This window comes from Trachurus japonicus, chromosome 24, assembly GCF_045865225.1.
Source record: "Trachurus japonicus isolate A0001 chromosome 24, Traja_1.0".
Taxonomy (NCBI): Eukaryota; Metazoa; Chordata; class Actinopteri; order Carangiformes; family Carangidae; genus Trachurus; species Trachurus japonicus.
The window spans coordinates 7,523,017-7,667,195 of record NC_140930.1 but is presented as its reverse complement, the minus strand read 5'-3'; the positions used below and the strand labels follow the sequence as shown (position 1 = coordinate 7,667,195).

At 40.9% G+C, this 144,179-nt stretch overlaps 4 protein-coding genes across 6 annotated transcripts in view; 3 read left to right on the top strand and 1 right to left on the bottom strand.

Annotated features, from left to right (window-relative positions):
• The window catches only part of fam184ab (family with sequence similarity 184 member Ab), a 162,151-nt gene extending 139,195 nt beyond the window's left edge, over window positions 1–22,956 (top strand). Inside the window, exons 19-23 of one of the 2 annotated variants that reach the window (XM_085770340.1) lie at window positions 841–987; window positions 11,940–12,057; window positions 13,292–13,396; window positions 15,053–15,312; window positions 21,814–22,956. In XM_085770340.1, the coding sequence (XP_085626466.1) occupies window positions 841–987; window positions 11,940–12,057; window positions 13,292–13,396; window positions 15,053–15,312; window positions 21,814–21,922 (739 nt within the window). In that variant the 3' untranslated portion in view covers window positions 21,923–22,956. The remainder of the gene's footprint in view (window positions 1–840; window positions 988–11,939; window positions 12,058–13,291; window positions 13,397–15,052; window positions 15,313–21,813) is intronic. The other variant, XM_085770341.1, reaches the window with a different exon arrangement.
• A 1,304-nt stretch (window positions 22,957–24,260) lies between these two features.
• Window positions 24,261–26,486, top strand: ptrhd1 (peptidyl-tRNA hydrolase domain containing 1). Its single transcript, XM_085770358.1, has 2 exons — window positions 24,261–24,508; window positions 26,144–26,486. The coding sequence occupies exons 1-2, from the start codon at window positions 24,293–24,295 to the stop codon at window positions 26,312–26,314; spliced, it is 387 nt and encodes a 128-aa protein (XP_085626484.1). The 5' UTR covers window positions 24,261–24,292; the 3' UTR covers window positions 26,315–26,486.
• Window positions 26,487–54,318: 27,832 nt separating this feature from the next.
• ncoa1 (nuclear receptor coactivator 1) lies at window positions 54,319–103,513 on the top strand. 2 transcript variants are annotated; one of them, XM_085770689.1, is made up of 21 exons: window positions 54,319–54,419; window positions 69,038–69,143; window positions 75,916–76,082; window positions 76,772–76,878; window positions 76,999–77,176; window positions 79,877–80,056; window positions 81,579–81,671; window positions 83,294–83,434; window positions 84,788–84,935; window positions 86,094–87,228; window positions 88,087–88,356; window positions 90,428–90,806; window positions 91,748–91,936; window positions 92,451–92,565; window positions 92,666–92,834; window positions 94,092–94,412; window positions 97,516–97,617; window positions 98,949–99,384; window positions 100,411–100,579; window positions 100,669–100,858; window positions 101,652–103,513. In XM_085770689.1, exons 2-21 carry the CDS (start codon window positions 69,055–69,057, stop codon window positions 101,880–101,882), a joined length of 4,809 nt encoding a protein of 1,602 aa, XP_085626815.1. In that variant the 5' UTR covers window positions 54,319–54,419; window positions 69,038–69,054; the 3' UTR covers window positions 101,883–103,513. The 2 variants fall into 2 exon arrangements, with proteins under 2 accessions (XP_085626815.1, XP_085626818.1); XM_085770692.1 differs by having other exon boundaries at window positions 54,400–54,419; window positions 98,946–99,384; window positions 101,652–101,978.
• Window positions 103,514–113,097: 9,584 nt separating this feature from the next.
• Window positions 113,098–124,735, bottom strand: unc93a (unc-93 homolog A). The gene is made up of 8 exons (XM_085771093.1): window positions 124,507–124,735; window positions 123,315–123,496; window positions 121,443–121,672; window positions 118,296–118,421; window positions 116,935–117,146; window positions 115,943–116,078; window positions 114,972–115,103; window positions 113,098–113,675 (listed from the first exon to the last, which is right to left on the bottom strand). The coding sequence occupies exons 1-8, from the start codon at window positions 124,594–124,596 to the stop codon at window positions 113,386–113,388; spliced, it is 1,398 nt and encodes a 465-aa protein (XP_085627219.1). The 5' UTR covers window positions 124,597–124,735; the 3' UTR covers window positions 113,098–113,385.
• Window positions 124,736–144,179: the final 19,444 nt, after the last annotated feature.

Genomic DNA, 144,179 nt, shown 5'->3' with positions numbered 1-144,179 from the left:
TCATTATAACACTCATTTTGTGTGTTTTATACAGTTTTATTGCTGTTTTTAATTGAACTCCACTCTTACTTGCTCTATTTTTTGATTTTTAAAGTGTAAAGTGTCTTTGAGCATTTGTAAAAGCGCTTACTAATAAAATATATTATTATTATTATTAAGTTGTTCCATTTGCTGCTGCTTTGTGCTTCATTACATTAATCTGACAGCTGAACAGTAGTTATTACTCACCAGGCAGATTTAGAGAGTGTTATTCTCACAAACGTTCAAAGCAGCGTGTGAAATACGATGCATTGTTATACAGTAAATTTAACGGCCTTGTCGAGCTGCAAACGAGAGCCGGAGAGAGACGGAGCCCAGCGATACCAGAAGACGGAGCGCCGCGCTGAATAATTAAAGGATCTGAATCTGAAAACTTATTTCAACTCGGCAAAATGTTGAGTTTTATTTTTCGAACCAGGAGACAGTGGACACTCATCACAGAGCGAGGGAGGAAACTGAGCGAGAAAGTTAAGCGTCTGTTTTGCAGCCGGTTTAACTCGACGCTGGGGGCGAACCCGCTAATGTAGCATGAAGAAGAAGAAGAGGTGTCGTTGCCATGGTTATCCTCGGTTTAACACGTCTCGCACGCCGACTCAGAACGATGATTAAACTGTTGATTTGTCGCTGTGAGTTGGAAGAAAGAAACTATTGTTGGGAAATGTCACCTTGAACTTTAAGAAACTGTGATTGTTGTTTTCAAACGCAGCGACTGAGGAAAATAAAAGGCAGATTAGTTGATAATGAAAATGCTTCTCTAACTCAAACTCATTTTACTCTCTTTCTCTCTGTGTCTCTGTTCAGGGTTCATGAACAGGAGCTGACGAAGAGGCACGAGCGGGAGCTGGCCGAGCTGAGCGTGGCCCACAGCAGAGAGACGCAGAACATGCTGTCGGACTTCAACAAGGCCCAGGAAGTGCTCAAAGACAAGATCTCCGCCCTGCAGATTCTGTACGTACTCACATCAAACAGCTGCAACAACACACACACACAGGACTCAACGTTTTACCTGAGCAGACAGAGGTCAGCGCGGCCGTTCGTCCTCCATAATGCAGCCCAGCGCCGACAGGTTTCCTCTGGGGACGGGAGCAGGCGAGGCGTTCACACCTGTCCCAGACTCCCAGCGCTCATGGTTTCCTCTGCAGATTTCACTCTCAGTCCACGTCCAACGCACTCGTTCACTTCCTCCGCTTTGAAAGGGGAACTATACAAATCTGGCCGCTGTTTCGCTCTTTTGCCAAACCTCCTCCTAATACGTTTTACCATGTGTATATTTGTGTAGTCTTATCTGTCATCAACAGGAGATTACGGGTTACGGGTACGCGTTACGTTTGTGTGGCGGTGCCGCAGAGACGAGAGCTGGAACACCGGGTCGGTTGGTTTTCAGCCAAGAGACGCTAGGTGGAAGGCAGAGAGCCTCCATTCTCCCTGGAACTAGTTACAAGTCATTGATTTAACCAGCACTAGGACTCCACAACTGTTTGATAAATTGATCATTTAAATGTAATAAAGGTAAAAATCTTGCATAGCTTCCTCTCTAAAGGGGACCTATTATGTTTTTCCAGCTTTTCAGACTTATAGATATGTTTGAAATGTTGGATACTTGTTCTAGAGGACGTGGAGGTGCCACATCAGTTTTTTTCTAAAGTCTCACTTTGACAAGTCACAGGTCAAGTGGAAGTTGTTTATATGGCAACTGGCCTCAGTGCCCAGTGTAATTTGCAGACTTTTAGTAGCAGTTTGACGTTATATCTAACTGTACGATGATAATAATATGAGATGTGGTGGAATATAGAGGAGACGTCTTGCAAAAGTCGTTGCCGTGACGGAGGTTCAGGCTGTATGTTTGTGTTTTCGTTGTCTGGGTCGTATTAAGGGTCCAAGACGTACGGTTTTATGGATGATTTCAACATGTTTGATACGCTGAAATAGTAAACAAGCCAATTTCTGTACTTTTGGGTTACCGGTTGAGACAACTTCTTTGAATGTGAGAGGAGATGTGTCACTATGCAGCCGAGGTGGGCGCTGAATCTGAGCGTTTCAGAGGGAAGTAGGAAAGAGCCAGAATGGAGGATTCAGCCTGTATGCGATAGTTATAGAGTATTTTATTGATTGAAACTTTCAATATTGCCCCACTGGGGTCCAATATCATATTAAAACCCCCTGAAATGAGAATATAAGTTCCACTTTAATGAAGTGGGTGATATAAATATGGTAAATCTGTGCTCTTCCTGTTTCGTCCGTGCAGTGGCCGACGCAATCGCTGACAAACCAGGACGCATTTTAAATGCATTTACACTCGTTAGTCATATAGGAACAAGAACATCCATGTGGACTATTTATATTTTCATATGCGTCAGGTGAAGAGGAGGAAGAGGAAGGAGTAGTGGGGGGGTGAGTGGGGGGGCAGTGATGAATTATCTTCCTGCCACATAATCATGTTGCTGGTGTGGTGCGTTAGAAGACGACTGGCTCGCCATGAAAGGCAGCGCCGGCAGATTTTAGCGAAGACTTGAGCCTGTACCTGAGCCAAACTCTCCTGGAAACGATGTGCTGCTATTTTCAAAACAAAAGCGCGACACAAAGAGATAAAAACGTCTCCATGGAATCCAAAGGAGACGACACAAACCACCGGCTTTTGATTCCATATGCATGAGGCGTAATGAGCCTTTATGTGCAACCGCGCTCGTATTGTTCCGTCGCACTGAGGCGATTTTGAACAGAAAAACGACGACTGATGTGCATCAACACACGGAAACTGCATGGTATATATGAATGGAAACTGTCCGAGCTCCACAGAGCAGAGCCTGATGTCTCCATCCACTCTGCTGCTGCTGCTGTGTTTAGTTTTATTTATTCAGTCCAGACCCTGTCATCACGCCGTCACCGAGCTCGCTCTTATCTCCACTCCAGTGTCGCACACTTGAAACTGAACCCACCGACAACGCTTTCCTTGAGCATCGAATAAAAACAACATTTCTTAATCCCCAGAAATAAAAAAATAAAAATAAAAAAAAAACACTGCTCAGAGTCAAACTGTGGCTGCAGCCAGGACTCATAAATCCTCCAGACCCCACCCATCCAACCCCCCCGGTGCCTTACAGTAATAGCGCCATTAAATTCCTCTTCAGGTCATCAAAACCAACAAATTACTGAGGGGTAACCTCTGTGTCCCTGCTGGTGGCTACAGACGTGACAATGGTGAATAATGTTCTCATGAAGCAGCTGCAGATTTTTGTTTCACTGCCCAAACACAAACAGACAACCTGTTTTTGCTGGTTCTGGTTCTGGTTCGGTTCCCGTCACTCGGTCCAGACTCAGATAATCACTTTAATACTAATTCTACTACTGATCCCAACCTTAATGTATCACCTACTTAGGGACGCACAGATGCATCAGCTGAACATCGGTGTCGGCTGATATTGGCCTCGTTGACTGACATCGGCCATCGGTAAATACTGTTGGCAGTGGCTGATTTATTTATTTAGTTTATTTGTTATGTGGCGTATTGTGCTGACTCAAAGGAGAAGCCTGGTTTGTATTTTTTTTCCTCTCTTTTTTGGGTCGGAGCATGACTCTGCCGAGATGTCATAGCAAGTTCAGTTTGTTAAAGTTAAAGTCATAATATTTTAGGTCTAAAAGAATGAATCTGAAGATTTTCTTTTTCATTATAATTAATAATAATTTAAGCGCCTTTCATACAAAAAGTACATCTCAAGGTGCGTTAAACAAAACAACATCAAACAATTAAAAACAATATTCATTAAAAAAAACAATCAAAAGGTGATAAGACACAGTGATAAATCATAAAACAATGGCAGCCATACAAATAAAAGTTAAGACAAATCAATTTTTAAGAAAAACAGCTTTAACACAAACATCTTACTAATGTGTCCGGTTTGTTTGTAAACGGAGCTGTAATACAAAGTCTCGTTGACGACCCACTGTGTTTACAGGTCGTCTGAAGCTCCCGTTTGTTTTATCAACAAAGGAATATCTAATCGGAGGCGCCATGTTCTCGTAGCAGTGAGAGTAAACCTGGCTGTTGTTTATTCTACCTGTAAACACTTCTTCACGAGCCTTTGTATTACAGCTCTGTTTACAAACATGTCACTTTCTTGTTAGTAAACAAAAGTTGAAATTGGAATTGTCCTTTAAGTGAGAAATGAAGATTTCTTGGTTTCCATCACACAAAGAGGGATAAACAACAGAGAAAAAACATGAGTACAAGCATCGGCCAACGGCCAAACTCTTGATTTCATGTAATATCCGTCCATCCATTGACTTACACATATGGGGTGGAAGTTTCTGTAGCTCCCTACCAACACTCCTCCTCCTCCTCCTCCTCCTCCTCCTCCTCCTCCTCCTCTTCTTCCTCCTCCTGGGGGTGGGGGCCCAAAGCGTAACCCCGGCCAATGGGATGTATAATCCAGTGAGCTCTGGGTCTGGGCCTCATCCCAGTTGAACACACCCAGAGGAGACGCCCAGGAGGCTTCGTCTTCTTCACCCTTCATCCTTATCACTTCGCCCTCAACTGGCTCATTTCGACATGAAGGAGCAGCAGCTTTATTTATCCTGAGCTGCTCATCCCGTCTCTGAAGGCCGAACCCAGAGGAAGTTCATTTCTGCAGTTTGCATCTACGATCTCACTCTTTGTGTCACTCCCAGCAGCTCATGATCATAACGTGAGGGTTCTAAAACAACTAGAATTACTTTCAGGTATTGTCCCTCTTCTATTAAATATGAAAGGACACTGAAAATCACAGGACATGTCTGTTCTGATGATACAAGTCAGTGGTCCTAAACTTTGGTTGTGCGCAAGCATGACACGCGTCTACACATCTGAACGGCCCCAAGTACACACACACGCTTTAATTGAATTAATTGAATTGAAATCTTACTTTCGAACATGCATGAAACAAAACTTAAACAAAATCTTCATTCATTAATCCTTTGGCGAGCTACAGCGACGTGTTGGAGACCCCTGCTTCCACCGGCCTGCGCGCAGCCAATAGGCATCTGATACGTCATCACGTAGCAAAACAGCAGTGTTCATGGGAAATGTAGTAAGTACTGCCAGGGGGACAAATGACCAAGAGCAGTAGAGCGGCTCTGACCGACATAATTGCCTCATGCATCACCGGCCAAACAGGCTAGTAAGTTTTTATTAACACTTGCCAAAATGATTCTTAACCCGCATTTGATCATAACGTGAGGGTTGAAACGAACAAAGATCGACTGGTAAATCAACAGCTTCGCCTTCAGGCTCAGGTGCTTTAATCCAGTTTACCTTCATCTTATATCTATATCTATCCTCATCTTTCCTGGACGAGACCTGAAGATGCTTCCTCCTGCAGCGTCTCTTCCTCCAGCCTAGAAGCAGCCGTCTATCATTTTCCACCTTGGCTTCAGACTTGGAGGTGCAGAGATATTACATAACTTTACAGTCTCCGCTCCAAAAGTTACATGTTCCCTAAGTGTATAACTAGCGGAGGTAAATCAGTGCAGAAGACTCGGCTGGGCGATGGCGTGCTGTGAGGACACTGAGCAGAGGTCAAGTCGGACAGAGATCCAGGATCACAACACAGGAAACCGGAGGTCCAACCCCACCTCGGCTGCCCCGGTCTCCTGCAGCTTTAATACATTCAAATGGGATGAATTATACATCACAGAGCTCGGGCCTCGTCCTGCTGCACCCGACAACACAGCAGCAGCAGCAGCAGCAGCAGCAGCAGCAGCCCACAGAAACAAATGTAACCTAGAGCTTCCTCAGCTGGAGAGAAGTTAACAGAGATCAAAGTAAAAAAAAAATGTATAGATTCATTGAAATGTGGATCAAAGACATTTCACATGGCGACTAATGATACAAGGCGCCCAGAATCTAATTAGAGGGAGGAAATGCATCTTTTATCAGCGGAGATAAAGCAGAAGATTAATATCAACGATGACATGCTGCGAGGACACGGAGGAGGAGGAGGAGGAGAGGAGGTCAGGGAAGGTTTTTGGGCAGATGAAGCAGATGCAGGAAGTGTGTGTGTGTGTGTTGAGTTTCAACAGATGAGTGCATCTCCTGAAAGATTAAAGAGAAAGCAGAAGGGGGGATGCAGCGGATGGGTCGGTTACAACTAAAGAGAAAGAGATGAGTGTATATGACAGAGAGAAGAGGAGGAGAAGAGGAAGAAGAAGATGGAGGAGGAAGCAGGAGAAACAGAACTGAGCTGAAAGGTGGTTTTTCTTTTTCTTCTGCTGCTCGTGATGGTGATGGTGGTGATGATGATGATGATGATGACGACGATGCTTCAGGGACGAAACACCAAAAACCTCCAGAGTCTGAGAGACGACAGGATGACGTATAGAGAGGAAAGCCATGGAGAAAAAAACTCTGTCAGGAGACGTGCAGAGAAGCAGCTTCCTCCTCAGAGCTGACCTCCTTTCAGTCGGAGTCAGCTGGGAGCGAAGCGCCACCTGCTGGACGTCAGAGGATAAAGTTGAAATGTCTCACTTTAACATAATGTCAGATACAGAATCACACCAGGTCGATAATAAATCATGTTTACTGTTCATTTAAAGAAGATATTTTATTGAAATCCTCCTGATATCTCCTCTGTTTCAGAGCTCCAACTGTGTTTTAGGCCGTTTCTTTTTCATGTGGACTGATGCAACATGAACAGTCCACTTCCTAGCTTCAAATTCTCCAGAGCTTTCAGTCATAGCTCATGGTATTCATCAACAGGTGGGAGATTAACATCAGTAAGTGGATGTTAAAGTTTAATTCAAAGCATTTCCTCCAGAGTTTTTAAAGTTTCCTTTCTTATTTTTCTAGAATTAGTTTAAATCTAGACATCAAACCTCAAAATAAGTCTGTGTACCAACATGATGAAGGCCCAACTAGTGATTGAAATAGACAAATATAAATGTAAAATCAACTCTTCATCAAAATATTATCATTCAGCTTTGACTTGACACAGATACTTTAAACAGAAAAGCATTAAAGCATCTTCACTCTGTATAGAAATGACCGTGAAGTAGTCATGTGATGTGATGTAATGTAATATAATATAATGATGATGATGAAATTCTTTATTCAATTATATCACATAATAGCTACAAACATTATCAACAAGGTAGTGACTGAAAAGGCACAGGCAGAAGCATAATGCTTATATTAATGCATACATACATACTTGCCTACATACCAAATTAAGCTACCCAGCAATATACAATATAAAAAACACATAAACATACATAAAGGCAAAACTAAACCAGAAAAGACTGAAACCAACAAAGTTAACATGCATACAATGTAATGTAATACAATATAATGTAGTCAACAGTCAGTTGTGATAAATTCTCTATTAATTGACTTTCTGGTCGTTTCCTCACTACAGGAGTGTTTTCTCCAGAGATGATCCTCTCACCTAATTAACCAACTAAAACACAGATCTGTCTCTCTCTCTGCCTCATTAATCACCATGGTGACGACGGCCTTGTCCCCCCCCCCTCCTCCCTCTGAGCAGCCACTGAGATCTCCTCACTGTTCACGCCTCATGAATTATTAAATATCTTGTCCTGCTGGTCCTCGGGGGGGTTTAGAGAAGAAGTTTTTGTGTTTTTGGTTGGTTTGGTTGTTGCGGCAACCAGAGTTTGCAATCTGCAGCCACATCAGCAGCAGCTTGTCGGTGTTAAAAAAAAAAAAAAAATCCAACACGTGGACAACACGGCTGAAACTATAATTACAGCTGACGCTTATTAATCAACAAGCCGTCAAATCTGTGTATTAAACCTGCAGGTAACCATAGCAACAGTGCTTTGCCTTTTTTGGATTCAGTTAAATCCATCCCCACCGGAGAAGAAAAACATCTGCAAGCTTAAAACAAGACTCTGTGGACAGAAAATACACTGGAAACACGACCGACCGCGTTTGTAACTTCTGGTTTGATTATCATAAATGAATGAGGATGAATATTCGTCGTGAGGATGAAACATGGAGCTCATGTGTCTGTCAGGTGGAGATAACACAACACTACACAACACTACACAACAACCGCCTCTATAACAGACAGGTGGTCGTGTGCTGTTGTTTTTACGCTACCTAACAATCTTATAATCCTCTTGTTTTTGTCTTTCACCACAAATTCCTTTACAATTAGTTTTTCTGTTGTGAGAAAGGAAACAGTTTCCAGCTCCTCGTTCACTTGCCTCATTATTTATTGTATTTTTGACACCGAAGAGTCGATTATAATTACAAGGAGGCCGTTCAATCGAAGGGAAACTGGAGAGAGAGGTTCAAACTGCCACATTTTGATAGAAACAGTCAATTAATTACTTTTAGAAATCAATCAATAATGAAAATAATAGTGTAGCTGCAGGCCTGGTTTAAATGTTCATGTGTCTGGTGGTTGTTTAGTGTCTTTAAAGGGATAGTTCAACATCTTGGCAAACTGGCCCATTGCCATAATCACTATAGTCATAGCAGTAGCTTTGTTACCTTTAATTGTCGGTGCAAGCTATTTTTAGAACGGCGGAGCAGAGCCGTGAGCTGCTCAGAGCTACGCTACGGAGGCTCATGGGATTTCTTGGTTTCCCTCATCAAACTCATCAAATACACAATCCAACAACTCCAAAACGCTCTGGTGGACAAGTTGTGACCTGCACATTCACCACGCTATGAGATAATAACAGAACGTTACCAGACAGAGTTGTTTTAGAGGTAAATACAGAGACTGCTTGCTGAAAAACTGCCCCCGACAGGAACGCGCATCAGCGGTTTTGCATGAATTTCCCTCTAAAACAACTCTGTCTGGTAACATTCTGTTATTATCTCATAGCGTGGTGAATGTGCAGGTCACAACTTGTCCACCAGAGCGTTTTGTAGTTGTTGGATTGTGTATTTGATGAGTTTGATGCACCGACAATTAAAGGTAACAAACCTACTCCTAAAACTATTACATAGGGATTATGGCAATGGGCCAATTTACCAAAATGTTGAACTATCCCTTTAAGTAATGGTGAGGTTGGTGAAATCATGTCTGAATTAGTATTAATGTACTTAAATATGATGAGTGGAGGAAGTAAAGAGGAAGTGGAGTCATTTTTCTTTCTTTTTTTCTTTTTTGCAACCAACACAAATGTCACAGCAGCAGCTCCACCAGAAGGTCGTGAAGATAAAAGACAAACTCACCCACCTCTTCCTCTCCACTATCAGTCACTGTCACTTTTATTTTATTTTTTTAGTCGCCATGAAGTCGAACTCTGAGGCTCAAGGTCGTCATCTTATCACAGACGCCACCTTCACCCCAAAATAAAATCAACTCGTCCCTTAAAAAACTAAAAAAAAAAACACTTTAATAACACGTTGCTGCAGCTGTAGTGGCGACACACGGAGCAGCGGCGTCCGACCGGCGTCTTATCAGCCTGGACTCAGGTGCCTCGGCTGCAGATGTGTAGTTAGATGGTTTGTAAATCAGGCGGCGGTGCAGCAGCAGCAGGTAGCTACATCTCTGTCCTCCAACATGACGGACGCCCCCGGGTCACCCAGGCCTCGCTTGTCTTTCATGTGTCACTGACACGGGGACTTCTTGCTTAGTGGAGGGAGCTCGGTGCAGCCGGCCGTTAAATATAAGTATTTGGCTTCAGCCCCGGCCCCCGAAGGAGATTCAGCTCAACCAGCTACACAGAGGTCTCTAAGTCTGACACACACACACATATATATATATATATATCTATGTATATATAAACCCACTGGAATGATTTATTCCACTTTAGGCAGAATAAAAGCCTCTGATATTTTAGATCTGATGTCGACCTCAGAGAGTTTCTGAAGAGCTCTCTTTCTTTTCCAAAGTGACTGTTCAGGACAATTAGATTAAACAGCAGGTTACTTACAGACACTTAACTGTGTGGTGTGGGGAGAAAAAAGAAAAAAAAACACTCCTGCATCGCAGCTTAACTCAAATCTTGTTCTCTCAAACATAATGAGGAGATTTTACAGCTGCAGGAGGAAGCAGCAGCCGTCAGCAGAGGTCTTAACGGCTGAAACGCGTATCTCTGTATCGTTAGCTCACGTCTCTGCTGGACGTTTTACAGACAGAAGGTTTAAGGTCATAATAACTTGACTACAGTTGATCAGTATGTAAATGAACAACTGTTGCCAAAACCTTACGAGGTGATAAAAAGTCACTGACGCATTTACAGCTTTTCCTGTTCCCCAGTGTGGCCACAATTATAAGTTATAAATTGTGCTTATTATCACACACACTCCAACTACAGCAGTCTAATACAGCAGTTAAGCAGCAAATAAATCCAGACAGTAGTTTACAGAGAGGTGTTCTTGTCTCTTTATTTAGCCTTTCTGTTACAGCTGCAAATGATAAATTATATGTAATGCTTTAAGCAGCATTGTTGTATTAGCTTTAGCTCAGTGTACTGTAGATAAACTGGCACTTTACAGTAAAGTGTAGCCTCCGTATCTGAAGCCAACATGTTCAACTCTTTGTCGTAAAACAATAGTTTCTTGTAAAATAGTGAGATTGACTGAGCAGCCTAAAAACAGTAGTTAATTCAGCTTTAAGTGGTTAAATAATGATTGTACATATAGTAGACTCAAGAGCAGCTGCCCAGATGTTTCCCCTCCTCTTTCTTATACATACTGTACATCGGTCAGTTTAAGTCAAACACCGAGCACCGGCCGGGCAGCCGAAGAGATTCTGATGCTTGAGTTGCAGAAAATGTTTGACAAGCAGGAGGAACACGATGAATCGGCTATCAGCAGCGCACAGAGGGACCAGCAGAGCAGCAGACAGAGTATCTGATGAAACTGCAGATCAGTATGTATCAGTATCACCGAGCAGAGCTCCAGAGGCTGCTCGCCCCCGTGCAGCAGCGGCAGCAGCAGCAGCGGCGGCCGCCGAGCGTCCTCGGTTTATCAGGAAGACAAGCTGCTCTGGTGCTCGGCCTTTAAGAAACTGTGATTTCATGCTGTGGCATAAATGTCACAAAGAAAATCTTCAGTGGTTTGTGGTGTGGTGGTGGAGGGAGTGGACGGCTGCTTAGCTCACTGGCACCAGATGGTTTCCTTTTTTCATGCTTTTTTTTTTGCTCTTACTTAATATAAATGAGTGAATATAATTATAAAGGACAAAGCAAATATAAAGAATATAAATCGGGGAGCAGCAGCTTGTGTAAGAGTAACATTTGAAAGACACATTTCTGAGTCAGGGAAGAAACTTTTCCAATCATCGGAGCACATCCTGCTGTCGCCAGAATTGAGGCTTTCAAAGGCTTTTTGTTCCATTTCATCACAACTTCACAAAAAAATGAGATTTCACCAGCCATTTACCCGCAACCGTGTCATTTATGATTGGTTGCTTTTCGCTTGATGAGTATTTCATCCTGCTCAGCGATCTTTAGCATATGTTGCATTAGGGAAAATGTCACCGGATGTGAAATGACTCAGAGGTTTTTTGTTTTTTGTTTTTTTCCTCAAAGCCAGCCAGGAGAATAACAAAGAAAAAAAATCCATTATAACCTGTTTTTTTGAAAGTTCCCATAACTCACAGGAGCAAAGTAGTTTTTTGTAATGAGGAGAGAAAAAGGAGTAAAGGCAACAGAGACAATCACTGTTTTATTGATCACAAGCTAATGAAAACGGAAAAGCCTGTGAATCACTCATCCCTTTAGGCCCCCGCACTGGTATTTGTTTCTCATAACTCACTAAAGCTTACATCCAGTTAAACTCACACTATAAAGTGCAAAAACTAATGAGTTTGAGTAATACCCTTTATGTGTCTGTCATATTTCTATACATTTGGCACAGAGGTCCGAGAAGTCGTCTTACTTTTCCTTGTGGATCCTTTGTGCAAAAATATTTACGCTCTTTTTGTTGTTTGTGTCTCCTCACACAGGCTCGAAGGAACAGAGGAGAAGTTCAGGAACAGGGAAAGTCGTCCTGAAGATCTGCAGATCATCGCTGAGCTGAAGGACATGGTGTCTGAGAGAGAGTCTCTAGTCAAGAAACTGGTGGTAGGTCGCTGCTGATGAGGTAGAGAGAGACGATAAAACAGTATCAAGGGTGAAAAGGAAAACTCTCCATCTCCTGTTTGTCTCTAGAGTTCAGGTGTGGTCAAATCAGATCATTTTGTTTGACCCTAAATCAAGCAGATCACGAGATCAAGTTCTTGTTGTGTTTTGGATCCAGAAGAAGCAAAGATGCGAGTTTGTTTCCCCAACTCAGTCTCCCTTTTAACAATTTACTGAGAATTACTGATGTGGAAATACAAGGAGACTGAAGCATCCCGGTCCACAGAGGACAGGAATAGATTTATTAAATCTTAAATGTCACCCCAGAGTTCATTTCAAAAGGTTTATTGACACATAATTGGTGGGAAAATTAAATTTTTACTTGCAATATCTTGGAAGTTTGATATTTAGTTGTGCAGTGTCATGCATTTTAAATTCTAACCTAAATAAAAAGATGCTTATCAGAATGAGAGAGGATCCAGGACGCTGCCCTGAGGCACTGCACTTTTGATAAAGCTGTTTACTTAATCATAACATCTAAGAAAAGACATCAAGGCAACACATGTAATGACTAAACCATTTTTAAATGTATAGCCTAATAAACAATACAGTTATCTCCAACAGCCCAGTACTCTCTTTCTAAAGTTGAACTTCTATAAACCCAAAATAAACTAGATGTATTTTCATGTGGCGTTCAGGGCTTTGGTCTCGAGAGAGTAACTTAGATAAATCTTTATTTAAAGACTATTCCACCGTCTCCCAGCCGCACTCCTCTGTCTTTCGGACAGTTTAAGATCCAATGTGCTACAGCTCATTAACACCGTGATTTTCATTGGGTTTGTCAGGGACACAGGCGACAATAACACGAGGCTGCTGCAGCGTCACTGCTCTAATCACGCTGTAAAGGTGACTTTATAAATCAGCTTACATTTGTCACGGTGCAGTGCCGTTGCCGTTGCCATTGAGGTTTCTGAGCTGTGAGCCTGTGTCTGAGACCCGCAGCCTGTTGTTGTTTGGAGGTTAGAGAGAAAAACACTCGAGTGAACTTGCAAAAGGACAGTTATCATGGTTGAAATGGATATTTTTTGAAGCGGTGACATAAAACTGCAGCAGCAAAGTGTGTGCGGCGCGACTCTAAAAACTAAAAACAGTCTCATTAAATGTGTGATTTGAGTCTCTGGAGTCGCCCACAGCCTCTTTAGCTGTCTAGCCTGACATGATTTGTTCCTTCCTGCAGGACGACAAGAAGTTCTACCAGCTGGAGCTCGTCAACAGGGAGACAAACTTCAACAAAGTGTTCAACGCCAGTCCCAACGTAGGAGTCATCAACCCGCTCATCAAGGTAGGTCCAGATGTCCTGTACAGTAGCTGCACCACACACAGGGGCGCGCCACGACCAGCAAAGATGATATCCACTCCATCTCATCTCATACGATCAGAGCTGCTCGATCACAGGGACGATCAGCACTGAGGGAGTTCAACCGCTGTCACAGTGTTGCTCTAACTGCTGTTGAACAAATGAGGCCGTGATCGTGAATCTCCACCGAAGCTGACACACCCGTTTATTACACAACAACAAAAAGCTGCTGATTTACAAATAGAACATTTAGTTTATTTTTAACACATTTATTCTTTCGTTTTGTCAGATGACAACATCAGAGGTGGAGGAAGTAAAGGTTTCATTTGTTTACAGCAGTTAAAACAAGTAAAGGTGTCACAGTTTACCTGAAGTTCAATGCGCCATCATAACTTAACACTGAACTCTGTATTTACTTTAATGATTTGGTGAAAAACAGACACATTCACTGATGATATCAAATCAAACACATTTCTAATACAGTGGCACTAGCTTTGAAAATCAGATGAATTTTAAAACGTTAACACAGAGATTTGTAGTTTTCCTTGCTTTAAAGTCCCTGAAAACTTGGTCTAAAATCAGCCTTTTTCTATAAAATGAAATATTTATCAGTAAATTACAAGAATGAGTCACATTTTAAACAAAACAGATATTACTGGTTGATATTTTAATGCAGCGAATTTGCTTTATTGGGACTATGTGACAGTATTTTGATCAGATTTCTTGCAAACGTCAGTTCAAATGTTGCTGAATCATAATTGGGCCGTAGAATATGTGACATCACATTGTACTGGCTGAGCCACGCCCACTTTGTAGCAGTGGAGAAAAAAAAGGGAGAAAAACAACAGAAATTTCTCATTTTAAATCAACAGTTGTGAGAAACTAGTCTCATCATGTGCGGATGGATGTCATCTCTCAAGAGTAAGAAGCTGATTGATTGAAATAAAACCAATCAGGGCCTTTAAAGCTCCAGTGAACCTGGACAACATGACGATGTCACTCTTCACTGTGTGTCTGAGAGCTGGATGTTCATCACTTGCATGTTCACTATATATAACTGTCCACACCATCTCTCTATGGGCTCTACGACCTCCAGTATATCTGTCGTTGCTGTTACATGTATGTTCTCCAACATATCTGTACATGTGCCGTGTGTTTTGTTTCACCCATGTGTGTATATTTCCGTGCGAGTGGCTCTTTCCACCCCCACCTTCCTTCCTTCCTTCCTTCCTTAATCCCTTCCTTCCTTCCTTCCTCTCCTCCTGACTCTTTCCTTTGCTTTCCAAGCCATTTGTTAGTGTGAGATGTTTCCTGCTTTGACACATCTCTTCTCATCTGAATCTCCATTCTGCTCAGAGCGACTGGTGCTTTAAGGCTGAGCCTGAGTGATGCCGGTCCTCAGACCGATCCACTCACTCTGCTTCGATCAGCATTTTCAATATGATCAAGTTTAGCACGCTGCTCTTTTCCTGTCTCTCACCGGCTGGACTGTTACGACCTCTAGAGCTGTCCCTCTACTCCATTTGCCCTTTTCTTTTTTTTTACCTCCATTTCTTCTAATCTTTTATTATTATTATTTTCCTTTTAAACTTCCCTTTTTGACCCTCGTGCCCGTCCTTTTTCTTTTTGTTTTCTGTGTAGCAAAAGAAAAAGAATGAGAAAACAGCAGCCAGCAGATTCAGCAGCTCTCCTAATCTCAGGGCTCTGGAGGCAGCAGGTATGGGCGTGGGCGTGGCGGGCACGGGAAGTGGGCAGCAGCCCCCGCAGCCCCCACCCCCGCCCCCAACCCAGCCCAGCCGCCTAGAGCCCATCCCCAACTCCCCCCTCCACCACCTTGAGCTCAACTCCAACAAACCTCTTCCCCCGCCGACCCCTCCCACCGAACCCAAGAAATTCATGAGGTGAGACCTTCCATCACCCATCCAATCCAATCACAGGCCTCTGGTCAGTTAATAATAGAAACCCTGTGGAGCAAAGAGGTTAAAGCACTTTAACGACGTCGACTTAACGAGTCGAAACTGTGATTTTATTGTAGAAGCTGAATTTATACACTTATAATAATAAAAAAAACAAAAAAACACCAGAACTCTGTTGCTTCTGGATCTGTAGACAACAACAATATTAATAACTGATGTTTGACATTTTCACCGCCTCTTGCCACGTCGGCCCCGTCACAAACCATCAGGAGCATGAAGTCATTGTCATCACTGCAGAGCTGCAGAGGGGAACATTAAAAACCTCCAAATGAGCTAAAAGTGTCGAAACCGACCGTTCACCACCCACTCCCACCGACAGGTCGACGTTCACGCTGTTTTATGGCTCAGGATCGATACTCAGAGGTCGCAGCTCTGTGGATTCTCATTTCCACCTGAAATGACTGAATTCACCAGCAAAACTAACAAAGGAAATAAGACGAGAGAGTTAGACTGTCTCTCTGTAGCAGCTGAGCTTTAATCAGCTTCTCAAACAGGTCACAGGTGAGATTTATGTTTTGTCGTTTATATCTTCAAACCGTATGTTTCACTTGTAATGTTTAAAAACAATGACTGTAGCAAGAGGACGAACTGAACTCAAACCCTAGTGGAGTTAAACACTACAGTAACATGAGGCCAGCTGTTACATAGTAATAATAATGATAATGGCAGTACGTATATACTTTATTTGTATTGTACTTTTTGAAACAACAAAGCACTTTTTGTAAAATTAAACATAGAAATGCCAATGAACAATTATAAAAAATAAACCAAAAAATAACAAAACACAATAAAATTGAAAATAAAAAAGTGTTTATTACAATAGATGTAGTATTACAGTAGTAATACTGTACAGCACAGTGGAGGTGCTGGTTGTTTGCAGTGTTTTTATAAGAGCAAACAACTGTTTGAGTCCCTAATTTATAGATTTTTATTTAAGATTTTAAAAACTGAAACAATTTGAAGTTTGTTCTTTAATTATCATAATGATATTTGCACTAAAATGTGGAGAAATCCACGGCTCCTGTTTATTACCATTACCATGACAACAAACATCCTTAGTCTAGACATACAGTATAGAAGCACTTATTTAAACCCAATCTTGGATGTTTTCTTAAAGGGATAGTTCTACACTTTGGCAAATTGGCCCATCATCATAATCCCTATAGTTTTGGGAGTAGGTTTGTTACCTTTAATTGTCGGTGCAAGCTATCTTTAGAACGGCGGAGCAGAGCCGCGAGCTGCTCAGAGCTACGCTACGGAGGCTAATGGGATTTTGACCTCCACATTCACCACGCTATGAGATAATAATGGAACGTTACGAGACAGAGTTGTTTTCGCCTCCGTAGCGTAGCTCTGAGCAGCTCACGGCTCTGCTCCGCCATTCTAAAAATAGCTTGCACCGGCAATTAAAGGTAACAAACCTACTGCTATGACTATAGGGATTATGGCAATGGGCCAATTTGCCAAAATGTTGAACTATCCCTTTAAACCACACTAACTAACTAACTAAACCCTGACCACGTCCTTAACCATATGTTTATAACTGTCATTGCCATGACAACGAGGGTCCATGACACTCGTACCGGACCCCTGTGTGACAGGTCGGCTGCAGCTGCACAAACAGCTGGAGGGGGAGGCGGGGCTTAGCGAACGGTCGGTGACATCACACAGGTCGACGACAGCAGCAGCAGCAGCAGCGACTGATCCTCAGAGGTCAGAGGTTAAAGGTCACAGCGTGAGACCGTGAGACGCCAGCAGCTCCACAGCTCTTTAGAACAATAAAAAAAAACCAACAACAACATGAAACACCAGAAACACGAGCTCCTTATGTGACTGAAGCTTTACAGAATGGCCTGGGAATGCAAAAGGGGGCATGTTTTTATTTCTTTACCTCCACCCCTCCTCTCCACACCTTGTGCGTCCGTCCGTCAAGTCTGAACATGTCGACATCTCGTGCATGCAGGAAGTTACTACAACATTTTGTTGTTTGTACCTTTTTTTTGTTGTTGTTGTCGTTGCATTGTGTTATCCTTTCTTTTATTTTTGTTCTTTTAATCCTTCATCCTCATCTTCATCTGAATCTCAGCATGTTGTTGCACACGCTGCACTTTTACCTCCTCAACTCCAGACGTGTGAGGGGTTGTTGTGTCGATTTATTTTTGTGCCAAAGTGAATAAACACTCTTTGTCATGTGACGTTTCTAATGAAGTAGATATTGTCTTTTGCGATGATGATGGACGGTCCTCTCTGTGTGTGGTGGTGGTGGTGGTGGTGTCTTATTTTGAAAAGCTTCACTCTGTGGTGCAATAAAAGCGTTGCTGTGCTGTGGTGTGAACCGAACCGACGCTGGTCAGTTAACAAACATGTATGTGAGAGCATGTCCTGCTGCATGTTTTATGCAAAGAAGACTCATGAGATATTATGGGATGGCTGCTTTGCAAAAGCTTGGGATGAAACTTTATAACAGGAGCCACACACACACAAACACACGCACCAACACCACATAAACACATACACACAAATCCTCTTAAAGGAAATGTTCAACATTTTGGCAAATTGGCCCATTGCCATAATCCCTATAGTCATAGCAGTAGGTTCGTTACCTTTAATTGTCGGTGCAAGCTATTTTTAGAACGGTGGAGCAGAGCCGCAAGCTGCTCAGAGCTACGCTACGGAGGCTCATGGGATTTCTTGGTTTCCCTCATCAAACTCATCAAATACACAATCCAACAACTCCAAAACGCTCTGGTGGACAAGTTGTGACCTGCACATTCACCACGCTATGAGATAATAACAGAACGTTACCAGACAGAGTTGTTTTAGAGGCAAATTCATGCAAAACCGCTGATGCGCGTTGCCTTCAGGGACAGTTTTTCAGCAAGCAGGCTCTGTATTTACCTCTAAAACGTAACGTTGTGTTATTATCTCATAGCGTGGTGAATGTACAGGTCACAACTTGTCCACCAGAGCGTTGTGGAGTTGTTGGATTGTGTATTTGATGAGTTTGATGAGGGAAACCAAGAAATCCCATGAGCCTCCGTAGCGTAGCTCTGAGCAGCTCGTGGCTCTGCTCCGCCGTTCTAAAAACAGCTTGCACCGACAATTAAAGATAACAGACCTACTGCTATGACTATAGGGATTATGGCAATGGGCCAATTTGCCAAAATGTTGAACTATCCCTTTAAAGGTGATCCTGCTTTTCCGAAGAAGCAAAAACACACTCATTGCTATTGGCAGGAATGCAGAGCTACACACACACAAAGAGAGAGGCGAGCAGTGACAGTATGAGGTCAGATATTACAGATCTGCTTTGAAATGTTTTCAGACTGTATTAAATGACTCTTGCTCTCTCTCTCTCTTTGTTCTCCACAAAACCTCCTCGTCGACTGATCGCTGCTCTAACCCGACACTGACCTGCTCCCCGCCGGCAGCAATTTGTGAATCTTAACCCGTTCAAAAAAAAAAAACAAGAACAAGAAGTCGTCGTCATCGCTTTAACAGTTTTCCTTCAGCTGACGAATCTTATCCAAATTAATTAGATTATTAGAGTCATATCTGGCTGCAGATCTCCGTGCCCACGAGCTGCAGACGTTAACGACGAGGCTCGTTTCACTTCGTACCGGAGTCATTAGGTCTGATGGGAGTGAGTCAACACACAGAGGAGAAGGAGAAGGAGAGGAGCTGCTCATAAGGACCCACATGGTCTCTACGGTTTAGATATAATGGGTAAAAATAAATCTGTTTTCCAGTGAATCAGATCAATTACATACAGATACTTTTAGTTTGTAGTGAATCATGGTGATCACAGTCTGGTGGAAGGTCAAAAGGTCGTGTTTTAATCATCATCTTATCAGATCCTCCTTTATTTAGATTAGATTGCGCTAACTTTCAACTATTATTATTATATATTTTGGATATTGTTACCAAAACATAGCTATTACAATGTTGTGCTAATAGATACTAATATACTAATAGAAACCAATAAAAGTTAAAAAGAAAATCTTATTGTGACCATAGCATTAAATCCTCAGTGTAGATCAAATAAGGATATTTAATTAATTACATAAAATATATAAAGTTTGGAGCTACATGCAGCTAAAATATATATTCATAACATATGTGGCTCCTCCCCTCAAATTAGGAAATACATAAAACAGCTTTAAACACCAAACTCTCTTTTCACATTGAATAAAAATGGAAAATAACTCAGCACAGTGTTGTATACTCATACATTACATTACTTACACATATTTTGTGTTATATTGTATGTGTTAGCATGAATCCCCATTATAGATGTTCTAACAGATACAGTTTGATATAAATCATGAACTTCATTCATTTAAACTACATGTAAGCACTAATGTAATATTGTTATAGTAAATAAAGGCCACAGTGTGGTGTTAGCTGTATGTGAAGTTGCCCTTAAAGTTGGAATAAAATATTTTTTCCCTCTTGTCATGAAATTATTGTGACAATGTGATTTATTCTTAAATTATAAAGTTCATATCTTCTCAAAACTGCCAACTGGGACTCAGTATGTCTCACTGCACCTGGCCAAAGGTGAATAATGATGTGTATAAATATGAATAAAATGAGGATTGTGTCTGAAAACAAAATGAATCCAACTTTATGGGCAACAGTTAACATCAGTGTTGTGTTATAGAAACAGAGCGTCTCTCTGTTTGACTGTGAGTTTTGTCCATGTTCGGTGTAAACATGATAAACATGATTCATCAGGCTGAACAAATGAGGAAATCCTGAAGCTCAGAGAACATTCAGACATTACCCCGGGGTTGTGTGTGTGTGTTTGTCTGTGTGTGTCTTTGTGTGTTTGTTTAAGAAGTAGCCAATTAAGAAGCAGGAGCGTCTCCAGCAGCTGTTTGTTTTGATAGATGCTCACACTTTAAACTTAATGAGTTCAAACTTTGGGAAACAACAACAACACGTTCCCGCAGGAAACGGCTTCACACAGATTCACTGATTATTGACATTTTTACTTTCATTCAGCAGCTGATTAATGTTGGATACGAAACACACACAGACACACACACACACTGGTCATAATAACACAGAAACAGTCCCAATACAAAGCTGTGTCCATGTTCACCACATGCTAAGAAGATACTTACTGTGTTTTTATGGAGCTTTTACCCACATCTCATGGTCTTCTGCAGGTGCAGTTCACCCAGGTCAGATTTATACAGTCTGGAAGACCATGAGAAGTGGCTGAAAGCTCCAAAAAGGCCTTGAAATTATACCCAAGTTGATTTTCCTTAAAGTTCACCGGCCACCTCAAATTGTGTGATTTTTCCCAGTTTTCCAGGGAATGTGCATAATCATTATCATCATAAAACGGTGTCCTGGATTAGTAAAATAATCCAGATTGTGAACAAAATACAAGAGACGATGAGTTGGTTTTATCCCAGTAAAGCAGCACTGGTATGGATGATGGTGGTGATGATGGTGGTGTGGAACCTGGACACAGCTGTGACTCTGCTGCCCCCCTGTGGACACAGAGGGCACTGAGTGGACTTTCAATAGAGAGAAGTGGTCTGATGTAGATAAGAGAGTGTGAATATCTTTATTTCTTCATTATTGTGTAAATTCAAGTTACAAAATAGACACACACAAAGGGGATAAAAATGACTTTATCTGGACGGTCAGGTTAGGGTTAGGGTTAGGTATTAGGGTTAGGATTGTTTTGCAGTCAGATGATGGCGTCCTTTTGGAACATACACACAAAACACAATGTAATGCAACACAAACCCAACACATCTAAGCTGACTTATGATTATAAACACATGATGATAAAAGTGCTCAAGGCTCCACCAATCAGGACCTAAAAGAGAGAGAAGGCCAGGTCAATAGAAAGAATGACTCCGGTAAAAGGTAAAATAAGAAAAACAAAAAACCTCTAGACTAAAAGCACGGTTAAAACAAGTTTTTAAAAGAAGTCACTGAAGGAAAAATACAGCGTCATCAGCAAAGTATCAACAGTTAAAACACTTATTATGTGTAACAATATAACATTTATCATTATAAAACATTATTATATTGAATATCAAAAGTAAAAACTAGTGAACCTATCTGTCGGCACAGCAAAAATAACTCATTCAAGCAGTTAATGTGTTGAATTAGTTGAGTGTCTTCGGTTTATAACGTATAAGAAACAAGGAAACTTTCATGGAAAATAGGTTGAAACATAATATAATAACATATTCTCTGCCTTATAATAAAAATAATGTGCATCACATTCAGTATTTGCTCTTGAAGTTGCACAAACACACACAAATACTCAGAGTTGTATTGATTTACAGTATTTCTGCCTTCTTGGTTTCTTCCCTGACTCTCCTCTGTTTCTATTGTTGTTGTTCTTTTTCTCCTCCTTGTTGTTGTTGTTGTTGTTGTTGTGGTGGCCCCCTGAAGCCCTCCTGAAACTAAGGACTCCACCACCACCACCACCTCCAACACCACCACCATCGACTCCCCGGACGCCCAGCGCCAGGAGTGGTTCGCTCAATACTTTTCCTTTTGATTGACCACAAACCTGCAAAAACACACAAGGATTCAAGCATGTCGACCAAACTTAAAAAAAAACAAAAAAAGAAAGAAAATAAAAATAAATAAACGTGGAAAAAAAAACGCTGAAAAAAAAAGAGAAAAAAAATTGTTCAAACTATTTGTTCTTTATCGTCATTGATGGGTTTTCGGGGGATCAATTCACTTTGGATTCAGTCGACTCGAAGCCGTCGTTCGTGGTTTGAAGACGAAGAAAACGCACAGAACTTGATGTCATTCATTTTCAACTTTGGTAGAAAACGTAATGATTATCCACTTCCTGTCGTTGGCTGAGGGGAAACTGAATTGAAAACCCCCGATCCCGGCTGTCAAAAAAAACAAAAAACGTCATCACTCTGATCTGATTTGATTATTGCTTGATTATTGATCTCTTGATTGTTTCACTGTGGACTGTGAGTTTCTCTCTCTTAGTAACAGTGACAATGATCATCAGTCTGTTCGATGTTTGTTTCTTTTTTTTGTTCGTTTGTTTTTTTCTTTTACTTCCTGATCTTATTATTATTTTTTTGCAGTTTCTTGGAACTAGAAAAAAATGAGTGGTGCATTATCATGCTGCTAATTGCCATTGTTGGACAACAGTAAGAAATATATATATAAAGAACTATACGGTAGGTTATTGTGCTCTCTCTCTCTCTCTGTACGTGGGCCCACTGCATACAGCATCTTAGACTAGGAGCGCTGATCTAAGACCAGTTTGCCTCCCTCATTTATGGTGACATTTACACGATGTCTGATCCTAGATCAGTTAACACTGCTCTGATATGCTCCATGAATACAAGGCTCTGATTTTAGGACGGCACCATCATGGCAAAGTTTGTTACAGCTGCATAGAAGTTTCAGCAGATTTTGGTAGAATATTAAAACCTGTTTGTATGGTTGTCTGTCTCAACACAGATATAATGATGTCTCACCAATTTTAAAAACAAAAATAGCATATTTTATATTTATATTATAATGTGTATGCTTAATAAATAATTATTGTGACATTTACCCATGCTTGCTTGTGATTTTTTATTAGATATTTCAAACTTTTTGAAAGAATAATTTAAAAAACAAAAACAAGAATGAAACAATAATTATTTTAGTTATAGCTACTGAATTAATCAGTTGACTAGTTGGATAATCAAAAAATATATATAATTTGCAATAGCTCTAAGCTTCATAAATGTGGGAATTTGATTAGTTGCCCTTTTCCTTCCTTGTTAAATTTGTTTATTATCTTCTATATTTGATTTTTGGTCATATAAAACAGAATATGGTATACATATATGATATAGGCTTGGAGAACTTATAGCAGAAACCTCTCTTTATTTATCACTCTAGAGAAAATAATGTGCAATTTAATTGATCATGGTGCAAATTTGTTGCAGAAAGAGTTAAAACAATGTGAAGTCCACAGCAAGTTTGAATGCATCTTTATTCAACTCAGTGTATTTGATAATATGAGACCAGGTTTACTAATGTGTATCAAGAAGATAATAGTGTTTTAGGAGAATGGAAAGGCTGTTGATGCACAGAGACGTATCCAGACATTTTGCAACAAAAGGGTAAAAAAAAAAACATTTAAACTTCCAACACTGAGGCCAACACAACATCAATAACAACACGTCCCAAGCATGTTCAGATCTGATCATATATCACAGACCAGGATTTTAAGTTATCTGTCCTTGACAAATCTCAAATCTTGAATGATAACATCTCAGATTTGTCCTGTGGTTTTGACATTAATAAACTTCCATACTTCTCTTCAATGGGCCTAGATCTCATTAGGTCATTAGTTATAATAAATAAATGTTATTTTAAGGTTTCGTTAGGTTCTTTGATATAACACTGTAAAGAAAAAAAAACATGTAAGCTTGAAAATGTTTTTGTTTAATGCTGACTTAACTATTTCTATGAAGAATACACAAAAGAAGAGTGTCCACATCAAACACAGTCATGTTGTTAGCTGGATATTATTATAATCTACTAGTGATTTTTAGTAAATGTTTCAACAACAAAAAGGCAGAGAAGCAATATTTGGTTGAATATAGGCTATATAAAGTGACAACAGTCTAATTGTATCCATTATCTATTCTAACTAGAATGAACATTTCAAAATAAATAAAGGCCTCGTTTTGTTTAATTGTGCTTATCTGTATAAATATAAGAATATTATTTCCATATTTATATAACATCATATGTATCTCAGCATAAAAATCTCTACGATGAAGTTCCGGACCAAGCCACCAGAGGGCGCTGGCGCCTCTCAGCAGCTTCACAGCGTCTGACCCGGAACAAAAACAAACCCGGGCCAGAATCCGTTCCGTTCCTGTGCGGGTGAAACATGGCGGCCTCTGGAGCAGCAGCCGGAGCTCCGAGCCGGCTGGTCCAGTACGTGGTGGTCCGGTCGGACCTGGTCCACAAGCTGTCGTGGCCTCTGGGGGCCGTGATCACTCAGGCCTGCCACGCCGCCACCGCCGCCGTCCACCTGCACTACGGAGACCCGGACACGCAGCGGTACCTGTCCGAGCTGGACAGCATGCACAAGGTGGTGCTGGGGGTGAGTTCACCACATCTTACTGTTCACTACATCTATACACCATGTAACAATGTGCGTTTTAACTCCTCCTGTTGTCCTCCTGGGTCGAGGAAGGAAGGAAGGAAGGACGAAGGGAAAGATAGGAGAAAAGAACGAAGGAAAGATTGGGTCAAAAAATAAGGAAGAAAGTAAGGAAGGGAGGGGAAAAGGAAGGAAATAAAGATGGAGGGAAGAAACATTCGTTCAAGGAAGAAGAAGGAAGGGAAAAGGAAAGAAAGATGGAGGGATAGGGAACAGATCAGGTCAATGGGCTTTATGCACAGCTCCACTACTTCCTGACATAAGACAGCTCCTTTATTTCCTGTCTTATATTATTGGACCAACTGATTAATCCAGATGTGTCTGACCATTGTTGTGAGGTCAGACACACCTGGATTAATCAGTTGGGCCAATCATGTAAGACAGGAAATAAAGGAGCTGTCTTATGTCAGGAAGTAGTGGAGCTGTGCATAAAGCCCATTGGATCAAAAGAGGAAGGAAGGACGAAGCGAAGGAAGAAAGGAAGGAAGGGAAAATGGATTGAGGAAAGAAGAAAGGGAGAAAGGAAGGATGGTGGAAGGGAACAGATTGGGTCAAATTGACCCAGAAGGATAGCAGAAGGGGTTAAACCATGATCAATACAGTTGTGTCTCTTGTTTTTGTGTCATTCTGCAGCGCGTGCGAACATTTAGCTCGTTTATGTTAAAGCTGATCAGCTGACACGTGCCGGTGGATATTATCAAAACAAATGAAGCCATTTTTAAAAACCTGTGATAATTGGCGGTGTCAAACTGAAGCCGAATTGAAAAATAACAAATATAGATTAAAACAGGTTGGTGAAATGTGTTGTAACAGTTACACATCTGTGTTGATAGAGTATTGATTATTTAAATGGTAAGATTTCACATTGGGTTTCATTTGATGATGATCTGATGATAGTAGTAGGCTAATATTAACAATAATGATATCGGTAATGACAATAACTGTATCTGTTTAACTTATTTTAACCCAATATACTGATGTTGTTGTGGTTTTTAGATTTTGTTCTTCAGTGTTATTCCTGCTGTTTCGTTTTGTTTGGTGAGCCAAGGGCAATTTTCCACCCCAAGCAGATGGACATGGACAATAAAGATTTATTCTATTCTATTCTATTCTATTCTATTCAGCACAGTTAAAAACAAGAGTTTACCAAACAAAACTAAAACATAGTAACACATACTGTAGGATCCAAGGAAAAGAAGCCAGGTCCATGTGCCGTAATTATCATAAAAATCTAAGTAAACAGTAGAGAACCCAACAGCAAGCTGAGACCTACTAAGATCTACCAGATGAACCAAGATGAACCAAAATAAGATGTAAAGATGCAGTTAAATATGAGTTAAAAAGAGATTTAAAAAGACTTGGAACAAGTAATACAATTATTCTTGTATAAATAAAATAATGTCATCAATATCCTGGACCAACATCTGCAGTACAAATACATATTGTAAATTTCCCCACTGTGGGATGAATAAAGGATTATCTTATCTTATCTTATCTTATCTTATCTCTCATAGAGGTGAGTGTCTCTTTGACTGTGTTGATATGCGTCTATATGTTATTGTTTGTGTCCTGCAGGCTCCAGACGAGGCCGCCCTCTCCGCTCTCTCAGAGAACCTGACTCAGGCTGGCGTTTCCCACAAGCTCTGGATCGAGCAGCCGGAGAACGTCCCCACCTGTCTGGCTCTGAAGCCGTACCCTAAAGAGACGGTCCAGCCGCTGCTGCGCAAGTTCAAACTCTTCAAATGACTCGATCTGAACAAAATAAATACTGTTCATCATCCCTGTCGTTGTGACAGCAGGAACGAGGCCGGAGGAGCTTCCACCTTCATGTGTTTACAAAATGAACCGTGGTGCATCGCATCACGTCATGGATCAAAACATCTGTAATTATCGACCAGATTAAAACCAGAAAATGTGACGAATCTCGATTTATTTTTTTCAGATCTTACAAAAAGATTGTATAATTTAATATGTGTGATCATTGGCACGTAGAGACTTCCACAGGCGGTGTGTTGTCCCACAGCACCTTAACACAACTCAACCATACAGTATACACAATAGGTTACATCTGGTTTGTCTTATAGTGCAATGTAGTTAAGTATATATGTGGTTATACATGTGCTTTTTACACTTTCTCTTCATTCATACACTCACTTTAATAAGTGTATTTCTCAAATAACAGTCCAGGTGTCAGTTTTCACCTGTAATTCATTTAATATTAATCGATTAAACAGTAGCACACTGAAGCATCACTGTATTTGGAAAAGGAGCGACAAGAATATGAAAAATTTACAGAACTAAACTCAACTTAACTGTCTGTAGTAGACAAGGATTTTACCACAGCACCTTTGAGCTAATAGACAGTTAATGCACAGACTGGGCAATGTGTAGAAATAACATGAAAGAGACCTTAGCTTCAAGTTCAACCTTCATCTTTTGTGTTTAAACAATTAAAATGAAGCTAAAGTTCTGTACATATGAAGAGTTCATTTGCAAAAGCAGATAACTCCGTTTAAAAAAAAAATCTAGAATCTTCATTTTTTATTTACATAAGGTGATTTCAGTCAAACCAAAGTTGAGTGACTTTGAGATGTAACAAAACAGACATATCTCAAAAAAATAAAGTTTTATTGGAAAAAACACTATGCAAAGAATAATTACAAAGCCTCAGCTCATTTTTTTTCAAAATGGCACTTATCTGCTTTTGCAAATTAACTCTTCATATTGTAAATAGTAAAGATAGTAAACTTTATTCATGATGCAACTCAAAGTGCTTTGACAAATAAAAGAGAAAGGGAGTTAAAACAGCTACAAAAACACATCAAAAACAAAAACAAAAAAGAAGAAAGCTAATTAAAATATTAGCTGCAACTTTTGTATTATTATTAATTAACATGTCTGGCTGGTTTCGACCTTTCCCACAGTCTCCACATGACTGTTGACCTTCACAGTTCACCTCATACTATGTGACCCGGCTCTGTGCTAACAAACAGCAAACAGGTGTGAAGATAAAGAGCTTCAGAAAAAAAAAGAAAAAGCTTCTGTACGTAGGCTCATAATTACATCCTCCATGGTCCATTTTTATTAAATATAGCGGCGTCGGTGTGTCTGATGTTCCTGGAAGCTGCTCATCTGTTGCTGTGTCCGTGTCATGCAGCAGTTTCGAGGTATTAATCCTCAGTGCTTCTGTGTAAACGTGGTAAAAGTACAAGACGTCCTGCATTGTCTGCTGAGCCGTTACCTAAGGACACATTAGACAGTGTGTTCTTCATGTGTGATGTGATGACCTCTGCAGGGCAGGATAAAGAGACACTAGTCTATATATACGTATATATTTATATATATGTGTAAGTAATAATGGCAGCTGACTCACACTGTTTGACCCTGTGTGTGCGTGTGTGTTTGTGTTAGAGAGAGATAGCTCACACTGATCAGACAATGAGCCTGATGGAAACCTACAAAATAAAAGCTTTTGTTAGTGAATCTGCAAATAGAGGTTTTCATATCTAATAATAAACAGTTGTTGTTACTGATGGGTCACAGGAGTTGACACGGGCTGTGACCAAACATTTTGTTTTCTTAATAAATTGATTAATTTGTTTATATACAACCCTCTGATTCATCAGCAATGTTACTGACAAAGTAGAGCTACAATAATTTCAATACATTACCACCTGTCGCTTTAATATTGCTGAATTATTCCTACATTTTACATAAAATTACAGAAAACAGTGATGGGAAATTTCTTCTAAATTCAAATTTTTTGAAAAAGGTGAAGTGAGAAAATCAGAGTCATTCTTTTTTTTTTTGATGAGTCATTAAAAATAGTTGCTGATTCATGTCCTGTCAGTTGACGCCGGGTGATTTAACCAACAATAAATTACTTTTTTTTTTAAAGCAACAGAGAGGTTACACAACACAAAAAACCTGATGCTGCTTCATATGATATAAATACACCAAATAAAAACCAATTAAGGAAGAAACATTTGGTTTTTAAGCTGAATTTAGATTCACACTGTCACCAAATGTTCACTGAGTTTGTAGAAAATCTAATTTTGGAGGCTAAATTATTAAAATCTTGTGTCACAGAGAAGGAGTAAAGTCTCAATGAGTCTGTTTCCTTGACTGACAGGTGTCACACACACACAAACTGCATGGGGGCAGTGAAACCAGCTGAGGGCGCAGTGGCTCTAAATACACTAACAGGTGATTTGCATAATGCAGATGATGAGCCGGACATGGGAACTGTCCTGTCAACAGTTCCCCAAATGTTTTGTTGTTTTTTTTTACTTCTCATAATGAAATATTTAGTTTCCAGGGGGCGTCCATTATTATTATTCTTCTCATCATCATCATAAATCGTGTCAAACAGTCAGAATCCAAATTCCTGCTTCTATGAGTCACATCCTTGAACTTTGAAGTGAGACGGCAGGCTCCGAAGGAATGTAATTGACCAATCAACAGATTACGTACAATGTAATTACTTCTCTGAGTATTTCCCAGAATATCTCCCAAAGACACGCCCATGCACACACACACACACACACACTACTCTGATTCTGACATGCATTTCCAGTACAGTGCATATAAAGTACAAGGAGCAGCCGAGGACGTGTACGACACATGTGTGTGTGTGTGTGTGTGTGTGTGTGTGTGTGTGTGTGTGTGTGTGTGTGTGTGTGTGTGTGTGTTTTTACCTTGTAACCAGCTGTGCAGGTCTGTGAGGGTGAAACAGTGCAGAGCTGCTGTTTACAGTCTCTATACTCTGACAGAGCAAAGTCCATATAGGTCTCTCTCCACAACACCGTCTCATACCAGGGGGCAGCTGCATTAAATCTGCATTAATCAATATGTTTTACATGAACTATGTGGAAAAATACAAAACTGCATGAGAAAATAACATCCTGTCTAAGAATACAGATCAATATTTACTATAATGACATGTAAAATCACAGAAACGTACATGTTTAAGTTGGACTTGTTGGACTACATAAGACAGATTGTTGTGTTTTATTTAGAAAAGCTACAGAACGGTGTCCTTGATCCTTTTCTTTTTATAAATATAATATTGTTTCTTATTCTTAACATCTGTCTCCATTAAATGTCTATTGTGTGTGTGGGGGGTTTTTTCGTTGTTGTTTTTTTAATACCGCGTATTGCAGCCAAAGAAAATTTCCCCACATTGTCGGGTCGGCAACAAAAGGTCCCAACTCCACTGTGTCCTTATGAATTATGCAGCCACAGAGATGCATCAGACACAGGATGCATCAGTACGTGACACATGCCAAGAATTTCGTGCAGCGTCTCAGGAGGCCTCTGGTTTTAAACCGTGCATCCATTGAACAGTGGGTAATAAATACTCAGTGAAAACATAAAAGCTACATCTGTTTTTATCTGCAATTTGGGAATGATGTATTACCGGCATGATATGTTTATATGTTCTTTGCCTTTATTGTGATGGGAACAGGAAGAGACAAGGACAGGACAGGACAGGACAGGAGAGGCCTATTTGTTTTATTAGAGCCACCAGGTTCTGTATTTTAAAGGGACAGTTCAACATTTTGGCAAATTGGCTCAGTAGGTTACCTTTAATTGTCAGTGCAAGCTATTTTTAGAACGGCGGAGCAGAGCCACGAGCTGCTCAGAGCTACGCTACGGAGGCTAATGGGATTTCTTGGTTTCCCTCATCAAACTCATCAAATACACAATCCAACAACTCCAAAACGCTCTGGTGGACAAGTTGTGACCTGCACATTCACCACGATATGAGATAATAACAGAACGTTACCAGACAGAGTTGTTTTAGAGGTAAATACAGAGACTGCTTGCTGAAAAACTGCACTTGACAGGAACGCGCATCAGTGGTTTTGCATGAATTTACCTCTAAAACAACTCTGTCTCATAACGAATACGAATACGAATACGAATACGAAAACTTTATTATCCACAGAGTGGAAAATTTCTCTTTGGTTTCACCACCATAGACATTTCAAGGATAGAAAAATATATAAAAATAGCCTATGGCAGTAACTGTACTTCACACATCACACATTCAAGTACATAAACGTCCTGTTATTATCTCATAGTGTGGTGAATGTGCAGGTCACAACTTGTCCACCAGAGCGTTTTGGAGTTGTTGGATTGTGTATTTGATGAGTTTGATGAGGGAAACCAAGAAATCCCATGAGCCTCCGTAGCGTAGCTCTGAGCAGCTTGCGGCTCTGCTCCGCTGTTCTAAAAACAGCTTGCACCGACAATTAATGGTAACGAACCTACTGCTATGACTATGGCAATGGGTCAGTTTGCCAAAATGTTGAACTATCCCTTTAAGTATTAATTTCAGTGTTGAGGAGCAGCCATAGTGACTCACTCTTCCTGTGTTGTATATAAATGTTGTTATTATTGCAGCAGGCCTGGTTTCACTGTAACACTTGTTGGAAAGGAACTCCCCTTAATTGTGCTAATTAAACTTAATTACAGTGAACTCTTACTTGGTTTCCCTTTAATAAAGGTGACCGGGTCTTTGCCGCCTCAACCTCACCCTTTAGCTCCCTGACTGTTGTTTTTGCACCATAATTCAGTTTTATTTTCATAATTTGCAGTTCTGTTTTTATATGGAAACACTTTGTAATTTTATTTTGGAGTGCTTTAGAAATAAAGTTATTATTTTAAATTATTAATGGTGAAATATCGCAATGTTTTCTCAGTGTAGGAGCATGTAACTGAATAATCATAATAATTATTATTATCCTATAGTGTTTAGGTTTAGTAGGTTACATGTCTGTCTTTAACGTCATTATGGACACACTGTGAAACGTTGTGTTCAAGGCCCCCACAGCTGACACACAGGTGTGATACACCCAGACTGAGATAGAGAGACACACACACACACAAAACAACTTCAAAGGACGAGGTCGCGTGACACCGTGTGTGTGTGTGTGTGTGTGTGTCCGTGTGTGTGTTTGTGTGGCTCCCGCTGCAGAAAACACACAGATTACAGTACAACAAAACAACCACAAAGACAAACACAGCCACGACCACTGGGAGATGTAAAACAACATACAACAACATGAAGACAACGAAATAAATACTTAGAAACAACATGGCAGCGTGGTGCATGACATGTGACAACATTGCATCACCCTGGCGTCCCTTTGTGTGTGTGTGTCTTTGTGGTTGTTGTTGTTGGGTTTTTTTGTGTTGCTTTGTGACCGGCATGTTTTCCCTCTGCGGTCACGTCCACATCTGTACCATGCAACTTCATCATTTACATTTTGTGTTTCTGTGTTTTGTTTCCCTCTGTGGTCATTTTGTGAGTCTTTGTGCTCGTTTCACATCAATTCAGTTCAACAGTGAGAGTCACTTCAAACAGGGGCCCCAGTACGGTGGCCCTGAGGGGTCAACACACTGAAAACTTAGAAGGGCGTGACTTTTTTGTGTACCCTGAAACACACTCAAATTGATGCAGATGATAATCAAACATGCTGTGAATTTAGAAAACAACTTAATCAAACTCACAACTCAAGGAAAGTGTTTCCAGGGATAAAAAAAAAAAAAGTGACGGACTTAGCTAAAGAAGCCAAGCTAACGGTAGCTACATAATTGATGTTATAATAAACCAAACAAACTCACCTTATTTTCAAATTCCACTAACAACTTATTCATGTCCCCAGAAACACTTTTGTTGTGTTGTCAAAGTGCAGCGTAGGCCGATGTATTGTCAAGTTGATGGTTTTCTGAATTTGTACTGTGTTCGACCTTCATCTGTATCAATTAGACAACCGCAAAACAATATCTACAGGTTTTTCCTAGAACAAAAGAAAAGTGACACACTCTTGTACAATGCTTCTTGGCTTTAGAGTTTGAGTTTATTATAACTTCAGCGTCACATTCACATATATTGCAAATATGAACTGTTTATCTTAAACCGGGTCCGTCATACATGTCAACTCCATACATGTCACCTGCCTTCATATCCACTGGACAGGTCCTATAGCTACGAATACGAGCATGAATACAAATTACATTATTAATCCCCTAAAGGGAAATTCATTTGTCTGTCAGCTCATCACCATTTGCAGAAGAATCAGAAAAGCCCAATGCCTAAAGGTACAATTCCTCTAGGCTATATTTGTCCGTCCTGCAGCAAAGAGAGAGGAGCCGTCCACCACCGCTGCTTTCCTGGTCCATCAACGCAGGGAAACTTGACTGAAGTGTCCTGATATCGTTAAAGGGATACTTCACCCAAAATCGATACTAATTCACCAATTTTCTACTCACCGTCATGCCAAGTATCAAAACACTTTTGGAGTTCCAGGTAGGCTATCTGGATGTTTCATAGTGTGTGTTCTGGACGATTCAAAAGTGAACTCTATCTGTCGCCATTGCCAACCGGACCCCCCCCCTGGAACTCCTAAAGTGTTTTGATGATTCCAAAAGTTCTCCAAACCCTTCCTTGGCATGACGGTGAGGAGAAAATTGGTGAAATGTCGATTTTGGGTGAAGTATCCCTTTAAAAGCACCTCAGGATGTTTAGTCTGTATCCTAGCAACGACTTCATGGAGAACTTCAGATGGAACTTCATCGGTTGCCATTGGGTGGGAATGGGATGTGTGTGTTTAATCAGTTATTTTTTTTCAGGTGTGAGAACCAATAAATTAAAAAGGGGGGGGCTGTGGAGGTTTGTGTGTGTGTGTGTGTGTGTGTGTGTGTGTGTGTGTGTGTGTGTGTGTGTGTGTGTGTGTGTGTGAGCCCACTGCGTTCAAAACTACCGAAAACATGACGTTAATCTCGGTGTAAGCGCCTCGTGAAAGTCCCACAGTTAACGGCCATGTCTTCTTCATTTCTACTCCCTCTCCTTCATCACAATCTTCATCTTCTCCTTCATTTCTCCCTCTCCTTCTTCCTCATCTTCTCCTTCATTTCTCCCTCTCCTTCTTCCTCATCTTCTCCTTCATTTCTCCCTCTCCTTCTTCCTCATCTTCTCCTTCATTTCTTCTTCATCATCATCTTCTTGTTCTCCCTATTCATTCCTCTCCTTCTCCTCCTTCTTTACCTTGACAGCAGCAGCGGGGGCTTCTTCTTCCTCAGCCCGCCGCCCTCCTCCTCCTCCTCCTCGCTCGTGAACGCGCCTCGACGACACTCCGCGTGCACGCGCAGCCCTCCTGTTTGTTTGTGTTGAGAGAATTGGAAATGGCGGAGAGCAGCAGAGACCAACCAGAGCGATAACTTGGGTTTGCAAAACGCGAGTGCGCCGTCATTGAAACACAAAAAACAACCACCCACACAAGTGATTCTCGGAGCTACCTTACGGTTCGCTACTGCCGATGGGATATATATAAGTCGGACACGGCGGAAAAAAGGATTTTTTTTGAGGGGGGGGGGCGAGGTTTGGATTTTTAGCAAGGTGGTTAGCTAGCTAGGCTAAGCTAAGCTAAGCTAACCGTGCTAGCTCCCAATAAGTCGTGTGTGTGTGAGTGTGTGTGTGATTTTAACCACGCAGGCTTGTTTGTCAACATAAGCCTGACGTTATAAATCGCCAGCGAGGCCACCAGCTAACGGACAACTTTTTTCTTTTTCCATGGGGTGTTTTTGTAACATGATCGATACAGCTGACCGCAGAAATAAATTTAATCAATCCGAAGTAACAGTGGATTAAAAGAAAAAGAGAAAAAAAAGGAAAAAAGTCAGGACATCTGACTTATCCTTGTCGCCAGCAAGCAAGCAAGCAGTAAGTTAAGCTGGTTAGCTGCTGCTGGTGGAGGTGGTGGTGGTGGAGGGGGGCTAGCTAACTGGCTTGTTTTTTTTATTATTATTTTTTATTATTTTCTATTTTTTCTTAAATCACGGTCTAAACTGCCGTTTGCATGGGGATTAATCATCCAGCAGCGTGACAACTTGCAGCCAAGACCTCGTTGGCAGGATCATTACAAAACAAGTTAAAAGGACAACAAAACAGGTAAGTCACCCAACAGACCACCACCACTCCACCTTCTTTCTTTCTCTCTCTCTCTCTCTCCCTCCTTCTCTTTCCCTCTCTCCTTCTCTCTCTCTCTCTCTCTCTGTAAATGCATGACAGCATGTCATCCTGACAAACCGTGATTGAACTGTGCCGCTGCAGCGGAGGGAGGATGTGCCGAGGATGGGCCTCCAAACACGCCTGACTCATTGTTGATTTTTCCACATAACGCTACTACAATTCACCCGACACCATCTCCACATACACACACACACACACACAGACACACACTTACACGCACACACCACTACCACCCCCCGACTAAACATGACTGGGCCCAGAGCTCGGTGTGTGGGTACATAACATTTTGCTTCCTCCCTTTGCCACCTGCAAAGAGAGAGGGAGAGAGAGACCATCGGGGTTGTTGTTTTCTTATATAAGGTGTAGACCCCCGGTCGGCCTCACGGTGTCGCTGCGATGCGTTTGAGTCACCTGGCTGCAACTTTTGCGCACGTAAACGCACGTAAACACTGAAAAGACAGCGTTGCGTTGCGTTGACATCATGGTGCATGGCATTTTTAACTCCTGTGCACCTGAACGCCTCATGTACCTTGTCGAAAATAGACAGAGAACTCAATGTTACAGCCAGAGATGATGTTAGCATTCAATTAACATCTCCTAATTAACGTAATGCCTTGAAATCATCTTAATTGATCAATTTATGTTATTAGTTTCTGAAAATTTTCAATCCTTTGTGTGTAAAATTTCATTAAACACAAACTTTTATATTAGTTTTAATCCTTTTCAGTGGCTTCTGGCTCTAAATATTGATCGTAAACACCTTCAGCTTGGTGAGTGAATGAATGGATTGGGGCTCCAACTAATGGTTGTTTTCTTATGTAAGGTGTAAACACTCTAGCTGCCATGCGTTTGATTCACCTGCAACTTGTAAACAGCGAAAAGACAGCGTTGCGTTGACCTCATGGTGCACAGCTTTTTAACTCCTGCACCTGAACGCCTCACAGCGAGAACACAAAGTTACAGCCAGTGATGATGTTGGCATTCAATTAACATCTCCTAATTAATAGAAAGGGCTTAAAATCACCCTAATTAATCTAATATTTTATTAATTTCCTCAAAAGCTTCAAACCTCTATGTGTAAAATTCCATTAAACACAAACTTTAATATTAGTTTTAATACTTTTCAGTGGCTTCTGTCTCCAAATGTTGATCGTAAACACCTTCAGCTTGGTGACTGAGTGAATGTAATGGTTGTTTTCATCATCAGTGATTCATCTGCAGGTTTTGTTTCTGATTAATCGAAACAGGAAAAGTCAAAACCACCATCCGTCGCAACCTCACAGTGCCGAATGTTGTTACAACTTCAGATTTCTCATTTTTGTTTTTTAACGGCTATATTCAGATTCAGAAATACTTTGTTTACATTGATAAAACATGATAAAGAAAGGATATCATTGACTTGGAGAGGTGAGATCTGAATTTTCTTTTGACTTATCAATGAACTTTAAACGCTTCATATTTTAAGAAATGTTTAAAGACAGCTCAAGCTGATATTAAAATCTAACACTCTGATTGCTTTTCACATCTCTCATATCCTCTCACAGTGCATTTTAAAGACGTGCTCTGAAAGAATGATTTATCCCCATTTTAATTAACATTTCACATATTCTTCTAACACTGAGATTTTTCCTGCTTGAGAGAAAGTGAAACTCAAATCATGGAGGATTTACTGATCTTAATGAAGTGTTTGGGGTGAGTTGTGTTATTGAATGACAACAGTAATTGTGCCATTCAGAATAAGTTGTTACTAGTTATTTAGTCATTTGGTTATTATATTGATGTTACTTTGAGGCTGTGAAGGGTGAAGGGAAGCAGGGTTGTGCATTATTTTTCAGTCTTTTAAATGTTAACATGAATAACTGATAAATAAGGTTGAATTGGATTTTGAGTGTGTTAAACATGGATATATGTTTTAATGTAGAATAGATACAGGAGATAGTTCAGTTGATTCCTTCTCAGCACATTTCAAGTCTCCTTTAAGTTTTTTTTTTTCCATTGGTCGATGCATGATGCAAGTAAATGCAAAGCAACAGCAACAGGAGTGTGTTTGAACTTCCGTGACGTGAAGAAGTCGAGTATGATTCACTCATAAAGCCCACTCTGTGTCTAGTTAGTGGGGGATTACCACTGGTGAGTCAAAAACAAACCGTTTCCCCCTTTTCCTCAAATCCTTAAAGTTTGTGTAAATCCCAGACACTTGTTTATTTATGGAGCAACAGAAATGCATTTTTTAATCACATATAACCACTTAAATTCTTTATTTAACTTAAGGAATTCAAAAAATTCATCCATCGACTGCTGTGTTTTGCTTTTTGCTCTGCCTGTTGATGCCAGTAGTATTGGTGTTGCAGACTTTGTGTGATGTCGTCAGTGAAAGCGCAGTAGTAGTAGTAGTAGTAGTAGTCGTAGTAGTGGTTGTAGTAGCTGGGCCTCTCTCAGGCTGAGATGAAGTCCAGATAAGAGCCAGGATGTAGAGCTGAGAGTGGGCCTCAGCTATGCAGTTCAAAGTTTGTGCCCCTGCGACGCAGAGGGGAGTACAACCTGAGTGTACACAACAATACAAAAACACCATAATAAGAAACAGAAAGGGGTCGTTGTTGACGTTTTTTTATTGCCTCCCCAGAAAAACAGTAGTTTTCCATACAGCCCGGCTCCAAAAACTGTTTGGGAGATTCGAGTGAAAGGAGAAATACACTGTACACCATATCTTATACTAATATATATTAGCCACTTTAAGTGTAAGTACACACTATTAAGCATTAGTTAAGCATTAAATACTGAATTCATCATTTATAACACATGAATACTCATTAGTATGCAGTTTATAAACACAGTTTAAAATGTTTTACTCATCATTGATAAGCACTAACTGTATTTATACATTACATATTAATGAGTATTCATGATGTTATAAATGATGAATTCAGTATTTAATGCTTAACTAATGCTTAATAGTGTGTACTTATTATAAAGTGTTGCCGACTCTTTTATATATTTTATATTTTAAGTATTCTAGTATTGCTGTCTATCTTGTGTTTTTCTTTTACTTGTGTGTGTGTGTGTGTGTGTTTTTTCGCATTTCTATGGAGCAGCTGATAAAGTATCTCTATCTATCTATCTATCTATCTATCTATCTATCTATCTATCTATCTATCTATCTATCTATCTATCTATCTATCTATCTATCTATCTATCTATCTAGAAATGTTGTGGAGAAGAGACAAAGACTCTCTGCCGCTATAAGAGACGGTTTGTCTCCACGTCTTGTGATGTGTTAGTGGAGTCGAGAGACCAGGGAGGAAGATGGTTTCAGGAGGACATTAAACATCTCTCATTAAGAGCGTGAAATCCCACATGTTTAATATTCACTCCTGTTGCAGCCTATTGAAATGGCTTTTTCCTTTTTTTCTCCCTTTCATTATTAGCTCCACACACACACACACACACACACACACACACACACACATACACTAAGCAAGCCCACCTAAAGATGATGAGACACATTGATGAGGCAAATTGTTGGGAGTGGGATTCCTCCTCCTCTTCTTCCTCCTCCTCCTCTTCCTCCAGCTAAGCTCTGTGTCTCCTCTGTATGGAGAATGAGCAGCCATTTTAGCACTCAGCAGCAGCACTGCTGCAGCCTGCTGCCACTGTCACTGCATTCTTCTGCTGGAGCTGTAGTAGCTTATTCATGCTGTTTGTTTTCAACCCCCCCCCCCCACACACACACACACACACACACACACCCTCCCCCCCCCCTCCTCCTCCTCTGGGACACCTGCAACCAACCTGTGAAAATGTCACTGTGATGCTTTTACCAGGGGTCAGCAGGGAGGGTGGATACTGATGAACGACGGCATAGCAGATAGTCAGCTGTTAACCTGATAGTACTGTCATTTAACTGTGAACATATAGTTTTGATATAGTTAACTCTGTGTTTTTTGTTTGTTTGTTTGTTTGTTTGTTTTTATGCTGTTTTAGGCTGTTCTTTTAAAAATAATGTTTTGTCTTTATGTAAAGCACATTGAGTTGCCTTGGTATGAAATGCGCTATATAAATAAAGATGCCTTGCCTTGCCTTTGATGGCGGCACAAAGAATATTTTTTTCAGGGATCAGCGGGAGTTTTGATCTTTCATATAGAAGTTTTTAGTAGTTGAGTAGTTTTTCTGTCGGGTGTTGGTCAGTTTGTTTGCTTTACAGTCACATTTTGCAAGAGTTAAACTGATTTAAGCGAAGTGGACTGTGTCTTTATTAGATTAAAACACATGTTTGACAACGTTTTCTTTTCAGGACCTAAAAAAAGGTCATAAATCACAATGGATCACAATACTTACCGGTAAATGGTTAAAACCACAATCACATTGTGTTGATAATAATCTCATACCGTGGAGCCTGTGGTGACTCCCGGCCTGAATCATTGTTTATGTTGTGTTATCTCAAGAGGAAAAAAAACCTGAATCAGTGTCTCAGCCTCAGCATCTTGTACTGTAGTTTATTCCTCTTTCTAATATCTTCCTACTTCTACTCTCAGCCTCTTCAGATGCTTCATGATTCATTCTGGCAGCTGCTCGATGCCTCTGCCTTGTTTTATTTATTTATTTATTTATTTATCTTTTATTTATTTGACTCTGTCGTCCCTGTAGAGATTTGTTTGTCCTGTTGTTCAGCATGAAGCCAAATTCAAGCTGCTGACGTCTTTTCTCTCTCTCGCTGTGTCTCTCTCTCCTTTTTCTTTTTCTTTTTTAATTTTTAAATTAAGATCAGTGTCAACACTGGGATGCAGCATGTCAGCTCCACCACTTTGGTTGTGGTTGCGGCTGAGACAGTGAAAGACTTTGTGTGTGTGTGTGTGTGTGTTTGTGTGTGTTTGCGCTGTCTGTGGATCAGAAGATCAAACTTTTTCAACCACTTAATTTACATAAGAACAGCCCTTTAATTCTTCAGCCATAATTTAAACCCCTCTTGTGTTAATGGCTGCTTCAGAGGGTGTGTGAAGGGAAAAGAGGGGATGATTTATGATAATAACAATGATTTATACTGATAAAAATGTGTCTGTGCAGAGTTATTTTCGTAAGGACAAGGACAATAAAATTAAAAACCAAGTGGAGCAGACTCGAGTGCCTTGAATTCACAAATTAGCTGCACAGAGGTCAGGCAGCGACTCCCTCAACTTACTGACATCTCCCATGAGTTTTCTTCAGTCAGAGCTAAAATATCTTTATTACTATTTGGATGAAGGCCATAAATTTTAACTCGTATATTCACGCTGCCCAGACGATGCATCCCAGTGACTCTGGTGTTCCCAGGTCGACCCTTAGCTTTGTTATCAGACTCACAGATATGGCGTAAAGTGGCGAAGGGGAGGTCAGGTGTACGAGGTAGGCCGTGCTTCGTTAAATGGACCAATCAGAGAGTTTTAGTATCAGCAGAGCGCTGACCTGACGCCGGTCAATCACAGAAGAGAAATGAGCATCACAGGCTGTAATGTTTTGACAGAGACAAAGTCGTGTGGCGTGTGTTTATGTTTGCAATGGGGTGTTGTTGTTGTTTTCCCTGGTTTCTGCCACAAGGGGGTGCCAAAAAAATCAACACATAGTGGCTTTAAATAATGAAAATTTAGTCTTTTATGATTGAATCTTATTGATCCTGATATTGAAGCCAATATAATGGAAAATTGATATTTATTTACCGTACATAAGAATAACATGTACAATAGAGGTGGGAATCACCAGAGCCCTTATTGTGTAATATTATGAAGATACTTAAGTCATCATACGATATTATCGTTATTTTAAACATTTTGTGATATTTTGAATATTGAAATAACATATTGTGATAATGCAATTTCTCAACTTTTGCAACTACAACTTATATCCAGAAAGGAAACTTTGTCAGCATCTGTATATACAGTTTTCAGTCTGTTTATCTCACTTAAATCATTTTTATTCTTGGAAAACAGATTACTTATAAAATCTACTCTAGTATTCTAGTACCAGTACATTATTGTGCACACACACACCTAGTACACATTTGATATGCATCCGTTTAATGTGCTTATTGTGTGACCAAGATATACAAGTAAGACTTTTTATAGCTCCCTCCCTCTCTCCAAATTAAATCAAACATTTATTTACATTTCACTCATCAGCCAACACACACAGGGATATAAATAAATATACACAGAATCAGCCACAACATCAGAAACATTAGTTTTACCTGTAATGTATGTTGTTAAAAGCCCAGAGCCCAAACCAATTAATCTCTCTAATCATCAAACTTCATCTCGTGGTTTCTTTCTACATCAAGTGAAATTATCTCGGTGGTTTTCCTTTATGTAAGGTGTGATGTCTACATTTTTTTAATGGTTTAGTTTAGTGTGCAAATAGACAGACAGTTTCTTTTCACATCATCTTTGATATTATGCAATGGGACGTGCAGGAGCTCTCGTTTCTGCACAGCCCAAACAGATTGGCTCTCGGTGTTGTGTAGCCTGTGTGCCACTGGCTGCTGTGTGTACTGTGGTTTGTCCCTCAACTCTGGTGCTGCTCTGACTCAGTGCAAAACACACACACACACACACACACACACACACACACACACACACACACACACACACACACACTCACTCACTCTCACACACATAGAGATACATGCGTACTGTCTTCTTCAGCTGCTGTGAGCGAGCAGAATGCGGGGAAGAAGAGAAGAGCAGCGCTGCTTCGACTCCTCGCTGCCTTCCTGCTGTCAGAGCGATGGCCTACATTCTCGCCTGGAAAAAAAAAATAGGGGGCTTGTGCAGCAGACTGTGTGAATTTGTGAGGGTTGGGGAGGAAATGGAGGGAAGGAGAAAAGGTAAAGGGCGAAGAATGAGAGAAACAGAAAAGGCTGCGTGCAGGGAGAAAGTGATAGGGCAAGTGAGAAAACAGAGCATGGAGCTGCTGCTGTTGTGTTGTTGTGTGGTGGGTGAGTTCACAGTCAAGCCCCCAATGGCCCCTTTTATTTCTTTTTCTTCAACAAGGTCAGGCTGCTATAAGAAGAAGAAGACGATGAGGACTCGCACAATAGTTTGCATTTTCCAGTGGCGTTGGAGTTATGTTGACGTTTTCTAAAAGAGAAAATGAAAAATGTGTTTACTGGAATGAAAACTCCAGGAATAGATAAAGAGATGAAGAGGTGGCGAAAACTTCTTTTCACAGGAACATTATTCTCTGCTGATATGACTCGGTAGGTGTGTGTGTTGGTGTGTTGGGGTGTGTGTGTGTGTGTGTGTGTCCCTCCCTGTGGCCTGCGGACATTGTCAAGTGATTTCAGAGGAAGTTTAACAGTGGTAGGTATCTCACCTCGGATGTGAAGTGAAGAGAGCGTAATGAACATATGGAGGTGTAAACACCGTCTTAGTGAAGTGGGGTGTAAAGGTGTGTGAGCGCCTGGTGCCACTGGAGACTTTCCAAAAGTTTTAGCTGCATGTAGCACTTCAAAGTTTTCTTCATTCTTGCATATTTTTGTGCAGCTGTCACCTGCCGCCATGTTGACTTTTTGATTTGATCGGTCCTCGTCAAGGAGACAACAGGAGCTCTGACTGCTCTGAAAAGAAGAAGATGATTAAACACCTGCCACTACTTTTTGACGGCCGACAGTTTGATGACCTCCCAGAACGAGTGGACACCCCTCCCTCCCCTCCCCTCCCCCCATTTTATTAAAACTTTCTCTACTCCATTGGTCATTGCTTGAAATTTTAATTAACTCACCTAAAGTGATTAACTTGGTGTCATCATGATGACGTTTTTGAGCAGGAAGTGAATTTCAATCTTGAACGTTTTTTTACTAAGGCTTACCTGGAAGATGCAGCAAAAACCAATTAATGCAGGATTAGAGCGCCGTCGTACTTCCTCATTCAAGCTTGATACCTTATACATTGGTGATAAGTCTCTTGTGTGAATACATTTGAAACAGCACCGCACTGTATCACGAATAATTAATGCATCCAAGGCAGCGTCGGAAATTAGCGAGGGCTGCGGGGCATTTGGCCCCCAATTTAGACAAGAATGCCCCCAAAAACAATGCTCCAGGGGCCAAAATTGCCGCCAAGTTTTGGAAACAAATATATATTTAAGTCCTTACAGATGAAAAGTTTGCTGTCTGACCTGACTCTAAATCCTCTCGTGTAACTTTTTGTTGTGAAATATGGCTGAAGGCACCGGGAAGTCTGCACTGTCAACAAGCCCCCATGAGTTGATTGACATTAATTAAATTAAATAAATTAACTGATAGTATTAATTGGCCGTTTTTTGTGCAGTCCAAAATTATTTAGTTCCTGAAAGAGAAGAGAATCACACACTTCATGGCCGCTGACATATAATCATAACAAACGTGGTTTTCAGCTTCCTTTTATGTTTAATAGAGGGGGACAATAGCCTATACCAGTAATATTCTCATCCTCATAGAAGGCTAGAAGTGTTTAAAATCTGTTTAAAACTGCTTGAATTATAGAAACTCAGAGTAATATTTAGCAAGCATAACTTTATATAACTCATTATTTATATCTAGTGGTGAAGAGTGAAGACACTAGTCGTTTTTGCTTTTCATGTGCTTATTTCTATAAGTAGTATCATTTTTTTCAAACATTTTGAAAATCCACCCATTTTTTGGACTTTGGGGGTCAAATTGCCGCCAAAATATTTTCTTAATTTCATACCCTGATCCAAGGTGAAAATAATGTGCAAGAAAACAGTAAATCCAGCCTGGTAGCAGGCGACTGCAGCCGCCCTAGTCCAAGGCAGTCAATCAAACGTTGATGGTGCCGCTGGTGGTCAGTCGCTTCCCACTCGCTCCTGGCTCAGGACTGAGAGGTTTCTGACGCAAGGTCACATAGAAGTGGTGTCAGCGAGGAGGAGACTTTAAAACGCCGACCTCTTCATTAGCAATCATGGGAAACCCTCAGCGCTGGTCACAGGAGAAGCCTCCTGATTGGTCACGGTCTACCTGCAGCGCCTACCTGTGGCTGTTGAAGCATTAACATAAAAAAGGAAATGGTTTTTGTTTTGTTTGAAGGTTGATGTGGCACATAAATGTATTACTACTGCTTTTGTTGGCTGCAGACTGTGACAATTGTATTCGCCGCAGGTGTTTGTTTTTATACTCTTATTGTGGCTTTTTGCTCTGGCTTTTTGTCAGCTTGTGCACCCATTGACGGTGTCGTAAACACAATGGTCAACACTTGTTTTCCAGGACTTTCCAATTGTCTCCCTGGCCTGGGTTTTCCCAGACACTTGAAAAAAAAAAGAAGGATAAGTCATTACAGCGGGAGGAAAAAGAGCTGCAGGAGAATGGGAGTAGTAAACAGTTGTCAGAAGGCATGTGGATGTTGGAGACTAGCATGTGAGGGCTGTTTGAATTTAATGGTCGACCCTTAATAATGTCAGTACGCTGTTAACATGCCGCAATACTTGATGTATTGTGAAGTGGCCGCACAAGAAGAGGAGCTTTCCACCACAAGTTATTGATTTATGGGTTTTTACTGTGAAGAGGCTGATTGGCATGGTTGACAGGATTATCCAATGGACATCATATGACATGTCGTCCGGCCAGAGACAGTTAGATGCTGTGTGGATGGACATGCTAGTGGCGTGTCTCCGGGGATGGCGCTGTCGGTTTGTCACTTCACACTGAAATACCTCGACATGGATTTCCACTGAACTGGATACAGATGTTCATGGGTCCTCAGATGTTTTTCCTGTTCAATGATTATTCCACATATTTATGTTCTTCAAAGAATAGTGATAAATTCAGACCCATTAATCAAAATTAAATTTATTTATTTATTTTAATTGTTTATGACAAAAAACATTGTACACAATATTGTTGCATTCCTTGCATCTTCAGTTGCATAACTTAATATTAAAAGACCTATTTGTAAGTTTTGCTATTGCCCCATGTTGGCACCAGCTGTTCATTCTTAAAGGGATAGTTGAACATTTTTGGCAAATTGGCTCATTGCCATAATCCCTATAGTCTTGGGAGTAGGTTCGTTACCTTTAATTGTTGTAGCAAGCTATTTTTAGAACGGCGGAAAACGACTCTGTCTGGTAACGTTCTGTTATTATCTCATAGCGTGGTGAATGTGCAGGTCACAACTTGTCCACCAGAGCGTTTTGGAGTTGTTGGATTGTGTATTTGATGAGTTTGATGAGGGAAACCAAGAAATCCCATTAGCCTCTGTTTTCCATTCCATTGTTTTCCAAAGAGTGAGCCCATTTTGTAGCACTAGCCCCAGCAAACAAGCTTAGTGGTGAGCGTAGACCAACAGGCCAACACACTAGTTTATGAGATTGCAATTATGAACTTAAAGTAATTGATAAATTACGTTTAAAAAAAAAAAATTAAAAGCTAGGTCTAATATTTAATGTACATCCTTCTATGCACCCCATATGGAACAATCTTGAGAATAAATCGATAAATATAAACAAATGCCTTGATTTCTGGTACTGTAGGGTTGTTCACTTGTTGCTTGGTATAATTGTTGGATGGTGTTGTATATTTGTTTGGTATCGTTGCTTTTGCAAAAAGACACTGGAAGAGGAAATGGGTGAATTAGAAATCTGTCAGTTGTACGATATCCTATACCTTTTTGGTTGAATTTACAACAGATGTTTCATTATGTTGCTTTATGTTGAGTGACCGAAATAAATAAAATAAATAAATCAATAACACGATGAATGATGTTTTCACTGCAGGCAATAAACAGATAAGCATGGCCAGTATGAGTTCAGTATGAATTTATAACATCACAGTTGAAATTGTCCTCATCTTCCTCAAAGCTCCCTAGTCTCCCTTGGTGTCCTCTGCTTTGAAAACCACTGATCAGTTCTGTATTGAACCTCATTCCTTTACTTACTGACAACACTGACTTCCTTAGCATGCTAACAAGCTAGCCTCGGGCTGTCTTGTCATTTTCCCACAGCCCTATAGACTCACCGCCGCCTCCAATACGGCCTGAAGCGGATCTATTATACCCTTGCTTTGTAAACGCAACAATTACCAAACATCTGAGCATCAAGCGACAGACGACATCAGATTCACGGGTGGAGATACATTACAAATAACTCCTTTAAGTGCCGATAATCACATGTTGTTATTATGACACCACTCAAATTCAAAATAATCTCACATCATTGAAAGATCAAAGATCAGTCAAGTTAAACGGGTTTCCGTCGCCTCGCGTCACATCCTCACCCTATATGCCAGTTAACTATTTAAAAGAGGCGAAGCGTCCCACGCAGATAGTACACAGACAGTATTCATTACATCCTCTTTAAGTACACAATAGCTCTCTAGTTATTAGGTCCATGTTTGTTTTACTTGTAGTTCCTTAAAGTTGTTTGTCTTAGTGCTCCGAGTCGTTAAACTAATGCGTCTCATCTTCCCCCTCATAATAGAAACAGAAGCGTCCGTCCAGCTTCTCTTACTTCCCCCCCGTCCCACCTCCTCTTCGCTTTTTCCCTCCCGTGTATATACTATGTGTGTGTACATGCACGACCCATTCAGCTGAAATGCAGGTCATCGAGGTGTGGTTTTTTCGTCTCGGGCCTTGGTCTGCCAGTTCCACAACTGTTGGGGCCACGCTTTTACGGAAAGTACGTAAATATGTGTAAAGGGAAGAACAGGTTTGTCGACAGCGTGGGTGACGACTGCAGCAGCAGCAGCAGCAGCAGCAGCAGCAGCAGCAGCAGCAGCAGCAGCAGCAGCGACGACTACACCAATGGCATCACTTCACCGGTGATGTGTGTGTGTGTGTGTGGGCATGAGAAAGCACATTTACCGTGTGTGAAATCAGGTTAAGGACAGATACCGATAAAGTGTTTACTGTAAAGCCCCAGTTTACAGGCAGCAGCAGGCGGTGAGTAATTTCTGTTTCCCTTCTGGCGCTGCTCTGACCAAATTGTGACCTTGATTTCTTTTCTTTTCTAAAGGTCTTAAAGATGCACAGCCAACATTTCAGCTCCTCTGCTGCTGTGCGTTTTTTATGTGCGGCGAGTTAGTATCTACAAATGTTTGACAGTGGTGGAGCAGACTTTTTTCTAAGTTGCAGCATCAGATTTGCACGTGTCTGTTCTTGTTGTCAGTCGATCGATTTGAACATCTGGAATCAGGATAAAGAGGATGTCTCACTTTGTTTGTCGTGTTTGCTCGTTAATTTATCGGAAGCAAATCAGCGTTAGAGTCAATTACAAAACACCGACTGAGGAAGTATCTGTCAGGTGTTGACTTCCACATCAGATGACGGCTCTGTGTGTGTTTATAAAGGAGATGTAGGTTGACACCACCACCACCATCTATATCAGTATAGTTTGATGTGATGTGCTGTTATGTAACACGTTTCCTCTGTAGAGCCGTGCAGCGTTCGCATCTCCCCTCTCTCTCTATCTCTCTCTCCCACTCAACCCACCACCACTCGCCCCGTCTCTGAGCACAAAAAAAAAAACCCTGAGCCCCCACTCGCTCATGAGTTCTCCCTCGCAGCAGCATGAAGCGAGACTCAGGCAGCACCGGTCCACACTCACTGTCAAAGGAAACTGAAAAGTAAAGGTGCAGTTAGTTGGAAATAGTTCAGATTTAAACAGATAAACTGGTTGCATCCAAAAGTGGAGAGGAAATCTTGTAATTTTTCTGTATTTTCAATGTAATTATTGTTGAAAACAAACTGAAGGAGCATCCTCATGGTAGCTAAACTGTATTTAATGTAGGTTGAATTGAAACGATATGATTCCTCACTTACATAAGTTGTAGCTGGTGATATTTCTCACATGGCTTGATTTTACATCTGAGCTTTTTTAATATGGTTTACTCTGCTGCTGGTTGTTTTCTCTGTGGATTGTTTGTACATAAAATGCCAAACTGTGGGATGCTCACAGCTTTAGCAGGCTACCATTGTCACCGTTACCGCCTGATACTGACAATATGGAGGTGTGTATGTGTGTGTGCAGCAGCCTCTGTTGTGGTATGTGTCTCTGGTATTGTGATGTCTCTGATGCAAAAGGCCTTCAGCTAAAACTCACTAACTATGTAAAGCACTTGGTAATTATTGACCTGTCGAGCTGTAATTAGGCAGCTAGACTGAGTGCTGTCATATTCACAAGATTTCACAGCTGCATAGTTTGTCGGGTTATGTGCAACCGATTTGCAAAGACAATTGGCTAAAACACCTTTTACCTATCGTCAGTGCATCTGTTAAAATCCTCATAAAAACATATAAATTCTCATTTATTTCCTCACTTTTAGACCATTTCTAGAAAACATGTAGCGAGGTACAGTATGCTCAGTAAAATGAAGAATAATTGGCTCCTTTTTCCTCCTTTTTCTTTGTCTTATTACAGTAAATTGAATATTTTTATTGTGTTTTATGGACCAAATGATTAATTGAGAAAATGATTCCAGCACTTAAAGCAGTTATGAACTGTTTAGCTGCAGCCCTGATTGGATAGTATAAACTGTGACTAAGTGTTGGGAACTGTTGTGAAGAAAATGTGCTCATCCGAATAATTTGATCCTAAAGACTGTGACCAAAATCTAAAGACTCCTACTGTGAGTGTCTTATTTTATGTCATTTGATCTGCTCCATTTTCCTTATTTTTATTTAATTTGTTTTTATCAATGATGGTAGGCTCATTAATTCATCACAAAGTGAATCCTCCTACGACTGTGGGATTAAAGTGTAGAAGTCTTAGCAAGGTGTTGTCATCAGGAGACGATCGACAGATATGAAGTTTGAGTGTGAAAGATTTCAAGCTTTTTGTGTCGTCATTATAAATTATAATAAGGTGTAGAAAGGAGAATTCACAAAGCTCAGACATAAGGTACTTTATTTATTAGTCTCATATACAGCTAGTACAGTGAAATTTTTTCTCTGCATTTAACCCATCCCTGAGGAGCAGTGGGCAGCCGTGGTGCAGCGCCCGGGGACCAACTCCAGATTATGAGCCAGTGCCTTTGGTCAGGGGCACTGACTGGAGGATTAACCTAGCCGACATGTTTTTAGTGGTGGGGGAAACCGGAGCACCCGGAGGAAACCCACGCAGACACGGGGAGAACATGGACATTACAGTTCTGATTTTAAAGGGAAAGTTCTACATTTTTGGCAAATTGGCCCATTGCCATAATCCCTATCGTTTTAAGAGTAGGTTCGTTACCTTTAATTGTCAGTGCAAGCTGTTTTTAGAACGGCGGAGCAGAGCTGCAAGCTGCTCAGAGCTACGCTACGGAGGCTAATGGGATTTCTTGGTTTCCCTCATCAAACTCATGTTATGAGTTGTTTTCATGGTAAATTTGTGCAAAACCGCTGATGCACGTTTCCGTCGGGGACAGTTTTTCAGCAAGCAGTCTCTGTATTTCCCTCTAAAACAACTCAGTCTGGTAACGTTCTGTTATATCTGTTATATATCTCATAGCGTGGTGAATGTGCAGGTCACAGCTTGTCCACCCGAGCGTTTTGGAGTTGTTGGATTGTGTATTTGATGAGTTTGATAAGTTTTATGGATTTCTTGGGAAAATTCCATTAGCTCGCGGCTCTGCTCCGCCGTTCTAAAAATAGCTTGCACCGACAACCGGCCAATTTGCCAAAATGTTGAACTATCCCTTTAAGGTTTTGGACTCCTTAATTGATCCTCTTGCCAGGACCGTGTGCTCGTGTGAGCCAGCCGACCTCCTCCACATCTGCACCGTCTGTCACATAGACCTTGTCCTTGTCCGCACTTGTGATAGATGAGGCAGAAAGACTGTCGCGCCGCTGATCCAAAACAAAGTCTGTTGGCTGGAGCGGCGAGAGGGGAAGGAAAACCTGCTGAAGGACGGATGGAGCGCTGTCTAGAGAAAGCATGAATCCTAAGAGCGGGTGAAAAGTAAAATAAAAGTCTGCAGCAGCTACAGTTAATCGACGGAGCGGTGGAAGATGAAGTGGAGGTGGATTGAAGGCTGCCCGCTCTCGCCTTTCTCCCAACATCTGGAGCTGGAGAGTGTCTCATTAAAAATGCCTGATATTTGTGAAGGGATGACTGGGCTGATGTTGTCACTCTGGCACTTGGTAACACTTAAGCATCGCACGCCACCGCCGCTGCCACCAAGTACCTGCAGAGTGTTTCTAAAAGATTAATCTGCTATTTTTAATTTAGCGCAGTAAGTAACTAGTATAGACGCAGAGTGAGGGGCAGAGAAAGTTTATGTTCAGTGATGCTGCTCGGGGTTTTTTGCTTCTTCAGCTTCTGCTCCGGTGGAAGATGTTGTCATCGTCGTCATCGTTGTCGTTGAATCATGGTTTTATTTATTGGTTCCTTCAATTATGCATGGACGTCCCATCCACATGCAGGCCACATTAGCACTGGAGATGCCTCACACCCCTTAAATCCAGGGTCCCAAGGGCAAGCAGGAATATAGACAAGAAATCCTTTATACAAGCACTTAATGCAAATGACTGCACCTGATTTTAAGTAGGCCTATATGCTGTAAAGGTTTTGCTGCTGCTGTTATTCCTTGTCCGCTTGTCCATGGTTTGTCTGTGGTATCAGGAGAGGGTTTCATGTGATCCGTCTTTTGTTTGTAGTGTAATTTTATGTGGGGAAGGCAGAAGAGAAATTAAATAAATAAAGTTAAACTAAACTAAAGTGAACTTTGATTGTTTATGAGTTTGATGAGGGAAACCAAGAAATCCCATGAGCCTCCGTAGCGTAGCTCTGAGCAGCTCGCGGCTCTGCTCCGCCATTCTAAAAATAGCTTGCACTGACAATTAAAGGTAACGAACCTACTGAATGAATATAGGGATTATGGCAATGGGCCAATTTGCCAAAATGTTGAACTATCCCTTTAAGAAAGGCAAAGATGTAGTGAGTAAAGATGGATTTAACATTATAGCTCTGCCTCTGACATAACAAAATAATATAACTGACATCAATACAAATAATGACTCTTCAAAAACCAACAGTTATTGTTGTTTCAAATCAACATAGGGGGCAAATGGAGTCATTTTTTTGTGCGGACATTTTCTCTTTTTATTTAACTACTTTTTTTTGTCCTGCACCTGCCTACTAGTTGGATGTACGTGTACTTTCCTCCCTTGCTAAATATCGGTACCGATCATCCCTACTGATCACACCAGAAGACTGTAGAACACTGTACAGTAAAAAAAACAAACAAATGAGAAACAAATACTATAATAGAAAACAAACACAGAGCTACTCCCATGTGTAACCAGTGCAGTCTTCACTCATCTCCACCTACGCACCCTCAGTCCCTCACCTGCAGACAAAAGCTGTAATATATATAAATATTCAATAAGGAATCTTATTTTTCCTTCATAATTTCATGACCAGAAGCAACAACAAACACAGTGGGACCAGATCTTGAGGAATATATTACAATGTGTTGTGTTTTGGGAAGCTGGCAACAGATCAGGCTCCATAAAGAGAGAAAACGTCTGAAAATCGCTGCACGTCCCTGTTTTGTTTTGATTTTTTGATTTTTTTTCTTCTCACGTAGAGTAAATAATGATGCAGCAGTGATGTTTAATGTGCACACGCTCTGCCTCACCGCTGGGGAAAACACACACAGCTCCACTTTTTTATACAGTACCAACACTGGTGACTGAGCGGTTTGCACGCTGCTGCACGGGGTCAACTGTGTGTCAGCTGAACAGATGGAGGCGGATGGAGAAGCACTGTGCAGAACCAAGACCAGAACCAGAACCAGGACTAGGACTAGGACCAGAACCAGGAGACATACAGTAGATCCAAATAGACATTTACAGCCATAATACGACCTCAGACTCTTCCAAACATGAACTTGATGACATGATGATGATTTGTGAGGAGTCCCGGCCGGGAGCTGTGTGTGTTACAGTGTTTTGAGTTTTTTTTTTTTTAAATGTTGAGGAGTTTTCAGTTTCAGCTTTTTATACAGGAAGCAGGAAGCTATAAAATAATATTCTGGTACTTACTTGGCCACTCTCAGTGTTATTTTCCTGCTGGTGAAGTAGGTCACTTGTGGTTAAATGTCATGACATAACACTTGGTACTTGTTTGTTTTTGTTGGGGGTTTTATTTATTTCTGTATTTGGCACCTTGCTGGATCACATGACCAGAGGGCGGTCGCACCTGACACAGGCTCTGGTCGTTCATCTTGTATTTAATGATTATAATTTCCTATTTTTTTTATTTTCAACATTAGTGAATTGACCGAAAGCAAATGAGCAGATATTTTTGCTAATGACTCATTTTAGTGTCAGTTTAAATGCCTTTTTGAAGGTGTTTTTATTGATTTTTAATAAACAGTTGGTCATTTAAAACTAGCAATATGAATAAATCAAATCTATCATATTCTTCAAATGGACAGTTTATAGTAGGGCAGAATGGAAAGGGAAAAAAACATGTTACTTTTATTATTTTGATCATGAAATAAGTCACAATATTAGGTGAAGTGGTCAAATTGCATTTAATTTGCACTTTAAAAAGATAAAAGTTATGATAATCTAATTTTCTATAGGTGTCTTGTACAGTATCAAGCAGGTATGTTACTTTATGTCTGTGGAATATGATTTGGAGGCCAAGGTGCAGCTCTGCAGTTGACCGTATTGCAATTTCACTAATATTCCAAGCCCCAGTTTTATAGAAAAAGCTGTTAATTTATCAATTATTAACAGCAATAATCCCTAGGCAATTTATCATATCATCATTTGAGTTTCTGCATGATATGTAAAATATCCACATAGTTAAAACTGAGTTATTAGTTGCAGAGAAATGCAACTTGTAGTCAAATAGTAATGTAGTGTAGATGTTTTTGAGCTGTATGAAGTCACAACAGAGGACGCTGTAGTTGTCTTGTAACAAACTCGTTGCTTCAGACTGAAAACGACTGGTCATATTCTCGGTTTATTTTATGAAGACGAGGCGTTGAACGGTGTGCAGATTGCTCCAGCGTTGAGTGTGTGTGTGAAACCTGCTGGGTGTCTTCAGTAGTCAGGTGTTTCTCGGGGAATGTCTGGTGAACGTCTCGTGAAAAACAACACAACCGTCCATGTGAGGAGTCGTCAGCTCTGATCGTTAAACTGGATGTGTGTGTGAAGCGTCTCACACTGACAGCGTATGGCTGTGTAGGTGTGACCTGTGTGTGTGTGAATACTTCCTGCAGATGCTTCATCATGTCTGTCATTTTTCAACTATTTTGCACATTAAGTCTTTTTTTTTCAGGCAAAAACTTTTTCATATTGAACTTTTGCTGCGTTTCTTTTCATCTTGTCCCTGTAAATGAAGTACACTTCACTTTTGGACAACGGTCAATCAATCAAGAGAAAATAATCTGCAGATTCCTCAGTAATGAAAACAGTCATTAGTTGCAGTCCTGCTTTTAATCTTTTTTTTTTTTTAGTCTGGCTGTGTTTTGCAAGGATAAAAATCTCTATTAAAAAAGTGATTCCAATCAAGATTTTAATGTTTGGCTCCAGTCCCCTGTGGTTTTTACTGGGGTTATAAATAAAAAAGACAAATAAAAAAGTGCGACAGATGAGCAGGAAATCACCATATAGGTGGAAGGTGATGGATCACAGGCCTTTTTTTCAATATTCTTATTATTCTACATCTTGTAAACACAGAGAATAAAGAACGACACTGACAGGAGCTTTGAATATTAAAATCCCAGAAGCACTTTCTGTTGTGATGTGTGGATTTTAAAGGAGACATATTCTGCCCCTTTTTCCACAAATTAAAATAGTTCCCAGGTGTCTTAAAGACACGTCTGTGACATGCTTTGGTCAAAATACCTCAAGGGTCAAACATCACAGCTCTTTTCATCCTCTCAAAACAGCTCTGTTCAGAACGGCTGGTTTCAGTGCCTGTCCCTTTAAATGCAAATGAGCCACTGCTTGCCCCGCCCCTTCTACAGGTACCAGGTAGGGGTGGGGTTATGCAAATCCGAAACCTAGTTACATCACTGGAGGACAACTGAGGGAACAGCTCGTAAAACCACGTGGATTTCAACCTAGGGAGCCTGAAAATTAGGGCTGTCCCGATTATCATATTTTGATAGCGGACATAAATCGATCAAAATCGAAGCTTCGACGGCCGGGGGGGTGCGCGATCGTAGCGGAAATAATGAAAGTAACGGCAAACAAACACTGCATATCTCCAAAATCAGGCAGGTTTCCAGGATGCCAAGTAGCCTATTCATTGTAATGTAACAATTGCCGATGAGAACTGGTGTCGAAAAGGGAAAAAAGGCAAAAAAAACCCATGGCAACGAACGAAGCTTCAAAGCTTCTAATTTTTTGGGTCAGCCCTACTGAAAATTACAGATTTTTTTGTCAATTCTCACATTTTGGAGGCCGGAAGGCAAGACAAACACCCAAATATATGTTAAAGAGCCTTCAAAATGTGATATTTCCATATTATGTCCGCTTTAATGTTGTTATTGATGACGGTTTTGTTTCTGTATTGACGCTCTCCTTCTCCTCTCTCTTGCAGTCGGAGGCCAACGGGCTCCTCCCTGCACCTGGGATGGTGCCGTGTGACAGAGTGGCCGTGGAGCCATAACCCCCCCCACCCCCACCCCCCACCCCCCACCGCAGCTCCATCACCACCACCCTGACTCTGAAGCTGTTCGGCCACCACTGATCTCGCCTGCCTCACCCTCCCTCCCCCTCCCCCCCGTCCCTCCCACCGTCCCGCACCCGACACCTTCCTCTTCCTCCCTCTGTTTCTCTGAAGCTTTGCTCTGAGCCCAGGACAAGGCCACCACAGCCACCACATGACTCGCCCACTGGAGCCCTAGATCAAGTAAGTACAGCGCCGCCTGTCAGTCCAGAGTGCACGCTGCGGCACGTCTCAGCTTTAAAGGGATAGTTCAACATATCAACACCATAATCCCTATAGTTATAGCAGTAGGTTCATTACCTTTAATTATCGATGCATGTTGTTTTGAGATCAGCGGGGCAGAGACGGGAGCTGCTCAGTGAACACAATACATCGAACTCATCAAATACACAATCCAACAACTCCACAACGCTCTGGTGGACAAGTTGTGACCTGCACATTCACCACGCTATGAGATAATCATGTAACATTATGAGACAGAGTTGTTTTTTGTTGTATTTGTTAGGATCCCCATTAACCGCTAGTCTTCCTGGGGTCCACATTTAAGACCAGTACATTTAAACATTCATCTACAATCACAGCACTAAAAAGACAAGTCAACAAAAACTTACATTAAATCTGCACAATCGGATTGTCATCTACATCAAAGAAGAACGTATGTAAGATACTCCAATTTGCCTAGTTGTTTTCTAGGCAAATACAGCAGGAACTACATCCCAGACGCAGCTGCTGGGTGGAGGGATTTCAAAAGTGCAAGTAGTTCTGAGTATTTTACATGATTATCTCATAGCGTGGTGAATGTGCAGGTCACAACTTGTCCACCAGAGCGTTGTGGAGTTGTTGGATTGTGTATTTGATGAGTTTGATGAGGAACAAGGGACCCGTACCGTTCACCTCCATTGTGTTCACTGAGCAGCTCACGTCTCTGCCCCGCCGATCTCAAAACAACATGCACCGATAATTAAAGGTGATGAACCTACTGCTATGACTATAGGGATTATGGCGAGAGGAGGGTTTGCCAAAATGTTGAACTATCCCTTTAACCCCACAGGTGAATACAGTGCTGCAGCATCGATTCCCACTGAATACCATCACACATACTCTTCATCTCCATCTTCATTTATTTACATTATTGACTGGAAAGTGCATGTTTTATTTATTGTTTTAGTGTAAATTGAGCCTCTAACTAAAGCCTGAAGTCGTGCTTGTAGGAGAGAGGTCAGAGGTCAATATTCAATATTCAGACAAGTAGCAGGAGCTGGTTAACTTTGCTGTTGAACGAGCTGTGGACTTGGTGTTGTTGTGCACACGTGCGCGTACATGTGTGTTTGTGTGGCTGTAACTTAACAGTTGTTTCCATTAAATGTAATTTACTTTGTCAGTTGTGTTTTCAATCAGTCATCTAGTCTAGAAATGATGGTGAAAGGAGAAGTAAAGTTATTATCAGATCGATCGACTCTGGTTGCCAGTAGCGACCTCAGCACTGCAGTTGCATCCACGGTCTCTATTATCTTTTTTTCCCTTTGTTTTGTTTCATGTAAGTTTCCTCGTTTATTTTATTCATTTTGCCTTCATTCTTTTGCAAACATTTCCACAGAAACTAATCCAGCATGTGGGTCGTAAGAGCGATGCAGATAAATAAAGTAGAATTTAAAACAGAAGAAGGCAGTCTACAGAAAACAGTTGAAATGTTCTTTAAAGGCTGTAAACACATTTAATTTTATTATTTATCTTGAAGAACAGGTTAATGTTTTTTTTCTACAAGTGTGTTTATTAATTTCCAGAGAAAATTATCACACTTAAACAAATAATTCAGGTGCAAATCCACTATCACAGTAAGGCTCGTCTTCAGTAAGGTAAACATGACAGGGCACAGGGCAGTAGCATGCGATATTTTGCACAGTCCAAAACACGACAAGTCATCCTTAAGTGTCACCGCTGGTCCAAAAGTTATCTCAGTTATTCCGAAGAGAAAAGAACTTAAATAAAGCAAAACAAACAAACAAATATACTAAACACAAAGCAATACTCAGTTGTAGATGGTTGACATATAAGGAGAGCATGCCTCCAATGCTTTCCTCCCCATGAAGATCTCCCTTTACCCTTTTTCCAGACACCAACGCTCGGTTTGGTGGTGGATTTCCAAGATTTGATTATGGTATGTTTAGCTTGTAACATGCAAAAAGTAATTATGGATTTATTTGCCTTGCTTAGGCTATGATCAAACTTTAAATTTGAGTCATTTTCATGATCAAATCCCTGTGGAAACGAGGCTCTAGGTAAAAGAAAAAATCTTCCCTGTCTCTCTGTAGCCCGTCGTCGATTTCATTTTAAAGAGACCAGTTAGTTCAGGCTAAAATAATAGTTTAGAGAGAAGGACCAGAAAGATAATACCTCTCTTTCTCTCTCTCTCGGGGCCCGTTTTTTTTTTTTTTCTTGCATTAATCTCCTGTGCCGTGTGCTTTGAGAGACTTGTGGGGGCCCCAGACCCCGGCCGGCTGCACGGCTCTGAACATCCCAGCATGTCTAACTAGGCCTCCCATAGCGCTGCACGAGTTGAAATGAGGACACAACGCACACCCACACACACACTCACACTCCAAAATTACACCACCAGCGTTACACCGAGAACCCGCCGAGTTCAACAAACGATGAATATTCACGTGGAAATTGTCGGTCGTCTGCCAGAAGAGAAGAAGTGTTGGAGGTTGGGAAGAATGTAGGTGAGCGGCCGGTGACGCACACGGACGGATACACTGCTGTTGTATCAGCAGATAACGAAGCAGTTATAAACATAATAAGTCAGATTAGGATTTTAAATTCCTTTGTGTCCTCCGTGCTTTACAGTGCAGTTATTTACATTGAGGTCATGCAGGTTGTGTGGTTCGTCCCTATGCATCCAACACCAGGTCTCAGTTTTCTGCTCCCATTGTCACACGGAGGAGAAACGTGACCACAGGCGTCCGTCTGCACCGAGGCCAGACCGCGGCTTCACACACACATACGTACATATATGTATATATATATGTTCTATACAACGGGCGAGCGAGCGAGGAGTCGGGGTGGGCGAACCGTCTCCGTGGAATTGTGTGCGTTCCAAGGTTATGTCTCCCTCTTGGTAAACATCCTGGATCTGGGTCCACACAGATGGTGGGGGAACAATAGGCTGGGATTTACCAGTGGGACTCTTAAAGGACCACAACGGGGCCCAGAGTCGCTGGGATGTCGGAGGTTTTCTCTAAAGGGGAGCTGGAAAAATAACACGTTAATGCAAATTTCTTAAAACGGGAGCTCTGACACTTGATTAATATACAGTATCTTCTGTCATATCGACCTTTGATCCGACCCGTGGTGCGAGGAGTACGTCGAGGCTTTGTTAAAGACTATAAATAAAATATCTCTTTAGGTAGATTTTACACAAACAAAATGTGGTATTGATTTGTGATTAATAGTGGTTTAACTATGGACTCTCAGGTAGTTAATTATTCAAAATTCAAGATTGTGTATCAGACAAGCTGGGTACAATAGGAATTGTTGTGCAGAGTCAGACTGAGTTAAAAAGTTTAAAAATAATTATTAAAAGAATAAGTCAAGGCAAAAAATATAAAGAAAACATCAATAAATAACTTAGATAAATGGCGTTGAAGAATAAAACACAGATTAAGCTGGCAAAATCTATCATATACACACAAATTTAAATATGTATGCACGGTCAATTAAGTCCAAAAGTGATGCCTGTAGTGTAACAATTGTATTTATGACCTAATATTTTAGTTGACAGCTTAAATCTGAGGTCGGTATCTGTTGCTGAACCACCCATAACGGTCTTGTAATATTTATATATCAGTGCAGATAATCCAGACCGAACCTTTCCCACCGCTGCAGCTTCACATTAGAAACATGGATCAAGTTGACTTTTATTATGAAACAGTCACAGATCAGTTTTTAAATACCACAATGTAGCAGGAAACCAGATCACTGTTGCTAATTTCTTCATTAAAATGACTTTAGTTTGTTTTTTTCCTCTCAAAAACAACATTTGCTGTCACCTCCAGCTGCTACGTCTTCTCAAATCTTCCAGTTTGCCGCCCATGTTTACATTCCCACTGGTGTCCCCATGGTGTTTTCACATTTTCCTTGTGTGGAAATGATTTTTTTAGAGGCTTTACATTTATCTAGTTTTGGTAAAAGTCGTGTCTTGAGCTTGATTTGTCTCTTTTTTCAAAGCAAAACAACAAAAGGCAGTGAAAGGAAACACATGAGCAGCTTCATGTATGTGAATCTTTGCTGTTTTTTTTGCTGTTGTAAAATTCAATATATATAAAATGTCCTGGATTGTTGTTCAGTGAAAATAATTGACAATTCAAGATCACACCTTGGAAACAAATTGGATTTTCTAACTTTTCACAACACATTATCTTGTAACCATGACAGTAAGTCTTCAGGAATTTCATGTGCAGTGAAAGTTGTTGAAAGCACTTTTCACCTTTAGTCTGTTGCCTTGTTGTGGCCTGCAGACTTTTCCGGTCAGTCTGCTCCGACTGGATTCACTCCAAACAACCTCTCCGACTCTTTCTGAGTGAGTCAGGTGCAGAGCAAATAGAGAGCGACTGACACCAGGGGATAATAAGCTTTATTATCTAAAGTTATGAATGAGATGAATCAGGCGAAGGAGGCGACAGTCAACTTAAATTAAGCTCTTTCAAAGAACTTCTTAATGGATTTTTTTTAGTGATTATGAGACTTAGATTGGTTTTGCAATAGGTTTCTTTTGTTCTTTATGGAGCTGCAGCAAGCTGATAGATTAGTGCAGTTCAGCAGATAGACAGGAGCAGGTCATATCGATTCAGAAAAATGGCGTCATCACAAGGCAAAAGAAACTTCTCTCTTTGATGTGGTTTGTATGTAAAAGAGGAAAGAAAAACCCCAGATGTGTTAATCTTTTAAAACCGACACTGTAAAGTTGGAAACTCTCTCCAGTGTCCGTCGTCATGTGCAACGCGATTAACTGTTGTTGGGATGAATTATACATGCAGACAGAAGTTATTGTTTTGTTTTTTTGGGAGTAGAAAGCATCACTGCAGCGGCCTCTTCTAAAAAATTAAGCAAATTAAAAAGCTGCGTTTCCGCTTAAAACGAAGCTCGGTGTCCAGACTAGACAGATTTACTGAATTGATTTGATTCTGATTCACAAGGCCCCGATTCGATTCGATATTGATTCATTTAGAGATTTTTCAGTTTTGATACTAATTTGCTTGGTTATGACAGAGATTTTCACAAAACTAATGTTGCAAATTGTACAAAGATGAAACTCTGTAACCTGGTGGATGAATAAAAATATTCATGTTTACATTAGATTGACTGAAAAGCAGTTAGATTAATGCACATTTATTCAACATGAGTCAACGGTGCAACAGTGCAATTGCATACATTAAAAGATTGGTCTTAGGACTTTATGAATCGATATCGGATCTTCCAAATGGAGATCGATAGGAAGCCCTGGTCAAAACATGTCGCTGCATGTTTTTAAACGGAAGATGCTTTGCTTTTGTTGCGATTACTTGGTTGAAAAAGTTTGAGCTGGGTGACACAGTTAGGTGGACGGACGTTGGACGCCTAACCCTGTTTTTATTGGTCGGTTTGTTTACTAATTGAATTAGGAGCTGACCCTGACCCTGAACCTCAACCTGGACCTGACCTTCTGTGGAGGAAATCTGGTTCTGTCCTTTACAGCAGCACAGTGAATCTCCACTGTGGTGAAGCTGCACCCAGTGACAATAATAATAATAATAATAATAATAATGATATTAATAATAGTCATTATAATAATTCATACAAAGTCTCATATTTCCAGGCAGCACATGTGAGCGTGGTTGCAGGAGGTAGGGGTCGGGCGGTGGGTCGTCCTGTTTGACAAGAGGCTGTATGTATGTATACGTACGTTCTCTGGTCATGTCCTATATTCACGAGGGTGGGCCTTAGCAACAGTGACTGAGCAGCTTCTCATGGGCCGTACCAAGTCAGCGAAGCAGAGAGGGGTGGCCACGTTTCTGTGTGTGGTGTGTGTGTGTGTGTGTGCAGGAGCTCATGTAGAAAAATAAGAGTCGCTGCATTGTTTTTTTTTTGTTCTTTTGTTCCAATATCAAAGTCTTTCCATCCTCATTTAATCAGGAAGAAGTGTGGCAGTAAACAGAGATGAGGAGCAGTGAGCTGTGTCTTCTCTCTAAACTATATCATATTCAATAAACCATGAAGAGCAAAGATCCAGGTTGAGAAAGACATAGAGACTTAGATCAGTTTCCCATCAGTTTGTATTTGTATAAGTGTTGATTAAGCTACTCAACGAATCCCACATCTGTACATCACCTCTGCTGATGTGAAGCTGCTAAATTAGATTAACAGTCAAAGGTGAGCAGTCAAGTCAACTAGGACTATACAATCCTTACAATCCTTATCCTTATAAGTTTTGTTTTCAAAACTGCCTGTTGTTTTTGTCTGAGTGGTGGTTTAAAACCATATTTATTCAGTTTATGACACAAAACCTTCACATGAAGGAATCTGGAACCAGCACGTGTCTTATATTTGCTGAAGAAATTGAACTTCTAGTGTTATTGGATTCAATTTTCAGTGGATTGACTATTGTTTAACTGTGGATCAGTGTTTATTTCTGTGTGTATTTGTTTATTTATCTTAATTAATCCATTCTTAAATGCCTAAATAATAGTAATAATAATACACACTCTAATGGAACTGAATAGTCTGATTTATGCTTGAATGAAAACTCTGAAAGCTGCGATGTTGGAAATTAGCCCACGGGCTACAATCTGGCACATTTGCACGTACTACGGTACATGTTTTATTAATGTGCACTGTCCTGACTTCTAAATAAATAAATAAATAAATTAAAAAAAATGTTGACACCCGTCACAAAAAGGCCACATGACTTCATTTACCCGTGTTATTCGTCCATCTCTTTAGTTTATGAAGCTTCTTCTCAGTGTGATGAACTCCTCCAACAGCCTGGATCTCGTCACCATGACGCAGTATTAACAGGAAACCAGCTCATACTGTATATTTATGAGCTCTTGTTTTCTTATCTCCGGTGGATTTGTGGAGTGAAGATCTGGTGTAAAACACGCCGCTGTAGATTCTTTAAAAGCAGCCGATGTAATAAAACAGGATGTGGTGAAAGGTTGTGTACACATTAGGAATAATGAATATGTGTTAGTCTTTCTCTCTCCTCCCTCCCTCCGTCTCTCCTGCTCATCTACATTCTTCACTCCCCACTCTCTACCTGGTGGTCTCTTCCTCACCCACCCACCCCCTTTTTTTTTCTTTTTTTTTCTGCAAGCCATACATTGCTGCCGTTAAGTGTGTGAAGTGATCAGTAGAGCTTGCGAAATGAGAAACCAAAAAAGCAGCAACAGCAGCACGAGGAGGAGGAGGTGGAGGAGGAGGAGTGGAGCGCTGCTGCTTTGAGAAGAGGAGGAGGGAAAAAAACAACAAGAAAGAAAAAGAAAAAGAGACAATTTGCAAAGACACGGAGACGTCAGGCGGTTGTAATGGAGAAGCTTTGGACTCTATTTCCCACAGAGGTTTTTCTGCTGCGCTGCTGCTGCTGCTTCTTCTTCTTCCTCTTTGGCGACTGAAGGCTTGACCCCTCTATACGTCACAGAGAGAGAGAGGGAGGAGGAGGAGGAGGAGGAGGAGGAGGAGGGGTGGAGGTCAGAAGGTGCAGAAGGAGGCTGACCTGGTCTACAGGTGTGGATGGATTAGACTTAGCATTTGTTTTTCTTCCGTGCATTTTTTTATTTTTACTTGGCACCCCTCCCTTCGTCTTTTTTCTTTTCTGTTTACTGTGAAGCTGGTATGTGTGTGTGTGTGTATATGTGTGTGTGTGAGTGTGTGGAAGTGTGACTGAGGCTCTGTTCCCACTGCAGCTGTGACACTTCTTCTAATTACGCCTGTTTCAGTCACATGTAAAGCAGCTCGGGTGTTAGAGTAAGCTGCTGTCGTCGGCCGTGAAGCGCCGCACAGTTAATGTACGCCACCTTTCTTCTGCTTTTTTTTAAAGCCATGCAGAAGGATCAGATGAGGACATTGGAGAATGATTGATTAATATTAAGCTTCATGCCTTCACAACATCACATCGCTACCTGGCTGGATGCTGGATGCTTTATGTGCACGACACGCTTACTCTGCTGTCTCTGTCTGTGCTGCTGAGTTTACATGTGTTTGAATGAGGATTGAGATCACGCATCCAGGGTTCAGCACTGGTTTAGGCTCCTGAGTTGTAAGATGAGATAAAACTTTATTCATCCCTCAACTGGGAAGTCTTACAAGCGCAGAAGCAGATAAAGTATCAGGGATAAATAACAGGTATGGAATAAGGCTGCACAATTAATTAATTGCAAGTCCGGTATCAGAATTAGAGGAGCTGCAGGATGTTTGATAAAGGTAAATGTGTCACAACAGACCAATACATTTAGTTTAGTTTTATTTATTTGCACCATGAAAATCAAGGGCAATTACAAAAACATAAATAACACAAGAATAGTAAGTGCGGGAGAGGTTGAAATACAAAATACCTCCCTGAAAAATACGTAAAGAGTGTCCAACAAGTGTCCTATTTAGGGATGTCCCCGATCTGATCACGGGATCTGGGACATTTTCAAAGGATCGGAATCGGGTGGAAAAGATCCGGATCACTGATGTATCGAAAATGTAACGTTACGTTGTCCATGCGTCCATGTTGTAAACACCTAAAGAAATATACAGTTGACTAGTGCTAGTGGCGTCATTAAGGCTCTATGGCGCATATTCAATGTCAACGGGAAGGCGACTTCTAGTACTGTGTATGTCTATGAGTGGACGTGAGCTGGTCGCTGGTTGGCTAGGAAAGCGCAGTTTCTAGTCCTGAAGAGACAACTTGGATGTGTTCTTTCTTTCTTTCTTTCTTTCTTTTTTCTTTTTTTTACTGCATCGCCATCGAGACTCGGTATCTGCAGATACTCAAAATCATATGACTCGGATTTGGACTTGACAAAAAAAAATGTGATCAGGCCTGGCCTTATTTTAACAAAAAAAAGTCAAAATAAATGAGACGCTAAGTGAAAATGAAATGCAAAAATGATTTTTGGCTGATACTGCAGTAGCAATATGATGTTTTCTTGCACCTGGTGCAGCACTAGTGAGGAGTAGGGAAAGAAAACAGAGTCATTTTGTACATGGTAAACACAAAACTTAAAGAAAAGTGCAACACTGTGATTGTGATCAAATGTGAAAAGCTCTTGTAGATGAAGATGAGTTTTGCATTAGTGGTGTAATAATATTGTAGAACAGTATAAAAGAGGAACTGTGACATTGTTGCTGTCCTTTAGAGGAGGAGCAGCAGGAGTAGTAGTAGTAGAAGTAGCAGTAGTAGTGTTTGTTGTTGTTGTTGTTGTAGTAGTGGAGAAGTGGTTTGGCAGTGAGGACGTGTGGACTCCAGCCCAGCGCTGCACCGACCTGTTTCTGTTTGTATATGAGCTGATGAAGTAATTGATTGTTAATGCACATGTGAAAGTTCACACTTGTGTGTGTGTGAGAGAGAATTATTTACTAGTAACAGTGTATTGTACATTTAAAAGAAAAGAAAATCCCTGTTAACAGTTGTAGTGGAGCAGGTGCTCAGTGCAGGATGATGATGGATGTTTGAGTTTTTCATCATCTCAGTCAAGAACCAAACATCTGTAAAGCTCCTGCACAGTCTGTTTTGTCTGTTTGTGTGTTTGTTTGTTTTTGTCGCTGCGTGTCGGTGACGTTTCACACATTACAAGCCTCATTTGCGTCCGTCCTCCTCGGCATCGGCGGCGTTTATTTCCACCAGAAGTGCGTTTAGGAAGTCTGGTTGTGCTCTTGATCGTATCAACAGTGGCACATCAACATTAACTTACCTCAGCAAATTAATGGAGCAGAACAGAGCGAGCAACAACAAGGTTCTCTCAGTCTGACAGGGCTGTTTGATAGAGAAGAGACGGAGCTGGAAGCATAAATACATTACGCTATAATATGACTTGTTTTTGTTTTTATCTGCTCTGTGTCACACTGAGTAACGTCAGCCCGGTCATCTGACATTTCATTCCTCTGAACACATGACGACAGACGGGTTACAGTACATTTATAACGCAAGTGTTGTGTAACTTTTAAACCTGAATGAACATTTGAAATTGAAACGGTACCTTTAACGTAGTCTCAGCTTTCAGGCAGTAAATCCACTGTCCGGTGTTGGTTATATAGAGACTGATGGTAGAGGGTAAAACAATAAGAACAGCTGGATATCAGAGTCACAGCTGTGTTAATGAAATGGTTTTATTTCATTTTAAGTGTTTAAAGAAATGAAACGCACTGTGGACGCTGAGGAGACGGAGACACAAAGGAGGCAACATAAGTGGATGTATAAGTTTTATTCTCTGAAATACAATAGAGAATAGAAAAACTGCATCACCACAATTACGATGGATCGATTTTAATCAATATTTTTACAAAATAAACAGAGCAGGATTCCCTCAGTAACTAGATTTATACATTCAACTCACACACTGTAGATAAAGTTTAACATTACCACATTATTGGAGCTGCAGTGATTTTATTTTTATTTTTTAATGACAGAACACTAATCAAATTACATTGATAAAGTGATTTATCATTTTATTAATGAATAATTAAGAAAAACTGTATTTTTCTTATTGGATTAAATGCTTTTAATTAGTCATATATGATGATAACCTGAATATCATCCACTGAAGTATTTATAAACACAACTGATACTTTGGAGTTTGATAAAGAGTTTTTTTTATAACTTTCTGTAAACAATAGGCAAGACATTTTATTTATATATACAGTATATAGCGCATTTCATACCAAGGCAACTCAATGTGCTTTACATAAAGACAAAACAGTTAAAAAGAACAGCATAAAAACAAGCAATTAAACATAGAGTTAAGGCAAGAGCAAAGAAGAATACGATAAGTCGAAGAAAAGAAAATAGATAAAGTTTAAAGTTCTTAAAAAGAGAGAATAGATCTAGACTTTTCATACTTTTTAGAGGTTTATGTTTTGGCTGTGTGTGTTGCAGCAGCGGTGGTGGTTGTGTGTTTGAACGTGACTGATAAGTGGCCTCATGTTTGGCCTTTGGGGAACCTGCCGACTGTTTACACGGCGACTATCTGGGTTCAAGTGCCCGTCTCCATCTGCATCCACGTAGTAATAGACACGAGCAGCGATGGTTCACCGAGGTCGTCCTCATCATGTATGTTGTTGTGATGTGTGGAGGCTCAGTTTGGCGTGTCGTAGCCTTAATCATTAACACTCAGCCGGTGGGAGGAGGAACTGCTGCTGCTGCTGCTGCTGCTGCTGCTGCTGCTCGTGAGCCATGCTTACAATGGTGGGGAAACAGGAAGGACCAGAAACATGATGACGGCTTGTTGTGTTCAAGTTCATTCAGCAAACGCACCTCTATAAGGAAAATGAATTGTTTTCACCATATATGCACAGATGCATGTATAAAATCCTCTTTGTGAGGGTCACACATTGTCGGTAATGTACAGATGTCAGCAAAGGTCATGACAGGAAGGTCATTGTTGTTTACAGGTGCTGTTTTTTGTCAGTTTTTGTTGCAAAAATGACAAAAAGATGTAAAGTTTGAGTTGCTCAGTGTTCATATTTGCAGGTGTGTGAGATTTAAAGTGGATAATTTTGGATTAGTTGGACAACATGCATGAAAAGAGACATGATGTTGGTGACGGACGATAACGAGCTCTAATCGAATTATTGTGTTTTTGCAACTCCGATTTAATGAGAATGTTTCTTACTATGACTTAATATCTACACTCAGTTGAAGCTGCGGCTGATTAAAACATCTCAGAGCACACACACACACACACACACACACACACACACACACACATAGTCGTGCATAATCTTTCTAACTTGTCCGTCTTAAAAAATGTTTTATATCCCGGAGAATTAATTTATAGGTCAGGTCTCTCAGAAATCTGAATTTCTTCATCATACTTCTCCGCTTCCCTCTGTTATTCATATTTATACTGAACTCAGCGGTTCAGAAAACTATGTTAATTTGTATTTTCATTGAGTGCTAATGTGCAGTGGTCTCATTTCTCACTGTGTCAGATGGAAGTGCTGCGTGTTAGCAACACAAAGAGGGCCAAGGAGGACAGGGGTGATGTGGGGTGAAATGTAAACAAGGCCCAGTCAGGAAGGATCGGCTCCAGCTCCTGCAGCAGCACAACACTGTAACAATGGCGGCTTGTTTTATGCGGCTTGGATTTAAAAATGTTTTTGTTGTGCGTTTCTGTAGCGACGGCATCACCTTGCATGCATTTTTATTTTCTCGTCGTCAGGCTGTGCGCTATGGGATGTCCCCTAGATTTAACTTCACTGTTGCTTACACAGAAAATTAGAGGTAGTTTGATTAACTGTCTTCTGTCGTACTTCCAAAAGGCATAGTTCAAAATTTTTGGCAAATTGGCCCATTGCCATAATCCCTATAGTCATAGCAGTAGGTTCGTTACCTTTAATTGTCGGTGCAAGCTATTTTTAGAACGGCGGAGCAGAGCCGTGAGCTGCTCAGAGCTACGCTACGGAGGCTAATGGGATTTCTACGTTTCCCTCATCAAATACACAATCCAACAACTCCAAAACGCTCTGGTGGACAAGTTGTGACCTGCACATTCACCACGCTATGAGATAATAACAGAACGTTACCAGACAGAGTTGTTTTAGAGGTAAATGCAGAGACTGCTTGATGAAAAACTGCCTCCCGACGGGAACGTGCATCAGCAGTTTTGCATGAATTTACCTCTAAAACAACTCTGTCGCTAACGTTCTGTTATTATCTCATAGCGTGGTGAATGTGAGGTTGTTCTGTAGCTGATTGATCCTTCCCGTTGTTTTCTGCTGCTTATCTTATATTGTGTTAAATGCTCCTTTATTGATATTTTAGGATTTATTGTTACCTAGAGGTGCAAAGGAGTGATGAGAAATGTGATAAATGCATGAACTATTTGAGTCCGTATCATCCTTTCTGATATCTCTCTCACACTTAAGAGCTTTTTAATACAACATTTAATACCTGTCAGAGTCGTACCTGCTTGAGTTTAACCTTTATGAAATATATTCACTGCTTCAGGACAGACATATATTTATATTCATATATTTGTTTTATTCTGCAGTTTTCAGTGTTTATTATTGGCCTTAAATCCACTGTCTCACGCCATTAACAGAGCTTTAACTTCAATATTTGGCTTAATGGATTGTGCAGGTTTAACTCAAACCGTCTTCGAGTGCTCCATCAAATGTTGCGGCGTTTCCTGTTCCCATGGTTACCCCAGACCCCTGAAGCTGCAGGAGTGTGAGTGAGTTAGTGAGTGAGTGAGTGAGCGAGTGAATGAGAAATGCAGACGGTGTAGAGACTTTGCAGATGAACAACAGGCACGAGTCCATAAAGACAGACGGATGAAAAAAAAAGTCAAGAGACGTACGAGACAAACATATGAGCAGGGAGGATTTTCAGCGTGATGCAGCAAATAACGGCACCAGAACATTAAAAAAACTCTAATGTCACAGAACTGAGCATCGCTTTTAGCCATGTCCTCGTCCAAATACCACCTAGAATTTAAATATCACATACATATATATGTATTTAAATTCATATTCTATCTAACTAGTGCTACTCCTTCAGGGGATTGAATATAAGTTAGCTTCATTGGCATTGGTTGATTTGAAGTCAGTTATTCTATTTATTTATTTCTGCAGCTGCTTGTTTTGCACAACTTTGTAACTATAAAGAATAGGCTATATGAAATGTAAGAAAATGTCCAATGCATCTACACTCAAAGCTGAGTTTGCATATTTGTTAGTCATTTTTAATTCTTTGAGCAGCCTTGAATAAGTATTTTTGCGAGTTAATTACTCTGTCAGAGTTAAAAATGTATATATGATGTCATTAGATTTGTATTATTATAATTTCTTCATTTAATCAATGGTGCAATAATGTCAGAATCTAGTATTTACTGTCAAACATTTGCTGAAGCCCAACTTAATGTCATTAAATGTCATGTTTTATTCTATTTTCTGTCTCAAAAGACAAATTAAAGCCGCAACTTCTCACAATTAAGTGTTGAATTATTGGCTTGAAAATTGAGTTTGATGAGAAAAGCTACTTGAAATTGATTCCTAATGATCCACTTACATGACATGTTACATATATTTTGTCATGTTTTAAACTCATTTATGTGGATGCTTGTGTGTACAGTGTTGTGGATCATATGGAAGTATTCCTGCATGTTCCATGTTAACAGCATTACCTCTGTTTTCATCCCGCTGTGCTAAAAACATACTGAACTGTGACTGAGGTTCATTTGAGCTGTGCATTTATAAAAATGCAAATACGAACAGTGTACGGCGGCAGGAACAGCTGTTACATAACGGATGATTGTTTCTGCTGTTTTCATCAGATGTACTCTGGATTCTCTTGATTTTTCTTACTTGAAATAACCAGAAATGCAGAAGATCTGAGCTCTTAGTATCAACATTGTGGTGATGGCTGCGACACGTCCAACAACCACAAGTCTGTTTTTGAAAAGAACTAAGAAACGGCTCGTTCTGGCTCATTTAGAAAAAAGGGAAAAGTAAAAATAAAAGATCACAATGAGTGGTTGAGCTTGTGGCATTTCCAATAATAGTTGCACTTATGTTGTTACTGACCTTTCTCTTTACCTTGTGCGCCTCCTCCTCTGCAGGTCAGTTGAAGCTGAAAATGAGTGCAGTAGGGGAAAGCCCCCTGGACCCTGCCACGCCGGAGTCACGCAAGAGGAAGGGCTCGCCATGCGACACATCGGGGCAAAGGTAAAGAGCCGGCTGCTGCTTTCTTGTTTGGTCAGTGACACTGAAGATACGGCAGACATTAAAGTGTTGGTGAAAACACTCTGCAGGCTCAAGGGGTCAGGAGACCCCGGGGTCACAGCCTGAGTTTGAAGTTCCTGTTAACATTTCTTGTTGGGAAGTGAGACAGAAAAATGACCAAAAAAAACAGAGAGGAAATGATTAAAAAGAGCTAGAATTCAGGGAAAAGGGGCTTAAAGTGACAAAAAAGAGAAATGAAAATGGCCAAAAAGAGACAGAAACTGAGCAAAATGTGACAGAAAATAGCCAGTGTGGCAGGAAGTTACCTAAAACAGACAGAGAACGACTCAAAAGAGACAGGAAATGTCAAAAAAGAGACAGAAAATGGCCTAAAACTGTAAAAAAAAAAAATCATCAGAAGGAGACAGAGAAACAATCAAAAAGTGACAGAAAGACCAAAAGACACCTGAATTACCCATAAAGAGACAGGAAATTACCAAAAAGAGATGGAGAGTGATGACAAAAAGACAGAAAACAGCCTAAAAGAGACAAAAAATGACATAAAACTGAAAAAAAAATCACCATAAAGAGACAGAAAAACAACCAAAAAATGACAGGAAGACCTAAAGACACCTGAATTAGACATAAAGAGACAGGAAATGACCAAAAAGAGACAGGGAGTAATGACAGAGAGACAAAAAACAACCTAAAAGAGACAGAAAGACCAAAAGACACCTGAATTACCCATAAAGAGACAGGAAATGACCAAAAACAGACAGAGAGTGATGACAAAGAGACAGAAAACTACCTAAAAGAGGCAGAAAATGGCCTGAAACTGAAAAAAATCACCAGAAAGAGACAGAAAAACAACCAGAAAGTGACAGAAAGACCAAAAGACACCTTAAAGGACAATTCCAGGCGAATTCAACTCGGGGGTGTATTTTCCTATCATTTTAGGTCTAAAAGAATGAATCTGAAGATTTTCAGTTTAACGTCTCCTGTTTTGCGGTAGCTGCGTCTGTCCGCGCATCGCCACGGCAGCAATGAATGGGAGTGGATGTAAGTTCCGCTGTTTAGGCTGTTTCCAGCCCTCAAAGCCGCAATTTTTTTCCACAGACAGCGTCAGATGGCGACTCAAACATACACCGCGAAGTTTATTTATTTCAAGCAAGCCGACATGTTTGTAAAAGTCGATCTAATTCAAAGTCTCCCGGAGTCTCGCGCGAGCCCGAAGTTGCAGTGCTGGTGTGTTCAGGCGCAGTAGGAGCTACCGCTTGTGTCATAAACACAGGAATATCAACTCTTTACTTGCTTGAAGTGTACATTTTTTTCCACAGACAGCGTCAGGTGGCCACTCAAAGATGCGCCGAGAAGTTTTTTTTAGTTGAAGCAAGTAAAGAGTTGATATTCCTGTGTTTATGACACAAACGGGAGCTTTTCCCACTGCTCCTGAACACACCGAGCACGGCAACTGGGTCTCGCGCGAGACTCCGGGAGACTTTGAATTAGATCTAGTTTTACAAACATGTCGGCTTGCTTGAAGTAAATAAACTTCTGGGTGCATGTTTGAGTAGCCATCTGACGCTGTCTGTGGAAAAAAATTGCGGCTTTGAGGGCTGGAAACAGCCTAAACAGCGGAACTTACATCCACTCCCATTCATTGCTGCCGTGGCGATGTGGGGACAGACGCAAAACAGGAGCGATTAAACTGAAAATCTTCAGATTCATTCTTTTAGACCTAAAATGATAGGAAAATACAGCCCTGAGTTGAATTCGCCTGGAATTGTCCTTTAATTACACAAAAAGAGACAGGAAATGACCAAGAAGAGACAGGGAGTGATGACAAAGAGACAGAAAACTACCTAAAAGAGACAGAAAATGGCCAAAAGAAACTTGAAAGAACCAGAAGGGACAACAACAAAAAATCTACTTCTGATGAGTAAAAGTGTTAAGGAGTTAAATCCTGCTGTCATACATTCTTCTTATTTCATGAAAATGTTGAAAAGTAAATCCATAATGTGTGTGTTTTAAATGTAAGTTCATATTGAGTTCATATTGAAACCTGCTCAGTGGCTTGTGTCTCTTTGTTGTGGACATGTGACTTGTACATGACGGAGCTTCATCAGACGCATCCTGTCTGTTCTTTATGAAGCAGATAATACGGCGCCTTGGCCTCGGGGGACGAGCGCTGACACATTATTGAACGAACACTGTAATTGAAATCACCTTGATGTCATACAATGTACAACAATGTAGTATTTCCACCCTTCGTCTGACGGCTGTAATATGTACATGTCACAGGGGAATATAGGGAAACAATGAGAAAATGACTGATGTGCGTGTACAAATGTGTGATAAACATGCACTTTAGATAAAGATCGATGTTTGAAGCTTTAAGTGGGCCGCTCCACTGTCGACATCTCAGCAGTGCTTGATGCAACTTATCCAAAAATGTGGAGCTGAGGTTTTGTTTCACACCTTCAATAATGCAAAAACCACCACAAATAGACAGAAAGCAACCAAAAACAGAAAGGAATTGACCAAAAAAGAGACAAGAAAAGACTAAAAATACACAGGGTATGACCACACACAGACAGAAAACGACAATAAAACAACGAGAAATTGAAAGAAAAGTACCATAAGAGCCAGAATCAACCAATAAATAGACAAAAATGACTAATTGGAAACAGAAAATTAACCAAAATAACAAAAAAAGAGACATGAAATGGACACAGAAAAAAAGCTAAATGTAAAAAAAGGAGTGTGCAATGCGAACAATGGTACAAACAGTTTTTGTATCAGATTTTACAGCTTCACAATATGTGAAAAAAACATCATATTGTGATTATATCTTGTGTTATATCGCACTTAGAAAATATAAAATTCATGTTGTGTTGTGTTTGTTTGGCCTTGCACCAAACAAACATGTCCCTTTGGGAATATGACTTGTTCAGTAGCAGAACAAAACATTACATTTACATTACATTTCTGAGTGACAACGCACAACAACAAAGTTATCAACACATTTGCACAACACAAAAAATAACTGATTTGAATGTTGCAATTGCAATTAATTGTGCAGCCAAGTGTAAAGTTGCGCATTTTTAACATGGGAGTCTATGGGGATTGACTCACTGCTGCAGCCACACTCTAGTGGTCATTAGAGGAACTGCAGGTTTTGGTATTTTTCAGCTTTAGGAGTTGCTGTTTGGTGTGTGTTTTTTTTTACCTTTGTCCGGCATTTTAGGGTCAAAAGTTTGTGATAACTTAAAGCAGAAGTAAGTGATATATTTGTGTTAATATAAGTCTTAAATAGTTATATCTTCCGACAGCAATCACTTACATAGAGTGTTTGGACTGAAACACGGGTCTGTCAGTCCCTCTGCTCTGCTCTGAGCCCAGGAGAAAACATTTATCGTATCCTACAGTTTTTATCCAATGAGGAGAGAGAACGGCATGCAGGGCTGTGTGTGCAGCCAAGGGACGCCGTGAATGTGGCGACGTAGCGACGAGGACTGTTATGGTGCGTTCAAGGAAACTCGTATTTTTCCGACCGTGAAGTGGTACCAGTTCGATCTGGTACGAGTTCACCGGTCGGAAGTTACGAGTGGCCGTTATAGTGACTTTCACCGGTAAAACAGGTCGGAAAAACACGAGTGGGTTGCCTGGAACGCTACAAAGTCGTAAGTCGTGACTTGAAGCTGTAATTTACGGTTTCAAAAGCCTGCCTGGAACGCAGCATTAGCGAAAACGACCGGACCACTTACTTCTGCTTTAAAGAAGGACCAAAAAATCAAAATAGAAACCAACAAACAAAGTAGAAACTACATATCGGCGCTCTCCTCTCCATCAGTCAGTGGTCACCTTAAAGGACAATTCTGGGAAAATTCAACTCAGGGCTGTATTTTCCTATCATTTTAGGTCTAAAAGAAGGAATCTGAAGATTTTCAGTTTAATTGCTTGCTTTAATTATTTTTCCACAGACAGTGTCAGGTGGCTACTCAAACATGCACAGAGACGTTTGTTTACTTCGAGCAAGTCACAAACGGGAGCTTCCGACTGCACGTGAACACACCGAGCGCGTCAACCTGGGTCTCGCGCGAGACTTTGAATTAGATCTAGTTTTACAAACATGTCGGCTTGCTTGAAGTAAATGAACTTCTCGGTGCATGTTTGAGTAGCCATCTGACGCCGTCTGCGGTTTTGAGGGATGTAAACAGCCTAAGCAGCAGAACTTCAATTCGCTCCCATTCATCGTTGCCGTGGCGATGCGGGGACAGACACAACTACCGCAAAACAGGAGCAATTAAACTGAAAATCTTCAGATTCCTTCTTTTAGACCTAAAATGTTAGGAAAATACAGCCCCGAGTTGAATTTGCCCAGAATTGTCCTTTAACCTGATGTTTGACGGAGCGAAGAAGAGTTTTTTGTCACATGTTGAACTCCATGTCGTCGTGGAGACGGCTCCAGGTTAGAGTTGAAGCTGGGACACGTCGTGGTTGAAGCGTGTGTGTGTGTGTGTGTGTGTGTGTGTGTCTGTAAGGCCCAATAGCTGATGTAATAGCCCAGCTAGTATTTCTACAGCAACTACACACAGCCACTGACCTGCGCATTCACACAGCAGCGTCCTCCTCTTCCTCCTCTTCCTCCTCCTCCTCCTCACCCCCCTCTCTCTCTCTCTCTCTCTCTCTCTCCCTCCCTCCCTCCCTTCCTCGGTCACCACGCCTGTGTGTTCTGGCTGGCCAATGCACTGACCTACTTTTGCTGTTGTCATCTCACACACACACACACACATATGCACATACTCACACATACACACACACACACACACACACACACACTTCTTTTTTCATGTTTACCACATACCTTGCTGTAACTGGTCGGTCTGGAAGTATATTATTGCAACTGGAGAATAAGGATAAACACCAGGCTGCACTCAGACTGAGCAGCAGCAGCAGGAGGCTCCACTTAAACATGTTTTCATTTATCCACTGTTTAACTTTGAAATATAATGAAAACTTTTACCAAACAAACAAATAACAACAGTTTAGTTTAGTTAGTGCACTTTAACATATATATATATATCTATAATCATGTCATTTATCTATTTATATAATCTGACAGCTTTGGAAAATGATAATTCAAACCACCTGTTGCTGCCACAGTTGTTGTTGTTCCACTCTTGTCTTGTTTTAGTCGCATTTCACAGTCAAACAAGTTTGTTATTCTTGCGTACACGCTCAAAATTATTCATTTTTCTGACATCTCATGATCTGATACGCAAATATATTCAGTTTTCTGTCACATAAATGCTAAAAAATAACAAGAAAATATTTCCATTTTTGAAGCTGGAGCCAGTGAAACTCATTAGATTTCAATAACAGCAGCAGCTATAACGATGTGAAATAATGCTAATTAAGCTCCGAGTGATTGACGGATGATTCAAGAAGAACAACAAACCACTTAGAGTCGCTCCTCCTCCTCCTCTCCGTCTCCGTCTATCTCCACCATCTCGCTCTCGGCAGTTTCCCCCCTCCTCGTGGCCCCCGCCCCACACCTCCCCTCCCCTCCCCTCCTGTCTTCCTCTCAGCAGGATCTCCTGTACAACGTGAATTATTAAGGTTATTCTTGTCTGAGCACATCCTCCTGGTCTCTCAGCAGCTTCCCATTTTCCCCCCTCGGTTCCCGTCACTCACGTCCGACAGTTTGATGAGTTAATTATTGAGCAGAGACTCGGCTTCGCTCTGTTTTGCCCACATTGACAGTCACAGTTTTCACTGCAACCTAAAATAACACACATTAAATCAAATGTATATTATCGTTGTATATCAAATATGATGACTTTTTTTTTTTTTGTTTAATTGATATATGAAAGTTATTAACTTGTTTTTAGTTTTATTCATTTGCACCGCACTTTTAATTTCATGGTCTTCCTTCTCTCATTAGTTCTGCCTTCTGCTTAATCAGGCTGCGCAGATTGTGAAATAAATAAATAAATAAATACAAGCGGAGAGGAGTGAAGGACGTAAAATAAATGTGCAGTTATCTTAATAATCATGTAATTGTTCAAGTTTTCAAGCAAAAATGTGAATTATTTGCAGATTTCTTTCCATATTTTGCAGCTTTTCCTCTGTCATGTATCAGGGTTAGTTAGTGAATGAACTGACTAAACCTTGGCCTATGATGTTTAATTAATATCATTTTCTGATATTTTATAAACAGTTACTTGATTATTTGTTCACATAGCCATAAAATCAGCCATGATAAATTGATTTATCACCTCCATTGTGTATTTTTTATGTTTTTTGACCGAAATATCATGTATTTCCCTCAACTGCTCAGGGATTAAATAAGGTGCGTGCTTAAGTAGACCAGGTGAATTACATCCTAACCTTAACAGCCTGACAATCATTCCATGAAATACATAAAGGCATATAAATACCATAAATAGGAATCCATCTACTAAATGTCAATATACAGAAAAAAACGATCTAAGAAAAGCGAATATAATAAAGAAGTATAATTAGGACCCAATGAGATAAGAATTCACAATCTAGTATATTGACATTTAGTAGATGGATTCCTATTTATGTATATTTCATGGAATGATTGTCAGGTGAAACGCCTTGTACTGCTTTTAACCTTTGTTAATAAATACATTTGTCGATCCGCTCTAGTGTGCGCTCGGAGTTCTTTTGATTTTTTCACTTATATTTTACAAAAGAAAAAACACAACAAAATGTAAATGATTTGACATTTGAATCTTCGTTGCAGCCTGGAGAAGCGGAGACGGGAGCTGGAGTGCCGCTACATCGAGGAGCTGGCCGAGCTGCTGGCGTCCAACATGGGCGACATCGCCAGCCTCAGCGTCAAGCCCGACAAGTGCCACATCCTCAAGAGCACCGTGGACCAAATCCAGCAGATCAAACGGCGTGAGCAGGGTGAGCCAACACACACACACACACACAGACACACACACACAGCACAGGGTTAAGAGTGTGAGAAGTTTGGTTTTTAATCATCGATATGAACAAAAGTTTTTATTACGCTGATATTTTTGATTTTCTCCATCTAATGAAATTCAAATAAAGGGAAATCAGACTGTGTATCTATCTTCCCACCTACATCACCTTCTCTGCCACCGCTGTCAAATATTTATCAGGATGAGATTTCTAACGCCGATCTCTTAGCTCATAATCGCTTTTTCAACTTTTAATTTAACATTTTGAATCGAGGTGATTAAAGTTCAGCACAGTTCAGACTTTACTCTCAGTCGATGTTGCGGTTTCAACACGTTCAGATGATTTAAAGGTGCATTTTCTTTCTTTCTTTCTTTCTTTCTTTAACCTTTATTTAGATCTTGAGGGCCATTGAGGGTAAACCCTTATTTCCAATGACGTCGAGAGCACATCACATCAAAACAACAATCACATAACAGTTGCATTAATCATAATAATACAAATCAAACAGCGGTCACATAAAGCACGATCACGCATTATCAACAATTTTAGGATTATTTTTGAAGCAGTTGCATTCAGAAGCGTGTATATTTATGACCATGTTTTTTTTTTTTTTACAGTTTATATGTTGGAGATGAGTTATTCAGTTTGTTTTATTTCCATCTGGACAGAAAAAGCAGCTCTTCTGTCTCCAGATGACGAGGTGCAGAAGAGCGACATCTCCTCCAGTAGCCAGGGGCTGGTGGAGAAAGAGGCGCTGGGGCCCATGCTGCTAGAGGTAAACAACACACACACACACACACACACACACACACACTGTATTCCCTCCTTCCTCTTCGACTCAACACACATAATCAAATTTTCTCCCTCCTCCTCCTCCTCTTCCCGCTCTTTCCAGGCCCTCGATGGGTTTTTCTTCGTCGTCAACCGTGAGGGCCGCATCGTCTTCGTCTCGGAGAACGTGACAAGTTACCTCGGATACACGCAGGAGGAGCTGATGACCTCTAGCGTCTACAGCATCCTCCACGTGGGAGACCACAACGATTTTGTACGCAATCTGCTGCCCAAAAGCCTCGGTGAGTGAGCGAGAGAGAAAGGGCCGTGAGTTTTAAAGGGATAGTGCAACATTTTTGGCAAATTTGCCTATTGTCATAATCCCTATAGTCATAGCAGTAGGTTCGTTACCTTTAATTGTCGGTGCAAGCTATTTTTAGAACGGCGGTGCAGAGCTGTGAGCTGCTCAGAGCTACGCTATAGAGGCTAATGGGATTTCTTGGTTTCCCTCATCAAACTCATCAAATACACAATCCAACAACTCCAAAACGCTCTGGTGGACAAGTTGTGACCTGCACATTCACCACACTATGAGATAATAACAGAACGTTACCAGACAGAGTTGTTTTAGAGAGAAATTCATGCAAAACCGCTGAAGTTGCCTTCAGGGACAGTTTTTCATCAAGCAGTGTATTTCCCTCTCTAAAACAACCCTGTCTGGTAACATTGTGTTATTATCTCATAGCGTGGTGAATGTGCAGGTCACAACTTGTCCACCAGAGCGTTGTGGAGTTGTTGGATTGTGTATTTGATGAGTTTGATGAGGGAAACCAAGAAATCCCATTTGCCTCCGTAGTGTAGCTCTGAGCAGCTCACGGCTCTGCTCCGCCGTTCTAAAAATAGCTTGCACCGACAATTAAAGGTAACGAACCTACTCCTAAAATTATAGGGATTATAGCAATGGGCCAATTTGCCAAAATGTTGAACTATCCCTTTAACTGAGGAGAAGGAGGAGGAGGAGGAGTGCACACAATCTGCTGTGTAAAACTACATATCCTAGCTTCAGATGCCAGTAGCTATTATTTTTTTTAAAGATATTTGGTAATTATATTTTCAGCGTCCTCAAATTGGACGGATTCCACGCCTATGAAACCTATTAAAGAGGCAATAAAGCTCCGGAGAGAGAAGAGAGGAGGAAGAGGAGGAGAAAGGAGAGAGGAGAGGGGCTTTGGCAGCACATATCAGCACACAGTCCTTAATGCAGATAATTAACTTTAGGCAAGTTTGAAGCCGAGGCAAGTTGGAGGAGCTACGGAGAAAAAGGTGGGAGGATGAAATATGGAAATTTTGAATTAACACAGTTGTAAGTGGTCGACACACACGCAGAGCGCTGGCAAATGTTCAAAGAGAGGAGGGAAACGGTGAAGTGAGAGTGTGAGTGTGTGTGGGGGTGAGTTTGAGGAGTGAAACAATGAAACAATGACTTTCTACACCGCGATAATGTTATTTTAATTTCTAGCTGCAACCTTGAGAGGAGATTATAATGAAAGACGGAGGGGGTCGGAGGGAAAGAAAGAAGGGGGGAAGGGTCGTATGAGGACAAAAGATATCACAGTTCAGGAGGCGACAAGGTTGAACTGTTGTGTTTCTCTTTTTAATCACTTTAAATTCCTTTTGCTTTCTCCAAAATGTACTTTCACACAGAAACTTGTAACAAATGGATCTGATGGGTTCAACACACATTTTTTCTCACAGGAGGCTCCTTCACTTGTTGGAGAAATATCTTTTTAAGCCGCTCAGTGAGGATTTAAAATGTGTTAAGGCAGACACACGACACACAGAGAGCTGCTGCCTCTGCCTTTATCTCTATCTATCTAAAGAAATATTAAATTAGAGGTAGATTTTATTATTTTTATTGGATCGATCAGTCAGAAAAGTGCGTCCCATGAAAACCAGAGGAGGTTAGTTTGAAGAAAGCAAAGTCTAAGATTGATAAATAAAGTAAACCTATATTCTGATAAGTGACTCTTTATATAATAATCATGTTTATTATGTTGCAAAGTATACCAATGAAACTATGAATGCTTTTTTGTAGAAATTTTATCTTGCTTCCAAACGTTTGGCCTGTAGTGTAAAATGAAATGAGCAGCGCTACAAGTTCAGCCTTACTTCTCAGACTTCTCAGTTTCATTTTTACAATCGGGAGTCGTGTAAACGCACCTTTTTCCAGTCAGTTGTCATGAAATGGCAATTTTAAGATTCATTTTTAATTAATTTTAAACTCTATACTTGCATTTTAATTTATTTTAACTTATTGTATGGTATCAAAAATTAGAAAGATGCCCGTGCACAGAGAACAGTCGAGGTGCTGGTAGTGTGGCGTAAAAGTACAGTACAATCAATAGAAAGAAAACCACAAAATGTGGCATATGTGGTATGTTGCCACATTTTGTGGTTTTATTTTATGGTATGTTCTTGTGCTGTCTATGCCCTATGTTAGTTGGTGCTCATTTGGATGAATTGTCTGTTTGTTGTTTGTGATGACATTTGAATTTCCCTGCGGGGATGAATCAAGATTTACTCTACTCTACTCTCCATGATGCTCTGCCAGTGGTGCAGTGTTGGGACCATAGAGAAAACAAAACATGTGTGAAGGAGAACCGTACGAGCTGAAAAATGAAATCGTGGATCATTTTCAACTTCTTTATTTTCAGTATGAAGTTTTCAGCATAAATCCCACTGAGGAAGAGGGAGATGAAGTTGTTTGACGACAGCTTCCTCTCTCAAAGCTTCCTTCGTGCAGGATGAGCAGCTCGGCATCGGATCATACTCAGCAGCACTTGATGCAAATCGGACGATCATCACAGCCCAGTAGACTGAGAAATTGTGCAGCCCCCGATGTTAATTAGCAACAGGCTCGCAACTGTTTCCAAACAAGTTAATTTACTTTTCCCTTTTTTTCTTCTCTCTCTCTGTCTCTCTCTGTCTGTCATGGTTTCCAGTAAACGGCGTGCCGTGGCCACAGGAACCGAGCCGGAGGAACAGCCACACCTTCAACTGTCGCATGCTGAAGAGGCCGCCGGACGAGGCGGATTCGGAAAACCAGGAGGCTCGGCAGCAGTACGAGATCATGCAGTGTTTCACCGTGTCGCAGCCCCGGGCCCTGCAGGAGGAGGGAGACGGTAAAAAAAAAAAAAAACGACGAGTGCACACAGTCTGCAGGCGCTTCCGACACAGAGTCAATAGACGGTTCACTTTCTCAAGCCAATATAAATATATACTCAGGATGGCAGAGAGGGGAAACTGATTGTAATATGATTATAATATGTCTGGTTGTCTTATTCTGTTTACTTAATGTTGGATTTTTGCCTTCAGCTCTGTTGTTTCTGCCGTTTTGAACATCGCATATGAGATGTATTCAAATGCTGGTGCAGATAGGTTGAAGACTATGAGGCATCCAGATCCTCCTCTGACCTTATCTTAGCTTTAATTGCTGTTTTTGAGTCGTTGACTGTAAAAAAAAAACACACACAAACAGGTGAAAATAAAACGCTGAAATCATCTCACCTGCTTTTACCAACACTTGTTTATGCGATCACAGTTTCCCACATGTGAATTGTTGAAAAAGTCTCAAGTTTGGACTTGAGAAAACGTCTGCCTTGGTAAAAAAGGAGGAAGATTTAACAATTTAATTCAGTTTGAGATGTATTTGTTCAGAAAAAATTGAACATATAGCGAGGCCATGACTCAAGGATCCTTCTGACAGTTTTCTATCTATTCGTCCCGTGGACTGTAGATGTGAGATATGTCAGGAATTCGTCCAATTTCAGGAAATAATTGGTTTTCCTCTGTAATAAATGGGACATGTTTTCTGAATCAAGGTTTTTTTAAACAAGGCTATCACAGCCTCCTCCTCCTCCTCCTCCTCCTCGTCTCTGTGCCTCTGTCTCTCACTATCTGAACCAGTTTGGACACTGACCAGATTCTTGGAGGACATGTCACATTTTGGGAGCCGCTTGGCGCAGTGTGTGTGCAGCGGCCTTGATAAAAACCCGTGTGATGATGATGATGATGATGATGATGTCGTCGTTCCTGCAGTGCAGATTTACTGTGCCGTGGCCGTGGAGCTCCAGTCATTTTGATAAGAACTGGCCTGAGGACAGCCCAGTCGCATTCACAGTCCTATAGGAGTCTCTGTGTGTGTGTGTGTGTGTGTGTGTGTGTGTGTGTGTGTGTGTGTGTGTGTGTGTGTGTGTGTGTGTGTGTGTGTGTGTGTGTGTGTGTGTGTGTGTGTGTGTGTGTGTGTGTGTGTGTGTGTGTGTGTGTGTGTGTGTGTGTGTTGCCTGTAACCTACTTCTTTCTGCTTCTGATGCTCGTTTTTCTTTTTTTTTTAAAGTCCCGTCTCATTTATGCAAAGTGACGGACTCGCCTTGTGTGTTCTGACAGGTCGTTGTCGTCATGTATCTTCTGCTCTTCTATAGGTAGAAAAATCGTAATAGTTTTGCATCAATTACATAAAACGTTCAGGTACGACAACGATGCGGTCGTGTGGCGACACGCAGAACTCACACCTCTGTGCACGAGGCTGACACAAGTACTACATCTAGTGTTTACCCCTGTGGCTTATTTTCTTTGGCTGGCACTACTACACACACACACACACACACACACAGCTTACCACTGTCCTTTCCTTTCTCCCCTCAGACCTGCAGAGCTGCCTGATCTGTATTGCCTGTCGGATACCTCGCACCCAGCCTGTCAGCAGCGAGTCTTTCATCACAAAGCAGGACCCCACAGGTAAAACACAAACACATACACACACATAAACACACACACAGGTTTATGCTCTGATAATCATCGCTATAAACCCATGCACAGGACATGTACACTGCACATACAGTACCCACCTAATTCATGTGCATAAACTAAATCATCACATTACCCAGTCAGGATTTGTTCCAGCAGTGTGTTGCCGCCCTGCAGCCTCGCTCTGCTCTGCTCTGCTCTGCTCTGCTCTGCTCTGCTCTGCTCTGCTCTGCTCTGCACACAGTTGTATAAAGAGACGTTGTTGTATTTGTTGTTGTTGCTCATTGTTGCCTATCATTTTATATATACGTATATATAATATATATATATGAATGTATCTTTTCACCAACATGTTTATGTTTGCCCTTCTGCGTTCAGTTTGGTGACCTAGTTCTTCACTATACGTCTCTCTGTCTCCTCAGATTCAGTTTTAGTTTGTTGTGTGTACGAACATTGAGAGCAACAACAAAAAAAGTCCTTGTATGTGTTTGTATACAAGGACATGACGGTAAATGTGACGTAGTTGCTGACCGGGGGTTAAGTCTCAGAATTCGATCCATCCTGAGGTCAGAGGTCATGGATCTGTGCAGAGTTTTTCAACATTTTAATGATTTAAAAAAACCTACGCATTTATTTTCATTATCACATTCATTCTTTCATTTTACTCACGATTTGTCGACTTTGCTTGACCGGTGGGAGCCACAGCTTTCAAATGACTTTTCATATGTAACTAATCATCAGCCCGACTGTACAAGTCAGCTACTGTATATTAACATAAATATTAATCGTCTATTGATTATATTAGAATCAATAATGATTGGTAACTTGTGTTGGTTCAGGGTGAAAACATGTCACCGTGTTGATAAGTTGCACCTTTACAGTCTTTGCGCCTTCCGTTTGTTTTCTTTTCAAGATAATATAAATACACAATGAAAACAACATTTATGATACTATCATAGGCAGTGTTTGTATATATACACACACACCTGCGCACCTCTGTCCTGGAGTCGGCATCAGAGGAAAGTGACAGGAAATACACAATACAAAGACTTGTTTTAGACGTGTTTGTAGGAAATTAGAACGCAAGAGAGGATTTAAAGGGATAGTTCAACATTTTGGCAAAGTGGCCCATTGCCATAACCCCTATAGTCATAGCAGTAGGTTCGTTACCTTTATTTGTCGGTGCAAGCTATTTTTAGAACAGTGGAGCAGAGCCGTGAGCTGCTCAGAGCTACGCTACAGAGGCTCATGGGATTTCTTTGAGTTTGATGAGGGAAACAAAGAAATCCCATTAGCATCCGTAGCGTAGCTCTGAGCAGCTCACGGCTCTGCTCCACTGTTCTAAAAATAGCTTGCACCGGCAATTAAAGGTAACAAACCTACTGCTAAAACTAAAGGGATTATGGCAATGGGCCGATTTGCCAAAATGTTGAACTAACCCTTTAAGAGAACTTTAGGAAATGTTGAAAACATTGAAAACATCATCAAATTTCTCATGAGGGTCACAGACCTGTGAACCCTGAATGGGCAGAGGTCAGTGCAGATGTTGAAACCAGTGCAGGCTGATCTTTTCTCTCTGTGTATGTGTGTGTGTGTGTGTTGCTCTCCTCCAGGGAAGATCATCTCCATAGAAACCAGTGCTTTGCGAGCGACGGGCCGGCCTGGCTGGGAGGACCTGGTCAGGAAGTGCATCTACGCTTTCTTTCAGCCGCAGGGTAAAGAGCCCTCCCACGCCAAGAAGCTGCTGCATGAGGGTGAGTCGCCACAATTGATTGTTTTTTTTGTTTTTTTTTCTCGAGCCTCGCTCCCAGAAAATCATTGGCACCCCCTCGCTCTGCCAGCTTCGCCATGGTTACCAGAGTTTCAGCGCTACTTCACTGCCATTACAAAAAGATCGAGCTGAATGCTAAATTTGAATAACTTCTCATACTTTTGTGCAAACTTAGATAATGCATATTCAGATCTGTTCAGCCACAATGAGCTGAATAGATTGTAAAGCAGAGTAGGAGAGAAAGGAGAAGAAAAGAGGGAACAACTCACAATAACTTGTGTTATTATCTAATCTCTGAGTTGTTTGTTGTATGTTGCATGTGGAAAAATAATGGAAAATGCCCGTTATGATTCATAATAAAGTTGTTTTTCTTCTCTCTGTTTGGCTAAACTCTCTGAAAAGCAGAACAAAAATATTTCAATTGCTGTTACGCAAGAGAATGAAAAGCAGAAATTCCTTGAGTTTGAAAAGGTGAAGACATTTCAAATCATCAGGATTTTGCGTGAATTAAAAAAGAACACGTACATCTGCTCAGGAATGTATTGATTGTTTCTCATAGTTGAACTTCTAACACCGAAGCAGCATAATCAGATCAGTCCGTCCACCACGTCCTCGGAGCGATGCAGCTCTTTGTTAAGAGTTTAAAAGCCTGCAGATGAACTATTTCACATGAAGCCGACGGTGAATGAGAAGCCGCTGCACAACCTAATAATAAGATAAGCAAAATTCATGCAGAACCACTGATGCACGTTCCCGTCGAGGGCAGTTTTTCAACAAGCAGTCTCTGTATTTCCCTCTAAAACAACTCTGTCTGGTAACGTTGTGTTATTATCTCATAGCGTGGTGAATGTGCAGGTCACAACTTGTCCACCAGAGCGTTGTGGAGTTGTTGGATTGTGTATTTGATGAGTTTGATGAGGGAAACCAAGAAATCCCATTAGCCTCCGTAGCGTAGCTCTGAGCAGCTCACGGCTCTGCTCCGCCGTTCTAAAAACAGCTTGCACCGACAATTAAAGGTAACGCACCTACTGCTATGACTATAGGGATTATGGCAATGGGCCAATTTGCCAAAAATGTTGAACTACTCCTTTAAGAGGTAGTTTTAATGGTTGAAAAGTAGCTCCCCTTGCCCTTGAAAGAATTGTGACACCAACCCTTACATGAGAACTCACAAAACCAAGTGCGATAACCAAAACTGAATGGAAGTGGTTAAAAAGGGACGGGGCCAAGGTGTGATATAAAGGTTTCGTCACAGGGGAAGTCCTAACGCTGTGTTTTCCTCTTCCTCTGTGTGTGTGTGTGTGTGTGTGTGTGTGTGTGTGTGTGGCCCCACCAGTGATGACCCACGGCAGCGCCATCAGTCCTCTGTACCATTTCACGCTAAGCGACGGCACCCCGCTCAGCGCTCAGACCCGCTGCAAGTTCTGCTGCCCCCCCAACCCTGACGTACAGCCCTTCATCATGGGCATCCACACTATTGACAGGTACACACACACACACACACACACACACACACACTGCACTATACCAGCACCATGAAACTGAAGCAGCTGAATGGACTCAAGCCAACGTTCATTTTATGATTTAATTTATCTGCTTTTCTGCATCTGTGACAAGTGCAAACGTCCTCTGGGAGTTAAGAGATTTTTTTTTAAAAGGAGCGTTTAAAATCTTCGTGTAGAGCTTAATTTGACTTCTGCCTAATTATGTGCAAATTAGTCACAATTCCTTTTACACATTTTTAAAATGGTGAGTGTGGGCAGCGATGAAAACGACGTTATCACCAGGCGACGTGAAGATGCCCAAAGCGCACGTTCGTTGGGGTGTAAATGAATAAAGTTAATTGCACTTTATATGAAGCAGCTTCACAGTGTCCAGGTTACTATAGATTTGTATTTTTGTGTAACAGAGGGATGGACAGGTGTGTTGTCAGCTCTAGTTGTGCAGCAGTTAGTTAGGTGAACAAAAACATAATAACACACAATTTAATATTACATTTTATTTAATTATTAAAGTCAATGGGGTCAAACACAGCACAGGAGTTCATTCTGCTGCAGTCGTCTTTTTAGACTACACTTCATCAATCATGGTTGTTGGTAGTTGTACATGTTAAACTGTGGCAAAACAAATTACATTTTGTATTAATTTCGTGCTACAAATGGTAATAGGTTCCTGTGTTAATTGGAAAATAAGTCAAATATCATATTTACTTTTGCAGTTTGATGTCGATAGATAGATTTTAATGTCCACTCACCAGAAATCAACTTCACCTGTTGTGTTAAAGAGGAACTATGCTACATTTTCACCTTAATTAAGCAGCTTCAGAGTCCTAGTCCTGGTTAAATCAATGACTTGTGACTTGCTCTCTCTGCCTTCCACCTAGCGTCTCTTGGCTATATATAACGTTAACTACTGCTCTATTGATTGATTTCGCACATGGCCGAGAGGAGGGTTAACAAAACAGCAGAAAAGCACCCTGACTTAGTTCCTCTTTGACTCCAATAAATAAAAATCAAAGAGTCACAGGTTCATCTGATCTGAAACCTGGATAATTAGAAGTAAAAACAAAACATGAAGCTGAGTCTCGTCTCTCTCTAAACTTCTTAACTTTGTCTCGTCTCTTTTCCTCCTCCTCCCCACAGGGAACACAACACTGCTAGCTCTCAGGAAAACACTAACCCCAGCCTTCCACCGACCCTCGCCGGCCTCGCCCAGACGCCCTCCCGCTCCCCGACGCTGCCCCTCCCCCCCGGCAGCAACAACTCCTCCTCCCAAGGTCCGACGGGTTCGCTTCCCGTCTCCGGCCTCGTCCTCCTCCACCACCAACACCAACACCAACACCCCAACAACAACAACAACAGCAACGCCTCCTCCCACGGACACAACAACAACCCGGCCGCCGCCGCCGCTGCCCTCGCCCTCGCCGCCGCCGCTGCTGCCGCTGCCCCTACGCCGGCGGGCTACCTGACGCCCAACCGGACGTGTCCCCAGCAGCTCAACAGCCCCTCCCCCCTCAGCAGCCCACTCACAGCCGCCCCTACCTCGTTCATGTCTCCCAGGATGCCGCGGGCCGGCAGCCCTCGGGTCCCGGGAAACCCCTTCTCTCCCTCCACGCCGGCGCCGGGCCTCCACTCCCCCGGCGGCGGCGGCGGCGGCGGGTCGACGACGGGCTCCTTCTCCCTGTCCTCTCCGGTCCCTCAGAGACGAGCCAGCACGCCGACCGCCGGCTCCTCCGCCGCCGCCGCCGCCACCCGGCCGCCGCCGTCGATGACGACGAATAAACCGCCAGAAGGAGGAGAAGGAGCGGGAGAGGACTGTGTTAACGCCACGCTCCCTTCTGCCTCGCAGCTGGGCGCCACCGCCAGACTGCACCAGCTCCTGGACAGCAACGGGAACGGGACGCCGCCGGAATCTGTCGTCAACAACAACAACAACAACCCGCTGCTCCTCCTCCCCGCCGCCCCTCAGTGCCCCGCCTCCCACAGCACGCTGACGGAGCGACACAAGATCCTCCACCGGCTGCTGCAGGACAACAGTCCCAACGACGCCTCCGCCACCACCACCAACGCCGCCGGCGCCGGCAGCAGCAGCAGCAGCAGCAGCGTTTCCAACGCCGCCGGTGCCGCCGGCGAGGACGGAGGAGTCAACAAGGCCGAGGTGGAGATCAAGAAGGAGCCGCCCGCCAGTCCAGCGCTCAACGCGGCGGCTCCGAAGCCCGGCTGCAGAGAGCCGCAGGACCACCAGCTGCTCCGCTTCCTGCTGGACACGGACGAGAAGGTGAACGCTCTGACCAGGTCAACGTTGTGACGTCGTAAAGAAAAGATGATGCGTTTGCTTTTACATGAAGGAATTTATGAGTGTTTTTTATTGTAAATGTTGTAGAAAAGTGGGAAAAAAAACAATTTAGTAAGAATAAGTGGGCTAAAATCAATGAAGGAATTTTTTTTTGCCTGGATATTGCCAGGATAGTTTATCCAATCCAATCAATTTTATTGAAAAAGCACAATTTTAAATAAACACAAAGTGCTGTACAGTCAAATAAACACATAAATAAAATACTAAAGATAAAAAACACAATAATACATAAATAGATAAATACTAAATAAATAAACTGGGTTGCTGCATTGAGGACTATAACCTTGTATATGGAGCATCTGCTCAACCCAGTGAGCTATGCGACACTCCATTTACGAATATTATTTATCTTAAATGTTGTAGAAAAAGTGGATAAAAACCAATGAAGTAATAGTATAAATGTTGCAATGATAAATGTCAAAATAATCCCAACATTTTGCAGCTCTGATGCCATTGAAGGTTTTAAATAATGAGCCGTAGACAGAGAGAGGGGGTAAATACCCAAGTTTAAAAATCAAAATTTTATTTTTTTCTAGCTTTGTTCTTTCTACCGTTTCTCTGGGTCGTTTCTCATAGATTTATGACAGAATATATAATGAAAAGCCAAGTTTTGCTCCTGCACATTTGCAGCTTTAAACTTGAAAAAGTTGAGTTTTAACTTCTTACAGACTGTGGTCCTAATCCTCCGCTGTAAGTCACCTGCACATTATTTAACCGCTGGAGTTCTGCTGCTCTTAAAAACCATAACCTGACGCTCGTTTGTTTGTTTGTCTTTTGAAGGACTTGGGGGACCTGCCTCCTCCATCGGCCCTCAGCCTGCAGACGGTGAGGGTGAAGGTGGAGAAGAGAGCCAGCGTGGACGGAGCGCCCTGCTTAGGCTCCGCCATCGCCGCCGCCGCAGCTGCAGCCGCAGCAGCAGCAGCAGGAGGAGTCGCCGTCGCCGCCAAACCTGCAGGAGTTTCCAGCAGCGGCTCGGCGTGCATCAGCCCCAAGTCGAGTCCCATCGGAGAGAACCGCAGGGACAGCCGCAAGGACAGCAGAGACTCCACGGTACAGTCGACAATAGAGACGTCCTCCTATTCATTCTGTTGGTCTGAATACAGTTTATCACTTCATGCTTGACTTGCCGAGGTTTACAGAGATCCACTTCTGATTCAGTTTAATGACAAATTAGACACTGTTAAATTAGTTTCAGTTATAATTGTCCATAGTAGCTTTAAAACTCAGAAAACAATACATTTTAAAAAGATTAAAACATAAGAGATGAGATGTCCTACTTAGTTTAGTTCAGTTTATTTAGTTTATAACAGGACAGCGTGCAGTGACATTCATTATTCAAAGAAATAAAAAGATGGCTGCACCAGATTTAGCAAGAACGTTAATGTCAATCTTTAGTCCTTAACATAAAGACAGACATCATAAATAGACTATACAGTAAGTGCAGGTTGAAATACACAGTTCAGGATACATTGATAACAACAATCATAAGACTAAAGATTTTTAAAAATGAAAAGAAAAGACAGTCATCATGATAAAAATTACAAAGTGCAATTTCAGATACTGTATGGTGCCCATAAGGTGATTGGCACCGGTGATGAAACATGCACAGTGCAATAATGCATTCAATCTAACAAGTTTCCTAAGGGTGTAAAATGAGGAGTAGTGCACATATTAGTGATTAGTGTTAAAACTTCAAAATAAACACACAAAAGGGATTGAAAATCAATGCTGCAGAGCTGATATCAATCAATCAAACTTTACTTCTAGGGTACTTTTCAGACAAAAAAAAGCAGCCCAAAGTGCTTTTCATCTTACAATAATAAACAAAAAAAGACATTTGGATACAAGCACACTTTGCAAGTAAGATTAAAACATTAAGGAATTCCAAACACTGAGGAAACTCTATTGTACACTCAATCGTTTGAAATTAGCAGTGGTGAAAACACTAGAGAGTGGATCAAAAATAAGATATTAGAGAAATATAAATATATTTATCATGAGCTGCTGTGATTGGCCAGTGGACAGGACACACCCTCCACCTGTCACTCACTATAAACTGCGGTCATGAAACCTGAATTATTAAACTGTAACGACCCAGTAATCAGAACATGTGTCGGCCGCTGCAGGAGGGCAGAGTTCATCAGTCACGCCTCGTCTCTCTGCTGCTGCGTTCAAGTCCCGAGCAAAAGTGTCAGAAAGAATATTTCACAATTAAACACTTGAACGTTTTTCTTTTTTCTTTCTTTCTCCGCTGCTGCGTTGGCAGTGCGGCCTCTGACAGCCGTTATAAATCAAGTTGAATGTTTATTTTCTTGGACTTTGTCTCCACTGCAGCCTCAGCTACCAGCTGCAGCCTTTGAAGCTCGGTGGCCTTTGACCTTTTGTCTCTCTCCATCTCTCTTCCACTGATCGTGTGCCCCTTCGTTTTCTCCTCACCCCCCATTATTATTCCTTCATTCTTCTCTCTTTCGTGCCTTTACACCATTCACTCGTCAATCCCCCCTCTCTTTACCTCTACGTCTTTTTCATTTTGTTTCTATTCTGCTCTCAATTCAATTCAATTTTCAATTTCAATTCAAACAGCTTTATTGGCATGAACAGAAATATGTTGTTGCCAAAGCATTTACAAAATATTGACGTACATATTACAATACAATTCATATTTTGGTTGTTCAACTTTATAAAACATAAAAAGGATTTAAAAAAAAAAAAGTTATCCCAAGATTTGAGAAAGCCAATCAGCAGTGTTCAAGCCCTCATAAAAGTGGAAATTGAGGTGTTCTGTTGATACCAAGCCACGGTCTGGTTGGTACCATCAAAAATTTGTTGGTCAGACTCTCTGATGATCTTTTCTTTTTTTTAAATGATTGTGTCATTTCTGGATGTCTCAACAGTTTAATTTGAATCCCATTAAAAAATAAGAGAAATCTATTTTGTCTGATCACTCATGTTTAATGAATGGTACACACTTACAAAATCCTCCAGGGTGTATAAACTTTCAAGCAAAACTGCATATTCTCTGTTCAGAGTCAAATAACAATTTAGTCTACTTTGAGTTTTTGTTTCATTTTCCCAATGCTCTCTCTCTCTCTCTCTCTCTCTCCCGTTTTCCCGCCGTCAGATGTCTGGTGGCCCTGTTGACATGGACCCTCTCACCCAGCTGCTGCCTGGCCTCAGAGGCCCGAGTGGGGCCAAACAGGGCGGCGAGGATTCAGCAACGACGACCCCCGGAGCAGGCCCCCAACTCCAACAGTCTCCGGCGGCAGCGGCTCAGACCCAGGCCCAGCCCCCGGCCCAGCTCCAGTCCCCCGTGCCTCAGCTTCAGTCCCCGCTGTCCCAGCAGCCTCAGTCTCTTCCTCAGTTGCAGTCGCCGTCGCCTCAGCTCCACTCCCCTTCCCCCCAGCTCAAGCTGCAGTCGCCCACCCAGCTGCAGCCCGGCGAGGCCAGCACTCCCCGCAATGTAAATGTGAAGAGAGAGCCTCCCGGCACTCCCAACAGAGGTACACAGGAGCAAATATGTGCATGTTTAGATTGAATGAAAATAAAAAAACAACATATAAAGTGCTTTTTTTTAAAAAGAGTCTTTAATGATCTTTTTTATTTATAATCATTATAATTATTATTATCAGCAGTAGTATCCAGTAATAGTAGAGCTGTCTCATTTGTTTACATACTCATTCTCAGTCTATTTGCCCCCTAGTGGTTGTTGGGAGGTATTGCAGCATCAACAGGCCACACACAGAACCACACATCCTTTGGCTTTCAGTGTTTTCTTTAAGTTTATGAATCGCCATCATCATGGGCGTAATTAATGGGTGGGGTTAAGGAGACTTAAACCTGCCCAAAAATCAAATCGAACCACTACAACCCTGTAAATAATCACATAATTGCAGTGAATAAAAGTGATAAAAAATATCTAAAAGCTGTTTATGAAGAAGTTGACGTTTTTACTGATTTAATTTCATTTGCAAGCAAACAAAAGTAATATTTTTAATAATCTAATAATGTGTAAATTCATGCAAAACTGCTGATGCGCGTTCCCGTCAGGGACAGTTTTTCAGCAAGCAGTCTCTGTATTTACCTCTTAAACAACTCTGTCTGGTAACGTTCTGTTATTATCTCATAGTGTGGTGAATGTGCAGGTCACAACTTGTCCACCAGAGCGTTTTGGAGTTGTTGGATTGTGTATTTGATGAGTTTGATGAGGGAAACCAAGAAATCCCATGAGCCTCCGTAGCGTAGCTCTGAGCAGCTCGCGGCTCTGCTCCGCCTTTCTAAAAATAGCTTGCACCGACAATTAAAGGTAACGAACCTACTGCTATGACTATAGGGATTATGGAAATTTGCCAAATGTTGAACTATCCCTTTAAAAAATGCTTATATGGGCAGAGATCGTACACCCTTCATCATCATCTCCCTGTTTGTGTGTGTTTTTCTCCAGGGCTCAGTGACGGCGGACCTCCGTCTGGTTGCAGCCTCCACAGTCAGTCGTCGTTCGATTTCTGCAGTCCCCCCACTCCAAGCCAGCAGACGCCGGCCCAGGGACAGGGAGACCCCTTCCAGACCCCCAAAGACAGCAGCAGCCCCTTCCCAGAGGCAGAAGTTATCAACCCATTCAGTTCAAGCACTGGTACGTAATACAACGTTAAAGAGGCAGCAGCTAGTTCAACATTTTGGCAAATTGGCCCATTGCCATAATCCCCATAGTTTTAGCAGTAGGTTCGTTACCTTTAATTGTCGGTGCAAGTTATTTTTAGAACGGCGGAGCAGAGCCGCAAGCTGCTCTGAGCTAAGATATAATGGAGGCTAATGGGATTTCTTGGTTTTTCTCATCAAACTCATCCAATACAAACGCTCTCGTGGACAAGTTGTGACCTGCACATTCACCACGCTATGAGATAATAACAGAACGTTACCAGACAGAGTTGTTTTAGAGGTAAATACAGAGACTGCTTACTGAAAAACTGCCCCCGACAGGAATGCGCATCAGCGGTTTTGCATGAATTTACCTCTAAAACAACTCCCTTGTTGCCAAAGTTTCCAATTAAAGTGATTAGATTTGAAATTGCATGAGAAAAATATTATATTATCAGCATATCATTGTGTATTAGCTCTGAAACTGTGTTGAATTGTTTAAATTTCAGGCCTAACAAAGATGGACGTGGGAGACTCCCAGTTCCAGCCTCTGGCCCTGTCTGAATCCTTGTCTTTCGATGGTCTAGGAACTCCGCTGCAGGCTCCTCTGGCGTCACCACAAGAGTAAATATGAAACAATCAGTCTAAAAAAAACAAACTTTATTTATTTACAGATGTGCAGCTTTAAGACGCGTGTGTGTTGTGTGTTTCTCTGTGTGAGCAGACAGTGTGTGCCCTGTACTCTGGACGAAGTGCTCGGCCCTCCGACCACGCCCGAAGGCCGAAACGACGAGAAAGCTCTGCTGGAGCAGCTCGTCTCCTTCCTCAGTGGGACCGACGAGAGCGAACTGGCCGAGCTGGACAAGGCCCTGGGCATCGACAAGCTGGTGCAGGTGAGAGCAAACAAAACAAAACAAAAAAAACACATGTTTGATTTTGACGTCAGTGAGTCAGAGTAATTATGTATTGTTGCTGTAATGAATAAAAGAAACCAAGAGGTGAGGTGTTGGCAGCTTCTGATCTGTGTTATTATGTCACTGAACTGGATTTAACAAAGGAAACAGCTGGACTGGATTCAGGTGAACATGTTCTCACCTGACAGGTCGTTCTCACCTTTACTCCAGTTCTCATGTCTCAGCTGCAGGTTCAGAAATTAAATATATTGCCAAGGGACAATCCAGTTGATCACCTCTAGTCATCATCAGCACATTTGGCAGAATTACATTGGTGGTTCTAGTCACTGATCATCTGCTGTTAATTATCTGATGTCTGTGGCTGACAGAGGTGTCGTCTTAAGTCTTTATCAATACACTATAACGCTTTAGCAGACAAATAACCACATTCAGTAACTTATTTGTGACGAATAAAGGAAGTTATAAAAGTTTGATTGAAGTGCTTAAGTTTAGAATAATAAGTATCTTTTCCACACATTTGTATGTATTGATAAATGTTAAATTTCTGTGTGTTTTTTTAAATATTTTTATATGAACACCTTTTTGAAAAACCAGAATCACAATCCCCAGTTACAGTGATCCTGAATAGTAATGGAAAAGTGACAAAAAAATATCAAACATATATATATACATAATTCTAATTAAAGAACACAGCATTAGCCGAAACGGCCGTGCCCCTGATATCTGCTTTAAATATGAAATAATTCACATTTATACATTTTGTTTGTTTTTTTAATTAGTTGAAGGATGAAGAAACATGAATGGTAACATTACGGACCTTGATTTGCATTGACTTTTTTTTTCTTTTCTTTTTTTGAAAGATTTCAAGAACTCTTATAATATCCTCCAATACTGGTGTAGGGTTGATTAAATTTGATTTTGAAGTATTTAAATGAGTGTCGTATAAAGGTATATGATGGGTTTTGTGATTGTAGCTGCGGTTATCGAGGACTTAGCCAGCTCTGATGCTTTGTTTCAACCATTAGAACAAATATGGTGATGAGGAGTGACACTGTGACAAGTCAACAAAATCAAACACTAGAAAATGACACACTCATTATTAAATGTTTCAGTTATTTTGTCCTTGAATAATAGAGATTGGCTTCTCTGAATGAAGGAAACTTTTTCTGTTTTATAATAAACCGTATGATTAATAATAAAAAAAGCCTCATTAACATCTTCTCCTCCTCTCCTCAGGGTGGCTGCTTCGACCCTTTGCCTCAAAACTTCCAATCCCAGCAACCCACTGCCACCCCAGTTTCCATGGACCCTAAAGTCTCCACCTACCCTTCCCAGTTCACACCAGCTCCTCCAGCTCAGTTTCCTCCGGAGCTGGCCGCGGTGGGGCCGCAGGGTCTGGGGTTCGGAGCCCCCCGGGGGGCGTTCCCCGGCGGCGGCGGGACGGGCCTGGGCCTGAGGCCGGGCCTGACGCGACCACCGGGGCTGGGGGCTCCGCTCCGGCTGCCGCCCAACCAGCTGAGGCTGCAGCTGCAGCAGCGCCTGCAGGGCCCGCAGCAGGTGAGCACACGCCAGCGTTTATGGTCGATGTGTTTGTTTTTCACAGTTATTGACTGTGTTTGTCTGAATCGTAATGACCCTTTGGTAACACTTTACTTGAATAGGTATTCATAAGATTGACATAACACTGTCATAACCATGACATAACAGCTGACATAAACATCAACGAATACTTCTGACAGCTGTCGTTAAGTGTCATTCGGTAAGTTATGTCACTTTTAATGCAAAGTTGATATTATTTGAGATGTCCTTGTTATGAGAACTTGACATAAAGACAATTTAAACTGTCATAGCAGACCTAATTGCCAAACTTTAAAAATTCTGTCAAGTTCTCATAACAAGGACATCTCAAACAGTGTCAACTTTGCATCAAAAGTGACATAACTTACCGAATGACACTTAAAGTAACATTGCGGAGTTTTTCGGCCTTAAAATAATGTTTCCAGACTCATTGCAATGGTAGAAAAATGGTTAATAGGATGAATGGTGCTGCCGCCGCAGCCTGAGCCGGGTCGCGTCGGCTGAAACTGCACTATGTAACTTCCCTGCACGGGTACGAAACACAGCCCCCCTCCTCCCCCCTCCCCTCTGCGTCGAAGGAGAGACGTGGTGGGTAAAAGCGAAACTACGGTTCTCCTCCGGTCGTCGCCGCCGTTGTCGCCGCCGCCACACAGTCTCCTTGTAGTCCAGTCATTTTATGAGAAAACGTTAAACAAATTGCAACAGAAGCAAACTCAACTGATTTTGTATCCTCAACATGTCCTGAGTGAGGGAAAAAAAGCCCCGAAGAATCCCATTAGGGGAAAGTTTCGAAAAACGGCCAAACACATCCCATTTATACGCATATAAAAAAAAATTTTCACGTGTATAGGGTAAAATTTTTAACCTTTAGATATCTCCATGAAAATTACTGAGTTGATTACTGACATTAAGACAAACAAAAAATGTATTACAAGTTTTTTGAAATTCTTTGTTAACATGAGCAAATTTGCATAAATGTGTATAAATTTGCATAAATTCCACCGTTTTGACGGCACATGTATATATGAAGTTGCTGTGGTGGTACCGGCATGAAAACTGGAATGAGTTGACTCCATCGGTCAACCGACAAGTTGACCACTTTAAATTTCAAGATGACTGCAATTTTTCAAGACAGCCACATCCTTAGTAGAGCAGGTATGACATGCTCCGTCTCTATTAATGCTCATGGGCCTAAATTGGTTCCATTCCTTTTTTAACTGTAATATCATATTACAGTTAAAAAATGTCTTGTTCAATCTTGTTAACATATTATATGTTAACAAGATTGAACAAGACATTTTCACCTGCTCTACCCAATGTTTAGATCAGGTGTTGTATGTATGCAAATTAGCCATACGTAATTGGATTATGCACTGTTGGCTCATGTCATACCTGCTCTACTAAGGATGTGGCTGTCTTGAAAAATTGCAGTCATCTTGAAATTTAAAGTGGTCAACTTGTCGGTTGACGGATGGAGTCAACTCATTCCAGTTTTCATGCCGGTACCACCACAGCAACTTCATATATACATGTGCCGTCAAAACGGTGGAATTTATGCAAATTTATACACATTTATGCAAATTTGCTCATGTTAACAAAGAATTTCAAAAAACTTGTAATACATTTTTTGTTTGTCTTAATGTCAGTAATCAACTCAGTAATTTTCATGGAGATATCTAAAGGTTAAAAATTTTACCCTATACACGTGAAAAATTTTTTTTATATGCGTATAAATGGGATATGTTTGGGTGTTTTTCGAAACTTTCCCCTAATGGGATTCTTTGGGGCTTTTTTTCCCTCACTCAGGACATGTTGAGGATACAAAATCAGTTGAGTTTGCTTCTGTTGCAATTTGTTTAACGTTGACCCCTTTTTTGGCCTAAAATTACTGGACTATTGCAAACATGTGGGAAATACTGTCTTTTATTAATGGGAATAAACGCTGGATGCGCTCGCTGTTCAGTTTCGTTTTCGTTTTCCCCCCAGACGATAGCGCTTCTCAACCAGATGGTGGAAGCATTGCGCTGAAACTCCACAATGTTGCTTTAACGACAGCTGTCATAAGTATTCATTGATGTTTATGACAGCTGTTATGTCATGGTTATGACAGTTTTATGTCAATCTTATGAATACCTATTCAAGTAAAGTGTTACCGAATCTTTTTTTTTGATTGATTGATTGAAATGTTTATTTTGAATATATTATTGAAAACGACAAGAAAACAACAAGAAAACAAAACATTTAAACATGAGATATAGAAATTCATATTCGAAAGGGAGTGAGAAGAAGTAAAACTATCTACTACCTAAACCTGTCTAATGTTACAAAAACATGAATATAATTTACATATACACCTAATACAAAATGTATACATACATACATACATATACATACATTATTGCATGTTTTATTGTAGCTACATTACCTGTATCCCATTTAGTTTTATTGCCACTAGTTTTGCTTGTGGGTTTTATTGTACAGCACTTTGGACAACCTGGGTTGTATTTTTAAATGTGCTATATAAATAATTATGTATTGTATTGTATACCTACACAAACACATATCCACATATACATACATAAGTACCCACATACACATGCACATTCCTACATACATGTCCACATAAACATCCACATGTGCACCTCCATGCATACAAACATACTGTATATACATATAGCCATAAAATAGGTCTGATACCCACATCCACCTTCACATTCAATAACACAAACACAATATCCTCCTTACACTTGTTGCTACCCAACTGTACCTCTGGAAAATAATCTTCTTCTTTGTACCTCATTTTAAACTGTCATGTTTGGACAATCTTCTCATTTCATTTAGCTTTTATTGATTAAAACAACTCGTCGCCTCCTGATATTCAGCTCGTCTCTCCTGCTCTTCTCATCCATCTCCATCTTTCTTATTATACATTTATACACACACAGTAGTTTCAGTGATCTAATTTATTCCTTCTTGAATCCTCTCACTGTGTCATCGTCTCTTCCTCATCGTTCTTTAACACCTGTTTATTTGATTTCCCTCTCTCTCTGTCTCTCTGTCTCTCTGTCTCTCTGTGTCTCAGCTCCAGAACAGGCTGGCAGGCATAAACCAGTTTCCTGCAGGAGCACAGCACGTGAACTTGGGTATTCGTCAGGGGGTTCAACAACCTCAGATACCCTCACAAGTGAGTTTGCAGTGTTGGCAAATACACAGTGTGGAAAGTAGGGGAATAATTGGTTTTTATGTAGATGTAAACACTTATTTCAGCTCTTTGATTTGGTTTTAATGAGACTCTGATGTAGGTTTATTCTAAAAAGAAATTGCCATTTGCTTCATTTCAAGCAGCAGCAGAATGATAATTTACTCATAAAGCTTTTAGATTAATGGACATTAGTGGATCAGTTCAGCAGATATTTTCCCTCAGTTGTTGGTAGAGACAATAAAAATGTATAAAAGAGATGATATTGGCCACAAATATGACATTAAATGACACTAATGTTGCTTGTATCATCATCCAATGTGATAACACTGTGTCAGTGTGGTATTTACAGTTCATTCTGCTGCCCCCAAGTGGCCAAAAACATGTACAAGTATAAACAAAAGAAATTATATTCAAATCATTAAATAAATAATAATTATAATTAGATGATTAAATAGTTTAAATTCATTAAAACAGTGTTTGTTTTGCGTGGGGTTGGATGTTATGTAAATGTCAGCTCTGTGGATATTGGAAAAAACACATAATAAATTGAAGATTTTATTATTAGTGGTTGTTAGTTTTTAATTTTATTTTAATTAGTTAAATAAATACAGATTAAGTTTTTTTTCTTGGTTTTGTTTCATATACTGTGTATATAGTAAGAATTACTTATTACTTGAACACCCTCTTCCCTGTACCTCTTAAAACTCATGTTTTTGTACTTCAACTGCTCCATGTTTGAACTTTGCTTTATTTTGTTGTTGAGGCTGTTCCATAGTTTCACACCACATACAGACACTTAAAAACTTTTCGCTGTAGTTCTTACTTTTGCTTTCATGAAGTAAAACGTAAAGTTATCACTGTACAGTAGGAGACAAAAACAGAAAAGGAAAGAAAAATAAAACAATACATGATAGCAATCATGTATTAAGGCTTGTTCGGTAACCTTTTCATTTACAGGCTGCTTATTACGTGATAATGCCATGAAATAACAAGTAATGCGTCATTATGTCTAGAAAATAGCCGAGAAATAACAGTCAATTTTATAGAAATGTCGAGAAATATAGCCAAGAAATAACGATTGATTGTGTAGAAATAGCCCAGAAATATTGGTCAATTGCAAGGATGGACTTGGTGGAGAAAAAGTTTGAAAAAATTCTAGGCTATTTGTTGACATTACGTAATAAGCAGCCTGTAAATTAAAGGGGTACCGCTTGTTCTTAATTGTTAAATTGGTCCACCAGATCATTTAAGGTCTGAATTTCCTCCTGCAACCAGCTGCATTGTGGGTAATGTCGCTCCGTCTCTCCCAGCAGCCTCCACTGAATGCCCAGATGTTGGCCCAGCGTCAGCGGGAGCTCTACAGCATCCAGCACCGGCAGCGCCAGCTTTTCCAGCAGAAGGTGATGCTGATGAGACAGAACTTGGCGGGAACTCCGACCGGCGCCGTCGGGCCCATCGGCACTGCCAGGGTCCCCAAAGGCCCCGCCCCCACGCCTCAACAACCGCCGCCGCCACCGCCGCAGCAGTTCAACTTCCCGTCAGGGTACAACCCGCTCACGGGAAACCCCCCTACCTCACCGAGTCACTTCAGCCCCATGGCCGCCGCCGCCGCCCTGGACAACAAGCTGTCTGCCAGGGTTGCTCTGGGCAACCAGACGCTGATGGGCAGCGGCGGCGTGCAGGGCCAGTTCAGCGGCACCGTCAACTCCGCGTTGCAGCAGGGCCTGTTTCAGCAGTTTGGAGGGTCTGGTGAGTTCAAGGACGCCAACACTGGGATAAAATGCATTTAATAATAAATTAATAAATCTTTTTCTGGAGCATTTTTACTGAATTGCTTGAAGCCTTCTTCACACCCCCAATTGCAACCACGTAATTTAAAGGAGAACTATGCAAGTCCGGTCCCTTCTCCTCTGTGTTGCTAACCCTCCTCTCAGCCATGTACAGTTGTTTTTAACGAAGCCGTCGAGAAATCAATCCATGAAGCAGTAGAAAATGTTATTTATCGTATGTGACCCGAAAGTTTCCCAAAGTTTCATAGTCCAGATGATTGAGAAAAGGCATGTAAAAGACGAGCACAGCATGAAATAACTTCTGAACTGTTTATGATAGAGACGAGCTGTAAACTGTATCTGAATCGTGAGATTCTCCGCTTTTCGAGCTTCCTTGAACGGTGCCTCTATGGCAACAAGGGACCGTATAGGGTTCATGTAATCACGAGGTACGGGAACAGACGCCAGAGTCCGCTGGCCTTTAAACCAGAGATGTTCTATATTGTTTAAACGCAATGTTCTCAGGTTTTCAATAGGAAAAAGAGAGTGGAAGACCATAATTCAAATGGCAATATCTTGAAAACCATCCAATGTATGACTTTAACTAGGCTATCATTTTAAAGCATATCTTCTCAAATACTCAGTTTTTAAATCTGGGTCACTGTGACTCATCTTGCTGGATCAGGTCACATATATGTTGTTACAATGTGTATATTGGTGTAGTCTTATCTGTCATAAACAAGAGATTACGGACTTGTATCATCAGAACAGACATGTCCTGTGATTTTCAGCCTCCACTTCATATTTAATAGTCTACTAGTCATACCCAACGTTGAACAAGCGTTGCATGTTCCTGCGGTCTGGAGGCGTAAGAAAAAGGGGCTTAGACTTTTTAACTGTGTGTTTTCCAAAATGACGCCTGCTCGAACCGTTTCTCCAGGATCTCCTACCACTTAATTTTAAAAATCGTCTAAACTTCCTTCTCTTACTTGTTTTTTTTCCAAAGCTATGGTCCAGCAGGATCCCTCTTTCCCTCCTGAGATGAGCCCGACCAGCCCGTTGTTGTCACCTCAGAACTCAACCTCCCAGAGTCCTCTGCTTCAGCAAGCTCCGCCCCCTGGCTACCAGTCACCAGACATGAAGAGCTGGCAACAGACAGGGATGGTCAGCAACAGGTCAGGAAGCAACAACATGCAGCTTTTTATAATGCAAACAGGCATGTGTGATCGTGTGTTTGATTCCCTCTCCTCCTCCTCCTCTGCAGCCTGTTCAGTCAGTCGGGACAGAGCGCAGGGCAGCCGTTCGGCCAGCAGGGCGTCTACAACAACATGAGCATCACCGTCTCCATGGCCGGAGGCTCGGGCGGCGTCGGCTCGTTACCTCCCATGGGGCAGCCCGTTGTTATGAGCAACAGTAACCTCAGCAACGTCGGTTCAGTGTGCAGCGACCAGCAGGTTAGTGGACCGGCAGGTTTTTTGTCTTTTCTTCATCCATCCATCAGTTTAACCCACGTGCACAGACTACACACCCAACCTACAGCTTCTAACCCTGGTCCACAGTATTTTAGACATGCTTTACTCAGTTTTTTGTGTTTTCTGTGCATTAAAATCAACTTTGCATTTGTAAAGTTGGTCTACATTTACATAATTAAATTGACGAATCTGCATAACTCAATATAATGGTTCAATTTGGACAGTATGTCTCTGAATTGTCTTAATTGTGATGTTTCCCAATGTGCCACAACTCCCCTTGAGCACCGCATCCTGTTTCTATTAGCTTTTTGTTTTGTTTTTGTCTTTCTTTTTTATTATTATTTTAAAGGGATACTTCACCCAAAATCGATAATTCACCAATTTTCTACTCACCGTCTTTTATTATTGATTTTGCGTGAAGTCTCCCTTTAAATTTGTTTTAATGTGCATGGTTTAAAACCAGCAGATGAAGATCTCACTACTTTAAAAAAGGGTTAGCCAGCCTGTTGCAGTTTTATTTTTTTAGTACTGTCCACTTTGATTTTTTTTATATTATTTTATATCTTTGTTTATCTTCCCTGAGTTCATCTTGGCTCAGTTTATCTTATCTTTCTTCAAGTTATTTTAGTTTATCTCAGTTTAGATTGAACTTATCTTAGCGTTTGTCTTATCTGATCTCAGTATCTGTTTCTCCTCGACATCTTGAGCCGTCGGTCAGTATCAGAAACTCATCCCGTGCTCTTTGCCTCCGTGGCTGCTGCCGGTGTTTGTGCAGGTGCAGCAGGTTCAGGTGTTTGCGGACGTCCAGTGCACAGTGAACCTGGTTGGCAGCGACTCCTACCTGAACCAGGGCTCCATCGGCGCCGCAGCAGCAGCCGCCGCCGCCGCAGCCGCCGCCTCCTCCTCCTCCTCCTCCTCCTCCCAGAAGGGCCCCGGAGCGCCGGGAGGCTCCCAGAACAACCAGGCCCAGCAGAAGAGCCTCCTGCAGCAGCTGCTCACCGAGTGACACCTCCCTCCCCTTCTTTCAGCTCTCCTGCTCCCTCTACTTCTCACTTAAACCCATTGCTGTCTCTGTCTCACCTTTCGGACGGACGGACGGACGGACGGACGGATGGATGGATGGATAAATAAAGAAGGTTGGATGTGTGGACGGCCGCCACGGTGGGAGTTACGCAGCCGAATCAACTTCTGTGCAAAGAGCAAGGGAAGGAAGGGAGGGGAAAGGAAAGGAAAGGAAAGGAGGGGAGGGGGGGTTTGGATTGGTTTGGATGGATTCGGGGCCGGTTGTTTTAACCGCCCAGTACTTTTAAAAGAAAAAAGACTAAAAGTCAGAAGGAGCAGCAGTGTATTTAAACCTGCCTGTCTAATCTGTCTGACAACCTGTCTGTCTGCCTCAGCCTATTAAAGGCAGTGTTGTCTTGCTGCTCATTCCTTGGTGACCTACTTCCTGCTTCCTGACCCAAGAAAACAACTGCGACATCATTGTAGATTTGCCAAGTTGTCGTCACTGTCAAATCAGGGCCGGCCTCCTCTTTTTTTTAATTTTTTTTTTATTTTTTATTTTGTTTTGTTTCGTTTCGTTTCTGACCGGACGGTTTCTGTCGCAGCAGCAGCAGCAGCAGCACCAGTGCATCTTGGGAGTACGAGTTTTTGGCGGCGTACAGCTGTGCTCGGCGTTTTTTTTGTTCTGTTTTGTTTTGTTTTTGTGTGGGAGTATCCTGCACAGCAGCACCTCTGGCTTTTTTTTTATTTTATTTTATTTCATTTTTTATTTTGTTTTAGTTTGTTTTAGTTTTTCTCTACCTGTCTCTCAGCGATGTGGGAATGTTTAAGGTTTCAGACCTCTGTGGCATTGTGGGATAGAAGCTCAGTATCAGCTGGTTCTGTGACTGTCTCTCTCTATCAGCTACAGTGCCTGGTGGAAGTGTGAGTTTTTCCCAAAGCTCTGCTTCTTCTTCTTCTTCTTCTTCTTCTTCTTCTTCTACTTCTACTACATATTATTCTATTACGTCTTCTGTTTTTTATTTTTATTATTTTTCTTGGAGTTGAATTGTCTTTTGTTTCAACAAAAAAAAAAAAATCTTCTGCTCTCACCGTCATCATCGACATCATCAACATCATCATCATCTTCATGATCATCAGAACAAGCTTTGACAACAGCCAGAACGGATGGACGGATGGACGTATGGACAGAGGGACGGACGGATTGATGGATGGATGGATGGATGGATGGATGGATGGATGGGTGGGAGACAGATGGGATGCTGCTCAGTTTGGAACTTACGTGTCTTTCTCCCCTGGGAGGAGGTTTTTATTTTTTATTATTTTCAAAGTATATATATATATATATATATATATATATAAAAAAGAGACTGTTATGATTATTTAACTGTCTGTCCGTCACATTTTGCCCCTCACCTCCGCAGCTGTGAATACAGAGCCCTGTTGGGGCTCTTTCTCTCTCTTTCTTTTTCTCTCTCTCTCTCTCTCTCTCTCTGTGTATCTCTCATGCTATCTCTCGGCCTATCAGTGTTGTTTGCCATGTGCACCATGCAGGCGGGTTAGTAGTATTTGTACAGTACAGAAGGACAAAGACTTGGGGATGAGCTCACCCTTCTCTTGTAACTGCTTTCCTTTTTTTTTTTAAAAAAACAAACAGATAAAAGTGTAATGAATTAATTAATGAATCGATGACTCAGAACAGCAAAACGATGTATAAATGGGATTGGATCCAGGGTTTTTTTTTAGTTACATTTTTTTAAAACAACAGAGAAAAGAACTCTTAATAATCCTGTTTTTGAGATTATTAATATTATTATTATTATTATTCTTATGGGTGATGATGATTTTTCTGGCATCAGGATGTTGTAAAACACCGAGGAGGAAGTTTCGTTCCATCTTTGCTAAATGTGAAAAAAGAAATTTGAAGCGACTGAGTTTTAAATATTATCGAGATCTCGAGGGAGGGGGTGAATGATGAAGAGGAGGAGGAAGAGGAAGAGGAGGGGGTGCTGGGTTTGATTGCTTTGCTTTCTCCTCTTTTTTTTTTTTATTCTAACGTATGAACAGAAGCTTTTTTCAGACAGTTCATGTGTTTTGTAAAGAAAAGAGAAAAAGAAGAGAGAGAGGAAAAGAGCATAACAATACCTCAAACTGCATTTCCTGTTCTTGTTGCCGAGGTTACGTGCACATGTAGCCATTTGCGCTTTTGGGATATTGTTTTCTATACATAAAGACATTTTTAAAGTAAGTGTAGAAGTTTCCTAACGACAAAGACGTGACGGATCGTTAATTTAAAGCTGTCATGAAATTGAAAACAGGAAGTCGCAAAAAAAAAAAAATCTTTTATTTTTTAAACTATAATCAGTGTTGTTCCCTTCTTTTTTTTTTATATATTTTGGATTCAACTCTCTTCTCCCTCCACCTCTGGTTCCCTCATGAAGACTTCACTCCACACACACACACACACACACACACACACACTACTGTTGCTCAGTCAGACACTGTGTCTCTCAGCGATAACAGACCTCTGTTCACCACCAGAAAAGAAAAGAAAAGAAAAGAGAAAAAGAAGAAGTAAAGATTATGCTATCACAGGACGGATTTGATCAGGGAGGATCCAGTGATTTGTTCCGACCACCAGGTGAATCTGAATCTGCCTCGTCTCCTCTCTGACTCCAGCACAAACCCAGATGTTCCCTGATGAAACCGGTCCCGTGTCAGTCCTTTATCTCTTTAGTTGTTTTCTTCTTTTTCTTTTTCTGTGGAGAAGTTTTTGTTCTTTTCTTCATCTTTTCCAACATACATGTACAACTCAAACCTCACACCTCAGATTTTATTTCAGACGATCGATCCATCAGCCAGCCCCTCCCTCTCCGATTGACTCCCTCACAACACGATGCTCCGTCAGTGGAATAATAATAATAATAATAATGATAATGATAATAATAATAATAATACTACGAGGGCTTTCCTGTGTACTGTTTTCCTCCAGAGATGCTTCACCATAGCAACGTCAGCCGGATAAAGAGGGATACGTTACGTTACGACGTATGCGAGGTCGACATTCCACCCAACCCACTCCTCCAGAGTCGTACGATGCGACTGCCACTTTGTGCACAGCTGGATTTATTTATTAAGTGCAGATGTGCTCATCATCATCATCATCCTCATCATCATTATTATTATCGTCATCAATGTCACTTTGTACCCAAACAGTTGCCCAGGAACAGTCGTCACTCTTCCTTCATTTAACTTCAGTTTCAATCCTAAAACTTCTTCGTTGTTTGTTTGTTTTTTATTATTTCTTCTGTTTTTCCTCCGTGTGTGTGTGTGCGTGCGTGTGTGTGTGTGTGTGTGTGTGCGTGCGTGTGTGTGTGTGTGTGTGTGTGTGTATATATTTATTATAAAAGCATGTGGATAAATCATCAGTAGGCCTTTTTCAATGAGCACCTTTTTTTTTATTACCTCATGAGCTTTTTTTTTTTTTTAATCCTTTTTGATCATGTTTTCACACTGTGAGCAGCTTGTTCGGGTGGTCGCCATGTTTTTTATTTTATTTTTATTTTATTTTTTATTATTATTTCTTTGGATCAGCTGTAAGGCTCAAACAGACCTCGTCAGTGTATTTTTCCTGCGACGCTATAACGTTGAAGACAAAAAAAACAAGAAATCATGTCAATCTCTTCTGCTTTACCTCACCTCTACCTGCGTGATGCTGTCTGTGTAGCGTTGTTACATACATGGTTTTATTTTGTTTTTTATATATACATATATATATATTTTGCTGGCTATCATGTTGCTCCGTAAAAAACGATTGATCGACAGTTTCCTCTTTGACCTCCTCCACGACCTTCAAAGTAACAAGTCAGCTACGTCTACCTCCACCCTGGTTAGCTCAGTAAGACAGAACACAGTGCAGCAGCAGCAGCACAGTAAATACGACTGGTGCAGTTTACTATTTAAAAACAGTTTGTTTGTTTGTTTGTTTGTTTGTTTGTTTGTCTGTTTGTATGTTTTTCCTTCAGTTCTTAGACACGGTTTCCATTCCTCGTCTATGGAGGTACATTTGTACCACATTTGTGTCTTTATTTTTCAACCAAAAGAAAAGTTGATTTAAACAAAAAAACATTTTTCAATCAAAACAAATTTCACTTCAATCAAAAAAACCTTTTCAATCAAAAAAAAAAAAGGATTTGAATGCAAAAACATATTTGAGACCCATAAAATTGCATTTGAGCCCTTTTTTTCTTTGATTGAAAAGGTTTTTTTGATTGAAAAATAAAGAAAACCTTTTCAATCAAAGAAAAAAAGTGCTCGAATGCAATTTTTTGGGTCTCAAATATTTTTTTTGCATTCAAACCCTTTTTTTCTTTGATTGAAATGTTTTTGCTTTTGATTGAGGTGAAGTTTGTTTTGATTGAAAATATCGTTTTTGTTTAAATTAACTTTTCTTTTGATTGAATAATAAAGACACAAATGTACCTCCATAAACGTCTCGTACACATTTCAGGAGTAGTAAGGTGAGCGGGTTAAGGAAGGGCGAGCTGTGACGCCTTATGTACGCCTGCACTTATATACATATACTATAAATATATATATACACATATATATTTTTGTTTTTGTCCATTTTGCACTTGGAAAGAAAGAGAAGCACTTCAGTCAGGGATGCGCAGATGACGGTCAGTAACCGGACTTGGTTTATGTTTCACACACACACACACACACACACACAGAAGTTGGATCTGACCCCAGTCTCACAGTGTGACGGTCCTGTGCCACTGTTTGGTCGTTTGGTGTAAACTACTCAAAAGCTGCACAAAGTGGGAAGAATGTATTTTTATTTTTTTTGTTTTGGAAGGTTTTATTTTCTTTTTTCTCTCTTCTTTTTCTTCTTCTTGTTAATCTGCTCTGATGATTTCACACATACAGTATTGATAACCCCTCCTCCTCCTCCTCCTCCTCCCTTCCTTCCTTCCCTTCCCTCCTTTCTGGAATAGGCATTCCTATGGAAATGGTTTTTCCTCTATACAACCCTGTTAAAGTGCAGAAACTCAACGGCGGCAACTGTCAGCTTAATCCTGCAACGACAAAAACAACTACAACAACAACCATGCCAAATACAACCAATGCATATGTTATCTTTTTTCTTTTTTTTCTTTTTTTTAATGCAACAGCCATTCAATGGAACCGACAGTCCCTCCCTTTCTCACTACAATTAACAGGTACAAAGGTTTAGGTTCTTTTTTTATAACATTTGGTTTCAAGATGTTAACATTAATGTATATAACAGAGAAATGTGAATATGTATTTGTTCAGAATCAACGGGAAAAAAAAAACAACGTAGTGCTCCGAGTTTGTGGTAAATAACTACTCGCCTCCGTCATGTTTTTATTTTATGTTTTTGATTTTCTACTTTTTTTATTTTTCTGATGATGTACGTATGTATGTATGTATATGACTATCAGTGAGTGCGTATGTATGTGTGTAAGTGATTAATACTGTATATCTGGTGTTCTCTAAGATGGAAAAGTGGAAGATGTCCTGGTTTGATTCTTTTCTTCTTTTTACTCTTTAGACCCTGCACAGTACCTGTGGGTGTTTTCAGATATAACTATGCCAGAGAATGGTTTTAGCGACTGCTGAATGTGATTTTACTGAGAGAGAAGCAGTGTGGACTGGCTTTTTTTTGTACGGGTTAATTTAAAAACAAAACAAAACGATAAAAAAAAACGAACTTTAAAAAAAAAAAAAAGGCCATATTATTTAATTTTTCTCTGTTGTCAAAAAAAAAGAAAAAAAAGTTTAAACAGATCTGGGAGAGTGGAGCCTTGGTTTTATGGAGAAGCATTGCCTGCCTGGTCGTTTTTGTTGTATATGAGTGGGAATTTTTTATTTTTTATTTTATTTTTATTTTCTAACTGTCTGACTGATGTAGCCTTTTTTTCTTGCATTTGTCAATAGTAAAAAAAAAATGACCAAAGCTTCAAGATGTTTGATGGATATCATATGCAAAACCTCATCATCACTGGACAAGACATAATGTAGCGGCCCTTTTTATTTTTTTATTCTTAGTATTATTCATTTGGACTCCTTTTCCTTCTCCGTCGTTAACGCACGCTCGTCCTTCCTCGCTCGTTGCTTTCTTACGCACCATCCTGTCCTTTAAAGTGGCCTATCAGCAACTAAATCCAACGTGATGTCCCAAAGTTAGTATGTAGGTCAGAGACTTTAGAGAAGGTCTTCTTCTTATTATTCTTTTTTCTGTTTTAGTTTTTCTATATTTTGGAGCCTGAAGTGCTATCATTCGTTTACAGGAAAGAAAGAAAGAAAGAAAGAAAGAAAGAAAGAAAGAAAGAAAGAAAGAAAGAAAACATTGCAACCGTTTAGCTATGCACCTTACTGAAAAACAAGCATTTCCTTCCTCACGTTGACTTGGGTATGTAGTAGGATTAACACTGGAGCAATTCTGAATCATTCATTTAGTCCGCCCCGCCCCTCCCTCAGTGAATTTAGTTGATATCTGATGACCTTTCTCATCTTATAATCTCATTCTTGGAAGAAAAGAAACAAAAAAACAAACATTTGTTTTTGTTTTTTTCCCCATTAACTAAATACTTTATACCAAACTTGAGGTGCCTCGTGTATATACTTTCTGCAGTGAAGATTGCTCCTTTGCTGTTTAACAGTAATAACCTTGTTAACCAGGGTTTTTTTTAAAACCTTTTTTCACCTTTATAAAAAAAAAAATAATAATAATATTAATAAAGTTTACTGTATTTTAAAATGACTTTTTTACACACGTAGAAGATTAATCAGATTTATTCCAGGAATTTGCAAATACAATCTAATTTTGCACTTTATATCGGATTTAACTCGGAGTGAAAAGGCCATCAGAACCTGTCTCAATCAGATCAGAGACAGAAGAAGAAGAAGTTGTTAACGTCCCCTGAATGTACCGAGAAAATGTTATAGTTTTAGTAGTTAAATTTGAAAAAAAAAATGAAACGAATTGCTCAGGTTCTTAATGAAGAACTCGACCGTAGTGGATAGACCCATTATCCAAACGACGACAAAGAAAATTGTACACACCTTCTTTACCTTCTTTGTAAATGTAGGTTTCTCTCTTTCTCAGTGTCTTTTCTGTCTTACGCCAACCGATCCTCAGTATGAATACTATGCCAATCTTCTTCAGGTGACGTCCCCTGCCCCTCCTCCTCCTCCTCCTCTGCGAACTGTTAAAAAAAACAAAACGACAACCTCTCCTCCTCTAGCTTGAATCTCAGAACATTCCTGCTCACAACAAACACACTTTCAGCAACCGTCAACAACACTTTGCTCCGTAGCTGCTGCCACCGGCGTTTCACTTTCCCCTCTCTCCTGCAGCTTTGTGCAACGTGTTTTTCCTTAAACCAAGGTGGACACTCACTCGCTTTAGTTTTTTTATTAGTACAAGTCAAAAGTCTGGTTGTGTGAGACTTAACCTCTTGCTATCTAGCAACAATTGTGCACTGACATGAACAACAACACACTTCACTGTGTTGTTCGTCTTCTGTTGTTCTGCTCGTCTTGTCACACACACTCTTGTAGGATATTTAGCCGTGTGCTGACTGATTACCAGGATCGGGCCAAAGCCCGGTCGGTGCAGGATCGGGCACATCATGTCGTGTGTCGCTAATCATGTTTTGGTGTCAGGGAAATCCATCGCAAAAAAAACAAAACAAACTTATTATAACTCTTGTATTATTTCCACAAAGTGAAGCAAGATACAGTTTGTTGAGTGAAATACGATCAAGTATTGTGATTTGTCATCGGTCCAAAAATGGTATTTGTGCGCCGCTCATAAGACTCATAATAACACCCACTCATTCCTAATGCAGGTGTTCAAACCTCTGCTCTGTGTCAAAGCCACCACAGCGTCACCATTTACAGTTGTCAAGTATTGTTAAGTGTTGCCTTATCGGGACTGAGGTTGGATAACATGGTTCAGAGATCTTTTTTTTTTAAATAAGAAGGCTTATTGTTATTATTATTATTAACTCACCACTTTTGTGTTGTCCTTTTTTTGGGGAGGGTGGGGGTGTTGATAATGCTTTCTCTGCAGAATTTGAAAAAGACAAAAAAAAAAAAAAAAAGGCCAAGGTTCCACTTTCTCCCTTGTACAAATTAATATAAATAAATATATATATAAATATATATTATACATTTTACCCATTTTTTTTTGGTCCAGTTTTGTATATTACACTCATGTAAAGTTTGTTTTTAACGAGGCATCGGAGCAGCTATTACAAGACAATATGAGTGACAATGTTCATCTGGGAGAATTTTATGCATGTTATATTTTCTCTTTCTCTCTCTCTCTCTCTATCTCTCTATCTCTCTCTTCTCTTTTAATACCCACCCCACCCCCAACTCCCCCCTGTTCAGGTGTGTAACGTGAATTATAAAGAAATCTACCTTTTCTTTGGAATGTTGTAGACAATCAGTCTCAGGCCGGGTCCAGTCGCTGCAGGGAGTGAGAGCCCTGTAGGCTGATGTAAGACAAACAAAACTCTTTTTTTGTTTGTTTGTTTGACAATTTAAGATTTAAAAACTTAAAAAAAAAAAAAAAAATCCTTAAAAAAAAAAAACTCTCTTTATTTGCATCTACTGGAAGTCTAAATTTGGAGGTTTTTTGTTCATTCATATGTTCGTGGCTGCTCAAGTTTACACACACACACTTCTCTACTACACTCAAAACACAAACACCTCGTGCATTTGATCCCTCTGCTTTTTTTTTTTTTTTTTCCAAGGTGAGGATGCCAACCTTGAGGAAATGATGCTTTGACTAACAAATCTATAACATCTATGAATGTGGGAATGCAACACATTGCAATAAAAGCACCATTTGAAATGCAGCATGTCGTCCCTGTATCTTCTTCTTCTTCGTTGTCAACAGGTTTGCAGATGATGATGTTACTTATTTTAACATCCAACTCTCTCTATTTTAAAATTCATGGGAAAGTCAGATTAAGAATTAGAATAGAATTAATGAGAATAAAAACACATGACTTTAAGAATCTGTAGAATAAAAAGTTTGTACAATGTGACACAAAAGCAACATTGAAATCAGAAGGAATTGTCATTTCTTTTTAAGATTTCAAACAATCATCTTTTCAAAACAAAAGAAAAATTGACTAAAAAGAGCTAATTCAAAAGAAACAAGCGCTTCATTGAACCTTAATTAAAGAAAAAACACTTTCTCTTCAGTATAGCAGAGTTATACATACATTTCCAAAATATAGTCCTACGATTATTAATAATAACAATACTCATGTTAATTACAGATACTGTAAAATCATCCACCTCTGAAGCCAAACAGGCTCAGCAGAAAGAGGAAACAATAAGATCAGAGCGTAAAAAGCAATAAAAAAAGTTATAGTTTAACACTGATAACTCTTAGTGTACCGGTAACTATAAACTTAGTAGTAAACTAAATTACTTGACATGCTACAGCATGCGTTTGCACCGGGAAGTCCACCATATTTATTTTAAATTTATTGTAAATAGGCTTCTTGTACATAATCTGCATCCTGTAAATAAAAATGTTCTAAACAAAATAAAAAATTCCTTTTGCAGCTCCTAATCATGTATAGTAAAATTAGAGTCAACACACAACCATGGATTATTGACTATAGTTGGTGAGATTAGATCGAGAAAAAAAAATACTTACTACCTTTTTTAAAAAAAGAATTCTTTACTGAATGTATGAGGTTACTGAAGTCGTTGCAGTTTCAAATCTTTTAGTAAATATTTTTTAATTAAAAATTGGCATTAGAAATTAACATTTTAAAGCAGAAGTAAGCGATCCGGTCGTTTTGGCTAATGCTGCGTTCCAGGTAGGCTTTTGAAACTGTAAATTACAGCTTCAAGTCACAACTTACGACTTTGTAGCGTTCCAGGCAACCCACTCGTGTTTTTCCGACCTGTTTTACCTGTGAAAGTCACTATAACGGCCACTCGTAACTTCTGACCCGTGAACTCGTACCAGATCGAACTGGTACGACTTCACAGGTCGGAAAAACACGAGTTACAGGCTGCCTTGAACGCACCATAACGTCTTGTCAGCCGATGGAGTTAGCAGCCCCCGCCCTCGTCATGGATCTATTGGTCCTCGTCCCTACGTCACCACATTCAGGCGCATCCCTTGGCTGCACACACAGCCCTTCATGCCGTTCTCTCTCCTCATTGGATAAAACTTGTAGGATACAAGAAAAGTTTTCTCCTCGGCTCAGAGCAGAGCAGAATGACTCACAGACCCCTGTTTTCTGGTCCAAACACTCTATGTAAGTGATTGCTGTCGGAAGATATAACTATTTAAGACTTATATTAAAGCAGATATCAGTGGAATGTTTTTGTTAATATAAGTCCTAAATAGTCCTATTTTCCGTCAGCAATCACTTACATGAAGTATTTCAGCCTAAACACGAGTCTCTCCGTCACTCTGCTCTGCTGTAACCCGAGGAGAAAATTTTCCTTGTGGGATACAAGTGTTATCCAATGAGGGGAGAGAACGGCATGAAGGGCTGTGTGTGCAGCCAAGGGATGCGCGTGAATGTGGTGACGTAGCACGAGGACCAATTGATGCCTGACAAGGGCGGGGGCTGCTAACTCATGGTGCGTTCAAGGAAACTCGTACTTTGTGTTTTTCCTTCCTGTGAAGTCATACCAGTTCGATCTGGTACGAGTTCACGGGTCGGAAGTTACGAGTGGCCGTTATAGGGAACTTTCACAGACAACAGGACGGTAAAAACACGAGCTACGGGTTACCTGGAACGCTACCAAGTCGTAGTTGTGACTTGAAGCTGTAACTTACGGTTTCAAAAGCCTGCCTTGAACACAGCATTAGCCGAAACGGCCGTGCCGATGATATCTGCTTTAACACAAAAATATCACTTACTTCTGCTTTAAAGAAAAGATTGGTGTCTGTGAAATTCTACAATACAAATCTTTGCATCTATTGTTCACTTTTCAGTTTTCCAGTCTCAAAAGCTATTAAATATTTTTTTCAGTGCAATATATCACATACAATTATAACAGTAAACAAAACTGCACTATAGAAATTGTCGGAACGAACTGTTGGTTGATAATTGGCAGTGTCCAGAAAACGTAAATCCTTTAACATTTTAAAATCCCTTTTTTTGTTGTTTGTTTTGCTTTTTTTTTTTTTACTACTAGTCATTTTTCTGCCCTAACAGTAAAGTTTCAGTCTTTACCACTGGAGTTTCATATCCGGCTCCACAGATGAGAAACAGTGCATACAATATGGTACATTACTATTTGTTATATTTTACAAAGGGGAAAGGAGGGTTCCAGTTTGCAGGGTTGACCTGATAAACACCAACACAAGTGGACAGGATTCAGATTGTCCCCTTCAGTCGATTCAACGTGGAACTGAAACAATTTGGCAGCATCAGCGTCAGACTCCTGATTAGCAGCGTAACGGCTACGACAGGATCAAAATTCAGTCTCTACAATTGTGACTGGGAGATGATGTTGTCCTGATCGCTCTTGATTCTTTCCTTGTGACTCTGGTAGGTGCCCTCTTCCACGGGCGGAGTGGGGTTCTTGTATTCGTAGTACTCCACTATGGGGTAGGTGACGCAAGTCAGCAGCAGGACGGCGAGCACGATGTAGAGTTTGTACTCCAGACAGATGAAGGTGCTGTACGCGAAGGCGATGACGAAACCCAGCGACTCCCACATACGGTAGTTGGCAAATGCCGCCTCTTTTTCATGGGGGAACAGGATGCCGTAGAGAGCTGCAGGACGGAAAGAAAAGGAAGTTCACATTCCTTTCAACATCATCTATTTCCTTACTGCATGATTCATTCACGTTGTTATATATAGGCTACCGGCTTTTGGCCCAAACCTTATGTCCCTTTTCCACTACACAGTTACGACTCGACTCGACTCAGTTTAGGTCCTTTTCCATTGCAACTGAGTAGTTCCTCCTCAACATGGGGGGGGACATCATAGCACGGAAGCTTTTTTTCATCTTCTCTTCAGCCACCAAACACTCATCTTCACCTCATCGACGGACCGTGGCGTGGTTTTCTGCACGGCGGCCATTTAACTCGTATGAAAGATCAACAACAGTCTCAGTACAGATCGGTTGTCGTTGTTGAGGGTGTGTTTTTAAAAATAGCGGGTTTGATTCTTGTTTTGGACATTGTGTTTACTACTCTTCCAGTGACAACACTCTGGCCAATCAGTGGCCGACAGTTGGTTGACGTCATGTTTCAGTATTGGCTCAGCTGCTTGCAACCTCGCCTGAGGCGTTACCAAAAAAGTACCAGGTATCAACAGAGATGGACAGAGTACTCGACCCTAGTACTTGAGTAAGAGTACAAATACTACTGGTCAAAATTTACTCCGTTACAAGTAAAAGTAGCTCAGTCCACATGTTACTCAAGTACTGTAAGAGTAAAAGTACCTGCTTTTAAAGGTACTTAAGTATCCAAAAGTACATGCTTTTAAATTTAAGTAAGAGTAAGAGTAAATTTCTTATTTTTCACATCAATGAATTACTATAATGTTTTCTAAATGAATTTAAGGACCTTTTAACTCTTGTTTCTGAGAATTAACTCTTTGAGACCAGCTGCACTGATGTGCTGCTTTTAGGGGTTAGGGTTTCCTTCTTTGACAAACACAGCTTGTGTCCAATAGAAAAAAAAAGAGCAGACCTGAAAGTAACGAGTACTTTTCAGCCTTCCTAGAAATAAACTCGAGTAAAAGTAAAAATATTTGTCTTGGAAATGTATTCAAGTAAGAGTAATAAGTATCAAATAAATCTAATACTCAAGTAAAGTACAAATCCTCTGGATATGTACTTAAGTACAGTGAGTCTCAAGTAAATTTACTCCGTTACTGTCCACCACTGGGTATCAAGTACTATCTCTAGTGGAAAAGCCCCAAAAAACGGGTTGAGTTGAGCCGAGTAGTGCAAGTGGAAAAGGGTCGTTTGTTTGAATGGACAATAGCCTATTGGTCATGATATCCATTTCTCTGCTCTGACTCCATTGCTGCACATCAGAGGGCTGATGGGAGTTTCTTACCGTTGGTCTGAGTTTGCCAGATAGCGTCCGCCATCCCCCACAGAGCAGGAAACACAAAGAAGATTGCCAGATCGTCAGGGTGAGGTCTCCAGAACAAGAGCCCGATGATGCACGAGAAGTTGGCTACTGCAGCTGAGAACGGATCAACAGATAAAACAATCAAAGATCAATATCAATCAACAGTTTATTCAGCCTTGTGTCGAAACTTTATGGTCAGAAACAAACTACATCTTTAAAGGGATATTCCGGCGGGAAATGTAACCCATGGTCTAACGCACCATGAGAGTACAACACCCCCTCCAGAGATGAAATTTGTCGACTGCAAACATCTCTAGTTGTAGAAATTTCAGCAAAGACCGCACGGTAGCAAAACACTGCTTTCTATGGAGCTGAGAGCCAACTAGCTAGGAAAGCCCAAGCAAGTCGATTACCGAGTGCAGTAGAAAAGGAGTCAGTCCAGTGATGTTTATTTCCAAAAATGTGATAGTTTGAGCAACTCACCTCTGTTCATTTCCCTGTCTACACTCGCTAGTTATTGTTAGAGACAGAGAGGAACACTAATGCATTCGGTAGTCGACTTGTTAGGACTTTCCCACAACTAGCAAGCGACTGGAGAAGAGTGGGTGAGTTCTGTTTTCGCCTCTTTTCAATAAAGACCAGGCAAAGCTAGCAGATGTTTGGTGCCTCATATTATGTGCTGGGATCCTATTTGTACTGTTGACGAAGTTTGGTGCTGTTCTGATCATTATTTGTGGCAGTGAGTAGCTTTTTTGATCACGGTTGGCTCTTGGCTCCACAGACAGCAGTGATTTGCTATCGTGTGGTCTTTGGTGAAGTTGCTACAACTCGAGAGGTTAGCAGTCGGCAAACTTGATCTCTCGAGGGGGCGTTCTACTGGATCTGATGGTGTGTGTGTGTGTTAGACCATGGTTTACATTTACCTACGCCGGAAAATCCCTTTAACATCTTACCCAGGAGGAAAAGAGCGGCTCTGCCCGTGTACCGAGCCAGTCGGCCGAAGAGGAACGAGCACAGAGAGTTAGCAGCTCCGAAACACATCATCACATAGCCGACGTAGTGGATCCCCAGAGCGCACGTGACGTAGTTCTGCAAGGAAACACAGATTTCTTTAGACAAATCATTGATAGATATCTGATCAAAACACTCACAATGGACCAACTCTAGAGCCACAGAACAGAACTGACACACAGTTAAAGGGATAGTTCAACATTTTGGCAAATCGGCCCATTGCCATAATCCCTATAGTTTTAGGAGTAGGTTCATTACCTTTAATTGTCGGTGCAAGCTGTTTTTAGAATGGCGGAGCAGAGCCGCGAGCTGCTCAGAGCTATGCTATGGAGGCTCATGGGATTTCTTGGTTTCCCTCATCAAACTCATCAAATACACAATCCAACAACTCCAAAATGCTCTGGTGGACAAGTTGTGACCTGCACATTCACCACGCTATGAAAAAATAACGTAACGTTACGAGACAGAGTTGTTTTAGAGGTAAATACAGAGTCTACTTGCTGAAAAACTGTCCCTGAAGGCAACACGCCTCAGCGGTTTTGCATGAATTTAACTCAAAAACAACTCTGTCTCGTAATGTTTTGTTATTATCACATAGCGTGGTGAATGTGCAGGTCACAACTTGTCCACCAGAGCTTTTTGGAGTTGTTGGATTGTGTATTTGATGAGTTCGATGAGGGAAACTAAGAAATCCCATGAGCCTCCGTGCGTAGCTCTGAGTAGCTCGCCGCTCGGCTCGGCAGTTTTGAAAATAGCTTGCATCGACAAATAAAGGTAACGAACCTACTGCTGTGACTATAGGGATTATGGCAATGGGCCAATTTGCCAAAATGTTGAACTATCCCTTTAAGCAAATAATCATGTCAACATTGAAGAAAATATTCGATTTCGGCTCTGAAGCAGATTTCTAGTTTCTAGTTTCTAGTTTCCTCACCTTGGTGTACTCCCCAGACAGGAAGCTCTGTTCGAAGCCGCTGTACATGGTGAGGGGGATGAGGGTCAGCAGCCTCCAGTCCTTCAGCAGCCGGAACGTGGCCAGGAACGTGTGACAGAACGGCTCCCGGTTCCCGCGGAACTCGCTGGCCTGTTCCTGGTCGATGTTGTCCAGAAACACGGCGATGATGAGCATGGCCAGTACACCCACACCTGATAACACAGGAACACAACAAAGACCGTGTGAAGTCTGACGCACTGATACAGCTCAGGTTTTGGGGAGCATACATCAGTCCAACTGGCCATAAGTCCGACGGCTCATTTCTCCGACTACCCATTCTACAGTGTTGGTTAGGTTTAGGGTAAGGTTAAGGGTTAGGGCTACTTAAGTCGGACAAAATGGGAGGTCGGACTAATGGACGCAAAAATAAAGAAATGTATGGTCGGAGAAATGGGCAGTCGGACGGACGTCATGCGCCCTTGCAGTTTCCCCCGATTTATCATTGGTTACTTTATCAGGTGAAAGTGAAACCCATGATCAGTTATTTTTTTTGTTTTGTTTCTTAACTCTTTATTGACAACAGACACAAAGAGTGAGTGAGTGAGTGTGTGTGTCTGTCCGTGTCAGTGGGTGTAAGTGCATGATGTCCATGAGGGGAATGTGTGGGTGTGCCTCCACACAGAGAGATTGGGGTGGGGGGGGGCATATTTCAAAATACAATAACAATTATAAACTTGACAATATTAAAAATATACAAATACATACCTACAAAAAAGGACAACAGCCAACTTTAATCTCAAGCTAAAAAGTCGCTCTCAACCAACCTTTTTGGGTTGAGTGAAGAAGGATGGAAGAAGGCAGACCATTCCATGCCACGCATGCTGTGTATTTAAAAGTATTTTGACCCATATTTCTCTTAAATCTGACCGGGACCAGGTTCGAGGATCTCCCCCTGGTGGCATGGTTGTGAATATCACTGACTTTAGTAAAGTACCTCTTCAAATAGTCCGGGGCAGCATTATTTAAAATCCTATGGACCATACATAATTTAATTTGTGTCACACGCTCCTCAACTCTGAGCCATTTAAGGCTGTCAAAATGTTCCGGGAGGAGGTGAGTTCTGGGATGCAATTTAAGTAGTATTCTAACTATTTTGTTTTGAGCAGACTGGAGCCTAGTTTTGAGTATTTTAGGGACAGCAGAGAACCAAGAAGAACAGGCGTAATCGTAGTGGCACTGCACCAGAGCGCCTGATAAGATTTCCAGGGCTCTTCTGTTAAGAAAAGTGGACAATCTGGCAATGAACCTAACTCGCTGATTAGTTGGTAACATCTAATCTGTTGGTGCAGAGCGTTCGTTACCTATGTAGCAGCCGAGGAGCGTCCACACCAGTTCCTGTGCAGGTCTGGTGGTGGTGCCGTTGACGGTGATGTTGAGGCCGCAGTCGGCCGCTCCACAGCTCTGCAGCTGCTCCTCCGGGATGATGGCTGTCAGAGGAAAAAAATGTTCAGTTTTCATTAAATTCATCAAGAAAGAGAGAGGCTGCAGCTATATTAGTTTGTCAGGGAGTTCTTCTGGAGTATTTCCGGAGCTTGGAGCAATGAGGTGAAGATCTAAACCATGTTACGATATGGTCGTCTGCTGTTTCCTCCTCCTTCTTTCCTTCCGCCTTCTTCTTCCTTGGTTTATTTATGAACGTGAAACTGCATGTCACATTTGGCGACATTCTCCAAAGCATGACCCTTGCTATGTGTCTATAAAAGAATAATTATGAGGCTACAAAAACCAAACAGATCTTATTTTATAGTGAAATACATTTAGACAAATATATTCATGGGTAGTATATTCAGAGCCACATAAATAATAATCAATACTTTTATCAATTGTTGGCCGCACTTTCCTTCCATACATAGGCTACATATATACTCGGTTTAATACAGACAGAAAAACCATAACAATCCATGGGGTACTACGGGCACATGACCGTAAAACCCTCGCAAAGATGGCCGCACGTAAACTGGCGGAAGTCCTTTGTCTCGGTTTGACAGCTCACGCACAGGTAAGCCGAGATGATGCAGGTGAGTGAGATGAATTAAGATGTACTATGCATAAATAAAAGGAAGGCAAACAAATGAGCAGTTGTAGTGCTTTTTGAAACTGAAATTTCCACAAATTAAAAACAAACAATAAAACCATTTCCTGTTTGTAAAAGAATAAAACCATCAATAACACAAGTCCATGTTCATCAGCTTAAGCTCTGTTTCTTTTAAATCCAATTATAGCTTGTTTATGTTCCCATAGATCACTAGTTAGTGTGACTGCTGAAGCAGTCACACTATTGTTCTTCTGTTTGGCCATTTTCTTCCGCCTTTTTACGGTCTTCTTCTAGTCCTTCATACTTTGTGCTATTTCAACAATTCATATATCAAAACGTGCAGCTTTTTTTGAACTTTATCGGCATTACTTTTCTCTTTTTAACTATTTATACTTTTTCAAATATTTAACTTTTTCACAAAAAATCTCACATTCATCAAAGTCTCAACCTCTCTTCTTCACAACTCCACTGTAGTGTAGGGGTTAGGGTGGATGTTTGCCAACCCTAAGGTCACTGGTTCGAATCCAAGGGAAGAACTCTTGTTATGTTATGTTGAATTCTGCTCTCCTCCCCCGCCTTCAATTGGTTACAGGTGTTTGTTATCTCCTTGATTACTCGTACCAGTTTGCAGCACATCATCACATTACAATGAATGACAACAGTTTTGAAAGCAGTGTGCTCTTTGTAGCCGAGTGGCAGAGTAAAGGTTTAGTGATCATATGGTCATGGGTTCGATTCCTGCCTCAGTCTTTTCACTTCATTGCTTGACTTTTGATTCCAATTATTCAGCTGTCATTGGACAGTCTTTGATTCCTCATAGTATAAAGCTCATTGTAACTCAGGTTCTCTGTGGCCATATGGTTAGTGCTCAGCCTGAAATTCACAGACATTTTCATTCTAAGTCATTCAAGCTTGACTCTCAAGCTTTCTTGATGTTGACAGTGTGCAGATCATTAACAGACAACAGTCTCTGCAACTGTGTGTGCACTGTGGCCTAGAGGCAGAGTGGAAGTCTAATGACCATGAGGATGTGGGTTCGATTCTGACCTTGGTCAAACATTTGTATGGTGATCACAGCTTGCACTATTTGCTAATTCTGCAACAGCGTTCAGCTGCTGTCAGCAGTCACACCATTTCCATTCTTGGAAATGCCTTTTCTAGTTCTTTATATTATTATAAAAACACTACTACTGTAGAAACCAGGTGGTTTGAACTCCTTGTGCTAAACACTTCTGACTCCAAACCAGAGCGGAATAAACAACTGTGTCATATTCTCCTTCCCGACAATGTGGACTGATAAGCTGCAGCTTTTACAGTAAAATCATATAATGCATAGTTGGCAACATCGTCCCATCTTCATACACACACACACACACACACCCTCTGATTGTCCAATGAGGTGAGCCCATAAAAAAGCTGTTGGACTTTGAACACCTTTGAGATGGAGGTGAAACTGAGGTGTTTATAATGTAGGGCAGAGTCATGACTGAGGAAACGTGACCTGAACAATGTGCATCTACACATGTCATCTTAGATTCAGATTCAGATTCAGACAACTTTATTTATCCCCGAGGGGCAATTCGGTTCAGCAGACTCAGTTTCGTCAAAAGACAGATAAAAGGAAGAAGAGGGAGAAAAACAAATCCATGTCGGGTAATCAGTATGTGGCACAGACTCTAAGCATCCAGCCAGTTGTCATGACAGTATCACTCCATATGCATTCAATTTGAGTTTAGTGATTAATTAATGTCCTTTTGTCTGATGCAGGTCGGCCAAATCAGAGAAAGACACGTACTCAACATATCTGTATTTGAAGAGAATATAAATAAAGAGGACAAACAGTGTCACTTTGCAAATGCCGAATTTAAGAGGTGAGGTCAGTGTGAGGTGTGAAGCTCAATATTAAATCCATGTTCACACAAACAGGAAATGATCACGCTAAAATCAGTTTATCATCATCCCCTGTTACACCTGTCATTAGATTCTCGAAGGTCAAACTGAAAGGACAACTGATGACCTTATGCTTTCTATTTCTGGGACCATTAAAGTCCTCTGTTGATTGTTGATCATGGACACTAGAGACACAGTTACATGTTTGATGAAACTCTCCTATTGTTTATAAAGCTTCTCCTGGTTTCACACAGAATGACTTTATCTGTGGCGCTGGTCAAATTCTTCCAACATGGACTGATCCACCAGGAATTCTTGGTAAATAAAACACAATTCATTTTGTATTCTGGTAAATTTCAGGCTAAAAATATTTTTAAAAAACCCTCTAAGAGAATAAAACATTCAGCTCAGTTGTTTCTTCCTCTCTTATCTGGACGGTTTCCTTGGACAAATAAAAGCAAATTCCCACGGTTTGACGCACGGCTTTTCTCTTTTTCTCTTATCATAATCGGTCTGACCTTACCTATGTTGAGGTCCTGTCCGAAGATGAGCGACGACATGAGGTTCCCCCACACCGCCGACGACTGAAAGATGAAGAAGAAGATGCCAAAGTACTGGTTGATGATGTCGGAGCCCCGTTTGCCCTCCCGCGCAGCCTGCAGGTTACCTGAGATGGTCAGGTAGGTGCATTTGGCCGACCACAGTGGGGAGCCGCCCAGACCCAGGATGGCTGAGGTAGGTATGAGGGTGTACCTGGAGGAGACGGATAAATAAATATCAAGTTCATTCTTGAATGGGCTAAATTTCAGCTTCGTTTTATTTTTTTTTATTTTTTTATTGAAAAATAGAGAAAAAATATGACATACAACTCCTTAACATAATTTGTTGAAAAAGAGTAAATAAATAAAAAATTACAAATGACAAACAAACAAAGCAAAAACAAACAAACAAACCCCCCAAAAACAAAAACAAACAAACAATAACAAATAAAAAAAAAAAAAACCTGTATGCTGTTTTATATGGTACAAGGGTCTACTAATTCATGTTTAGACGCAAAAACCACAACAACAACAACAAAACAACACTCCACCCTAAACAAAGTATATGCAGTTAAATAAAGGTCCCCCAAACAAATGCCAGTAAAGAGAAAAACATAATCCTGCACAAATATACACCTCCAAACCATAATTTAAATAAGGGATAAATTAAAATAGCCCAGGAATATAGGCAATAGCATGAGACCAAACAGCTAATGTCTCAAGTTTTGCACCATTAACTTTGGCTGTAGAGTTTTCCAACAGACAAATATCATAAAACAATGCAACCCAGACTTTATTCATTACAATACTTGGTTCAAACCAACTTTTAAGAATAGTCTTTTTTGCAGCCGTTGAGGCAGCAAGAATGATTCGTTTCTGTGTATAGTATCACGCTTCCTTTGATCAGTGAATAACCAAATCAGCGGTTTCTACACGAATGACAACAGCGAAAGTTTTAATTTTGAGTTTCTAAAAACCAATTTAGCTGCAGGAAACTGGTTCATCATCAGTGCAGTCTGTTGATGTTTGTGTTCGCATGCACGAGATTTGCTGCGAGATGTTCGTTCGTCGTTGTAATCCATTGGATGTATGATGTAAATACAGAAGAACATCTCGCAGCAAATCTCACACAGCCACTGGGAGCTACTGCTACAACGAGGCTAAAAACAGAGATCACATTCATTTTTTCCGAACAACTTTTCCATGTGGCGGCCTCAGGACACTTGGGTTAGTACAGACGAGCAGTATGGAGGTATCTGGATGTTTCATAGTGTGTGTTTTGGACGATTCAAAAGTGAATTATTGATTTTGGGTTAAGTATCCATTTAACCATGAAGCAAACGTATCCAAGATTAGTTATTTATATTCTTTGTTGTTATTTATATTCTGTAAGAGTAGAGACTATTATTTGTTAAAAAATAAAACATCATCAGTAAGTGGGGTGGGGTGGGGTGGGCCGCATCTTGCCTTGGGCCTCCAGAATGTCTAGAAACGCCCCTGGTTAGCAGTTGTGCTAACGCAAACGCTTGACTTTTTGGTTTTCTTTTGCCCTGCGCACATATCTGCAAAGTTGATGTGATTGGTTCCTTAGTTATTTGTCGTACTGTATGAGTCCCTGACTTTTTTTTTTTATTATTGAGCCTGCTATTTAGCTCATGGTATATCTTGTAGAATGTATAAAATGCATCATATAGACACATTAACAAGAATAAATGCTTGGTTTTCATTGGATGAGATCTTTAAAACCCTAACTATGGCTACATTTCTACATCAACAGTTAACAAAAACCAATGTTTTCACGTCTATATTGACTTGTTGTGGACTTTATCTGACTGTCACACTGAGGACTTACTTACCATCCAGGGTAAAGGTTTCCAAAAGAGTAGGAGACGTAGCAGGCCATGCCGACCACGATGGTCCATTTACAGCCCAGGTTTTTGATCATGATGGGAGGCAGGAACATGGAGGAGACGATGATGGCGGCGTAGATGACGCTCAGAGAGGCCACCCCCATCCCCTCCTCTGCGTTCAGGCTGCTCTGTACAAACACACGGCAGAGACATTGGACTCCATTAGGGGACAGTGCAGTGGTAGTAACTTCTTTATGTACAAGCTTTATTCAGTTTGACAGCAATATGCATTCATCTGAACTGTGCACATTTGTCTTAACTCTGTAAAAGCAGCAGATTTCTAACATTTTTTGAGCTTGAATTCTGCAGAGCTAAATAAATATATATATAAAGTGAATCCTGTTTACTGTTTGACAGTGTTTACCCTCACTTTTGCTTCAGTCCAGTTCAAGGCAATGCCACAAAATGTGGCTTTGATCCAAGGACAGGAAACATCGTCTCTTCACAATGCGGCCATTTAAATTGCTGCTTATAATTATTAATGACCTGTTTGTGTAGTTTGCTTACATTTAACATTTCATAGGCTGAAAAATTACACAGTTTTATGTCATTCATATATTCAAATTAAGCATTTTTACATTTGTTATCATTAGAGATTATTCTTTATATTTCTTAGTGTTTTTTTTTTTCAAAGCAGCTGTGGAGGTATGCCACTCTAGTTTCAGTGCAACAATGTGTTTACATTTGTTAAATACAAAATCATGCACATGATGTTATCTGCTATAGTGAAGTAATAGGGACCAAATTTCAAAGTTAAACGGCTCATGGCTTCAACAAGTAAAGACACAGAACCCATTAATACTGTAAACAATTAGCCTATAACATCCTCGAGACAATGTAGAATAAACTAAGGACTGTGTGTTTCAACCGTCACCGTCAGTCTTTATTTTTTCAAGTTAACACACAAATAACAATCCATGATACTAATTCCAGCTCTGCTTGATTAAAAATTATTGTTATTTACACAAAACAATAATTAAAAGTCCTGAAATAATGTAATTATTTTAATTATGTTTATTATTAACACAATCAGTTTCTTGTATACGAAGTGACTTATGAATTAATCACCCTGTCTAAATATCTAAACGTCTAAATATTAAAGTGTAATAAGTAGAATGAACGCAGCTCTTCCACCTACCTGTAAACTCTGCAGGCCTCCATAAGCCGTGAACAGGGACAGAAACCCGATGGAGACCACCAGGATATTCTTGAAGTTTCTACTGATCATGGCTGCAGGTAAAACCTCCACAGACCCTTCAAATAAAAATAAATAAATATGTTTATAATATACTATAATAAGAAGGAGAAGAAGAAGTAGACCAATCCGTGTTTGTCAGTGACTTCATGCAGCAGCTTCAGAGTAAAGTTGGAGTCTGTCCTGTCTGTCTGTGCTGCCTGTGATAAACTCACACAGTGGAAACAGCTGTGAACAAAGTCCACACACACACACACACACACACACACACACCCTTATCACTGGGCCACACGTCAAATTTTGTTGGAAATGTGTCAGTATCAGCGTACACCGCCCTCCTGTTAGTCATTCTTTCATATGGATCATTATTACAGATGTTGCAACAGCTGCTTCCCTTCTTTTTCTACATCTACACACCATTTCACTTCTTCTCCTTCTCCTTCTGTAGTCTTACAGTATTTATCTCTGCGTTGCGTTCAGTAGCAGTCAGGAGTCGCTGCTGCGTTTGCATTAAATTGATACAATCCATACTGTACGTATAGAGGAGCAAAGGTTTACGATGTGTTATTTCTGATCCTCTTCCCTTTTTACGAGTCCTTGTCTTTACGACATGATGGCTTGTTGTTGTTTGAGGAGACATGATGACCAAAACACGGGGACGCTGCAGTCCTGTCCTCTCTCTGTTGTCTCAGCTGCGACTCAGAAAGCAACAACGCAGCTCGAGGCCGACGGATCAGGCCTGTGTGGTCACATCTGAGTAAAAACAGCTCTGAGGACAGTTTTCTATGAACTCTTTCTGCTGCTTTTCCATCCTGGCACATTGTAGAGTTTATATTAATCTGAATTATGTCAGTCCACTCTGTGATCACAGAGTATAAATCAATCGCCGCCTATCAAAGATTAGGAACTTAGGTAATGATGAGGAGAATGCACGGTGTCAGATAATGATGACGCAAAAATGTTCAAAAGGTCAGTGTCAGTTCAACATGAGTTATTAACTGGTGGACATGGTCTATAAATCCAATGAGGCCAACAAGAGCTGAGTCGTACAAGCTTTTATCTGCTGTTCTATTTGGTTTGTAGCCTACGCCTCAGTCTCAGAGGCCCAGAAAGATGGATCACCTGCGACCCCGTGAGTTCCGGGAGGTTATCTGGTGTAGCTGCAGCCACGAGTGTCCAACAACTCCAAAACTCTCTGGTGGACATGTGACTTGCACATTCACCACACTATGAAATAATAACAGAACATTATGAGACAGAGTTGTTTTAGAGGTAAATTCATGCAAAACCGCTGAGGCGCGTTCCTGTCGAGGGCAATTTTTGGCAAGCAGTCTCTGCATTTACCTCGAAAACAACTCCGTCTCGTAACGTTCTTGTCCACAAGAGCATTTTGGAGTTGTTGGATTGTGTATTTCATGAGTTTGATGAGGGAAACCAAGAAATCCCATTAGCCTCAGTGGTGTAGCTCTGAGCAGCTCACGGCTCTGCTCCGCCGTTCTAAAAATAGCTTGCACCGACAATTAAAAGTAACGAACCTACTGCTAAAACTATAGGGATAATGGCAATGGGCCAATTTGCCAAAATGTTGAACTATCCCTTTAACTTTTTAAAGAGGACCCCAGGAAGACTGGCCTTTCGTTTGTGCGTCGGCTAATGGGGATCCTCAACAAAGAATACACAGAATAAAACTATTACATGAGCCAGTTCCATTGGGGAAAATCAGAGATAGCCTCAAAGTATAGCGAGCTCTGTGCACAGCTGAGTGAACCAATACCAAGACCAATTGTTGTCATCAGACAGCGTGGTTCCCAGCTCGTGCCCCCTGTTACGGCTGATAGGGGTTCAGCCTTGTGTGTGTGTGTGTGTGTGTGTGTCTCTCCCTCCCTTCTCCTTGTTCCCCCACAGCTCCACCCAGGTCCCATCAGTGAAACGAGGCTCACCTGGTCCACTGAGCTAAATACCCTGCAGCTGACACCAGAAGGGGGGGGCAGTGCTGGGGACTGCTGGGCTTGCCTGCCTCCCATCATGGCTTTCTGTTTTAGTTTGTCTACTTGTTTGTATCTGTATATTTTTGTATTAAATCTCTTTTAGTTAAGTTAGTGCCTTTGTCTTTGTATTTTGGGTCATTGTTGGGTCCCTTGTTATGCCCCTCTGGGCCAACAAAGTACTGGGGCGTAACAATTGGGGGCTCGTCCGGGATCTGAACAACCATGAGGTGAAGTGAAGGTTTGTAGCTGTTGTGTGAGGTAGTAGTCTAAGTCTTCTTTTCAAGATGGTTTGTGATTTAATTGCCTGTCTGTGTTTGCTTGAGAGTTCCCTGTAAGGTAGTCGTCGGGCAGAGAGAGACTCTTGCCACTTTGTTGTTTTGCCTTTCTTATTTTTGGTGGTGAAACCTGGGTGTGGGTACGTTTTCTGTGTGGCAGTGGGCCTTGCCTTGGTCCATTGTTCACTCGCAGAGTTCAACGTTTAAAGAAGCCTCCCGGGAAGCCACTGAAGACTAGATAGTTAACCACATTACAGGGTGCCTCTCCACAACGTCACTCTTTAGCAGAGTTGCACAGCAGTGTAATCACAATCTCTTGTGGGTTGACTCTACTTCTACTTTTAGTTTCGTCTGGATTCTGTGTGTAAAATAGTAACAGTAACTTTTGGGATGTGACTTTTTGTGTGGTACCTGCACAGTGCGTTCGTTGGGTCGTTCGGTTGCAGCTTAGGTGTAAGTTGGCAACATTTTGTGTAGCAGTGGCTACTGTGTGACCTCTTGTGTTGTGCTGTTGCAGTCCACTTTTCGGTTGAGTCACTTGTGTATGTTACTGTTTACTTAGTTGTGGCTTCGTTGGACCTCGTGTGCGTCTCTCCATAGATCAGTGGATCTTTGTGTGATGGAGTTGACTTGGTGAATTATAAGGTCTGTGTCCGTTGGTTAATGGCAGACTGCTTGGTGGCCATTTTGTGTCGTGGCAGTTCAATTTGTTCGGGTCTTTGTGTGTTGATAGACAGCAACTTGAGTGACCCTTTAGGTTGTGGCTGTGCTCGATTTTGTGTTTGGTCACCTGCAGTGTTTAGTAAGTTTACTTCGTTTCGTAGTTTCCCTCATGGTGGTAGCCATTTAGTTATCTGGTGGGAGTGGCACCCACTTGCATGGCTACTGTTTGGCTGCTCACTCTTTACATCGAGTGGCAGTGTGTTGGTTGGCCTTTTTGTATTTTGATCTTGTTGGATCCACATTGACCTTTTTGTTGTCCTGACCGCAGTCCCAGGGTTTATTTTTTGATAAATGTATTGTTGGTGCTCTGAGTTGAGTCCAGGTTCGGTAGTCCTTTTTGTTTAGAAATGTCAATGAATAGACAGTATGATATTCTGTTTATTCATTGTCTTAAGGGGGGGGGTGTTACGGCTGATAGGGGTTCAGCCTTGTGTGTGTGTGTGTGTGTGTGTGTGTCTCTCCCTCCCTTCTCCTTGTTCCCCCACAGCTCCACCCAGGTCCCATCAGTGAAACGAGGCTCACCTGGTCCACTGAGCTAAATACCCTGCAGCTGACACCAGAAGGGGGGGGCAGTGCTGGGGACTGCTGGGCTTGCCTGCCTCCCATCATGGCTTTCTGTTTTAGTTTGTCTACTTGTTTGTATCTGTATATTTTTGTATTAAATCTCTTTTAGTTAAGTTAGTGCCTTTGTCTTTGTATTTTGGGTCATTGTTGGGTCCCTTGTTATGCCCCTCTGGGCCAACAAAGTACTGGGGCGTAACACCCCAAGAATCCTTGGGGCCGAGACGCTGAGCTGTCAATAGTAGGATTGACAAGACTGCAAATACTCGAAATTAGCCGGTTTTAAGAGCCAGTGAAGAGTCTACCAGAGTTTCTGGAGGATGACTGGGGAATTTGGGGTTTTGATTCTGAATAGGATTCCTTATCTGAGAAAAAACTAAATCAAAATAGGTGGGATTTAGGTATGTTGAATCTCTTTGAGAGCACAGAAAAGGCCATAAAAGACACAGCAAATATGACGACATGGCTGATAACGAGACAATCAAACAGGCCCATATTTGATAAAGCATCTCCCGGATTTTTCCTCCTTCCTGCATGGCCACTGTAAACACAACTAAACAACAAAACAACTAAAAATGTAACATGATTGTTTGTGTTGTGGTTGAAAAACGTGCAGAAACCTCCATGAGAATCAAAATGGTGTGATAAAACCAGAGGTATAGAGCAGGATGAGTCCTGTTCCTCACAGCCAAGGACACGCACTGTCCTGTGATGAGAGTCAGGTTTATGGCCGGACGTGCGTTAACAGAAAAAAAAAACACAATAACACATTTAGATAATGATCAATCAGAGCTACTTCAGTCTTGGACGGACTGATCAGTTTATTTGGTTTCTCATCTTTACACCTTTTTATGAGTTGTTGTGTGAGAATGACACACGTGCACACGGAGACGATAAGTGAGTAAAACACACGTGTGTTGGCAGCTAATTGAATATTAGTTATGATTTTGACAATGAGCGAGTAAAGCAGGAGTTGGCAGTCGCCCACACGTAATCTGCAGGTATCAATCGATGATAGTAGCTATGACAAAGACCTGTTGATTACTGTACGTGACAACAGCTAGACTTGAACTGTTTACTTTGGAGAAGTTGTGATTATCATTTATATAAGTTCACTAGAATAAACTGTCTGAGACAATATAAAGAGACCTCCCTGTTTTTTTTTTCTTGTTATCATCTTGTATTTATGTCGTAATGTTTTACACTGTAACACTGAAACGAGTGATGGATGTGATTCCAGTGTTGGGCTGTGGTTTGATCAGATATTTCTTTTTATTGACTTCTCATGGACTTCTCCACCCTGCTGTTGAGACGCAGTTTGGCGTGTCTCTATGTGTCCGATTGTTTTATCGATGTATTGATAAATGCAGCTGCTCATCCTCAGATAAGAGTGACACGATGCAGAGTGACAGTGCTAGTCATAAGTGTAAAGTTAAAAGTCAAGATCATCGGGTTTTTCCTCTAAAGCTTAACTTATTTAACCTTATGTTACTCAATTAAAGGGATAGTTAAACATTTTGGCAAATTGGCCCATTGTCATAATCCCAATAGTTTTAGGAGTAGGTTTGTTACCTTTAATTGTCGGTGCAAGCTATTTTTAGAACGGCGGAGCAGAGCCGCGAGCTGCTCAGAGCTATGCTACAGAGGCTAATGGGATTTCTTTCCCTCTAAAACAACTCTGTCTCGTAACGTTCCTTTATTATCTCATAGCGTGGTGAATGTGCCGGTCACAACTTGTCCACCAGAGCGTTTTGGAGTTGTTGGATTGTGTATTTGATGAATTTGATGAGGGAAACCAAGAAATCCCATTAGCCTCTGTAGCGTAGCTCTGAGCAGCTTGCGGCTCTGCTCTGCCGTTCTAAAAATAGCTTGCACCGACAATTAAAGGTAATGAATTTACTGCTAAAACTATTAGGGATTATGGCAATGGGCCAATTTGCCAAAATGATGAACTATCCCTTTAAACATTAATATGGTGCATAACAGTGAGATTGCATCAAAATATGCAATATATGTACCTTGAACACACAGTACGTATACACTGAGGTTCAGACCTTTATTTACAATGTAGATAGGCAAATCTTTCTATTTGGAGTTTAAATAAAAAAAACAAAATACAATTTTTTTTTTAAAGTCTCAGATTATTCTGCAGATTGTTCAGTTTATGATTGATCTGATAATCTGTGATTTTTCAGATACGACTTTTTTTTTACGACAGATAATAAAAATAACTGTCAACATTACACAGTAAAACGGTGTCACAGCCACATTTAGATGATGATTTCTTTGTTTAATCAATGTTTTGAAAGCGTATTATAAACTGTTGTAAACTGAGTGACTTTATCAGTTTGCACTTTGCACTCGGTATCAGAGGATGATGATGATGATGATGACGTGTGCACAGCTCCAACCACTATACGACCTTGATCTGAACAGTTGAGAATAATAAAATAATCTCTGATTCATATATTCAGCTTTTTGAAAGTGTTTCTGAAAGAGTTGATTGATCAATTCTGGTCAAATCTTGAGCTCACAAGTGTAGAGACATAAGACTGTACCTTACAATCCTTCAGTTTATACAGAAGAGATTAGATGTGACTTAATGACTCAGTCTGTCTACGTGGTGAGTGGAGATTAATGAGTCACAGTGAAACTCTTTATTAAAACCAGCTTTAACTGATAGTGTGTATCTGATTTACCTTTTTATTGTCTTTTATATTTGACCAGCAGAGGGAGCCAGAGTCCACAGTTTAATCCTCTACACCTGTGCAGGTATAGAAATGACTGTAGATTCAATTACATCAGGTTTTCTCACACGTCTGCACCAAACCAACTACTATTAAAAGTCATAATTTGTGTTTTTCTGAATGATTCTGTCCTGAGTTTTAAAACTTAAACTGTAAAACACATTATTATATAAGATAAAATGTATAAAACTATAATACAATGACTGAGCCAACTCTCCTCAAGCAACACCAGTTGTGTCTTCACTTTAAACACCTTCGTCAATACTTTTTAAGAGAAGTAACGTACTTTTGACTCCATTTCATGTATTTTACTCATTTATTTGTCAGTTTTATATTTAATGTTAAGTCCACAGGATTGACATTAGTAAAATATGATGCATCGTTAAGGATTAAACTACTCCTGTACTTTAGATTAGGTTGAAACTCAACCAACTACAGGAATAACCGGCTGTTTAAACATAAATGTCTGAGAAATAATCCATTAATATAAAGTTAAATATAACAAAAGAGCCATTCAGGACAATGTTCACTTTAACGTTTCATACTTTCATACTTTTCATACTGACACGAAAATGTCTTCTGCTGCTGCTGCTTCTTCAGCCGAATGTGAACTAATGTAAATCACATGAGTGGGGGCGACAATGTTGAAAACCACATGACGCCAAATAAAATAATAATTAAAAAAAAAAAAGTGTTGAAACTGTGCAGCTTTTCCCAGCATCACCGTGCAGGAATCCCTCTGCTCTGCTCCCACACACTCAGCACAGGAGTTCATGTCTGACATAAAAAGACTTTTAACTTCTGCTTCTCCTCACAGTTTCTGCAGATCCTCCTCCCTCCTCCTCCTACTATTTTATTTATTTAATTTTTCTTGTCTCTGTCAACACTTGTCTTCTCTGGACCTCCCTCTCTTTTATTTACTTATAGATCCTCCTGGCCCATGTAGAACCACTCCCTCCTTCCCTCTCTCCCTCCCTGCAGACAGTCTTCTCCAGTTTGTATGTAACACTGAGCTTTTTAATGGAAGATGCAGATTTGAGACTTTATAACACCAACTAACCAAGTAAGCAGCTGGTCCAACCAGACGACTTTAAATAAAAGTAATAGATTTACAGTACAGGAGTAAATTTACTTACTGTCACTGTGTCTGTGGTCAAATGTTCAACAATAATCCTCTTTCCAAAACCACTTTTCCTTTCTCGTCCTTTATGGAAAAACAACACGTGATCTATTGGAGGGAGAAAAAACCCATCAGAATGCGTTTTACGCAGCTGGGATGTGATGTCTTTTTTAATAAGCTTTATTTTCAAGAAAACAAGCAAACAAGGCTTGAAAGGTGGAAATAAAGTCATTGTTGTTCTTTATTTTATTGTAAAACTGTGTTTGTTTATCAGCTGGAACTCGCTTTGCACCAAACTTTGCGGAGTTTTTTTTTTCTCCTTTTTGCGCATTTCCTCGTTCGTTTTGTAAAATGTGCGTCAATGAGTTTTATTCTCATGGACACACACACTCAGGCCTTTTCTCTCTGAGTGAGTCCTGTTCATTGTCTTTGCTGCTCCTCTTTGAAATAGGTGTGTGTGTGTGTGTGTGTGTGTGTGTGTGTGTGTGTGTGTGTGTGTGTGTGTGTGTGTGTGTGTGTGTGTGTGTGTGTGTGTGTGTTTGTGTTTGTGTGTGTATGTGTGTGTGTGCCATATAGTAACCGCCACATGTGTGTGTATCAAACTTGCACAGATGCGCAGTTAAAAACAAAAAGCAAAAAAAGCATAAAAAAAACAAACATGCACAGATGTGTTAAACTGATCCTGAGTCAGCTGCTGCTTCACTCAGACTTTATGGAAACATGCTCCTTACCTCAGAGCTGTTGGTTCAACAACTCCGACGACAACTGTAGGTTTTCATGACTTTACTTACAACAACATCGACTGACTCCGCCCCTCCACACTCAGAACATACAAACAATCCGCCCATCTTCTCTTTAAAGAAAAACAGTGCGAAGAAAATATTTCTTTTCTTTACGTAACACATAACCAGGTTTAAAGTTTCGGCTTTATTAACCAGAGTAGTCAATTAAGCTTTTACAGTAAGATGCTTTGCCTTGCCACCCAAAATATCTGGCCAATCTTTGACTTAAGCATATCATATTCAGTGTCTGTTAAAGGGATAGTTCAACATTTTGGCAAATTGGCCCACTGCCATAATCGCTATAGTAGGTTTGTTACCTTTATTTGTCAGTGTAAGATAGATAGATAGATAGATAGATAGATAGATAGATAGATAGATAGATAGATAGATAGATAGATAGATAGATAGATAGATAGATAGATAGATAGACTTTATTGTCCGTAGTGGAAATTCGTCTTAGGCCTCTCCAAGACAACTGTGGTGTTGACCAGCTCACCAAGTTGATGTTGTTGCTTACCGACCAGCTTTCCAGCAATATTTACTGTAGAGGAAAGCTTCTTTTTTTGCTGCACCTTCAGGTTGCCATACTAGGCAGCTTTATTAAACTGCAAAATACTTTCAACAAGGCCTCTGTATGTCATTTCCAGTATATGTCGACTTACACCAAAGCCCTTTAAGCTATTTTTAGAACGGCGGCGCGCCGCTGTGTGGCTCTGGTGGGGTCCACATGGGCTTATGTACATCCATTGTTGCACCTGTATTTCATCCTCCAACCAAAGAGTTTGATGATGTCGTGAAGCAGCATGGGATCATGGGAGTTTTTTTTTTAAACAGATTACATTTTAAAAATGTGACTTAAAATCAGATGAAAAGTTGGATGTGGCGCCACATTGGCACAGACTGATTTTCGACATTTAAAAACAGGAAAGTTACATGTTATAACTTTAACGTGGTGACAGCACATAAATAATGTAAAAATAAAAACTTTCATATGAGGCAGGGAGTGGCTACGCTTGATTTCTCATTGAGAAAAACTGAAATTAGGCTCCGCCCACCACCACTGTTTACACCAGGTAAACATCTGTAATGAAAACACAAAGTTAATCTCACTGTGACCTGGAGAGTTCAGCAGGTCGTAGCACTGAACAGGCTAATTACTGATCTATAATCTATTTACATTTAAACGGTAACCAAACAACATGTTACAGTAGAAAACATAAAGGTCAAACACAGGTCACAGATACTGAGACTTGAATGAGACGATAACAGTAACAACAACAGTCACACAGGCGTCTGATTGGCTGGTTTGATTTGAACTGCTGTGGCTGCTTTGTTGTCTCAGGCTGCTTATTGGCTGAATGAATGGACACACACACACACACACACACACACACACACACACACACACTGGCGGCCCCTGAGGTAGAGAATTACAGGTATTAGAGAGGCAGACAGACAGGTATGTCTGCTCCGCTTCAGATATGAGCTGAAAGCTCTGAGAGCACAGAGGCTTAGGGCGCTTTAATAATACACCCTCTTTGAAAGAGTGTGTGTGTCTGTGTGTAGGTTTAGGTGTGTGTGTGTCTCTGTGTGTGAGAGAGACAGAGAGAGAGAGTTGTCCACTAGAGGGCTCTGCTCCACACAGGAGGAATGAAGCTCTGTTAGTTTTACTGTAATCATTAACTGAGTTTACAGCTGTGATGAGGAAATAACTCCACATGTGTCAAACTCCCACGCGTTCAAATTCAGAAACTTCAACAACTTTTGACCCAACACACACACACACACACACACACACACAACTCTGTACAGCTGGTACCGGTGTGTGTGTGCGTCATAAAGGTATAGAATATAGAATAATAGTGTAGGGTTAATGACGACATCACAACACAACAACAGTCGGGACTAAACGGCAATGAATATGGGTTGGTGTGTGTGTGTGTGTGTGAGAAAGACAGAGAGTGTACATTTATTTTTATGTTATTTGTATATATTTGATTCTGTGAGTTGTATTAGTTTTGTTTCATTGATTGTTGATGCTTTGGCAACATAGTTCTCATAACATTCATGCTAATAAAGCAAATTTGAATTTGTGTGTGAGAGAGAGAATAAATACCTACTGTATATAGTAATGCTGATCGTATTTTTGGTGCTCACTGATGACTGATGACTGATGATCACAATGACAATAACAACAGCAACAACATAGAACATATAACAAATTAAAACACAACAACAACATGAAATCTCCGTCTCCATCTTGGTTTCCTGTCTGTCTCAGCTCTGGTGTTTTCCTCCGTGCACCTTCTCCAGTTTTCTCATCAGTCACATAACGACGTCTGTCCTAATGTTTCCTGAGGATCTTTACTCTGCTGGTGTGTGTGTGTGTGTGTGTGTGTGTGTGTGTGTGTGTGCAGGTGGAGCTCCTCCTCCTCCTCCTCTTCCTCCTCTCACCAGTTACTCTGTTAAATCTGGGCGTTAGTTCACAAACTTGCTGCAGGTTATGAGTTTTTTTCTTTCTTTCTTTCTTTTTTTATAGAAACCGTAGAATGAGGAGAAGATTATGACGTGTTTTCTTTCTTTTGATGTTTCGGAGGTAAAGTGCTGCTAATGCTTCATAGAGGAAGAATTCATTATTCCAGATTGAGCCGGGTCACACTCTCTAATCCCAGACCCCTACCTGTCTGACTGACTGCTACAGAGTCATGGGAAAAACACTCTCTCTCATGCACACACACACACACACAGAGTCTTTCTTCCTCTCTCCTTTCTCACCCAATCCTCCGGCTCTCTCGTCCAAATCCCTCCTGGAATCTCAGACCTGTGTGTGAACCAGTCGGACTCATATGAGCTTTTTTTTTTTTTTTTTAAAGACGGAGGCTGATACTGATCTGTGTGGAGTGGAGAGACGCTGTCGGCTTCCTCACATCCTCCAGTCTGAGAGAAAACAGGTTATAAAAAGACACAACTAAAATCACAGATATGAATAAGAAGCAGAGTTATTCACTGTATTCACTTTCACCAGTGTTTCTGCAGACGACGAGCTCAGGCCTTCACTCAGGATCAGCATCACACTGAGACCTGCACCCACTTCATACCACATGAAATCATTATAACACTGTTTATTCCCTCTAATGCAACTCTTGTTTTAGGCCATTCCTGTGTAATTACACTGTTATTCCTGTGTAATAACAAATGCATATGGCCGAGGCTACACAGTCATCTTCTTTTTCTTTGTCGCCCTCTTCTTCTTCATCATCTTCTTCGTCTTTTTTCATCTTTGTCTTCTTTGTCACCTTCTTCATCATCTTCTCTTCACCTTTGTCTTCTTTTTCTTTGATGCCATCTTCTTCTCTGTCTTCTACTAAAACTAGCAGTGAAAAAGTAATTTAGTTTTTTTTAAATGACCATTAAAAAGATGAAAACTAACTAAAAACTGCAACGAACAATGCAGAACTAAAACTAAACTGAGTTGCAGATTAATTGAGCTTTGTTTTTTGTTTTTTTTGTTTTTTAGTTTTTCAGTGAAATGGCTTAAGTTGCAGGAAAAGAAAACGCCAAAGCTCAATGTGGCCCCCCATGCAGATAAGAGCAAACAATCATGAGGAGGAAGAGGACTGATGGGACCATTTGTGTGATGCAAGTAAAAAGGAAAAATCCCACAAACTTGAAAGTCAGAAAGTCAAGACTTTCCCTCCTAATACGTGGAGGAACTCAACTAAAACTGGTTCATCACCCGTTGAACTAACTAAAGCTAAACTGAAAAAAAAAAAAAAAAAAAAGCAAACTGAAAAACTAAGTAAAAATAAATTTAAAACTCACCTTTGTTCAGATGGTAGCTATGTTGCATGACAGCGTTGACCTTGAGCAGTAATAAACTCTTACTCTGTTGGCTCAGGCAGCAACATTGGAGCCATATTCACCCTGAGTGGGATTTAAACTCTAACCTCCCAATCAAAGGTCAAAGGCGCTAACCCGGGTTTAATCAGCTTAGTGTCTCCATTTGGAGAATTAAATCAGTTGGACTGGTCTGAGTCTCAGGGCCACCACACAGTTGGATCACACACACACACACACACACACACTACATCCAACACACGCACACACTGCACACCTGGTTTAGTCGGTGCCAGCCAATCAGATGCACGGTGGGACATTTTTAAAAAGTGCATGCCCCAATTTGATACAGAGTTGTTTTCAAGGTAAATTCATGCAAAACCGCTGATGTGCGTTCCCGTCGAGGGCAGTCTTTCTGCAAGCAGTCTCTGTATTTACCTCTAAAACAACTCTGTCTGGTAATGTTCTGTTATTGTCATAGCGTGGTGAATGTGCAGGTCACAACTTGTCCACCAGAGCGTTTTGGAGTTGTTGGATTGTGTATTTGATGAGTTTGATGAGGGAAACCAAGAAATCCGTAGCGTAGCCCTGAGCAGCTCGCGGCTCTGCTCCGCCGTTCTAAAAATAGCTTGCACCGACAATTAAAGGTAACAAACCTACTCCTAAAACTATAGGGATTATGGCAATGGGCAGATTTGCCAAAATGTTGAACTATCCCTTTAAAAGAAAGAAGAAATAACACAGTAATGAACAGACAAAACAAATAAATACTTTATCAAATCAAAACTTTATTTATAGAGCACTTTTCCTACATAGCCATGTAACACAAAGTGCTTTATAAAGACAACACATGAAAAATGAAAATTTGATTTTTCATATCCGAAAAGGAGTGGGAAGAAGTGAAAGTTATTTACTCCCACTCCCTATTCATAATTAACTATCAAGCTTCCTTGTCATTATAATCTATACAGTAAGTTAATATACAAATTAATTTAGCTGGATTCATTCTAATATATTATCACTATCCTTATCTCTCTTATCGCTAATATAAGCATATACATATATAAAGGCTGATGACGGAGATCACACCCTGTCAGCGCTCTCCATGTGGCACTCACTGCTGATAAGACACAACTTTCCATTTAAAGGAGGAGTGTTTTTTTTTTTTTATCTTATCTATTATCTCCTTAACACCTGGATGTCTCTGAAACATGAGCCACCATGAGTCAGGCTAACACCCTCCACCCCCTCTCTCTCCCCTGTAGCTTCACATGGTGAAATGAACTGTAGTTATTTATAGGAGTCTTACCTGTCCACCCAGTTCATACTCAGCCTCGCTGTTTGAAATATTTAAGTTGTTCAGAGTTAAAAGTTTCCTTCCAACCGACGGAGAAACTGGGCTGAGTGTTTTCATGGAACAAGATGGAGCCTAATAATGAAACTGGATCATCATCTAATACAAGACACATTTAAAGGGATACGCCAACATTAATTTTCATGTCTTGCCTCACTCCCGAGTCCATGACCAGCAGATAGACACCATCCTTTCGACTGTGCGTGCAGTAACAAGGGAGATAGAGCCGTATCGCCCGTAATTAGCTTAGCTCAAACGCTGGAAGTGTATAGGTAGTGTTAGCCTGCCTCCTACCTGAGCCGAAAACAGCAGTCAGTGCTGATTTCATTTTAGCTCTAAACTCTGTAAATATATCACTTTATCAACATTTCAAACATTTTTAGGCCAGAAAGTAGCTGTTTAGATCAGCAGTGTGTCGTTAATTTGTCTAAATACCAGCTGTTTACAATTTTGTTCGGACGAATTCGGCGCTACTCAAGCTAGCCGTTGTGACCAACGCACTTCCGGTTACTTTCACAAAATAAAACACCTGTCGCCCTTTACATACAGAAGTGCTTTTACTTTGAAATAGGAAGCTAACCTACCCTCGATGTAGCTAGCTTGAACCAAAATAAACCGTCTTTGCTTGAACCCGCAGTTTTGACCAATCTCGTCCCGTTACCGGCATTTGACCGCTCAAGATGCCTTACCGGAGAGTTTTGTCAGCTCTGAGATGAAGATCGGTCCGTTTAGAGTTGCTGAAGAGTGTCTTTGATGACTTTAGGTGGAGGCAGGCTAACACTACCTATACACTTCCAGCGTTTCAGCTAAGCTTATTACGGACGATACGGCTCTATCTCCCTTGTTACTGCGCGCACAGTCGAAAGGATGGTGTCTATCTGCTTGTCATGGACTCAGGAGTGAGGCAAGACACACAAAAAAAATGTTGGGGTATCCCTTTAATAAATAAGATTGGGTAAAGTGGATTGTTGGTGATGAGATGAGTCATCTGTTTACAGGAGTTTGTGTCTTATCATTTTGAAAATGTAGATCCACGGTGAGGTGAAGGCAGAGGTGGGAGGTCATCACTCAGAGAGGAGGAGGAGAAACAGGAAGTCACTGATTTCCTTCCTCCTCTCACAGCAACAAAGGTTTGACACAGAAAAGCAAGGATTTAAGTAAAAGTCTGGACCAGCAGAGTCGTTTTGTTACAGCTGCAGATTTACGGTTGATAAAAGAGTCGCTGGCGATCATGGAGTCGCAGAGAGAGAGAGACACCGCCATTTTCAGGAGGAATGTGTGTTATGTCTTCTGTGGCGAACCTGAACCTTGGTGATAATTGTGCTTCCTGGCAACGGCGGCGGTCCCGTCCCATGCAGCTCACGTCCAAGTCGACCAGAGCTCGGTCATGGAGCCGGTCCTGGAATGTCCTGGAGAGGCCGACGCCGAAAATAATATAATACGTAATAAAAAAAGGCCACTGAACCTCAGAGATTAACGGTTTCCTCAAGAGGAGGTGTCAGAGGTTTATCAATGCAAAAGGCTGCTTCATTTAGTTTTTAATCATACAACAGAGCCTTTATTGTAGTTATAAATAAAAAACAGTGACCAACACAAACTATGGCTCATCACAGTTTTGTATTTGTATCGTTTCCACCGTCGTCTGTCTCGACCTTCTCCTCCAACTGTTTCCACATCAGGTCCTTCTTCCTGAACTCTTGCCCTCTGCTCCGTTTCCAGGTGTTTTTGGGTCTTCTTCCTCTGCCCTGTTTGCCCTGTGGGGTCTATGTTAGTGTCTGTTTAGTTATTGTTGGCCAATCGGGCTCTCACTTTCTCCTCAACAGCTCAGTACTTCTACCGTTTTCTTGTTTGGTTCGTTCCCAAAGGTTGATGATATCATTTGTTTTTTTCGGCCCAGAAGTTTCCGATGATAAGTTGATGAAAGCTTACTGGCGATGTTTGTTTTGGTTCTCCAGGTTTTGGATCCACACAGCAGTATGGTTTTTGGAGTTGAAGATCTTAAGCTTAAGTCGGCAGTGAGATGTTTTTTTTGTTTTCGAATCTTGTTCAGGCTGTTGAAGGTTGTTCTTGCTTTCGCTGCATTTTTCAACTTCTTCCAGTGCCTGGCCTCTGATGGTTATTGGGTCCATGCTTTGGTTGTTAATCGACATGATTGGTTTTTGGTCCATTTATTTTGAGTCCCAGTCCCAGTCTGATTCAAAGTTACAGGTATTTGAATTCATAAAGCAAAATGTAAAATGGTTGGCTTTTAAATATTATGGAGTAAAAGTCATAAGTTTATAAGAATGGTACTTTGTTAGTTGTTATCAAATCAATAAATATCCTTTCTGTGTACTTTCATTCATGTTTTCAGTTGTAACTGGCCTAATGACAGATGATAAATTATTCAATGTGATCAACAAAACAACCAACGGTGCTTTAAGTCTGAAAACTGAGCTCACCTCTTCTAAAATATCATGTGCTGCATGGGAACCAGTGTCGCTGTGCAACCACAGGGCAGCAGCTCGCAGCCTCAGGCCTTAATAACCACAGCTGGCAGCAGCTGGAATCTGCGGCAGCTTCACTTTTAGCTCTCTCAGCCTCTCTCACACTGTGTTTTAGGTGTCGGGCTCTGCCAACCGCCCTCAGACGTACGCAGGAGTTTCAGCAGCAGTTAGCCGTCATTAGCGGTTTGGTTTCAGTGTTTTCTGCAGCTTTAACCAGAGATGAGCTCATCTGGTGTCAGAGCACACACACACACACACACACAAACACACACACAGAGAAATCAATGTCAGTGTGTTCCTGTGCAGTATGTAGGATATGTCAGGTATGTGTGGAAAGTTGGAGCTACAGTAACACTTTATCTGTAGCTCGTCAGGTTGTGTTTTGTGTTGGCAGTTTTCTGATTTGTTCTGCTCCAAACTGTTCTCCAAGAAAAATAAAAACAAATGAGATAAATAGATGAATAAATATAAATCTCAGAAAGCTTGCGTCTGCAACAGAAGGATGTTTTGGTGTTTGGTTTTCATCCCTGGCAGCGTTTGTGTTTGTGTGTGTGCATCTTGTTTGTGCCGGGCTACATATTGCAAACAGGCTTAGTGTTTTACACCAGTGACAGCCGGGAGTCACTCCCAAAGCATCCATTGTCACTGTGCGTGTGTGTGTGTTTGTGTGTGTGTGATAGAGAGAGACGGAGTTAGAGAGAGAGAGAGAGTTAGAGTCACCAGACAATCTATTGTTATGTGTTTGCTGACATGGTGCATCATCCGCGGGGTTGTTACTGTTGCTTTCCCAGCTACACAATGAGCAGGCGATGCAGAGATGCTGAGCACAACACTCCACGGCTTTATTTAGCTGAATGACACACACACACACACACACACAGAGGGACAAACACACACATACAAAAAAACAAGCAGAGGGAATAACAGAGAGAGAGTGAGCAAGAGGACAAGGGTTCAGAGGTTTGTACAGTGAGGAAAATCTCAACAACAATGATTTCATATTTTTAGATTTAAATAAGCCAAGTGTAAGCCAAGTGAAAAACGACTTTTTTTTGGAGGTGTGGCTGCATCTGAAATCACTAATGTTGTCAGGGTTATTTAAATGCCATTATGAAAAATGGAATAAATAAATAAAAAGTTAATATCATTTAGAAAAGTTGCATTGTTTCATATCTTAAATTTTGGTTTTAAAAAGGGAATGGGAACAGATGTAAGATTAGATGAAAGCAGCTGAAGTCAATTTGGAAGTTGTTAGAAATAACGAGCTACAATTTTCAACACCAGTGAATGAATGTTAGATGTTAGACAAATATGAGAACAGCGTGTGTTGCAGAATATGAACGTTAAAGAGGTGTTAAAAGGTTTATAAAGCTGATTGTTCCAAGGATTGTGTGATCAAATATACACTAGTTGTTGGGTAAGACACTGCATGCGAGTTAGAAATTGTTGTTTACATTATACAAGCTCCTGATAGAGGAAGTCAAATCCTCATTGTGCATTGAGTGAGTAAGAGGTATGTGTGTTATGTCCTGGTTGCCTATACAAACAGAAGATGCCATTCATTGTTACAAAGAGATGAAGGTTTTCAGTTCATTCTAAGAACGTGCAAGTAACAGCCTTAAATACCTCCATATCATTTAATGCATTAGTTGATGAGATGTTTCATCCTGGACCTTCTGGTGGACTTGACAAATCAAAGAAAATCCAAAGTGAGTCAAGAGCCTCCACAAAATCTTCAGTTCTCATATTTTTTTCTTTTTCCAGCTACCAGTGGAACCTCCTTAGTAGCTACATCAGCTTTGTCTAAATTTTCTCAATGACCTTAAGAACATCCCCTACAACCTCCAAAAGGACCTCCACAACATCCTAAAAGAGCACTAACACCTTCATAATGACCACTGAAACCTCTGTAGACCCTCTTCAGTGTCATTCTGAATGTTGTCAACCAAAGAACAACCAAAATAACCTCTCAAACTTTTATAATGGCCACTGAACCCTTCTGAAACCATCAGAACCTCTTTCAACCCTCTGAACAATCTCGAAACAAACCTGACAACACACAGGCCCTTCTTAACAACTACCAAAACCCCCTAAAATCATCAATAGAACATCTTCATTGACGTTCTAGACCTTCTGAATAACCCTAAAGAACCTGTATAACCTTCGACAGCTACTGAAATCTTCTGAACCCATCAGCAGAACCTCCTCAACAATCTCTTAAACCTTCTGAACAACCTAAATAACCTTTATAACTTAATTAAAAACTACTGAAACCTCCAAATATCATCCATAGAACTTTCCAGTGAGGTTGTGAACAACCGGTAGAGCAACATAAAACACATCTAGAACATCTAGAACTGTCTTGACTGCATAAACCTCCTAAAACCATAAGTAGAACCACTTCATTGACTTTCTGAACACTCTAAATCAGGGGTTCTCAACTAGTCTCACTCTGGGAACCCACATTTTCCCATGGTCATTAAGTCGCGACCCACTTTTATAGAATTCAAACCAAGATTTATTTTTTAAAGCCCTTACAAACTCATTTTGCTCTTTATTGAGCAAAGTGCATTTCAGAGCACATGAATGAAACTGAGGAGGACCATGACAACTGCATGTATGGAAGTGAATAAAAAAATATCAAACTGCACAAAATGGAGACCAACAAAACGATATATTTGACTTCTGATGCATCTCTGCATTCAGAGCATATTCACAAAAGTGAGAATAAATAGACATATTGCACAAAATAAAGACCCACAAAACAAAACAAGATTCACTGCATTCAGGCCACATTAATAAGAAACTGATATCCTTGCATTCAGAGCAAATAATAAGAAACTGGGGAGGACCATAACAACTGCATGTGTTCACATGTCTCGTGTGCCTTTCAATACAAGTTATTTTTCAAAATAAAAGACATGTCCAACATCAGATGTGTATTAAATATTATTTACTTTTTTGACCAGCTGTCCGCGACCCATCCAGAACGGGTCCGCGACCCACTTTTGGGTCCCGACCCACCAGTTGAGAACCACTGCCCTAAATAACCCATATTAAGATTAAGATTAAGATTAAGATTATACTTTAATTATCAGATCACTTCTGAAATTTGTCTTGCGTCCCATGACGTCCACAGTTTCACATAAACAATACAAAACACAAAAAACACACATTTACAGAAAGCATAACCTTTTTGTCACCACTCACATTTAAAGAAAATCCCGCGCACACAACTACCTCCCAACTCCTCACAACACAAATCCAACATTACAAAGTGTCTTGGTGCAACAGCCAGTGCTCAGTCTGTACATGAACCTTAGGGTCTATTTAGAGACCAAACTCTGATTTAACAGTTTGACAGACTGAGGGACAAAAGAGATATAGAACCTTCTTGACTGCAGAAACCTCCCAAAAACCATCAGTGGAACCTATTGACCTTTTGAACACCCTAAAGAACCTATAGAACTATTTTTGACCATAGAAACCTCCTAAAACCATCAGTGAAACCTCAACAATGACCTTCTGAACACCCTAAAGAACCCATAGAACCTTCTTGACTGCAGAAACCTGCAGTAGAACCTCTTCATTGACCTTCTGAACACCCTAAATAACCCATAGAACCCCTTTTGACCATATAAACCTCCTAAAACCATCAGTGGAACCAAGTCGTTGACCTTCTGAACACCCTAAAGAACCCATAGAACCTTCTTGACTGCAGAAACCTGCAGTAGAACCTCTTC

What these genes read in the sequence shown, in the direction of transcription:
- ptrhd1 (XM_085770358.1), top strand. Translation starts at nt 24,293, where the DNA reads ATGGCGGCCTCTGGAGCAGCAGCCGGAGCTCCGAGCCGGCTGGTCCAG. An exon ending in TGCACAAGGTGGTGCTGGGG is followed by an intron (nt 24,509 to 26,143) that starts GTGAGTTCACCA and finishes TGTGTCCTGCAG; the next exon opens with GCTCCAGACGAGGCCGCCCT.
- ncoa1 (XM_085770692.1), top strand. Translation starts at nt 69,055, where the DNA reads ATGAGTGCAGTAGGGGAAAGCCCCCTGGACCCTGCCACGCCGGAGTCA. An exon ending in CAAGAAGCTGCTGCATGAGG is followed by an intron (nt 83,435 to 84,787) that starts GTGAGTCGCCAC and finishes TGGCCCCACCAG; the next exon opens with TGATGACCCACGGCAGCGCC. An exon ending in TCAGCAGTTTGGAGGGTCTG is followed by an intron (nt 99,385 to 100,410) that starts GTGAGTTCAAGG and finishes TTTTTTCCAAAG; the next exon opens with CTATGGTCCAGCAGGATCCC.
- unc93a (XM_085771093.1), bottom strand. Translation starts at nt 124,596, where the DNA reads ATGATCAGTAGAAACTTCAAGAATATCCTGGTGGTCTCCATCGGGTTT. An exon ending in GCTCCTCGGCTGCTACATAG is followed by an intron (nt 117,147 to 118,295) that starts GTAACGAACGCT and finishes CTGTGTTATCAG; the next exon opens with GTGTGGGTGTACTGGCCATG. An exon ending in AGCCGCTCTTTTCCTCCTGG is followed by an intron (nt 115,104 to 115,942) that starts GTAAGATGTTAA and finishes ATCCGTTCTCAG; the next exon opens with CTGCAGTAGCCAACTTCTCG.